General features: G+C 41.4%; 2 protein-coding genes across 2 annotated transcripts; both read right to left on the bottom strand.

Annotated features, from left to right (window-relative positions):
- Window positions 1-33,502: 33,502 nt before the first annotated feature.
- TGFB2 (transforming growth factor beta 2) lies at window positions 33,503-97,427 on the bottom strand. The gene is made up of 7 exons (XM_005499973.4): window positions 96,557-97,427; window positions 54,872-55,035; window positions 40,483-40,615; window positions 40,254-40,364; window positions 37,474-37,648; window positions 36,752-36,905; window positions 33,503-34,901 (listed from the first exon to the last, which is right to left on the bottom strand). The coding sequence occupies exons 1-7, from the start codon at window positions 96,897-96,899 to the stop codon at window positions 34,743-34,745; spliced, it is 1,239 nt and encodes a 412-aa protein (XP_005500030.1). The 5' UTR covers window positions 96,900-97,427; the 3' UTR covers window positions 33,503-34,742.
- An 11,646-nt stretch (window positions 97,428-109,073) lies between these two features.
- On the bottom strand, window positions 109,074-133,897 carry RRP15 (ribosomal RNA processing 15 homolog). The gene is made up of 5 exons (XM_065058492.1): window positions 133,645-133,897; window positions 129,652-129,926; window positions 127,713-127,810; window positions 126,678-126,879; window positions 109,074-111,347 (listed from the first exon to the last, which is right to left on the bottom strand). Exons 1-5 carry the CDS (start codon window positions 133,886-133,888, stop codon window positions 111,195-111,197), a joined length of 972 nt encoding a protein of 323 aa, XP_064914564.1. The 5' UTR covers window positions 133,889-133,897; the 3' UTR covers window positions 109,074-111,194.
- Window positions 133,898-144,179: the final 10,282 nt, after the last annotated feature.

The raw sequence follows: 144,179 nt of genomic DNA, 5'->3' as shown, positions 1-144,179 counted from the left end.
CTCCACAAAGCATGCAAGATCACCAAAGGCATTTTTAAATACATATATAGTTATTCTGCATTAATGAAATATCTTGAAGGGTCAGGGAATGAACGGTACTGCACCACTGCATCTTCCCCTGTCAGGAGTTATGGTGCTTGAGATCAGTGCTTTTCTATTACACAGTCTACCAGACACAATCATAGATGGTTAAAGCATCCCACGGATTTGTACTTTGTCCATAACCTCTTCCCACATTGTAACAATTTGTTACTGGAGTGTAAATCTGATACTTTTGGCTTGAAAACAAAGTGTTAGACAATCTGCAACATGAGCTCATCACTCTGGGCAAGGTGAAAAGGGTCTCAGATGTGGTATACTCATTGTTGGCCCCCAGATATTCGTCAAAATTCTGAAAGGAAACCAATTTTTAACATGGTGTCTGTTTTCCTTTTTGTTAGCCTTTTTTCCATCTCTGACTCTTTCACACTTTGGTATGTAGCCACTCTTTTCTTTCTTTTTTTTTTTTTTTTTTTTTGGTATGGGTTATGATTCAGACTTCTAGCATGTATTATCAAGCAGCTGTGTCTCGTAGGGAGTCTGTGGTAAATTTGGATGAGGAGGGATTTTATTGCACCATTTCCCATACTCTACCCTTGCCTTTCCCTAGCTTGAGTAGTCTTCTCTAGGAGCCAACACTTACAGATACTGTGAAAAAATAAAAATATGGGAGAGCATGAGACAGCAGGAATTCCTTACCATTCCTATACACAGAGCAGCTACTTCATGCACTGTTGCAGTTCGTTGCATCCATATATATATATATATATATATATATGTTAGATGTTTGTACTTCTAAACAGAAGTGGGAAGGGTGGTACTGAATATCCTATATGTGTATGTAGGCAGGCTGCAAATGTGGGGGCACTCTTAGTCCCTGTGGCTGTCAAGTGCAGCTCTCGACATGATGAGAAGACAACCCATCTTCATTCTGGACTCAGGCTTTCCCTCTGGCAGGCACAAAGCCTTAGCTCGTCATCACACTTGTGGTCTGCACAACTCTCACTCTCCATATGGCTCCAATCAGTTAGCAGGGAGCTCACGGTGTGCTGGGTGCTGGCAGAAGAGAGCTGGTATTTCAGTGCTTGCCTTTTGCACTGCACATTCTGACTTAGAAATGCTGTTGTTATTCACCACCAAACTCATTCCTGAAAAGGATGCCAAACTCACCAAAGCTAAAATTCATAACAGCTGAAAAAAAAAAAAAATTACCTGAACACAAGAATTTTTGTGACACCTGGTTAAATTCCTCTCAGGTAATCTACTAGCGCTCAAGGTTTTTTCCACACATCAGACAGTGCAAAGTGCAATATATTCCATCTTCAACTGCAAATAGTACAAGCTTTCTTAAATCATCCTAAGGAGACAGATGCACAGAATTCAGGTATCCAGATGTAGCTTATGGATTTTGATCAAAATCCTAGAGCAAAGAAACCTCCCCTTTATTCATTGTTTCACCTGCCTCTCAGTTTTGTGTTTGTTTTGGTTTGGGGTGTTTGTTTGTTTTGGGGTTTTTGTTTGTTGGTTTGGTTTGTTGTTTTTGACAGGTTTTTTAAAGCATACAAACAAAGAAAAGCTTGACATGAACTTTGAGGTGGAAAGTACGTTTGAGTTTTATTCTTTTTTTTTTCTTTCCTTTTTTTTTCCCCCCAGTTTAACTCATCTATTTCATTTTTCCCTGTTGCACCTTTTTCCAATCAGTTTTACAAACTAAGACGTCCGGGGATTTTTTTTTTTTTTTTCTCACAATACAACTAGGAGAAGAAAGTCTAAACTCATTACTGGAGTCCTGTTAAAGAAGACTATTGCCTCTCTTCAGTCTTGTTACACTTATGTTCTTCCTCACTAGGTCCTGGCTTATCAGGTAAAGAGGACAGACACAGCTGACCAGCCTTGGGTAAACCAGTTAACAAGACATTTTCTTGACTGACCTCCAAGTTCTTCAAGCTCAGGATGAAGTCATCATTCTGGCAAACTGGGAGAGAGAGGACACCCTTCTGTCAACAAAGCTCAGCTCTTCACAGAATCACAGAATGTTAGGTATTGGAAGGGACCTCAAAAGTTCATCCAGTCCAATCCCCCCGCCAGAGCAGGAACACCCAGATAAGGTTACACAGGAAGGTGTCCAGGCAGGTTTTGAATGTCTCCAGAGAAGGAGACTCCACAAACCCCCTGGGCAGCCTGTTCCAGTGCTCTGATACCCTCACCGTGAAGAAGTTTCTTCTCAAATTTAAGTGGAACCTCTTGTGTTCCAGTCTGAATCCATTACCCCTTGTCCTATCATTGGTTATCACTGAGAAGAGCCTGGCTCCATCCTCGTGACACTCACCCTTTATATCTTTATAAACATTAATGAGGTCACCCCTCAGTCTCCTCTTCGCCAAACTAAAGAGCCCCAGCTCCCTCAGCCTTTCCTCATAAGGGAGATGCTCCACTCCCTTCATCATCTTCGTTGCCCTGTGCTGGACTCTCTCCACCAGTTCCCTGTCATTCTTGAACTGAGTGGCCCAGAACTGGACACAATATTCCAGATGTGGTCTCACCAGGGAAGAGTAGAGGGGAGGAGAACATCTCTCAGCCTACTAACCACCCCCTTCTAATACACCCCAGGATGCCATTGGCCTTCCTGGCCACAAGGGCACAGTGCTGGCTCATGGTCATCCTGCTGTCCACCAGGACCCCCAGGTCCCTTTCACCTACACTGCTCTCTAACAGGTCAGCTCTTACTAAGATTGGAAAAGTCTGAGACAAACTGAAATTCAGCAAAGCCTCAGATGCCTTCTGTGGAGATCTCTCAGTAAGAAAGATTGCTGAGACAGAAGTACTGCAAAAGACAAGCATTCTCCTAATTGGCTTATTGAAAGCCCGTAAACTTGCATCAGAAAGGGAAAGTAGATACCTTTATACCTCAATCATTTTCCAGCACCTTGAAGCACAATAGCATGTCACTAATAGCACATGTGCCTAATATTGAGAATAGGAAAAATAGGAAACACCTGTGGTAACTCTGTGGGGCTTGTCTCCTGGGTGTGGACTGCTGCAATAAAAAGCATTGCAGCAGCACAGCAGTTCCTTTTAAAGCCTGTGGGATCTGGAGGCTTGCTATCTCTGTCTTAGAGTATCCTCTTCTTAAAAGTGCATAGTTCTAGGAAGGACAAGAAGAGGAAGATAGAAGAAAGAGAAAGGACAGAAACTTGAGCTGTACAGCTAGCTATAAAGGACTATTTAAAAATGTTCTTAGCATTGTCAAAGGAGGATTTGAGATAGAGATAAGACTACGATGAAATGGAGTATTTTCAAATCCAAGTACAGCTTCAGGAATAAGAGTGTGGAAACTGTGCCTGTGCAAGTAGGAAATGGCCCAAGGGATCAGGCTAGAAAGAGATTCAGGGAGAGATCCTCTCAGTTAGGCTCAGGATCCAGACTGGGAATGGCATGGATAATGCTAAAAAACAGGGAAACAGAAAGAGAAGCACAACTTAAATGAAACCCTAAACCCAGGAAAATCTGCAAATTATACAAAGAAGTCGCAGTGCAGCACCAAACCACAAGATGGCAAGAACCAGAAGCTGACCTCAAACTAGAGTTCAGGTAGAATAATGCAATTACATTACAACTTGAAGATACATACTACCAAAAATATAATGTTAATGAAAATTAAGGTTGTTTCAGAAGGCTTCTGCTTTTTTGTTTGCTCTTTGGCCTGTGATTCTTCAGCCAAAATCTAATCTTTACGAAACATCATACACAGAAGAGACAAATACCCTCTGCAATACAATCTCCTCTGTGCCCTCCTAATCACCTGTTTCTTTGTTTGAAGTAACATTGAGAAAATCTTGTTTACTCTATCACCACTAATCTTCTTAGTTTCTTTCACCTTGACTTTTCCTCTTTTTATTTATTTTTTTTTTTTATATCATGACACACTTTTTCGAGCTCTCTCCTGAACTTTAATAAATTATTATCCTTTTTAACAGCCTTCTCAAGTCCCTGAGCATATTTACTTGCTGTGTCCCAACATTTTCCTTTTTCTCTTCACCACCAAGTGAAAAACCAATCCTCAGGTCTTTAGGGGGGGTGCTGTGTCCAAGCTAAGGGTAATCACTCACTGTCAGATTAGAATTGAAGTAATAAAAGTGCCAGGAACATTATAAAAAGCCACAGCTCCATTCATGGTTTCAGTTTAGGTCTTTGGGGACAAATGTCAACATTGCAAACACAAGCCCACATAGCACTAAGATTCTTGGTCTTGCCTCAATATAGCAGTTCTATTAGATCCACTCTTGCAGTCTTCTTCCAGTGGTATGGTTCTCTGATAATTAGCAACAGTGTTGATAGAGTCAACGCAGAGGCCAAGCAGCACAGAGGAGCTGTTCTCCCTAAGGGTTGGATTGTGGCTGAAATGTATTGACAGGCCAGTGTTAGCCAGTTTGCACGGTTGCATGTGTTCCATGAATAAACACAGACAAGAGTTACTCTGCAGCTGGCAGGTTTTGCCAGCTCCACATTTACATGCAAAATACTGTTCTTAATGAGGTTTGACTATATGACCTCCTGAGGTGTTTTCCAGCCTGATTTTTTCTATGAGTGTATGAAAATTGCATTAAAATTACATTTTAAAAACCCAAGGATTCCATAGAAAGCTTTCATTTCATTATAATGTCTTGATTTCTTCTTAATAGTCTCCCTGGGGAATTTAACTGAAAATGTTGAGAATGAAACTTTTCCCACCTCTACTGTAGAAGGTGACAAATGCTGGCGAAATAACCCACAAGCAGGAACAGACTGCAGCTCTCACCGTGCCTGACTTTGCAACCCTGAGCTCATGCTGAGCAGTTCTTGCTCCTCAGAGCCGTTTCGTCGACGCCAGCACGAGTCCAATGTACACTGCCCACGCTGTGGGTCAGGTCTGCCTGTGCTGTGTGTAAGGGCTGAGGAATCTGGCACCCAGCACACGCCATCCTCTGTACGGTCGGTCCCAAGCCCAAAACAAATACAATGGGTGCACTTTAAACATCTCGTCCCCTTTGTGAGCATCTAGCGACTGGAGCCTTTATTTGTGTGCCAGCCTTTTCACATCGCCTGAAAGTTTCAAACAATTTCATAGCCATGGGAGTGCTAATTAAAACATTCAGCAGTTTTACTGTTTGAGCAGTGTAAATATGATGTAAAAAGAAAATTAAAGAGCATTTACACAGATGCATACTTGTTCATTGTAGCTATAAAATCTAGCTGCAGGGACCTGGCAAGAGCAAGAGTCTCTTATTCTTCAAAACAAGTTATTCAGCAAAAAATTAGAAACCAAGCTTTAGCTTGTAAGAGTTATTCTTTGTTAGGTTCATTTTTTATTCATTCCTCTAAAGCCACACTTCCCTAATATTTTTCCTGGTTTACAATACTGGTCACTCAATTTACTGCTGAAATGGGTTAAGAAATGATTTGAAACAAAATATTTGTTTCATGCTCTTGAGGTCACAGTCCACACACAAAACTTTTTTCCCTTTTACTCATGCAACAGCCTCTTTTGGACAGCGAATCCCAGTCACGATGAATAAAGTCCCCTGAAATATGAGTGACGGGCTATGCCTAGGAAAAGGAAGGCATTCTGGGGTATCTTATTTTCCAGCGTTGGTTGATGTTTCAGTCTGTGATTTCAAGAACACTGACTACAGTTGTTTACACTGCAAAGAAAGGGCTTTTTGATCAAGGGAAGCTGAGTCACTACTCCCTGTTAGTTTTATCATTTTGCAGAGAGCGAGAGCTGATGCCTGATCTTTCTCTGACCTTTTAATCAAACATTTTTTCTACATTCCCAGGCTGTTATATTCTGTTTAATCATGTCTCTTTGATATTCAGAAGAATCAGATACTTTTTCGTTTGGTGTTACATGATGTCATAGACAAAAGCAGCATAAATCCCATGAGGTTACCCTTCGGTCAAAACGGTTCACTGAGAGGATGAGACTCAGTCCTAGAGCTTTTTTCTGGGTCCTGAGCTATTTCCAGGGCCGGGGAAGGGGAGTAGGAGGGGCTGGTTTTTTGTTTTGTTTTGTTTTATTTTCCCACAGACATCGTAAGACAAACAGACCATGGGTCAGGTAATGTAAGCAACAGACTACAAAACTATTGCCAAAAATTGCAACCACCCAATCATCTCTGAAGGAAAAAATTCATTTAAGTGACACATGTTAATAGTATTGAATTCAAAACACTTGTTTTGACATCCAGATGTTGTAAAGTGCCATATACTGATTAACAAAAGTATTTTCTGGTCTTTCAGATCTTCCTTCCTTATTTTGATTGCAATTCAAGTTTTGGAGAAATTCTTTCCCACTACTGTCCACTGATCACATCACTGAAGTATTTAAAAATTTTAACTTGTTTCCTATAAGGAAAAAATGGAAAGCATAACCACAAATATTTATGTTAGTGTCAGTGCTTATTATTGGAAGCTTAGTTCAGTCTGCTGCAGTGCCATTGCAAGAGCATACCATCAGATATGGCATCCAGCTCCTCCAGACATTTAAGAACAGTATCAACACGCACCATCTTTATAAACTGGGAAAGACAGAGTATCCCAAATGGAAAGGTGTGAGCAATGTGCAGAAATGTCCCAATGCAATTCCTTCTAATTGGAAAGCTTTGAAAAGGTATGGCAGTAGTATCAACAGGAATGAACTCTGGGTGCAAGCTGGCTTAGGAGTGCCCCACTTACAGAAAAAATGAGCGAGCAAGATTTTGATGTTAACTCCTTCAGGGAAGGCACTACTACTAGTGATGCTCTGCAGCCAGGTGGTTGCTTAGCTGTCAGCTGTCTGCTGTCTGCTACTATACCAGGACCCAGCATTTTCCTGGAAGAGGGTGATGAGGGAGGGGGAGAATTTCAGGGAGAGGAGATTTAGGCCACCGTAGAGGAAAGCCTGTTTGGCTTTCTATACTTTCCAAGGATAGAGCAGGTAAGTGGTGAAATTCTCAAGTTTATACAATTTTGTTGACTGATGAGTGGAGAGGCTGTCTTTTTAAGCAGAACGAGTCACCAGTGATCACGATGCCAATGCAAGCTCCCTTCCCAAGGCAGGCAGCCCATGTTTCCTCAGCTGAGTGGTATGTGCTCTTCTTCTGGTTGTCCTTGTAGGGATGGCATTGCTCTTACTAGAGATAAGAAATTAAAGACTGTTACACTATTAAATTCTACAGTAATAAGGGGGAATATAATTATCTAAGAGAAATATATCTGGGACAGAAGGCTTGGTAATATTTCCGTTAGCCTGCCTATTTTTCTCTTTTCCTGTAAACATGGTAGCTTAGATCCCAGTGTTATCCCTACGACAAAAGATCTTCATTGTAGTCTTACTAGTGTAGCTGTAGTCTTACTGCTAACTGTGTTCGATAAATAAAGCCTTACAACAATAGTGAGGATTTATGCAATGTTATAGCTTGCTTTTTATTCACTGTCTCACACTGCTTTATAAAGAAGGCACAAAATACATCCCTACAGCAGGAAAGCCTTCTCCCACTCCTCCTTCCCAGGTGGATAATCTCTTTCCAGCTAGGGAAATAAAGGCTCTTTCTTTGTCAAATCTACCAACAAAGGGAGCTAACTGCCAGGAAGTTATTGAAATACAAGGGCAATAACAACAACAAAGACAGACAGCTTGTCAGTAGCCTAATCAAAAGCCAGAATAAGTTTAGGGCATGGTCAAAACTGGAATTCAAGATCCCCCCATCCTCAGTTCAAAGCCATAACCACAGCTATATTCAATTACCCTATTTAATATATTTTGATACAGTTTCACCTATCAACCAAGCAGGCTCATTTTCCGGAATTTTAAGGTTTATGGCCCATTTCAGTTTTTGCCTTTACTTTATGGGAAAGACACATTGCAAATATTGGGCAACATCTTGCAAAGTCTTGTCCTAACCTAACATGACTGAGCAGTGTGGGAGGAGGAAGTAATGACTTCCCCCTGACCTGTGTAGCTGACATGAAGTCTGCCAAGAATCACAGCCTCTTTGCTCAAGGGAACACAGGAGCAACTCTTCAGAGAGGAGGCGGGGAATGGGGGAGCCAGGGCGGGGGGGAGGACAGAAGTATGTCTCTACCCCCTCCTGTGCTCCATGTGTTGGAAGAGAGTGGCTGCACCACTTAAAAAGAAGTAGTAAATTCCTCTCCACCTTTCCCCCCATCAGTACTTTGCTTGTGCAGGGTGGGGTGGTGTAGCTTTGTGCTGCTGCTTCCTGGACTGGTATGGTTTTGCAGTGCCCACAACGTGGGGTAACATATAAAACACAGAGTCTAGCCCATTTAGAAAAGAAAATGGTTTTCCTGCGTGGTGAGAAGGACAGAACTGTGCTGTAAGGATGGAATTTCACAACAGAACAAAAATAAAGTACAGCACTGTTCCAGAATTTCTTGATTCTTATTCTAAACAGTAATAAACCCACCTCCCAAACCCCAGTCCGGACGAAATATTAGCATTCCCTCCACTCTGGTTACAGCTCACATCCCTCTTAATACCTCTTGCTCTGCCATGAACTATTTGTATAAGAAAGGCTTATGTTTGAACTGGAATTGCCACAAATAGTTACCCATTGGATATTCCTTTTCTGCAGAAATCTGATCTCTTTCAGTGCTTCACAAATCACAGAATTCACTGAGGACAGAAGCCTGTGTTTTCTTCTTCTCCAAAGAGAATAAAAAATCGTCAGTAACCCTGACAGCTTCCTGTAGTGTGGCTCTTACAGCTTATTCCAGATGAGCTGAACATTAAACTTGCCATAAAAATGTTATGATGGGAGGATGTATCTCCCACAGTACTCAGAAATTATTTAGTGAGTTTTGCCATCATCACCCCCAGGCTGTAACTATTTCCCAGCTCTTCTGAGAAGTGAAAACAGTAAGAATCAACTTAAAACCAGACCTTAACAATGACAAATAATAGCAACAATTATCAGAGATGGCAAAAATCACCCACACTGAACACAGCAATGGCCATCGCTTCTGTGTGCTTTGTGACCAGCTTGACCTCACCTATTTGGGCACAGGGAAGCCATCGAGAGCAGTTTGCAAGGGTTCTCCCATGTCTGTGTGCTGGCAGGACTAAGCGGTGGCAGGGAGGCTGGCCCCGTGTTTTTAGCAGGAGGATATGTTTTATCCGTGCCTCCACCACATACTCACTGTGAGATCTCAGTGACTCAGCTGGCCCCAGGTTCCTCACTCTGCAAAGCGAGACACGTTCTCCTTACCCACTCTCATCTCACTTTGCAGAGGTGTGTACAAAACTCCCAGCAGAAAAATGAGTATTTGTAGCCTTTGTTGATGGCTGTGAACAATCAGCCACTGACATCTGTCTGATTTTGCCAGTGATTGCCAGCTAAGGATCTGCCCCCTACAGTTTTCTTCTCACTGAGCAGCTGCTGCTCCTTTATAGTCTATTTGGTTATGTCATCATTAGCTTTTAAATACGGGTAAGGAACCTTAAAAATGCTTTATGCCCTCAAGAGATCTGGAATTTCTCAAAAAAAAAAAAACACCAACCTTCTGAAGTTTCTCAAGCCTCCCTCCCTTTCCCGTTCTGAAAAGGCTTTAAAAATGTGGAATGTTGTGGGAAATAACTCAGAATGTAATAAAAATGTACATGTAAAAAAAAATAATAATAAAAAAATCTAACTCACAGCTTCCTTGGCTGGAGTGATGTCCCAGGGCTGGATCCAGCTCAGCAATGCTCTTTGGCCTTTCTCTAGTTTTCTCTTTCCAGGACCACATCCCTCATTTAGTCTCTGTTTCCACGACCCTCTCCCTCACCCACACACACCACATAAATATACAGACACATACAGCTCTGACACACATTTCTTTCTATGGCACAGGATACCCCCAAAGCTTCTTTTCTCTTTTACAAAGTTCAAATATCCCTTGTGCAGAGTACCTCCCTTCTCTGCTCTCTGGTCCCCAGCTACATACAAACAGTCCAAAACATAGTTTATTTACTGGATCTGCTTTTTTTAACCACTTGGTCACTCTATCATTCATTTCTCCTCCAAGCATTTTTTATAAAAAGTTACAAAAACTCTTCTGGAAAGTACCTGCTGTTTAGGGTTTTTTTTGTATTTTATAATGTTATTATATGACTGCTCATTTTACACATAACACTTATAGCTCACCAAAATTTCTCTGACAAACAACAATTTAAAATAACTTAAAAGATGTGGACATGAACTTTAGAAAAGGTCTCATCAAAGATTAAAAAATATTTAAATATATAAAAGGGAGGTACTTCAGAGTTTTGCAAAATAAAAACAGCCCCAAACTTTATTGTTTTGGTAACAATTTTAACTTTCTTATCCCAAAGTCACTTCAGAAAGTATGGAGTTCAGAGCTATACATACATGAGTCATCCTCTCCACCTCTTTCATACCCTCAAATATTTCTCCCATTACCATTTACCAAATTGCATGCTATTTACGCCTTTTCCATAGAAAAGCAGAATATTTTTGTAATTGAAAGATCTATTGAAGACAATAATTACTATTCAAATGAATATTACAGACTTAAGCTTTCTGACTTGAGGCTCAGGTTGAATTAAATGACTCACATGCAATTCAGCGGTGTAGAGATCGGCTTTTCAGAGCCCGGTAAAGACATGAACTGAAGACAGCATTTCATGATGAGACTCAATTCTAAGCATGTAATAGGAAATTGATTAGAGTTCTTCTGTGCTTAAATACAGGTTTTAGAACCTTGCTTGGTCATGCCATAAATGAGTATAGCTTAGATACGGAAATAGTTTAGAAAACACTGTGTGCTTAAAATAACGTTTACCCTTTAAAAGCTCTTGTCCATTTCAAATTTTCCACCTCTGAAGCAGTATGGCCATTGAAGTACGCAAAGCTGAGTACGTCCAGTCCCTGGGGCTGCCCAGCTGGGTCACTTCAGCTCCTGCAGTATCCCACCTCAAGCTGGCCAACATGTCCCTTCCCACCGCAGCACGTGGCCTGGACTTGCTCTTAATGAGTGAGATTTTCCTGCTGCTAATTTCCCATTCATCTCTGTTCTGAGAAATTTAAGCTGGGGGCTAAGGAGGGACCTCTGCCAAGGATGAGTTTCACCCACTAAATGCTTCTGTTTTGCCACTGCTGTTGCGAAGGCCATCTTGGCGCTGCACATGGCCTGCAGCCCAGGAAAGGGAGTTCCACAGCTGAACACAGTAGCAAAGGCAGAAGGTCTCCCAGACTTGGAAGCCTTATCGTCTGTAGTCATTTATTAAAGTTTTGCAGGCACTGTTTTAGGGAACACAAACACTTCTGGATGCCCTCATAAGTTCTCGCAAGTCTGAAGGGAATGGAAAAGGGGTCACACTTTCTCTGTACTGTGCTAGTTTTTCCAGGTTGACAGCCAACACTGACACTATCCTGTTTTCCAGGATAGGTGTTCTCTGGATAAACAGCTCCCCGGTAATGCTACAGGAACAGTCACAAAGAGAAAAAGGTGTAGTATGTCTCTGCTACTCTATTGCATTGTGGCACTGACATATTTACAAAAATACGGTTTAAACTTAGACACAAGCCCGAAGTCCTGCTAGGCACACTACCAGACTGAAGAAACTATCTGCAGACAAAAAGGAGCCAGCAACTGCCTCACAGATCATGTTTTTGGTTCAAATCCTCTCCTTGGCATGTGGGAGCTGTCTGGGGTTCAAGGTCAGGGACAAGGTGGGGCTGAGGTTCCAGGGCTGCTTCACCCTCTGCCTTTCCTGCCCTTCACAGCGTGACTAGCTCTGTGCACAGAGACATGGAGGTGGAGAAAATCTGTTCATCACTAATATGTAATCCACAACTTCTACTGAGGCTGTGTTTTTGTTGTGAAATGCAACAAGACTACACTCAAAGCAAATCAGTACTGTTCAGAGTCTCACTGAACACTTAAGGCAAGAATATTTTCATACAAGACCTTTACTTCAGGGCTGCACTGTTGGTGCAAGGGTTCATACCAGGTACCAAATGCTTCCTAGCAAGAGGAGTGGCCTATCTCTGTAGTGGAGCAATAGGTCTTTTACAGAGGGTGACGTGATTGCAGTGGGCTCAGGATAGCTACACGTGGTTGCCTTGTCAGTTCTGACCAAAGAAGCTCAGCGGAGAAGGTTGTAAGTGGTTCTTTCCAGTGGAACCAGGGTGTTTTTCAAACCACCCCTCATAAGCCTTGCTCTGGATACGTGCTGCAGCAGTGGAAGGTCACCAAGGTGATTAGAAACCCTCTAGTTTTGCATCTGTTTTCAAGAAATTCCTCTAGCAGAAGAGATCTTCCCAAGATCAGAGCCACATAGGCTGTAGTAGAGCCTCAAAATGGCAAGAGAAAAGTACAAGATCAGGTGTCCCAATACCAGAGAAGTCATTTCAGATCTACCCATACGTCTGAGAACATAATTTCTTGGCTTCCTGATTAAAAATGTTTCCACCATTTTCTGGAAAGCCTTCGTTCCTTTAAAAGCACTGGCCACAGAACTCCTTTTGCTCATTCCTGCTGCCAGAGCAGGGCTAGAGTTTGCAAAGCAGGTCTTAGGCACTCAGGTCGTACTGGCTTCTAGCGACCATTGGAAGCCAAACTCATTGAGGCATCTCTTCTCTGAGACACTGTGGGGTAATTCAGCAGGGTTGGTATACAGAAGAGGAGCATAACAAACTGTGACATGTCTGCTCTCTGTTGTAATACTCCCTTCCTGTGTACTGTTGGGTATTCTGACATCTAGAGTAATAGACAAATACTAGTGGCACTACTAGGAAGAAGTCTTTCTGAAGTTCCTTGCAGGCTGAGAGTGTGCTCCAGAGTCTCATCTGCACTAGAAGCAGTTTGCTGGTATACAAGGTGTTATCTATGCATATTAGAAATACAAGCTATTCCTGCCCCAAAACAATTACAGCCTGAGAGATGCTTTGCAAGACCTGCTTGTACTGATAAGCTTTCTTGTTTGTATAGCAAAATAATTCTCCAGGAAATTGTGTTGAGGTTTGACTGCAGCTGATCATCTAAATTTAATCTAAATAACATTTGCAGGTGAGAAAACATGAAAGTATGCAAAGGAGTACCAACAGTCTGCTAAAGAGAGTTCTCATAGTAGTGACCCAAAGCTATTATGGTTTGTTGGTAATGCTCTGCATGCTTTGGTAGTGCAAGTCTAAATATAATATTGGTGGGTATTGGTGGGCATTATTCATCTGCCACAGCTTGTCGCTGCTATGATATATGATACAGAAATCAAAACAACAACTCTGTACTAACATCCAAAAATCTCACCACTTTCTACAAATAATAAGCTACAGCTCAGCTACATAAAATGCTCAAAGCCTCCCAGAGAAGAGCAGGGAGTGGTGGAGAGCTGTGCTTGTCTTTTGAAAAATTCCAAGTTCAGGTTTTGGAGTTCATCTGAAGGAATGACAGTAAGCAATCAAAGAAAAAGATGGGTAATTCTATCACTGATTGTACTGGAACGCCTTGGGAAAAGAAACTTGTGGAATCACTGAAATGTCAGTTTAGTGCCAGTGTGAAAATTACATCCAGATTACTTCGCTTGAACATTAATGACACTGGAGAGACAGGCAATGTTAATTGCAGTTTGTGCCATAACCTATGAAATTAATGAATGCACCTGCCTTGAATAAATGGCAGCACTCTAGCTGCTATGAAATTACTTCTAAAACAAACATCGGCAAAATTTACTAAGGCTGCTACATGTCAGAGAGACCTGGTCCACATGGCACAGGGAACTGAACTGCACAAGGTGGTTAGTACTACAGCCTTTGAACTTTAAAGTGGATGGCAGGCAACCTAATGCATAATTAAGCAAAGGGCTGTTCTGCTACTCAGCTTTAACGAGGAGTATATTCCAGGGTTTAAAAGTATGGAAAAGTATTTGGATATGATTTGCTGAGAGAATTACAAGGAATCTCAGAGCACACATAAGGATGATGCTGAGATGGAAGAGTAGCTGACCATCTCGTCTGAGTAAGCTATTACATAACAGCTAAGCTATAATAAAACCCTGATTCCAAATCAAATAAGTCTCCCAGACTGCTTAAAATGAGTCACCAACAGCTTTATAAACATACAAAATACTTGACAAGGAAGTCTCTGATAATTTTTTAGTAATTATGTCTGTGAATTGTTCTCTGTTGACATCACTATAAGAAATGGTTTCCCATAAGTTTGCACTGCCTGTTAACATCTGCTCATTAATCACTGAGGCTTTGAATATTTCTTTCATTACAAGTTTATTAGAGAGTTTACACGGTCCTGAATCTGTTTGTTCAGAGAAATGTTTAATTATCACAGAAACAATAGCTGAAGACAATACCATACCATACCATACCATATCATTTTGTTTGTATGGTTTTTTATGGCTTCAAAAGCCTTTTAACAAGACATGATTTCACAAGACAGTCACAGATGAGGAAATATCTGAGCATCTCAGAATACTATTTTTCGTGGGCTTCAAGCACACTTTCAAGCCTTGTCTGTGGTCTGAACAAAACAAGAAACTTCTGCTCAGAAGTAGGATTTGGAAGCTAATGCAGAGCCAAAGCTAGGAGGTCACACAGTGTTTTCTTAAGACAGTCCTACAGGGCTGATACAGTGAACAGATAAAATTGGCCTAAAACTTAACACAAAAAAGGAGGGATATAATCAGGACCTGAGGAAAGATCATCCCTGGGAATACGATTTTTGAGGAGAGTCTAACAGTTACAACACAGTGTTTTGGAGGCAGGAAGGTCCTAAGTTCAATGGCAGCTAAAGTATCACCACAGGCAGTTCACTTGACCTCTGTGGTACCTCAGTCAGCTAAGCTGTAAGACTGGCTTCCATGGAAATCCAGATGTTGCCTCTGAATTAAACTGTCCTGAGTAAATAAGTTAGCAGAAGAATTGCATATCTGAAAAAATGCCTTAGCCAGAGGTTACTAAAGGATATTACTAATGACAGACAAATGAGGAACATCAGAGACTGCCATATTTGTAGATACTCCAGCCAGGGATGCTACTTTATGTAATGCTTGGAGGAAAATAAATAATTAATTTCACTTACTTTTAAGGAAAACAAAACAAAACCAAACCACTCAGTTTTGCATGTTGTAGTCCACCTAGCACTTCAGCCTAGAAATTATGTTCTGGAAGAAGCTATCTTGCATCTAGTCCTGCAGGAAAACATAAAGAAGGTTTCAAGCAAGTGGGAAATGGAAGCTCTGTTTTCCTTCACTATCTGTAACCTCCGAGGTGGAACCAAACCCAGATTCGTGGCACAGTGGCTGCACTGCTCTCCTCATTAGCACAATTAAGTATTGAACTAAAATAGATTTATAAATAAATAAAAGAAACACAAGCTGCAGGACAGCAACCAAGGCTGTCAGAAGGAAATGTTCCTGGTGGCAAACTCCTTGTCTTGATGTTGATGCAGTGGTTTGTGGCTCTGGAAAAGAGACAGTGAGTGGGGCTGCCTGCTGTTCACTTCCTCTTAAGAACAGTTTTAGAGGAAAGAGTGGCACTAGAGGGTAATAGGTGATGATAGCTGGATGCAAGGGACAGGCTATAATAAGTTTATTTTGCCTTTATCAGAACCAAACTCCTTAGTACAGTAGTTTGCTAGAATAACTCCTGTGACAATCACATTTATGCACTGTCCATAGCTGATGACTATATTTAATGTCACAGCATGACCATATGTAGGACCCGCATCATGGACTAAACCACAGAAGGAAGAAACGCAGTCAATGGCGATCATAAGCCCACAGACAATGGGCAGATCTCTGGGTCTTATGATTATGTTTCTCAAGTCCTCATGCTTGCTTAATTTTTATTCTCATTTTTTTCTGTATCATCTCCTTCCTTCAACAAGCAGAGTGGCAAGAGCTCCACCTAGGATGGGCTGCTATACTGGAGTGGGATGGACTTTGGTGTTCACACCTTTCATCAACACAAGCAGCTTTGGTTTGAAAATAGTGTCTAGAACTGCACAGGGATTTTGCCATTTTTTTTAATTATGTGCAAAATGCTAGGAATGTTTAAAAGTAACAGTAACCAAAGTAACAGGGAGTAGGAAATAGGAGAGACATTTATCTCCTTAGAAACAGCTTCATTCCCCTTGCATTTCTACAGGAGCATAGACATTTTCTGTCTGCTTTGGCACCAAAAGCAACTTTTTCAAACATCAGGAATTTTTCTGCCTTTTACAAGGGCTGCACATATTGGATGCGAGAGCAAGAAAATCGACTTCAGTTTTAAAACACTTTATCACTGCTACCAGCAGTACAGTGTAACAAACACGACATTCTCTTGAATGAGACAGGCTGCTGAAGAAATATATAATTTCACAGGACTCTGAAGTCTTTTTTTTTTGCTTTGCAACTAGTTCCTGCTTTGTCAGATCCTCTCACCTAAAGACATCAAAGCAACTGAAAAATGTGGACTAGGTTAAGATGAATGTACGTGTCACTTGTTCTCCCCTGGCTGGGAGGTAAGTACAGTTCAGCATTAGAAAACAGGCATTTTTATAGTGACAGTGATCCAGCAAAATCAGTCTCAAGGGACATGATCCAAAGCCCATTAAAATCCATGGAAAATGGAAGTTTTTCCACTGATTTAATAGGCTTTTAATCAGACCTACTGCCTTTTCCACAATATCCATCCACTCAGATCTTTCAAGGAAAGATTAATACAAAGCAAAAGATGTACATGCTGCCATGAAGGTCATGTTCACTGATCGGCTATACCATATGCCACAGACAGAATTTCATGTACCTCGAGTTGACATCAGGAGCCATCTAGAATTAGAGAAGGGTATTGGATAACCTCCTGTTAAATACAGTAATTATAAGGTCTTTGAAACAAATACAAGGGTTGTGATTTGGAAGCCTGAGGAATTTAATCAGCCACTCTTGATCTAATTGCCAGTCTGATTTTCACTCTATCAGATGTGAGTTGTAATTGGTTTTGAAATGTTTGATATATGATAGGCTTCTGGGTTCTCCTTGTTTAAATGCTTGCTTTATTTTATCAGACAACTTTCTAAGCACAGTAGGTAACCTGGTCTGAAACTCTCACCCTTTTCCTAGGACCCACTGAAGTAGGTGCCGAAATGACCATAAGAATGGCTCTGGAAAGCTATCACGGCTAGTAAGGGCTGAGGTCTTGATAGTTACAAAGGGCCAGAAACCCCTTTCTGCTAGCATCCAGTATTTTAATTTTAATGGAAAGAAAAATGAATCTTTGTTTGAAATCCCGCAGTACAAGGACAACTTCAGGAAAATGAAAGGAAATGCTTCTTCCCAGAGTGGAATTCATTGCTGCAGGAAACACTGAAGTCAAATACTGTGTCTGGTTTTCAACAGGACTGCAGTGGTACTGCTAATAACAACTGTAATTTCAATTTATGGCCTCAATCCTGCACAAACAGAGTCATTGCAGGACCTGGGCTTAGATCTGCAGATTCACCAAGGCAGGAATTATCAGAATTATCCATGCAGACAACAGAATGGGATAAAAAGTACTGAGCTGTCACAAGTGTTGTGGGAGGCTCCAGCGCAAGTTGATGTCCCTCATCAAATTATCATAGAATCATAGAATGGTTTGGCGAGGTTGACAGGTTGGCAGTTGCTGGGGTCCTCCTTTCTACCCCTTTTTAAAACTAGGTGCACTATTTCCCTTTTTTGAGTCACCAGGAACTTCACCTAGCTGCCAGGACTTCTCAAATATCATGGAGAGTGGCTTGGCAACTTCATCAGCCAATTCCTTCAGGACTCTGGGATGCATAACATCAGGTCCCATAGACTTACGTATGTTCAGGTTCCTTAAGTGTCCGAGAACCTGATTCTCACTTAGAGTAGGAGGGTTTTTGTTACCTGGCTCAGGTAAAAAATCTCCTTTTTCAGATGCAGGAATTGTAAGCATAACTGTGATTCAGAGATAACGCACCTCACAGTCTTTTCTCTCTCCTAAATTCAGCATGATGCAGGGACTTTAGAAAGAGCAGCAAACTGGTCTCATTTTTCAGGTCTGATTATGCAGCAGTGCCTCTTCCTCTAGGGCAGAAAATTGGTGAATGGAAGAGAGCAAAATGGGGAACGTAAGGAGACTGTAAAGAAATGTGATGCAACATGACCTGGGCCTGATCCAGAGCTCAGCGGAGTTGATGGAAAGACTCGTAATGAGCCTTGGATCCTGCTCTAGAGGGATTGTAACAGTGTTCCATGGGGATCCCAGGACCCACCTTCACCAGCTGCACAGTGTATCCTCGTCTTCACGCCAGGCAGAGCCCAACTGTGCTGAAAAAGTTGTTTGTTATTGTTGTTATTGTTATTGTTATTATTGAAAGAAGTATTTTCACAGCAGTGAAGGTCAGCTAGGAATGATGACTCACTTGCACCGCAGATCTACACAAATAGCATGTGCTAAGATTACCATCTGGTATAACAATCTACATCACAAGACTCCACATTTCCTGTTACCCAGGGTAAGTAAATTTCAAGCATGAGGGAAAATTTTAGCAAGTTTCCCCAAGTACCTTTGCAGAAAGAATAATGTGGCTTACACAGAGTGGGGAAAAGAAAGGGAAATTATGAGGTAAACGCTATTCCCCTCCCTCCTGCCCCCTCATCTCCCAAGAAGAAAAACATATTAGGTTTGCAGTTCTCATTTCTATCGTATTTTAAAAGTCAAATCTATGTAATGAATACCTGCCTGGAGGGAGTCCAGTGGGATGCTGACAGCCAGGCTTTCTGGACACTGTGTGAAATGGAGGGTGTACGTTTCACTCACTCCCTCTCCTTCCCGTTCACCATCTCTCTTTTTTTTTTTTTTTTTATTATTTATTTAACATCAGGACAGTGCTGAGTGTGCTGCCGCTGTGAAGGGCGTTGGATCTCGGTGACGCTGACAGTACTCTCCTCTGCAGCCTGCGGGGCTGAGCCTGGTGTTGGGAGGGCAGCTGGGCCCATGCTGAGCTTAGCCTCCCCCAAAACAGAGGGAGGGCCTGTTCCATTCCCACTGCTGCAGCCTGGCTGAAGGGATTGTGCACACAGACAGCCTATCCCTCTGGGGACACTAGTCAGGCAGCTTCCTAAGCAAGGCACAGATAAAAACACAGAGATGGAACAAACTGCCATATTTCCATGGACGCCAACGGCCCAGCTGTGGCAGCAACTGAAAGTCTTGTCCCAGACAGAATGGTACCTGCTAGCATCATGTCCACCCAAGTGAGCAAGGGGGAGAGGAGTTTCCTGTGAAAGTGCTTATCTTATGCATGCAAGATGCTGGGGACCATATTTATTGCATGATAAAGTTTCCCAGTGCCACTGACCATTGTTTTTCCATCTACCACCATCCTATCTGCCCTTCCCATCACACCCATGTGAGAGGAGGCCACGTCCCTGCTGGAAGCCCAACCCAGGGCCTAGGAGACTAAGAGGAGACCTCATCACGGTCTACAGCTCTCTCACAAAGTGAGGAGGAGGGGCAGGTGTCGAACTCTTCTCTTTAGTGACCAATGACAGAACCCAAGGGAATGGCAGGAAGATGTGCCAGGGGAGGTTTAGGTTGGACATTAGGAAAAGGTTCTTCACCCAGAGGGTGATGGAGCACTGGAACAGGCTCCCCAGGGAAGTGTCACGGCCCCAAGCCTGACAATATTCAAGAAGAGACTGGACAATTTCCTCAGATACATGGTGTGAACTGTGGGGTTGTCACATGCAGGGACAGGAGTTGGACTTCATGATCCTTGTGGGTCCTTTCCAACTCAGGACATTCTATGATTCTATAAGCCATGTCCCAGGGTGAAGCTTCAACCCCACAGCCTTTGTGGGTTGCCAAACACCACAGCTCCAACCTGCCATCTCACCCTCCAGCCATGGCACCACATCTCTTTCTTTGTGGGTCCCGGTCACCTCCCACAAGCCAGCTGCTAGCCAGCCGGCCAAGGGACATGGGCTGGTTCTTCCTCCAAATAGGCTTTGGGATTTGGCAGGAGCTGAAAGAAAGACCTGAGTCATGGGAGGAGAAATAGATGAGTCTTTTTCCAGACAAAACAGAGGTGAAAAAAGCAAATAAATAAATAAAGCTGGGCAAGCCACCAGATGCCAGAGGTGCTGCGCAGGAGTGAGGTGGCTGGGAATCCCCTTTGGGATGCTGGCAAGGGTTTCTTTGGCCTCAGGGAGTTAATGGCATCTTTCACCATGACTCTGTGCCATTCAACATCAGCTGCAGAGAGACAGGCCTCTGCAAAGATGAGAGAGATTTCATCTCTTGCTCACATTTCAGCCAAAATCTAGCACCCGGGAAAAGGCTTCTTTCTTTCCGTTCATTTGTTTGCATGCTAAGGGCTATAGCCTGCACTGTGGTGGAAATAGCAGGAGACAGGGAGTCAGCAGGGCAAGAAACAAAGAAATAAAATGTCTAGCACTGTTAGTGCCCTTCTTTTCCAGCCATGAGCACCCTTCCTGCCTGACCTGTCGTGCCCTGCCCTACTGTCGTGGTTTAGCCCCAGGTAGCAACTGAGACCACAAGAGCTGCTCACTCAATCCCCCACCCACTGAGTGAGATAGGGGAAACAAAAGCAAAAGGGGAAACTTGTGGGTTGAGACTAAAACAATTTAATAAGAAAACCAAATAATAATAATGCACTACTAATAGCAGTAATAATATATATAAAATAAAATAAAATAAAATAAAATAAAATAAAATAAAATAAAATAAAATAAAATAAAATAAAATAAAATAAAATAAAATAAAATAAAAATAAATAAATTATGCTCAGTGTAATCCCTCATGAAACTCCAGTTGCACTGAACAGCGAGTCCCAGAGAGGAAAGCAGTCTGGTCCTGAACAGCCGATCCCAGTGAGAGAGCAAAAAGGCAAAAGTCAGAAAGGCCCAAAGGCCAGCTGCAAAATGGCAGAATGGCAAAAGGAACTGACACTGAGCTCCTAGCAGAATGAAACTCCTGAATGGAACTAACCAAACTAACAAACTAGAAAATCTGAAACAACTAGCTGGAAAAGCCAGCTGCGGCTTTATAGAGACCGTGATGGTAGTGGTAAGGAACGTTTCATTGATCAACCCAGATGTCAATCTCAGTGCTGTCCCATCTCTGCCCGCTTCCTACCAATTTGTACCTGCAGCTGGACAGTTGAAGAAGTCCTTGGTTGCCTTGACAACAGCCAAGATATCAGTAAGTTCTTACATTCTCTTAATACTGACTCCAAAACACAGCTAGCTACTGAAAGAAAACATCCTCTCTGTCCCAGAATGCTACTACATTATTTGTGTACTAAATTTAAAGCAAAAGACCATGCTAGCTACTCAGAAGAAAAGATTCTAACTGCATGGAAAATTACCTCAATTTCAGCTAATGCAGCACACTTATCCTGCCCTACACGGACCTGCCCTACCCTGGCACATCCCTTCTGGATTTCCCACACAAAAATCTTGTTTCTGTGTCTCACACATTTCAAGCCATCTCAGGGTCAGAGCTGATGCCTAGCCATGAGCAGATTTTCAGTCAGGATAAACTGGTGTGACTTTGTCAAAGAATCCTGAGATCAATGTCATCTGAAGAGAAAACTCTTTTAAATGAGAAGCTTGGTCGTGGTTTTCTACACAGCTTTAGCTACCTGTCTTGCAGGGAAAGGGCAAAGATCAGGTCTTCTTCTATGCTCTGTATAGGTCTAGGATTACTGACAATGCCTACAAAATAACTGCTGCTTTCTGAATTAAAAAGCAGTAAGTAATGGAAAGACCACGACTCAAAACTCTGCATAGTGGGCTTGTTCACCATTTTAATCTACGACATCGACATAATTCTAACAAATTTTAGATCTATATGTAATACAAACTGGCAGGCCTTTGTATATCAATTTCTAAATCCCCATGAAAACTGCCTCCCAGTGGTGCCAAGAGATCTCCCATTCTGCACTGGCCATTTGTTCCAATCAGACTGCAAATGCAGGGCAGCACCTCAAGCTAAGTAAGAAATCAGTCAGTAAACATGAGAAAATATTCAATTGTTACATGTAGGATTAAAGAAGGTCATGTTTTTTCCACCTTATGATCTAAGAAACCTTTAGAGAAACTTCAGCGGGTGAGCTGCACTCATGAACCAGTAATATACATAAAGCACAGTAGTATCCCCTCTGACACGCAGCACCTGTTGAATATATAATGAAGTAGCCTGGTGCCCTGAAGGTAGTACCACCCAAAGTCGGGCCAACAACACTTTTGTTTCTTATTCTGGTTTATTGAGGCCTTGCTTGGACTTGCACTGATGTAAATTAGACCTCCCCTGAAATCACTAGACTGAAAGCATGAAGCAAACGGAGACCCAGCGTTAAAAAGGCCCAGCATACATCAGGACAGTCTGAGATGTGGGTAGAGTCATGCACAACTTCACATCTCAGTGAAATGAAGCAAAAGCTCCCAAACCCTCAAGTAGTTTTATATCATTTCCTTAAAGGACTATGCACTGGGCACAACAGAAGGGAAGAATTTTAAAGCAGGGCAACTGTAGGGATGTTACAATCGGCTTGAGGCTGAAAACTGGGGGTGAGGGCTGCATTTTAAAGGTATTTTCTTAGTTTATAAAAAGTTGCCTAAACCTATCTCTGAAACTTCAGTACCAAGAGCACAGATTTCATTAGCCAACACGCAAGAAGAAAACTGTGAGTTCAGCAACTCTGAGTTATTCTTAACATATGAGCCATTTTCTGGAGAATCCAAACCTTTGATCAACTTTATGAGAAATACCTGTGACAGAAATAAAACATTTAATGAGACAGAGATGTCAATTATGAGCTTTCAAGCAATGTTATACCCTATATAATGCATATAAACCAATATAGTTTAAAGGGTATTTTATCATTCTATAAATGTCCTAAACTATCCTTTTTAATATTGCAACTTTTTTTCCTCATTCATTTGTTTCAAAGCATGAAAGATAAACCTTCTTCACATGTTCATGGTCTTTCATGACATAAGGCAAAACAAATTGAGAACAAACCAGCAGACCTGCACAGAGATTGTAAATTTCAAACAAATGAAACACTTCTGTATTTTTCATTTTAATCAAAATTTGTTGAGATGGATAAGCAACTGATGTTGGGTTTGTGTTTTTTATGATTAGCTGCCTTTTTTATGTTCTTTTTTGACCATTGTGCTTCAGGACCTGACCCTGCATCACTAACATTAAGGAGGAACTTTGAAAAAAAACATGCTCACTTGTCAACATTTTTGAAAGATTATTTTAGACATCTTGATTGTTGGTGTCTATTTTTAGGTGTCTTACATTTTTTTCAAAAGTGCTGAAACACTGTGTCTCCTGAACAGCACAACTATTATGTGACTCAAAGACAGACTTCCCAAATATCTCTTTGATAACTCTTGCTCTTTTGTCCTGGAGTTTTGCAAAGCTCTCCATCAGCACGCTAAGAAACTCTGATCATAGGTAAAATAAGGAGTGATAAAATAATTCTACTTCAGCCATTCAAAGCTCATGTAGACCAAGTTCTACTTTTTATACTTTGAGAAATAACAGGATGTTTCCTGTATGCAACTAGACAAACGTTCTGGACAGAGAAAATGATAAAACTTTCAAATTAACTTAGGTACTCAACCAGCAGACAATCTAAATCCACCCACTTTAAAAGTGCTTTCATTCCTTCACAATCTCTGTTCCTCTCTGTAATACCTTATGCTTCCATTTTGTGAGGTTTCTTGCAAAACATATTAGTCTCAGTAAGAAATCTTCAATTCCCACGGAGAATTACATTTCAAAATGATGCTCCATGCTAGTAAGTAATATTTTTTCCTGGGCTTCCACATATGGCAATATTTATCTTCAAAGTTTTCCTCTTTGGCTCGTAGGCTGGTTTGTAAACCAGATGGTCTTGTGTGGCCTAATTGTAAGATGATTTGTTGTGTGATTCAGTAGCATTGTTTATTTGTACAGTGGTTTGATGGAATTTGTAAACTGCATAATATTGTTTTACTGTGTTTTCTTTTATGAAAGAGGCACATCTTGCTCTGGCATTTGTGGCAGCGATTATAATTAAATGTAGTTCTCAAGATACTTTGATCTCTTTTTACTTGTTGCATTAAACTAGTAACATAAAAACATAGTATTTCTCATTTATGCAGGGAAGGAGTGCTGGATTTGAAGGCTAGTGAATGCACCAAATTTTATCTTAAAAACCAGAAATACAACAATCAAACAAATAAGATGTTAATTGAATGGTGAAAATTCAATGACTTTTCAGTAGTGTGAGCCATATGATTTATTTGGAACTAATGCTTTTGTCCCCTTTTTAAGAAGCCTCTTTCGTATGATTTCGGTAGAGATGTCTTCTTTCCTTTTTTTGAGACAAGAATAATTTTGCTCTACTTGATCACTTCATATGGTTGCTTCTATTTATATAAGTATTCCTTAGCTGTGAATATATTTAGGCGGCCAAGCCTATAAAAAGATCTAAGAGACTTCTAGCCTTCCCACTGCTTCCATGATGAAAAGTGCCTTCAGCGGTCTGTTTGGTTTCTGGTAGGCAGACTTGTGGAAGAGTGACTGTGACTAGGAACTCAAGAAATACTCTGGAGAATGGGAGTCCAAGTTTAGGAGATTGAGAAGCTTCTTTCACTTTGAGGAACCCAACTTCAAGCCAGCTCAGTTTACTCAAGGTCACATGTATGTCTCCTTTTGGTCTCCTATTGGTCCTTTAGCCTCTGGAAGCAGTTCTCTTAAAGCAAATAATTTTTTTTTTGTATGGATTAGGAATTATTTCAGTACAAAGATGCTGAGTATGCAAAACCTAGTAAGTAATTTGCAACAGTTTTGGAATAAAGCAGAAGAATCAGAGTCTCCTAAACAAATCCTGTAATTATTCCAGCAGGAAACATGGGTGCAATGATGATTCACACAGAAAGAGTCTGATTGACCTTTATTTTTCATTTGGACATTCACTACTTTTCATTCCTTTATATAAACACATTCTGTGGCAGATAACTCTTGAAAAGATTTCAAAGGAATAGATCAAGATTCAGAGACAGACACATACCAGCAAGTAACATGAGTTCATGATGAACCTGAAACTAGACTATGATAAAGTTACTCCCACATGGTGCCTGACCAGCCTAGGGATGTGTCATCAGTTTCACAGTGCCTTTACAGTGACAGTCACTGCTCTTGTGCTTTCCTAGGCAGGTCTTTGTTTGGTATAAAACCTCATTCTGCCTCTTTGTCTCCGGAGATGCAGCTGACAGCTTTTGTTCCTTGTGGTCTTTTTTTGCTGAATGAGATTCCTTCAGACTTTTCTCTTAGGTCAGGCAGTGATTGAACATCAAGACATGGTTGAACACAGTTTGTCTTCTGCTGAGATCTACCTTATCTCAAAGGAACATCATAGCTTTATTCTCTTGTCAGGTTCCCACTACTCACTGTGAGTAAAAGCCCAAGTAGAAGGGAGAAGCACAGCTAAGAACTCCTTTAAGATGCATCTGTCTTCCCATCCTATTAGCTGGTGAAGGATTATTGGCATTGAGGTGTTTTGCCCCCTTCCCACAAGCAGGAGAGGTCTGGGTTGTTTCTGGAGAGGCTTCTCATTAGGACACTTACACAGGTGGACCGGTTCATGCTACAAATATATATATTTTTTTTAATTTCTGGAGAGGACATTGTCAAGGCTGGAAACAATTTAGATTATTAGATATTTCTTTTTCCTCAGGTTTCTTTTTTCTCAGCAAGAACATGAAAAACTGACATTTTCGTTCTTGGTTCTCAAGTACCAAAGAAAGAGGATGAGAACTGTTTCAGCTCAGAGATGTTTTTTGCTGTATGCCAGAGGTGCAGGGGAGAGGCCATTCCTCTGAAGAGAGCACATTCTCCACTGAAAAGCTGCAAAGAGCACAGCCTCATTCAGACCTCTGTTCTCTGCACACCCAAGTAGATGTTGCTGTGCTCATTCAATACAGCTCATAGTTTCAAGCATTTCTTTACAGTCAGGAAGACTGGAAACTTACTTTCATGTTTGAAATGAACTGATATACTAATCTAACTACATGACCCAAATAACCTAGAGTGCGAATGACCGAATTCTGCTCTCAAGCTGAGCTATGAGCACACAGCATTTCTGATTGGAGAGTATAGGGCAAATACACTTACCTGTTCTCTCAGAAGCCAAAGATATCTCAGCAAAGTCTGATAAAACTTTGCAGTTAAATTGATCTCTGGGCTGAATTCCCATAGCAAAAGTTCAGCCTGAAAACTATTTGAGAAAGCTATAAGCAACTGAAAAGGATAGTCTCTCCTATCTATAGCCTTGCAATATATCAATGCAGTAAATACAGCACAAGAATTGAATCCAGCATTAAATAATATTATTGTCAATACTGTTGGCTGAGATAAAAATGACAGCAAAACCTTGTGAAATATACCAATTTAAATGATAAGATCAATTCCTTCTTCAGAAAATTATGTTCTTCATTTTTCTAGATTTCAACTATAAACTCAAATGTGTAGTATAGATGCTTTCATGCAGGCTACTGTGGCAACCCATGTTCAAAAATACATGCTTTGTGTGAAGCCACTGGTAAAATGGCAAACTGAGTCTGACTGTTCCTAACCAAATTCCTTTAAAGCCTGTTTTGTCCCCTGTTGAAATAGTTGTGCTTAAGTAAAGCTAAAGTAAGAGACCTGGGAATAAGACCAGGCAGTTCAATTCAGTTGCCTCGAAAAGTAATTTCCTGCATCAAGGAACACAAGTTACAAAAGCAACCAGCCATGGCTGGAGTAACCCAGAAGTGAAACAGTCTCTGACATTTCTTCTTTTCCTCCTGGGGTCCATACAGTAAGACTACTAAAAATATAAGTAGTGAAGCTGTCCAGAAAGTGCAAAGATACTTAGGAAACAGAGGGAGAGGCTTACAAATACAGAAAAAATTATAAACATTGCAGTTCAATATAAATTTTAAAGTGGTCTTTAAATTGATACGCCCACTTTAATCTACGCATCCACAGAAATGGACCCAGCATGAATTGCTTCTTTCCTTTCTCATTATGTGCATTCTTGCTTGCAGGTGTGTAGATGGGGTTTTCACATCTGCAACCTGTGACACATATTCTTGCATATACATATTCATTAGCCTCTGAGGATAGATTTCCCCTGGCATGAGTGAGAATCACTGATTCTTCCTACACTGTTTACAAGGTGGGGAGGAGGGCTGATGAGGGAGGTAGTTGTCTAAATGAGTCTATGAGGGCCATATGGAGACCATGACACAATATTTTTACATTCCTTCCATGGATAGCGCACTGTTGAGAGTGCATTTGAGGTCCTGCTATGTGCCCAGCCTGCAGAGCACCTGGTGTGCTACAGCATTGGAAAAACGCAGTGGTTTAGTGCTTGATATTGCTTCCTCAGTCCTTAGGATACCCACTGAGGTTTCAACTACCTGATAGTCAGCATCTGTTACTACAAAGCAGTGGAGGAACTTTTAATACTAAAGTAAGAGATAGAGTCCAGGAGAACAGTTAGGGCTGCTTAGCTACATGAGAAGTTAATTAATGTCTTGTTAGCAGCTCATTCAAATTATGTCTACTGACTGATAATGATGTATCAAAATGTATCAGTGACTTTCAGTTATTCCTAGGTAATTTCCTCCCTCCTTTAAAACTCCTCTGTTCCAAGACAAAGAATGAGAAATAGGAACAGCCTTTTGTGCTATGGAAGCACAGCCTAGTCCAAAGCAAATGTACAACAAAAATCAGTCCAGTTTTCCTGCGGCTTTATGTAGGGCCTATATTTTATGCTGACATAAACCTTCTGTTGTGTTCATCTTTCCTGCTCTGCTTGCTGTGACCCAGCTTTGCCTGCATCAATTGTCTGTATTTGACACTCAAGATCTGCAGTGATTCACCTCCTGTGCTATCCATCATATCTGGATATCAACATGAAAAAAAAAAGAAAGTCAGCTCATATTCTTATTTACAGTCTTTTGGGTTTTTTTTTGTAACTGAGTGTTTCATAGGATAAGCAGAGGAAACAATATATTTTAGAATATCTCCAAATCCAGTGTTCCCTCCTAAATGTCCACAAATTGATCCAGACCACCTCTTTGAGAACAGGTTACACACTGCAGAGGAATGCATAACTTGCCCATGAACTGTTGCATATTTTGTCTTTTGTATTTACATTTTTTCAAAGGAAAAAAAAAAAAAGCAGGTTTTTCCGGACAAAAATATTTTCTGCTTCTGATGGATGAAATTAGTCTGCAATATCCTTGGAGACTGCCAACAAGTTTACACTAGGAACTGGAATGAAGCCATCAGTTTGTTACATGTGACTGCCATTACATAGCAAAAAGCCATCACATAGTCCCATAATGCTGGTCTTCTAATCACTGAAGAACGAGGTGACCTACGGTGTAGTGTCCCACTACCAGTTTTCTGGGAACCACCTTCACACGTAGGGACAGTTTGTGTCTCGTTACCATTACTATGAACAGCAATTAGATTTATATATCTTTGTACTTGGGGAAAAAAAATGCATGACTATTCTGCAAGACTTGCATCTGGCATTCTCAGAGCTATTCAAGTGCAAGAACTTCTGGCATCTTAAGCTAAAAGCCTTGCACACACCAGCAGTGAATTGGGTGATTAAAGTTAAGTTTACAAACCAGTTGCAGTGATTGGACCTAACTGAATTTTGTAAAAGTGGTTCAGGTTTGTACACTACTTCAGAGCCCCAAACACTTGATTTTCGACTTTGATAGAACATGGCCTCTCATGTTAACATTTTGGTTTGATCTATCTCTAATTAGCTGTATGGAATAGTATGTAAGAACTCCTTTCTGAGCCTCATGGTGTACTTCACTGAAAAAAAAAAAAAAGAGACTTGGGTCCTATTTGCCATGTGTATCCTCCTTTTTCCCTTCCTTGTGGCAAATGTTTTTGATATGAGTTACACGGATCTTTTAACTGGGACCTGCCTACAGTATGTGCAAACAGTGCCGAGACCCAGAGATCAGTGACCACTGGCCATTCCTCCATTCCTGCCATCATCTTGGTTTGGCACTAAAACACCTAATTCAAACGAAATACTTGTTTTTTTGGCCCACCATGTTTAAGAAGGGTTTATACCCCAGGGGTTCTGTATTAGATTCCAGCAGGTTACTTCATTAAATGAGCGTATCAAATTTGATTGGAAGTTCTCGTCAGCTTTCTGTTCCATTTAATTTTATTTTTATACAGATGAAGAAATTACTGTTACACCCATACCCACTGACAAGCCAACTACATTACTTCACATCTACTTTATAACCACATATAATTACACAACCTCTCAGTTTATTTTCTTCCAGAACTCATGGCTCCTCATAGAATCTGTTCTGTCTGATCTAAGAGGCAGATTTTGGCCTAAAAAAATGGTTTTCAAGACATTTACATGCTTTGGGTTTTTTCCTATATTGAATATTCCACATTTATTAACCACAATTTGATTCAAGCAGAGCAGCAAGGGTTTCACTGATACAGTCTGGAGAGGCTGTGTTAGTGAAAGGACAAGCCCAGCATTGAAATATCCTGCATAAATCTTCCTATCAAGGGACAGCTTCCATCATTTCAGCCCCACACTATAAAATCTCTTAGCACACTGTGTTCCCTCTACTTTGTTCCTCTTTAGTTACAGGCACTACAGCCACTTTCCCACATAATATTTCCAATCAACATTCTTCCTTAAAGCCCCCCTTCTTCACTGATTTCATAAATACAGCAGACAGAATTGCAAAGTATTCTCACCTCACTGCGTGAGGGCTACCTTGGATAAGAATGGGGCTGGCAGATTACATTCACATTGAAGGACATAGTTGAGTAACTAAAAATAGTTAGAATGCAAATTAGTATCTGGCAATTTTTGCAGGCCCGTAGTTTTATGCTAGTATGAACTCACTGAAATAAATTAAGGCAGATCTCAGTAAGGCTGGAGCGTAACTGTGGTGAAATGGCCCCCAAGATTGTTTTTAATGCTCATCCCAAGTTGCATTCTTAAACACATATTCACAGACCACAGGGTCCATTTGTTCTAATTCATCACAACAACACTAAACAATCTAGCATAAACATGTTCTTTCATTCATGCCAAGAAATGCTACGCATCCCTCAGATCCCAGAGAAGGCACCAAGAAGAGCAGATGTTCACCCCTTCTCATCATCATTCCCTGGTCTGGAAGCATTTTCATCTATGATTTTATCAACTGTAAAAGTAATGATTCAATCCCACAGCCCTTCCTCCCATGAGTTTTATTTATTTAAGTGACTAGAGCTGCAGAAGGTCTGATAAAGAAAAGCTGCAGTACCAGGCCCTTTAATTCTTACTTGCTTAGATAATGCAATTGCATATTGCAGAGTACATGGAGACTTACAACAAACTAGGGAATCCTATTTTCTGTCAAAAAAAACCCTAGTTCCGTGAGGTTATGTGGCTGCTGCTGGCAAACTGACACAGCTGAGGCAGTTGAGCACCAGCATTCCCTGTGCTCTTTTAGCCAATGACAGACATAGTGGTTGGATTGGACTGTGACTGTAGATTCACGGGGTGGGCAGGGGTCTGCAGGGTCTCCAGCCAAACCTCCTGCTCAGACCAGGTGCAGGGGGCCCAGGCTTCCCGGAGCCTCACCCGGTCAGTTTTGAGCATCTCCAAAGATGGAGATGGGAAGCCTGTTCCAGGGCTTGGCCACCTCCACTGTAGAAACATTCTCCTTGCACGAAGCCAGAATTCACTGTGTTCCAACTTCTCTGTTGCCTCTTCTCCAATACCCCAACTCATCCCATTGCAGACTATTTTGTACGACATACAAAACCAACCATTTCACTGAGCTCTACTGAAGGACACAGTGGCATGGGACTATTTACTCCATAGGCATCATGAAACAATCACCTTCTCACCTCACACAGCATTACAGGAATGAGGAAGAAAGTAAGAGATTGCCTACCAGAGGAAAAACACCAGAACTGGTGGCTACAGCAACAGGATCACCAGGGTATGGTTTTGATGAGGGAACAGGCACAGTGGGGCTGTGGGATAGCACTGACCGTGCTCAGGGCAGTACCTGTCCCTGTGCACACATGGGAGAGCACTGCTGCTCTGAGCAGTCAACCAGAAACCACTCATCATCCTGGATGGCTGTTTTTCGTCCCAGCCTGTACTGGACCACATCACGGTCACACAAACTAAAGTCACACAACTAATCAGGCTTTGTGGAGATTCAGATGAGCCAGATCTGTGGAATTGCCTGCACCAGAAGAACATTGCCATATGAAAGCAACACCAGCATATAATTGAAATAATTTATTTACCACTGGAGCACCACAAAAACAGACATACAATGTGTTAAAATACAGAGTAATCGATCACCAAAGTACAACACAGCTGTCCTTTAAGTTCCTTTTTTTCTCCTTTAAACCATGGCAACCATACAATTGTATTGATGCTAAACACATTAAAGATGCTGTCCTACCCCACCCAGCTAAGTGCTAAGATTCCCCCTCAGCCCCAGTCAACCCCTTGAGTCTGATCTTTCAAGGTGCTGAACATTTCCCACCAGTTGTCAGAGACTTTGCTCAGATAGTGGCAATTACCTTGTCATGATAAAGCCTCTGGTATGAATACCTTGAGTGTGGCAGACCCATCTAAACGTCATTTGGGGGGGGCTCTTACATCAGACCTGAGCGGTGCTTAGGACTCACATTACCCCACTCTGTAGATGGGAATTTCACTCATGAGTTCTGCACATTGTAGGATCAGGCCTAACATCCTTGGTAATTAAAGGGAAATACACACCTAATAAACAAACAAACAAAAAATTGTAGGAGCTTTATAATAGAATATTTCAAATACTATCAGTGCATTTTAAGGAAAGAAAAAAAGTTTTAAAAAAATGTTTTGATCTTGGGGTAATGACTCACAGAAATAAGGATTTAGACCTAAATTTAGAGAAAAATCCAAAACAAAATTTTCAGCTGCGTCCAGCGCATAGTGAGTATAGTTGGACAACTATGCTATCTCCTACTCCACTTTTTCAAAGATTCAAAACCAGTTTTGAGCTACATTCCCACAGCAGAGAATTGCAAAAATGTTTTAAAGTTTTTTAAAATGTGTTCATCCTTGTCTCCTTTCCTGTCCAACAAAAATACAGTTCTCATACTGAACCTGATAAAACTAATTTTGCTGCTGTATACAACAAAATCCAGAGTATTTACTACCCTGAGGAGTTTCACTGAGTTCAGTGCATCTTTTCACTGGAGTAAGTCTGGCTCAAGCAAGTGTTAGCAGGACAGATTTTTCACTTATTCTTCTCAACTCACTAAATAAATCAGAAGTCTAACATACCTCCTCCTCTGCGCTGAGTCAACAGGTGGGATTAGATCATCTGCGGGGCTACGTTTCCATCTAGGCAGCAAGCACAGGCTCTACCGAAGTCCCGAGGAGCCGTGTGTGCGAGCCGCTGCGGCACTTCACTTTTGCATCAGTGTTCTGCTGGAGCCAAAGAAACTGCACTTCTGAAAACTGGAGCCAACAACATCAAGCTCAGGAGCGTCCTCCTGACACCGCCTGGGTCAATGACAGAAAATGTTCTTCTCATCCAAGCAGTATGCTTCTAATGGAGTTTTCCAGCTTTGCTGTGCAATACCATTCATCATGGGAAATGAACTGAATGTGCCTTTTTCATTACTTTTTGCTAATTTAGGCTGGGGCTTTTTTAAATGGATTATGTGATGTGGATTTATTTATTTATTTATTTATTTATTTATTTATTTATTTTACTCCCTCTACAATATTTAAATACATGTAATCCTAGGATCCCCACATTCCTTTTTCCTTTTTTTTTTTCTTTTTTAAAAGAAGCTTCAGTGTGAACTCAATAGAAAAAAAGTAAATTGGCAAACTCAAAAAAATCAAGGGTCTGATCCTGCAAATCCTTACACACCCATCAACAGCCTAAACGGGCCTGCCATGCCACTGCAGGAGTTAAAGGCGAACCTGTTACCCGCAGCAGGAGCAAGATCAGTCCCACAGACTAACAGTGGGGACAAGTCCCTGCTGCCCATGAGGTCGATTTGGGGCATGGCCGCGGCAGACGCTTCCTAGCAGCCTCCTGCACAGTGGTGAATGTCATTCTCTGCAAGGGTTCACCTCGCCCCAGCCAGGCTGGGACATCTCTTTTTGCAACACCTCGCTCCCTGCCCATCTGTTTGAATGTCTATAGCCGAAAGGAAAAAGGTCTGGGAATCTGAACCGCCATCACGATTCAAGCGTTACAAATGGGGACGGCTGGAGAGGGAGGGGAGCAAGGGGGAGGGGGAGAGATAATTTTAATCCATCCTTTTTATAAAACAGAAAAACAAATGGAGTCAGGTAGCTTATGTCATAATGATGAACAATATACAAAGCACATGTATAGCAATTATTATAAAACATGTATTTGTAGTGCAAGTCAAAATATAGGGACTCTACTCATACTGGCCAGCTAGAGGGAAACACGTGATTCTGAGTGATCAAAAAGAGCCCCAAATTCAAATTCAAACTCAGGAGAGCTGACAGTATTACAGAGTACAAAAATATGGTGAAAATTTACACATTACACATAAAGTACTTAATTTTTTAATAGTTTACAAATAGAGATCTACAGATATGTTTCCAATTAAGCTGGCTTTTACTACCCACCTATTGTAATACTCTAGGTATGGTTACATATACCAAAAGAACAAAAAAATCCCATAGCATAGCTATACAGCAACATATTAAGGTCTGAAGATTAGACCAGTACATGTTAAATATTTCACTGGTTTACTAAACTGACATTTTAAATCATTTACAGTAAAAAAAAAATCTTATAGACTTGTCTTTGAGACTGAAACAGAGCGTCCTTTATTAGTAAATTATTCAGTATTTAAAACAAGGGTTTGAGACCTTACAAGAAGCCTCTCTAGGCAGCTGGCACGAAAAATAAGGTATTTTAAAGGCAGAGTTTCTCAATAATGTAGTAACTGATTTCTATTTTAATCAAACTAAACTAACCGTTACTTTTCTGATTCTTTTGAGTTTGTGTTCCTTTAGGCTTTTTATGTATTTCTGGCAGCTTATTTGGTCTCCACTTTGTCCACATTGGCTGTTTTTTCCAATGGCGATATGGAAATGTTCATTTGATAGTTTTTACACACAAATAAATAATGCACTGTTAACACTACAACTAAGAGGAATGGGTAGGATGACTATTGTGTAACGATACAGAGAGATCAAGTAAGGCACGGGACAGATACAGCAACTCCACTTCATGGGATTTTCCTGTTTTTTTCTTTTCACATAGTAACACTAACAAATTTCTTCCAGTGTTTATTTTCTAAAAGGTTTTTTTTGCTTCTTGTCTATCTCACACTATGTTTAGGTGAAATGTAGGATAAAGGCCTTCAATGTTTTGCTTCAGATGCCAGTTTAAAAAAAAAAGAACAAAATCAAACTTTCGAACAGTTCAGACTAGTACCGTTTTTTTTTCTTCTTTTTTTTTTTTTTTCTTTTAACACTGATGAACCTGGGTTTTCGGTTTTCTTTCTTTCCTTCTCGCTCTCTCTTTCTTTTTTTCCTTGATTATTTTTTAATACACACACGTCATGCTGTTTCAGGGGTACCCTTTAGCTGCACTTGCAAGATTTTACGATCATGTTGGACAGCTGTTCGATTTTGGGTGTTTTGCCAATGTAGTAGAGGATGGTGAGGGGTTCCAAATCCTGGGACACGCAGCATGGAGAGGCAGAAGCTTCTGGATTTATGGTGTTATACAAGCTGAGTACCTAGAAGGAGAAAAAACAGAGATTAAGTCAGCTACCTCTGCCTTCCTGCCACTGCAAATTCCTTTCTGCATCGCTTCCTCCCACAGTGCCTGAGAGAAAGCCACTGAAAGCACTATGAAGATTCCTGGATTTCAATACTTTTCATGCTTCTCCAGTTCAATTTGGTGTCACAATGTGCCAGAGTTTCTTCAGGTTTTATCCATATGGTCTTCAACCTTAAAACAGGTACGTGCCTGGAGCCTGCTTTGAAAGTGTAGATCTTTAAATCAACATGCACACTGTATTGATATGGAAAGAAGTAATGGGAAGGTTTTGATCTGTCTTCAGACTGGCATTTGCTGCTACAGGATTTTTTGCTTTACAAGTGCACCAAAGGAAGAAGAGAGCCCTTCAGTGCAGAAGCACTCCTCTGCTTTTCTTCTCTGGCTACGTTTCACTAAATCCATGAATGCCACCCTGCAAGCACCAGGACTTAAGCTGCAGCTACTCCTGTTGAGAATCAGCTGCGGTGAAGTCAGCAGCGCTGGTGCTTTATGTCACGTTGGATTCATATGCGTGGTTCTCTGCAAAGGAAGTATGTCGGGTTACCCGCTGATGATGCATAGGTATTTCTGAGGATGCCATTAATGTGTTTGCCAAACACCAAATGACCTTTTCCTAGAACTTCCACACAACATTTTCTGCTCAGAGAGACAGAAGATCTGTTCAGGACAGCAACACTAACTACTTTATTAAGCAACTTCTGACTCCATGGGCAACTGTCCAAACCACATATTTGTGACCATGACAGTTACTCTTCCTCTTTCCTTTAAAAACAAGTGCTGCTCCAAACTGTGTATGCTACTACTCCACACCAGCACAGAAACATACTTGCCTTATTTACACCTCTGCCTGCTGACATTGCCAATAGTACAATGCCACAGGCAGTGACAGCTACACCTGGGTCTGTAAGGTCAGGAAGAACAAACTATCACGGCTTTTACAGACCAAAGGCAAAACAAGCTGCCCCCTGGACACAAAGAGTTCTACATGCTGGCTGACGTTGACCTGGTATTTTAAGGGAGGCTTGAAAAAGGGGAGACATCATTCTTGGTATGGACCTGAGGGTGAAATTCTTACTTCATGATAACTGTAATGCAAATGTCTGCCTCTCGCATTTATTGTCTAGACATCTTATTGACTGTTGAGAGAAATAAGCACTTCTCATCCTAAGGCAGGTAGCTAAAATACCACACCTAATCTGTAAAATAAAAAGTCCCGTCTCAGATAGCTATTGGTTCTTTGGCATCCTAGACACAAGGTTCCTCCTTCGCTTATAATTTTTCTAAGTACAAGAATGAATACATCTTTTGAAGTAAAAGAAGCACTTCTATCAGTACGTTTTAATGAAATTCTTATCAGTAGCAATGAAAAACAGCAGGTTATAAAAACAGGTGATAACGAGGTGGTACGACTCAGTCCTTTTGTTATTCTGCCAGTGCCTCCCTCAATGCCTTTGATGACCAAACTCATTGTGTCATCTCTCACTCATGCTCTACACCGAAAGGTCCCTTCCTAGGCAGCATTCCAAAGTTACACCACACTCATACTCACAAAGAGCATTCGTCCCATCTATCCGTAAGTCATACTGATGAACATATTAAACCAAAAATCTCTGGGCCAATACGTTCCCACTGCTTCAACACCAGCTTGAGGCCACATGTGAGTCCCTCTATTGGACCACATTTCATCATCCTTAGTTACTGAGATAAATACAAGCTTTGGGCATGGGTGCTGGTGTCAGTCCTAGAAACATATTTTACCCTGCAGTTATAAAACACAAGCTGAGTATTAGCAAAATCATTACTTACCCTGCTGTGCTGAGTATCTGAGCTCCATAAATATGGGCAGGCTCCTGCACAGAAATTAGCATGGTATCCTTTAGGTTCATGAATCCATTTCCAGCCAAGATCCCTCTTGAAGTCAATATAAAGTGGACGCAGACAGCAATTATCCTGCACGTTCCTGGGAAACAAAATACACACAAACACATTCGTCATAACAAAGATAACACAGGAAATAAATATAATCTAGTTCCTTCCTCTCTGAATGATGCTTTACAGGCAGGTAAGTCCGAGCCCCATAAATTTACAACCAAATCGCAACAATAGTAATACTGTAATCGAAATCAGATGCTTAGACATGGCAGGACTTGCTTATACAGACAAAACTAATGGCTTCCCTGGAGGACTAGTAAGTATTTTCCTCCAGGTCCTACTGAGTGGCCTCTCTGAGCAGGTGAGCACAGTGGAAGTGATAATTTGGCTGTAATTATGGGGCCGATAGGTCTGGGAATCATCCCAGATGGAACTTGGCCTCTGCTTTCTAATGCCACAACCTTCCTCATCTGCCACTGTCTGCAGGATTGGAGACCGCTGGGCAGGGACCTGCTGCACACAGACCCTGTGGGTCTACAAGTGACGGTCTGTGCTCTGTATCCATCCCAACCATAAAGAAACATGATAAGCGACTGCATCACACTTGACAAGCTGGTACTACTATGTAAGTGTACTGAATATGGATGCATAGTTACCTAAAACAATAGGCAGCATCTAGAGCACGCTTCTTCCGCCGACTGGGCTGTTGCGACTCAAGTCTGTAGGAGGGTAACAACATTAGCAGGAGATGTGGGGTCTTCCCACTGTATTTTTTCCTATTGGACTTTAAAGCTTTCACATCACCACTGGAATATGTGTAGTCATCAATACCTTCAAAAAATACATTTTGGTGATAAACATTGTGTTGCTTTTTCTTCACAAATTAAATAAACCATCTCTTTAAAAAATTCTCTCAGAAACTGGGAAATGTTGGTGTCAGCTGAGCATGTATACTGGGAAAGTGGGGCCAAATTTTAACCCAAGATCCCTAAGATATTCACAATTCTCATATATCAGCCCTCCCACATTCACAGCCATTTAATGGCTTTTCAGTACATTTACCAGAACTGTTGAAATGAGTAACAGAAAAGATTACTTCAGCCACTGCATCTGCATTGCTTAGTTTCAAGTGCCCCAAGCAGTGATGCTTTTGGTACTTCACTTAGGGCAATACTCCCACTTTTTAACAGCTATGTACCTTTTAAAACCTTGTAACACCATTAAAGCTGCTCAGGACACTTCCCCTGCATTTCCCACTGCTTACTTCCATCCATCAGTTTTATCACATTTACTTCTTTCTAATGCTTGTAAATTCTCTGTTTCCCATAATCAGTTTATTTAAATCTGCTAATTTTTTCCCAGAAAGTCAGTTATTCTATGTCCTTCTTTTGCATGGGCATGGAAAGGACATTGATCAATATATTTCTTCTTGAAGTAGCAATCAATGACCTCACATTTTGTATTTTCTCTTAAGACACTAACTGCCTTACTAGCCTCTTACCATGGCAATAGCACAGGCAAAAGACTCAAGGTATTGGCCTTTCCTAGGAGTCCAAACAGTTCATGTTACACCTGTTGCTAAGACCCTTTTGCAAATTAACCTCCTGAACCAGATACTACTATTTAAAGAGAAAAAGACACACTTCTTTTTTGTAACATTTGCAATTACAGTGACAAAATACCATACCAACATTTTTTTAAATACACACAATGGCTTTAATCATAGGTACCATACATCTATTTACTTACAGAAAAAATTTCAATACACTGAAACAATGGTTAGAAAAACTTAATAGTTAACAAGGAATATAGCCAAATTCTTGGAAAACAAATGAAGCAAATAGTGATATTCTTTAATAAATGAGCACTGTATAAAGAGAATTTGAGTTTGTTTTAACATAGCCATAGTTTTATACGTACTGCTGGATGATAACTATAGCATGGTCAATTAGTGACTGAATATCATTTAATAATTAGTGATTAAATATAATTTCCCTTTTTGAAACTGAAACTTGAAGGACTTAAAAACACAAGAGTGCTTATGCAACCTTGATAGATTCACTCTATATCACTTTGTCTGCTGTCCATATGAAGCACATATATCCGTAACCCTTACTACACACTGTTGTTTATTTTTTAATAACCACTCAATCCAATCTTTACCCTTTTTCCAAACTGTCAGCATAAAAAATACTTGTGTAGCTACTATATAAATATGTTATAATTAATTCTATGTGCCAATGTAGATATATAGAGAAAAACAATGTGAACTAATGATGTAGTTCTACTGACTTCAGATAAGAATCAGACTTCTACTGCTGGAAGTGGGAGCATGTAGACAGGCACATCATTTCTGTTTCTTCAGTCCACAATGTACTGGCAGCAAAACCAATGTGTGACATTTATACAAATCTGATGTATATTGCTCAGCTCTTCCCAAAAGAAGAAGAAGAGGAGGAGAAGAGGGGGAGAGGAGAGGGAGAGGAGAGGGAGAGGAGAGGGAGAGGAGAGGGAGAGGAGAGGGAGAGGAGAGGGAGAGGAGAGGGAGAGGAGAGGGAGAGGAGAGGGAGAGGAGAGGGAGAGGAGAGGAGAGGAGAGGAGAGGAGAGGAGAGGAGAGGAGAGGAGAGGAGAGGAGAGGAGAGGAGAGGAGAGGAGAGGAGAGGAGAGGAGAGGAGAGGAGAGGAGAGGAGAGGAGAGGAGAGGAGAGGAGATTGTTGGAGAGGAGAGGAGATTGTTGGAGATAGTGTGCCTAAAGAGCTGGAAGTACGTGTGTGGGTATTTATAATACAAAGACTAGGACCCTCTATACTCACTGAGGACAAAGGAAAGTGCTTCTGTAAGCAAAGCAGCCAACTGTTCCCTTACTTATGCTTTGGAAATGTGCCACAAGTATTGTTTCACTCATAAAACACACCACACTCTCATGCATGCCTACTACAAGCGGTTTACGTGCGAGCCAAACACCATCACAATTCAACTTTCCAGTAGTAGCCTTCTCTGCTAAGCCTGAACCACTACCGTGCTAGGATGGACAGCAGTCAAAGGGTTTATTTTGAAAACATTCAACAAGTTTCCTCACGACTGTCAAACAATGGATGGTCTACTGTGCAACAGTCTTCCCTACATCCAAAATTGTATGTATATTCTGTGTACATGCTGAAAACCGTAACACAGACAGTTAAGAACATGGAAACTGTATGCATGGAAGGAGATGGCTTATTCATGCCATCTGGTTTTAGAACAGTTCAGCTGACATAGTTTTACCCTTGTGCCTTCAATACCATTTCCTACCAGGTGAGAATCAAGATTCTCAAACGAACAAGTTTTCAATTAGCCGAATGCCATATTAGAGAAGCAGTAAGGGGTCTTTGTTTCCCTCCTCAATTAGTAAGTACTACAACATTTCAAAAAGGTGGTGTTTTTTTCTTTTGTTACCTGCAAATCTTGCTTCAAGCTCCTCACTTTTATTTGGGATGATATAATTATTGGAAGGCACGAAGGTGCAGCATGGACAGTGTAAGCTTATCTTAAATCCAAGGTTCCTGTCTGCAAAACATAAAAGCAAGTGGAGTTGTTTTTTACACATGGAATGACCCTGAAATACTGCTGAGTTAATGGAGCAGCAGTTGGGGCAGGAGTGAAGGCAAAGAGCACTTGTTGTCACCTCTGTGATGGAGCCATTCATGTACAGCCTCAGTGACATCAAAAGACAACCATTCTCCTTCAGCTCTTGTTTTAACTACTTTGCTGTCGATGTACCGCTGTCCTGGTGATGATAATTCTTTAGATTTTAGAACCTGCGAGAAACAACAAATATGATCGACTACAAGTTAACATTTACCTGTTTTTTATAAAAACGGACCATCAACATTACAAAATGGCAGAAGAAATTATTACAGCTCAAACCTCTATGCAGCAGATGTACATTCAGGTACATTTTCAAAAATAATTTTCTTAAGAGTGTGAGGGCAGAGGAGTATGATATAAAAACACCCTAATGAAATCCACTCATGCTCCCAAGCAAAACATGCCATCGCATATTCCTTCCTAAGAGAAATCACACAGAATGACTGCCCTGAAAATTTGTCCTGCAACACAAGTGGTCAAGAGATCATAGTGACTGGAACACCAAGAGAAGCTATTCTGCCTTCTTAAGTAATACTTACACTGGTTAGAGAATAACATCAGAATGCTAAAGTAAAGCCTGCACAATGTAGTCTCTACACTGAAAATATTCTATTGCTCACCCCTAACTAATCTGTATGGCATTGCCTTATTAATTCTTCCAGCCTTCCCTCTGACTGCAGGCACTGGTCATACATGAATAAGAAAAATGTTATTGTCCATACAGGTAACCTGGGGACATGCAGAGACAGCCCTGTGTGAATTGTGGCCACACATGGATCTGTGCAACAGGCGATGCTGCTTGCATCCAAACTCTGATGCCAGCTGTATTTGTGTTTCTGTCAGGTTTCAGTAAAGCTTGCTACTGAGCATGCAATAAAAAAATACCTGTACAAAAACCCTCCTAGTATCTCCCTTTCAAGACACAGCACTGCATGCCCAGAATTTCAAGTGCCCACAGTCCTCCTCATACCTAAACAATTCAGAGAGTGCCTTCCCACACACAAGCACAACCTGCTATTATTTACCCCAACTCTAGGATGAAAACAACCGGACTTTTGGCTGCTAACGTGTTTCTGGTTTCACGGTTATTACTATGTCGATAGTTTTGCGATGCAGGAAGCTGGAATGGCATGGAACATTAAGTCAACTCCAATCAAGTTACCACACGATAACATCACTTTGTAACTTTTGGCTGTGTGACTTCTTATACTGTTCTGTGTTCTTCTTCTCTTTAACCATCCAAGTCCACCTCCAAATGAGTAACTGACAATGTCTCATTGTTTCCTCCTATTTTCTCAGCCCAGACCAACCTGACATCTAGCAAATGCTGCTGGAATAAAACAATCATGAAACTGCATAATACATGTAAAGAAAAATATTCAAAAAGAGGTGTGTAATTATGTCATCGTGGTAATATTAGGATTTCCATGATTAAACAGAAAAACAGGCTTGAAAAGGCCAGATTCTGTCCAACATGTAGAGTCTCCCTATTTATTCAAGGGAGTGCTGGACCTCTCAAAGGCCAACAGTGCAGCTCCCACAACAGCATTTGTCTTATGAGAAGAATAGCAGCATGACAAGCTCTTTGCCTTCTTTCTGATCAACACATTCAGCAAAAAGACATGAGAAGATGTTGGTCCAAGTCCAGAAAATTAGCAAGCATCCCTAGTTGGTGATGCTGTGGTCTCTAGTAGAAACTGAGGGCACTCAAACACTGAACACTGGGACTCCTTTTTATGAGGCAACCTTCAAACAAAGTGCTTGAACAACTGTTTACAGAGAGTCTGGCAGCAGCAAGGGGACTACCATTGCTCAGAAGTGCCAGAGGGATGAGAGAATCCGTAATCAATGCTGGGAAAGTCCCAGAGAAGTACAAATATAACTTGGCCTTCCCTTTACTCTTTATCAGGTCAACTCAAGTGTTTCTGAGGATGTAATGCAGCTGTCATTCTGCAAAGATGTGTTGGGGCACTGGGGGGAGGCAAATGGGACACAAGAACTTGGCTCATTTCTCTTCCTTTCTGCACAGTCATATCTTTCCAAAGACTCCAGAAACTGCATACCTCAGTTTTGGCAGTGATGTAAGTATCTAAATGTAAGTAATATGCCAAAAGCAATCTCCTGATGTTAACTATAATTGGTCTTAGATATATTCTGAAGACTCAGCTGCGAGTTGGTATCCAAAATAAAAAGTCTTTATCCCAATCCCATTGTTATCAAAACACAAAGTCAAGGGCTGGTTGTAAAAGTAGAAGATGTTATCACTGGACATATCCAATGGTAAAATGAACATCTATCCTCAGCGATGAACTGAATGACAAGAAAAGTGTTTGCAGGTTTCAAAACTGTAGGACATTCTGGGACAGGACAGACACTGTAGATCAGAAGAGCTAGATATTATCCATACTACAGTATCTACGGTATCTGAAAGTAAGGTTTCTCTTCATGTTTATGCTGCATGTTCAGGAAGAAAACTACAAAGAATCAGCCAAAAAGTCACAAACAAGGTATGGCATAATTTCCACAACTGACTTCATGGGTTAAACAGACACCAGTGGTTCTTAAGCAAAAGGTTTTTAAGTGCAGGGAGTGCCACTGTCAGTGAAATTAGCATTTCTGCTTTAATCTCCTTCTCATGGGCTAAGTATCTTTACAGTGCTAGGGTGATGTACAATATCAACAACCTGACTGCTTGAGAGCAAGTGTGATCTTCCAGCCTCACCATTTCCATTTTTATCTTCTTTTTCTGTTACATTGTCACAAGTGTGGAAAGCTAATGGATGATAAAATCCTAGGCTGGATCCTTGGAGTGTATTTCCTCCCACAAAATAACCTGACGAAGTACTCCTCATTTTTTTCCTATGCTGCTGCATTCTGTGTTTCCATCCACAGTGAAGCAATTGCACTCTACACAGTGGTAAACAAAGTGGCGTCTTTGTAGGAACCTATCAGAACTTTTTACAGCTACAATACTTTACTCAAATGAGTATTCCAGAAATTATTACATGAAATAAGCATTTTAGGTTTTCTCTGCCATTTGCCCCCTTTGGTTTGCTTCTTTGTACTTTGCACTACATTTCTGGCCCTAATTTCCCCACCAGCAACACACCTTTTTTTTCTAATACACCCTCAAGCCTACATGCTCATAGAAAAACTTCTCTCTCACTATTTCCTATACTTTCTTCCTACTAGATCAACTAGTTTAGTTGCAAAAAAGAAGAAAAGCCTTTCCTGTGCCTTGCAGCTTTTGTGCTTGAAAGCTTGTCTACTTCTTCCAATTATACTGATTGGTCTTAAAAGAAATATTACCTTTACCTATAAACATTGCCTTGTCTCGCCTATAAACACTGCCTTACCTTTATGCTTCGCCCATTGCAACCACATCAAACACTGTTACCAGAAATGCTACTGCACAACTTGTATCTGCAGGAGCTAAATGCAGGGCTAAAAAATAGAAGGCCTTTGTGAAAAAGAGTTTGCAGTGCAGTGAAAATATTAACAGAAAACAAGGGGAAAAAAATACACAGGGGAGAAGGAAGACGGAGTTAAAATTCCCCTTTAATCCTTTCTCATTTCCTTCTGGCACCTTGTCCAGACACTCCCTCTCAAAGAGGCAGAAAGAGTTTGGTATGTCTGTGAGTCATGAGGTGGATGACTAGGGCTTTCAGGGTGGGGGAGTCCTGTGCATCACCACCTGCCTGTAGAAATGACAGATCCAATCACTTGCATGAGTAGGCGACAGTTTCCACACACACAACCTCACCCCACTCACTTAGAAGTGACACATTTAAACACCTGCATCCACAAGCAGCTGACGATGCACAACAACTGCAGGGGTGCAGGTGGGAGCACGCACACCTTCACACATGTGTGAGAGCTCAGCGTCAACAAAATCAACATTCAGGTTCTGCAAAACCTCTGCAGCTTCTAAACACATGGATGTTCTTCCAGGTATATCTGTTTATTTGGTCCCACATTCAACGGAGTGATAATGCAACGCTGCCGTTTCTTATAAGGGATGACGCAGGGAACATATGCATATGATCACATTATGTGGGGATGAGCTGAATAAGTAGAAGTGTCACCAAAAGGTTATCCAGCGGACTTTTAGCCCAGTATGCAGAGTAATTTTCATTCAATACCAACTCTCTAAATTCTAAGAATAGTTTGTTTTTGCCTGCCCTCTTACGGCATGGGATTCCTCCCTTTCACAGGAAAGCAAAGAGCCAAAACATTTGTTATTCTCTTATTGACGAAGTATTTTGTACAGTTAAGCCCTACCTTCTAGTTATCTTATTCTACGGGCACTGCTAACCTTTCCCTCATAATATTTTTTCAATTCTGACCCTTCTTAGAAACACCTGGGCAAAACATTATCTTACGAATACCGATGAAGGATCTCTAGATATCACATACGTGCATCTCCTGCCAGCAGATCAAGGCAAAACAAACATGTGAATATATAAATAATGCAGTTAATTGCAGGAAAGGGGCTCATGAAGAAGCCAGATGCAAAGCAAGCCTGGCTCTTGCTTGTACAGCTACACATGTTAAGGAAGCCCACTCAGGGATCTAGGTGATGACAGCACTCACATGCCACCCTCATCAGGCCTGCCAGATTTCTGGTATTTTATAAACACCATTGAAATCTGCTCTTCATGGCTTCTGCAAAGCATTCTGCTCAGTCTTCAGCAGGAGACCCTCTGCTCTGCTGGCAGGGATTTGTCTTGTGCTCCTCGTCCATTAGAGGAGGCTGGACCATGATGTTGGAAGTATATCCCAAATCACCACGACTGGGGCATTTGGCGGTGAAAAGCTTTTGGTTTTGTCACAAACTGGTTTCAGAAAAATGACAAGCAAGTTTCCAGAAGATACTGATCTCTATATTACCTCTGTCACCTGCTATGCTTATTTCTCAGACCAACTGGAGAGCGTTAACTGATATATTTTTTAACATTTAAGTATCAAGTAGCTGAAATCTTCATTATAATACTGGAGGATAAAACTGTTTATTTATATGCACACATGTTTATACTCTCAAGTAACTATCACACAGTTCTGAGTTTAAAAATAAGGAAAAGGATTGTCTTAGTCTGTATTTTATAAACTGTGAAGTACACTGAGAACAACATATAATTCACGACAACAAACAAGGCAGAATGTTTGCAAAATTAGCAGAAACATGGTTTCTTTAAAAAATGAGGCATAACGGAGGCTGATGTAAGCAGAGCAGCAGCATTCAGCAGCAGTGTAATTATACTGGTTTAAACACAAAACCAAAAAAAAACTCCTAAACCCACAACTCTGTTAATAGAAACATAATTATTTTGCTCAAATTTTCCTCTGACTACTCCCCTTCTCAAATATATAGGCAGCTAAAGCAAGAGATGACTGAATGAACACATTAGTGTATGTCTTCTAGACAATAACCACAGAGAGCAGACGCCAAAACAGCCCGTCTTCATGACTCATTAAACACACAAAAGGAAAATATTTGACAGAAAGACACACTGGTTCTTTCAAGTAACTAGAGCTCCAGACCAGCAACTTGCTTAGTTCAGTTCAGATTTGATGGTCTGGCCAATAATTACTTCTAGTCTCCTATAGTTAACACAATCAGCTGCAGACAAGTAGGAAAACTACAATTAAATATAATTTTTCAGGGGAATAGTTTTGGCTAATAAATTCATCACCTCCCCAGCAAGCAAACAAACAAACAAACAACTCAATGTGGTTCAGAAGTGATGATACACAGGCTGAGGCATCAATGACATACATCTGCTATAGCCAAGAAAACCCTAGGCACACATCAAAGGCCAAGCTTTAGCAACAACAAGGGTATTTTACAGCTGGGTTAGAGAATTATGGTCACCAACTGTTAGGAAATATTTTTAGTGACTTAAAATTTCTTAAAACAAGTTGAGAAACTTTCAAAAAATATGGCCACTTAAAATCAGCCATCCTGTCTGATGCATTGCCCTGGATTTTGGGATGGTCACCACTGTCAGCCAGCATGGGTTCTGCAGTCACTGAACAGCAGTAAATATGGCATTATCTTGTAAAAACCTGCCATTAATCTGTTTTTCCTCTCCATTCATTCTGGACTGTCTGATCTGCTCCCTCCAGATGCTGCTGGCTCCCTGATAACTTCCTTCCTTCCCTTGTCTCCTCTGTCATTTCAGACTCCTGTGATGTTCTTGTATATTACAACATCTTGGCAGGCTCACTAATCTTTCTCCTACTTATCAGTCATTATCCATGGTTTCCATTGGAACTTCAAGGGCCTTTTAAAATAATGGAAACAACCTGACATGTACTTGTAAGCTCAAAGTAAATAAGTGCAAACAATGAGATCCAGTGGTAAACGACGTGCTAATGCTGGTTAACATCGGAGCAGAGATAAGTTCAGCTATGCACAACATCATGGTTGAAAACTGCCATTTAGAATAACCTCTTCTGAACTAGAAGAGACCTGCAGGGGACTCCAGCCTAACCTTCTGCAGTGAAATAACGAGATTCCCAAGGTCTGCATATGCAGCCACTTGCGGTTTCCAAATTTTTACATGCTATTCACCCTACTGAAAGATTCATTTGCTGCCTGGTTCCAGATTCCAAAGGTTTCCCTAGACAGCTCTCAGGGACTTCATCCAGCCTTTTCTGAAGTTTAAAGTTAAAAAAATGGCCATGATAATTCTCAATCCTTTCTCACTCCCTGGTTGAGTTTGATGTCTTTGGTTCTATCTTGGACACAGGGATAAGCGAACCCCTAATTCTGTTGCAAACCTCTCCAGTTTCTTACTCGTATGCGGAAACATATGTTGTGAAGTACAAATCCTCCATATAGTACCTTTTGCCAGATAACTGGGCATCTACTAGCTATCAAACTCTAAGCTTCTTCTTATCACCACTAGTGCAAGAGACTGACTGTATTTTTTAAAAAAATTCTCAGTGTGAATTTTCAAGCTCTTCTTGTAACCACCTCTGCAAAAGAGCAATTCAGACTCTGCCTTCAGTGCTATGGAGTTAAAAGGGCTTTACAGCCCCCCTGCTTATCAAGGGAAGTCTTTCCATTACTCGGCAAAGGTCCCTGAATCAGGCTCAAACCGAGGGCAGAATCTTTAGAGACTAGTATATGAGATGCAGAGTTCCTGCCAAAATACAAAGGTATGGAGTACTTGCCAAAGTTTAAAAAAACCCATAGCTTTCTGATCCATCTACTCAGAACTTGCCAGACACGTTCTTCATGCAAACTTGCAAATAAAAAGAACATATTGCGCACATAAGCCAACCTTTTTTCTACCTCGATGGGCTACAGCTGTAGTAGGATTCTCATAGAGCATTGGCTGATACTCGCTTAAAGGTAAAAGAAGGTGAAGTGCAAGGGGGGTTAAGAGGTGAGCAGCTAAAACATGTCAAAAAGGGAGGGGAAGTTGAGTGTGTCGTGGAATCACTGTGACCAACTCATTGCATCGCCCTGTGTTGAGGGGATGAGCTCTGGAAAGAGAATGGATCCTGAGAAGGGATTTCCTCTCCATTTGTTCCCCAGGCAGGGCCTTCCTCCTGCCACTTAGGATACATGTGCAGTGTAAGCTGGGGATACAGCCCTGAGGCCTTTCAGTCTGATTTATGCTTAAGCAGGCAGGAAGACTCTGCATTGTACAAGCAATAAACAAGAACAGAGGGTCTGGGGTCCTTCTCCTGGAAGATTCTGAAATATTGAGCGCAATTTCCTGCCATTTAGGAGATTTTTAAGATGGCTCCAAAGAAAGATTTTATATAAAATGAAGCAAAACAAAAAAATCCTGTAAACTTATCTAGCATTTAGCTTTAGCTTGCCAGAGGCACACTATGTTTTATTAAAATATCAACAAAGAGAAGCCAAAGTCAACAAAAACAGAGTGGGTTCTCCTGTCTTCTAGCCAAATCCCCTAGATCCTGCAAGGTACTCCTGTGTTCATCTCCCACTTAAGCGCAGGTCTCCCAAGCCATTCCTCTTCCTCAGTCCTGCTCACATGCATTTTGCTACAACATTTTGGCATACAACTTTCTTTGCTATCTGAACATTTGGACCTACCGCTTCTTCTAAGATGCTGTCTCCTTCTGCAAGTCACTCCTCTTTCTTCCCTTCCTCTTGCCTGCATTGCTCTCTCTAAGTCATGATTCTCCTTGTGGTTTGCTCTTCCCACCACCTACAGGCTTCCACTCAAACCACTCCTGTCCTCTTCCATATAGGCTTCTTTTCAACAAAGCTTCACCTCCCTGAAACTGCAATATTACCTTCCTCCCTTCAACAGGCTCCCTAGTGGAAGGCCAGTAAGCCAACCTGATGTTCCTCAGCCCAGTTACTACCATGTTGCAGTGCTTTGTTAAGACTTGCCCATGTCTCAGTGTAACATGGGCTTGGCTGCCTCACTAGACTGCAGCCCAAAGAGCAGGAATCCAAACTCAACGGCTGGTTTCTGATCCATGTCCTGCATTTCTAGACTCCCCATAACATTCACACACGGCAAATGGCAATAAATCCGTCTACCAGCTCAGTGCCCGACATTTCTACACACAGTAGTGTCGAGCTGAGAGTACACACTGGCTCGTGCCAGTAGCTAATGGTAATATTATACATTTCTTCAAGTCGTCTTCAATAACTGCTCTGTTCCTGGCAAGAGGTGGCTGCATCTGAGATAAGCTCTCAAATTGCAGTGAATATGATGGAGCGATAAATACTTCCCTTCACCCACGCTCACAGATTATTTGCCAAACGTACTCTATACACGATCTCCAGCGTACTGACTTCTTTTTTTTTTTTTTTTTTTAAGAGATACAGTATTTGGAACCAAACAAAAGGATTCTGGAACAAGGAGAAAGCAGCAATTTAACTGAAATATACTGCAAGTTAACTTCCTCTGGTCCTGAGCTGTTGGTGAGGGGGCCGGAGAAAGAGGCGGATGTTGGTAGAGTAGAAAGTTATTAGGTCCACACTTTATACTGAGTTTGGCACTTCAAAGAGCACTGTACATTTGCCATTTAACATAACCTTGTAGCCTTTCCGATGTCAAGAGTATGGCTTCAGGACAGCAGTACACAAATTGTGCAATATAAATATGCTACTTTAGATGTGGGTCACAGTGATGGCAGTCAATTAAAATCAAATGCCCCAGGTGATATCTGTAATACAGACATCCTGCGTCAGCTCACAGCCACAAATCCTGCTTCCTAGTATTTTCTTCCGTGGCATTAGAGACTGCACTTTTTGGCAAGAAAACAGAGCAAGGCCCCTCTGCTCCTGATTATACAGAGATCAGTCTGGAGTAGCTCAGCTGCAGTCAGTGTAAATTGCCTCAGATTTGCACCACGGAGATTTGGCCCAAATCTATAGTAGCTCGCTCTAAACGTATTCCCTAACTGAAAAACAAGACAAAACACTGTCTGAATTGAAAGTATTTGAACAACCGACTGTGGTTTAAATTTAAATCTGACTCATAATGGGGTAATATGTTCCACAGCATCTTCTTCCACATACCTCCAAGCAGGGAGAGAGGCCCTTAAAGAAATGGGGGTTACCACTGTCTGGAGGGCAGACGGTTCTTCCCAGACCCTGAGCAAGCTCCACAGGAGCCCTCGGCATGGACCGGGCTCTCCCTGCCACAGAAAGACCAAAGGTCTGCTGCAGCTTGCTTCAATTCTTCATGGCAATCTGATGTCCCCCTTGGGCTTTAACCTGGCGCCATTCATTTGCTCCAGCCTTGTGCTCCGATACGTCCTATGATGTGTCCCCCATCCACAGCCTCTCAGGTACCCACACCCACAGCAGCCTCGGATAACGATGACAATAAAAACCAGCGCTCCGGCTACGTTCTTTATGATGTTTATGATGTGTTAACAAAACATGGCACCACTTCCATAGGAAGTAATTATTACTTGTTATTGTTTGACCGTCTGTACATAATAAAAATACCTTAGAAACAATACCACAATGCTCTCTGAATGACAGCTTTTTGCCTTGCAAAGGTTTCCACTCATACAGCTTTGCTGCGGTGCCTATTTATTTTTTGGAATGCTTATTCATAAAAGACAAGCTTTTTTTTGAAGGGTGCAGGGACTTTATTCATAAATACAGAAGCACCTTAATAAAAGAAAGATGTGATGAAGTCTTCAAAGCAGGCAAGAAAACTGACGAACAAAGACATTCCCATAACAACTGAGCTTTATCTGATCAAATTCCAATAAAGCCTGCATTTGGCATAAATCTTTAAAAACATAGCAAGAGCCACTGAAGGATGCTAAAACTTATTTATTTAATATTATTTCTCCCCCCTCCCCCAAAAGTACTTTATCCTCTTAATATTTTCTGAAGTCTCGGTGCACATTGAGAAGACAATCACACGAACATGGTGCATTGCAAGAGGGGGAGAAGCAGCGCCAGAGAGAGCCCACTGCATCTGATGTTGCGCCACTTTGTTTCCTTCCTTTCCTCCCTTCCTTCTGGCTCCCCACTCTCCAATCAGCAGCAGCACCACCAGCAGATTAACCCTCATTTTTCGTCAGAAGAAATATCAGAAAGGATAGTGCATTTAAAGAATTTAATTCTCCAGGGCTTCACTTAACCACAGCCAAGAAGAGACAGAAGGTTTTACACCCGCCTTATAAATAAGAAACTTAATTCCTACTTCTATAAGTTTCATTATTTTCCATCCTAAGACTATTTAATATGTGCACTGCGCCTCCCCATCTGTGCAGGAACACACAGAAGTGGCTGACTAATCCTTAAATACCAAGAAAAGTATTCTGGGTGAAAACGGACATTAAAGAAACTGTTTCTGCTCTCACAGATTACCACTCGCCCACTGGCTTTGCAGATGCATCCAGAGGACCCCCATGAGAATTTATCTCCAAGACTTACTGCCCAGAGAAACCCAGGAGGCAGCAGACCTGGCAGACAGATCCACAGCCATTCGCTCACAGCATAAATACGATGGGGTGATCTCTTCTCCACCCCTGCCTCTGGGGTGGGAACAGGGTCCTGCTGCTGCTGTGCTGGGAGCGAGGGGCCATGGCACTGTCTCACCACGCCGAGCAGCCCCAGACTGCCTTCCTTCCCGGAGTCAGTGCAAACAAGGGCTGCAGGAAAACACAAAGTCCTTTTCTGATGTGGTTTGGAAGAGGGAGCCAAGTATAGCCTGAGGAAAGCTTAGCTGAAAAGGTGCAGTCTTGCATTTCTTTTCTCATTTTAAGGGGTAGATCTGTAAGGTCAGAGGACCACACAAAGAAAGAATCAGGAGGAGAAACAAAATATTTATATTCTGCTTGCTTATTTTTTCCATTTACCCTGCACATCTCTCTCTAGCTGTTCCTAAAATAGTCTTTCAGAGTAATATTGTCCCTTCTGCACCAGTGGTGTATATATATATACTACTCAACTGCTGCTGGACTCAGAGAGCTCTTGGAGAGCAGTTAGGAGACTTGAATGTGTTCAGGGCTGCCCACTTTCCCAGTGAACCACAAAAACAGAGCTCTGACTCTCTTCAGAAGACTTCTGCCCCTCGCTTCCTGCTTGACTGAGAAAGGTGAGGGTACACAGGAACAACCATTCCCTGAAACTACAGGTATGAAAGGAATTTCAAAAACCCTCATCAAGAATGTCTCAACAAAGCAAAACACCAGGCAACCCAAAACTTGGCGGAATAAAAAAAACCTTAATCATTAAATGTTGCTTATGCAAGACAAAACCCCACATTGTTCCTTCTGGGCACAACAGCCCTGGCAAGCCCAGCACGTATCTCACAAGGGAGGAAGCAGGGCTTCTGCATGGAGGAGGAGTGGTGGCTGCATATGCCAACTCCACCAGCAATCTCCTCTGTGACGTTCTGCCTCCATGCGCAGCTTTTCATGCTGGAAGTGAAGACATCCAAGAAAGTCCTCAGCCCTTACAGAATGTATGTGCCTCTCCAATTTCCACTGAAATAAGCATCTTCCTCATTGTCCCCTTTTACATCCCATGTTTGTTCCTTCCTCTGCTGCTAGACACCCCCTATCAGCCTATCATCACATAGTCCTGAAAGCTCCTCTCTAGCATCACCCTGGCACCAGTGCCTCCTACCCATACTTCCCCACCTTCAGGTCCTTAGATTTTTCTCTCTAAAATCCATATTCTACATTTTAAGATGTTTTCTACAGTGCTGTCCTATAATACATCCTCATCTTCACCTTCTCCCTGCTTTTGCTTCTCCTGTTAAACACTGTACACTAACCTCATGCATTTTGATGGAGATTAGATGCAGCAATATTTAAAGGACTTTGCAGCTCCTACAGAACTGCTGGTGAGGAACCTGTGCAGTTCAGATTGACCATCACAGAGCTAAGATAATACCTGCACACAAGGTTTTGGGAAGAGCTGTATACAAGACTGCAACAAGTAAATATGACCAAAGAGGGGGAAAAACAACCAGCAGAAGGCAGTTATAGCGGAGCTTGTAAAAAGTAAAGCAGAGAGAGGAACTAACAGGCAGCTTTTATCATTTTAATAAGTGCTCTGAAAGGGCTCCAGAGATGGCTTGCCTCTCTACAAGCAAAGGAGCAAAGTAACATGCCTAAAACATGCCTGGCACAAACACACGCTCAGAGCTTGCTGCCTTTGGCTTGCCTGTTACTTGGTGGAGAAAAGACCTAATCCTACAACAACCTACACTCACTACTCACCTAACACTTCACTCATTACACCCCACCCAGCCTAAAAAAGAAATTGCCTTACTCACCAGCTATATATTTATCTAAAGGGCCCAAGTACCTGCCCTGGATGCAGGTGTCAGTCATTTCCATGGGCACAGGCTTGCTGGAGTCAGGCTCTCTCAAATAAACTCCAGCTGTTTCTCATCACACAGCAAATTCCCAGCCAAGCAAAGGCCCTTTCTTTCCTACCTCCACTGAACCCTTTGCGTCCCACATTCCTCAAACACGGAAAGGCAATGAGCCGGGCTCAGGCAATGGCAGCTGTACTCCTTTCAGGTGGTTGACTAACCACTCTCAAAAGTAGAACAACAGAAAGCCCAGAGATGCCATCAACTCTTTTAGGATGTCTGAGCAGTGAGGTAAAGCCAGAACATACAATCTTTTCAACAGGCTGGTATGGCAGCGTCAGAGGGACTCACAGTGTAATTCTCTGTGATGGCCGTTATATATAGATGACACCAGTGACTTTCATTAAATATTCCCACTAACTTTCTCTTTTAAGAAATGTCATTATTTACTCAACTTCTCTGCCAGCCTGTCCTTGGGAAGCAAGACAGCCAGATCGCAGTCGTGAAGCCAAGCACCCAGTGACCAACTGGGGACCTAAACTACATTCAACTGAGAATCACGCTTCTCCTACATTTAAACAATGTCTAAACAGTCCAGTGTGGGTTTTCCTGTTGTCAACCTCTGAGGGTGGCTTATACTGTCACTTTGGCAAGCCCATGAACTGAAATACACCCCTCTCTGCTCCAAGTTTGGATTGCATTTGAACAAACCAGGCAGGAGAAGGTGAATGTCAAAAGTGAAGGAGAAGACTAACTCGAATTTGCACTCACTGGATCTGAACTGGACTCTACAGTGCTGCAAACCTGGGGCAGTGCTCAGGGATGGCTAATGAGGGCAGTAAGAACAGAGCCTAATAGGGGCTCAACACACTTTGTTTTACAAGATGGTGTCCTATCTGGCAGGGTTTTCAGCAGAACAAGTCCAGAATTACTGGAACAACCATGAGTTTGACTCAATATAAAACTGCTGGGAGTTGAGCCCTTTTTTTTTTTTTTCTGTGTTTCTCAGTGAAATGAACTATGCTTCAGATGAAATATGCCCTAGACATTATTTGCTCAAACGCACTGGCTCCATGTAAGTGACTTTTATGGCTTTAAAGATTAAATTACATGAATTTTATCAACACTCAGGAGTGAGAGAGTCATGGAGTCATTTTCTTCCTCACTCCCTTGCCTCAATCCCTAGGCCACTATACAGAATCTAAGACTGAAATTGCTAAGCTTTGAAACTCAAATATTAACAACATCATTTCTGTGAGGAACAGTTAACAGGCTTCTCCTGAACACAGAACAGAGAGAGGAATTTGACTTCTTCTACGTAAACTACAGTACAGGCCACGTGTTGGGAGACAGAGATCCCAGGGATCACTTGTTTGATATCTTGTTCTGTCACTTAGTGTTATGTGCTGAAATTCAGAGTCCTGAGGAAAAACTGCTAGAAAAAGTTTGCACATTTCAGCTTTATATGATTTTGAATAAAGTCCTTTCTAGGAAAGGCACAGGAAATAAGAGGCTACTTTGGAAAGATGGGATTCAACTGCTTCTCCCTGTGGTTTGTTCCACTTGGCTATATGGGTGCAAGGCAGGTTTGCTGCGGAGAGATGGGGAGGTGACGCGTACGAGGTGCCACCATACCTGGTACAGCTCTATCCGCTGCTCTGAGACCCGCGCCTTTGAGTTCTGCAGGCGGAAGACCCTGAACTCAGCCTTCACCAAGTTGGAGGCGTTCTTCTCCATCGCTGAGACGTCAAATCTGACGATTCGGAAGTAAAGGCTGTAATAGCTCGGTGGGATGGCATCTGCAAGAAGGTAGTGTGATTTTATTATTTTTCTAATGATAAAATAAATTGTTCCTTCAAACAGCATAATACAAGACAGCCTCAGTGAGAGGAGTATCTGTAGCATGACTCAGTTTCCAATTGTAAATTTAATCTTACTAACAATTTAATTAAAAATCCCAAAAACTCCACATGTGTTTGATTATAGGAATACCATATTAATAGAGATTAAGCATTTCCAACTCTATTTCAGGTCATGCATTTAAACTCCCTGCTTTCAACATACTGGTGGAAAATCCTGGATGACTGTAACTTGGGAAAATAATCACAACAGTTGGTATCTGGCAATTGCCTTCAGACTTGCACAGAGTTCACAGCAATCTGGTAAGACAACAAGCAATGGCAACTCATGTGCTCTGCATGTTCTCTGAAGCCCATTTTCCCCCCCAGAACATGGGAGAATAAAGTAGCCAGCTTCAGATTTTGTTTTCTATGTAGTTATTGAAAGATTTTATTGGAATAAAATATTCATTCTGATTATAATAACAAGGGCAGGAAGAGAAGAGGAAGAAGAAAGGCAGGAAAAGACAAGCAGAAAGCGGACATTATAAGCAGAATTATGTGCATTTTGATCACTTGGAAGGAGGAAAAGCCTTAAACATAAGCACTCCTCACTATATATTGAGGAGAAAGAAGAAAAAACAGCTAGAAAAGAAGACTCAGATCTTCAGTGATGGTGTTAAAAATATCAGCTTAGGTTTCAAAACAGTCTCTTCCTCCATTCCAGCTGTAAACTGTGACTGAGATTAAGCAGCAATGCATGACATGGGCTACTCTGAAGGGTTCAGGGACCATCTGATACCTTTCCACCCTGTCCTGGCCAGCAGCATGAGGAGAAGCTGGTCCCCACCATCATCCCTGTCTGCAAGTCCCTCCTCGCCCTGCCCCCTGGCCTGGAGAAAAGTCTCCGTCCAAGCTGAGGGAAAGGTCTCCTTTTCTCTCATAGTGTGAAAACTGAAGTGTGTAAAGAAAAAGAAGAAAGAGGAAAGTTGTACTGGGGAGCTGTGGGAGGAAGGATTTTCAGCTGAGGAAGCAAACCTCAAAGGCTTTCCTGGGGCCACACCAGCATGAAGACTTTGGATAATAACTACAAAACACGAAGTTTTCCCACTAGTCAGGTAGCTAAGCATTTGCCATGCAGTAGCAGGAGATGACAGCCTCAAGGTCAAGTAGGTGAAAAGTTCAGCTCCTGTGAAAGACCTGGGCCTTGTCCAAAATTCCAGGAAGGCCTCCTGCTCCACTGCTTCCCTTAACTATCCAGGCACTTATTGATGGAATAAAATACCTTCTTCTGGAAGACACCTAATTCTTAACAGATATAATCTACACAAGTTGTAATTTCTATGTAAAGAGATGGGAGAAGCCAAGTCCAGTACATTTACCTTTATTTCTAACTACAAACGATTAAACATAGTTGGAATAAATGCTTAAAAATGTTTATACATATCAATAAGACATATTAATAACCTAAAGACCTTCTTCCAAATATTTAGTGTTCCTAGACTGGCTGCTATTACCAGAACTTCCGAGCAACTGGCTACACCAGGCAACACCACTTACAGTTACACATTTGATAACCCATTTGCTGTATCTCTTCAAATAATTCTAAGTTCAAACTGACTACCAAAACTGACTACAAAACAAATACTTAATTCAAGTCAGTCATAAGAGGAATAAAACAAATTTAGTCTGGTTTAGCAACACTCACAAACACACTTCCTCTATGTAATTGAGTCAAAATCTCTTTTTTCAATGATCAGAGGTGAAAACTCCTAAAAATAACCAGAGCTATGAGAAAACTTTTAATGATAAAGGAAGACTCTCGGCTTCAACTGTAGATACATTAACTTTATGCAACGATTATCCTAATTTTGATAACTTTTGAAAATTCTTATAAAAGCTACTCAGTGCAGAGATTATATCCTGATTTAATAAAGAAATAATCTCTTCAATTTATTCTTCTGGTATAGGAAACTCGGAGACTACCACTTGTTCTTCAGCCAAACCCAATCCTACTAGGAATACAATTTGGCATAATAATAGGTATATATATAAGATTGATGCTTCCAGGATGAGTTGTAAGTTGTCCTGCCTGTCATTTATTTGAGGTATCAACCTATCATTTCATTCCCTGTGGACAAACCAAACTAGCAGCCAGCCATTTACCCTGGCACAGACAAACCCTGTCTATCTTGACTTCATTTCAGATTGAAAAGTCCTGTTTCACTGTCTGTTTTATTTATATTTAGCTTCTAACTTATTTCTAGAACTTTCCTGCACTATATTCGTAGGTTATTTTTTCAGTTTCTGTATTTTAGATACTCTATATTACAAATCTGTGAATACGTATCTGAACAGATTTTTCTAAATCATTGCTGCATTTACATTTTCCTCTCATCTATAAAGATAAACGAAGAAGTAATGTTCTTTCGGTGTGCATGTTTTTGTGTTTGCATAAGTGCATTTGTATACCCAGTGAATGAGTATTTACCTTCCAACCACAATAAATAAGAATGAATTCTTGTCTTAGAGAATGATTAAGGGAGTGGAGCACCTCCCTTATGAAGAAAGGCTGAGGGAGCTGGGGCTCTTTAGTTTGGAGAAGAGGAGACTAAGGGGGGACCTCATTAATGTTTATAAATATATAAAGGGTGAGTGCCATGAGGACGGAGCCAGGCTCTTCTCGGTGGCCAACAATGATAGGACAAGGGCTAATGGGATCAAGCTGGAACACAAGAGGTTCCGCTTAAATTTGAGAAAGAACTTCTTCTCAGTGAGGGTAACAGAGCACTGGAACAGGCTGCCCAGGGAGGTTGTGGAGTCTCCTTCTCTGGAGACATTCAAAACCCACCTGGACATGTTCCTGTGCGACCTCACCTAGGCGTTCCTGCTCCAGCAGGGGGATTGGACTAGATGATCTTTTGAGGTCCCTTCCAATCCCAAACATACTGTGATACTGTGATACTGTAATTTTCATCTCTCTTACAAGATAGTTTTATGTCTTGCAAAAATCCACATTAGAAATTTGATTTCTTTATTCTATCATTCACAACAGTATCCATAGAAAGTCAATTCAGGAAAAGGCATTATTCGTGGACAGTTGAAACAAATAGGTTTATTTACTAGCTGGAACCCTTCCTCTGGAAAAAAAAAAATAGGCTGACTGCAGAATTGGAGTTTATTTGAAAACTAATCAACATTAAGACTGAGAACTGAGAGTTGCAATGCTCTTTAAGGGAATGGAAAGAACCCTATGGAGCCTACAACGTTTTGAATTAGCCTTTAAGTGATCTCAGATGCCGCAATTTGTATCTCTTTGCAGCTCCACCTTAACCTGACAGTTTTATCAATCCAGTCTCAGTTGGATACCTCTGGACTCCCCTCTGGTTTTGGCCCAATGACTCCAGTAGACGCCAATATGACTCCAACCAAGTCAGTCTGCAAACACAGTTACGCTGATGCAGACTAGACTCCTTAAGTATTCTTTGAACCATTAACATTAATGAGTGGAATTAAATCAATATGTTTCCTGTAGCTAGGAAAACACAGATTTCTTTTGTTTTGGAGAAAGGGAATAGTAAATGCAATGAAAGATTCCTTTTTTATCATCTTTAAATTATTTATCAATTCAGCCCTCAAAAAACTGAAGACTTCCAGCTGTAATAATCATAATCACAATCATCACGGTACAGTTGAGACAAGAATTATAAGACACAGTTAAAGAAGATGAAGGCAGCATCTCTCCTCCTCTCTTTAGCCTGCTGAACACAGAACACCACCAGTTTAGCTTTTTTATTTTTTTTTCTTGAATGAGCTGAAACTTCACCAGCTGTTTTAGACAGGACAGTCCAAACTGCCAGGTTAAAAGGTATTTGGGTATGTGAGCGTTTAAGTGCATAAGGACACTGTGGTTTCTGCGCTTCTTACTGACTTTGTTCAACATCCAGCATCCCCTAAGCTCCTGTGCCAGCAACAAGGACAGAAAGCAGCCCCGCTCTGAGAGAGCAGCAAAGCACCCATGGCAGCGGTGCAGAAGACGTCTCCCAAAATACTCAACAGTCTGCAGTCGTCAACAAGAGAGACTGAACACGTCCTCTGACCAACCATCCAAAACAGCACGTAGACCCCCAGGCATAGCAGCTGGGAGGAGAGTGAGATGGAGTCAAGCTCCCTTAAACCAAAAGTGGGAATGGAAGGAGTTTGTTCCATGCTGAAGACATTCCCCAAGTCAGGAATCTCCTGCATAAAAGGATGACACTTTTGCCTCCCACAGTTGTGTTTGATGAACTAAGCCCTGCACTTCCCCAGCTTTCCACACAAGTACTGCGTGTACTGACATTTCAGGAGAAACAAAACACTCTGCTTGACACAGCTCTTCTGAGAGTTGGGCTTTCGTTTTGGCAAGGAAAAAAAGACCTATACTCAGTTGTATCCAAACAGGCTTTTTTCCCCCTCTGAATTTTTGTTTCTGCTATTGAAAAAAAAAAAAATCAATTATGTGTGCAGCCCAAGTTAGGAAATGAAAACAACTTTTCTTTTCTTGCTGCAAGAGGCCAGACAGGCCGACTTCACACATACACCCAATACTGGAAAGGCTGAGAGCTTCAATCTAATCCTTCCATCAAGGGCTTGTAATAAATGCTCCAAAGATTTATTTTTATTCCTTTTTGTGTTTATTAAACTTTGGAGGGTTTCTTTTCCTTTTTCTTTTATTTCTGGTGCTTTGCCCACTCTTTATTACGGCAGCTACAAACCATGGAGTGCCCTTTTCTTCTCGTCCCCCTTTTTTTTTTCCCCTCCTCGTCTTTCTAACTGCAGTACATGAATGACCATGTAGTAGGCTCTGAAGCAGCACACGCAAATATTTATAAGAGTAGCTTGATTGTTATTAAATGCAGTTGTTATGCTTTCCACGCTCTGGCAAGCTTCCCTAACCCCTCTAACTATTAGGACCCTTTTGGCTGTTTAGATTTCAGCTCAGTGATAGCAAATCCTACTTTTTTTTTTTGGTAACAAGCAGCAGCCACCCAGCATAACATGACATTGTTTCTCCCCCTGTGTGAATTTTACTCTCTGCTCAAGACATGGGTTCCTGCCACGAGCCAGGGCAGGCTGCCTTTAAGGACATCCAGACTGCTGGAAGGACAGAGGCAGCTCGTCAGCTGTAACGGCACATCTTTCCAGCAGGATCCCGTCCTTCCTGTCAGGCACCCTCGGGTCACAAATCCTCTCATCTTTTCCAGGGAAAGTCTGTCCAAGAAATTAGAAATTTGTTTAATATATCTGGGCTCCCAAAGCCCACAGATAATTACGCTGCTCACCCCTCCTGACCCTGACGTGACTGCAACAATCCTGCTGGAAACCGCTCCTCTACAATGGAAGGGGATATATAAATACAGTGAACCAAAATACAGAGGCCTACAGGTTATATTCGGGAACTCGGATTGGCCTTTCAAAGTAAATCAGTTGTACATCAGCGTTCCATTAGCTCTGAACCTCTGTCCTGCCATGACATTAGCTAATGGATGTGTTCATAACTTTATCAGTGCTCATGGACAGAAACACTTGGGTCGTTCTCTGCTCAGACATCATTTCCAGCCTCTTGCAGCAAGGTTTCAAAGTCAGACGGTACAAAAGCAGTGTTTAGAGGCTTACTCTAATATTCCAGATTTTACCTACACAGCTGCCAAAGAGCTATTACCTTTATCTGTCACCAACCATTAGCAATTGAGGAGGGACACTGCACTGAAAGTCAGAATAAAACTGCTGGGAACACAGTGGATAAGGCTTTCAGCTGTGGCTTGATGGCTCTGGAGCAGTTCCTCTTGCAGAACAGGCTATGGCAGAGCAATGCAAGACATGACGTATGTCTTCTGTTGTTGCACCTGGTTTTGGTGAAGAACCCAGGCCAGAAACTGGCAGCTACGTATCTTTCGCTGAACAATCTCTAGATACATAATTTATCCATACCAAAGGGAAGTGGATGGTTCACGATTCCACATTCCCCAACACCTTCGGTCTTGGTGCACATGGATCTGCTGACGCTTAGTAAGAGAAACAGTCATACACATAAAGGAAGATGGAGCTTCTTCCTCAGAAAAATAACAGGCTGGGGATCCAATACCACCAATACTGACCCCCGGACCTGTCCCTGTGGTCACATGGGGAAGCCTCAATACAGCTTCACTAAGACAATGGATTTTAGAGTCCTGAGGTGATTCCCCTTGGAGTAAAAAAACAAAGAAACAAAACCTCACTCCTACAGGGACTTCTGCTGCAGCTCTTCAAACATGACTTTCTTTTACTAGTTACACTCACAGAAGCCAATCCTGAAAATTTTTTCTTATTTCAGTAATTCTTCCTATATTAGGTAACCTTTTCTTTGTAGAGAAGACTTACTGAGCTCCTGATATGTAGCAGGGAATCCATATATGTAATTATTATTCCATAAACCAGCTATAAAGACTCAATAAATGTCACTATCAGACTCTAGAGCGCTCAGAGCAAAGACACTCGGCAGTGCTCACACAGCACAAACACATGGTTTCTTTTTTCTGCTTACACTCTCTCTGCCAAGCTCCACATGTCCAAAAAACTACACCAGTAAAGGTCTAGATAGGCAAGGGTTTAAAAGAGAATAACAACCAGATTTTCTGACATATTCCCCACTGTGGAAGCACTTGCTATTCCTCTTTTAAAACACACTAAGATCTATGACAACATACGAGAAGTGAAAAAACCCCAGGATGTTCTCTAGATTGAAGAATTAGATACGAGGCAAAGATGGAAGTTTCTGAAGATATGTTTATGAAATTATATGTTCCTTACTTAAAATCTGACAATGGGCTTCTGGTTCTATAGCTACTTTCTCATTGTTTCACCAAGCCTCACTCAAAAGACAACTAGCCAAAGCTACGACCTCAATAGCACAGTGATCTGGTAATTTGGTTTCCAGTTACCCAAATAATTAATTCCTTCAAAGTACTCCTATTGCTCTAGAATTTGATAAACTTTGACACTTATGTAATTGTCTTTTGATTTCTATAATGGTGAAAAATATCCTGTAGGCATCTTTGGGTCAAAATGCAGCTGGATAGTAGGGATACTGAGACAGTGTAATTAGCCATTGGAGAATCATAATTAGAGTTAAGGTTTAGGTTAAATTCTCACAAACACAAGCAGTAAAATAAAACTCAAATCACTGGTGTTGTTCTAGGAAAGCTGCTCCATGGGATTCTTGATACAAAATAGGTTAAGTCCTGGTTTCGTGGGTCATTTTGAAGATGCAAAGAGAATGGCATTTTGTTACAAGTTCTCTAATTTTTGCCACTTCATCTCTACTAGCACACTGGAGCTGGATATGAGTCCTACAGCAGATATGAAACCCTGCCAAGAAAAGTTACCATTGCCTTTTTAAGGCTGCAATAATACAAGCCATTTTAGACCTATGTATTTTTTTTGTAATTGATCTCCCTGAACTGGGCCAAATCATCTTACACCTTCACCTGTATGTACTTGCTGCAGCTAAAATTGACTTTGGTTGTTTCTTAATTTGGTCTGGAGACCACTGTAAAAAGGGCCGTAATTTTCCTATATCACTGAACTATCTGATTTAACTGAATCTTATCAGCTAGAAAGCCCTAATTTAAATCAATTTTTCCATTGGATTTCTCTCTCTGCCACCCCTTCACAATTATTCTCACAAAGCTACTACTCTGTGCAGGCTCAGTCCGAAACGTTATTTAGCCTGAAAAAATCCATACTGCTTATACCAGCTAGAAAGAAGGAAGACAGAATATGTATTTTGAATAATCACCTATGGCTTCTTGTTTTTCTTCCTCCCTCTCCTACAGGTACCATATCAAGACAAACTGCTGCATCGACATCACATATGTTTGTCCACCTCCTATGAGGTTGTAACATCAACAGCCAAGAATGAACCCTTCTTGAAAATGTTAGTCTGACACCCAAAATGCAAAGAGGGTCAAATTTAATACCAGAGAGAGTAAAACTGCAGGAACACTCTGCTTTATCTGAGAAAATGACCAAGAGCCTCGCACAGAGTCCACGCCATCGTTCTCCTGTGAGTGACACAGAGACACTTACCGCTGCAAGAGGATGGTGAGCTAATGTGGATGCAGGCTTGCACAAAAAAGACCCAGCTTTTCTTCTCAGTCCCTGCTGCTAACGCTGATGTACAGCAATCAGAAAGTGACTAATCCCTTTTGTGCTTTAAACACTAGACCAGATTTTCAAGTGTTCAGCACCCAGTATTTTGAGTTATGTTTTGTTTGTTTGTTTTAATTTTTCCAAAGGTTCCTAGAATGAAATCTTCCAACTGGATATTTCTGGCCTGATCTTCACAGGGCCTAACTATCCTTGTGATCTTTTGAAAAGCAGGTTTGGGTTTTGGCACTGAAACAGAGCTGGATCTCTCTTGGCCAGCTAACCCCAGCCGTGGGTGCTGAGACATGACTTTAAATCTTGCCTCCTCCTTGCCTCCCTTTGCCCAAAAACCTGAAGCAAAAATCCTCTGCCAGTCTCTGTGTGCTGGAGTGTAGCCACATATGTAGAAAACAGTAATGATTAATAAAAATTCAAAAACACATCAGCAGGATTAGAGGCCAAGCCACTAGTCTACCCACAAAAAAGCAGAAAAGTCAGGAAAATCCCCTGTGCACCCTTCCTCTCCCTCCCTTTCTTTTGATACTACATGTCATCTCCAGCTTTCATCTAAGTGGACCACACAATACTGGTCCACTGGTCCATCCTGGGTGTCAGTGTGATAGCTCCTATATTTTCTTCAACTGGACCATTAAAGAACAAATACCCAGCCAAAGCAACATGCTGTCAGAGCAGAGGCAGCAAGAACTAACCAAATTTTGTAAAGGGATACCATTTGCAATCAAAAACGATGCTCATAGAATAACCCTTTTCAAGGACAGCTGTAAGCACTGAGCTGTATCTCCCAAGAGACACTAGTTTAATCCTCCCTCTGTGCCTCCCCTGTCCCCCAGTGCTGCTTATTTGCAAAGAAAATTAGAAAATCTGACTGAGTTTCAGGATTGCAAGAAAAATACTTAAGGAACACAGACCTCAGTGCATAGTCCTTCCAAACAAGCTACACAATTTATTTTGGAGGAAATCATTTGCCTGTGCAGGCTGTCCTGAACAAAAAGGTAACAGTTGTGGAACAGATAGAAGAGATCTGTAAGTAACGATGTCCTAGAGACCATGCATGACATCTTCAAATGTGCGCTAAGGTAAAGCAGCACAGAGATTGCAGAAACTTGTGTTATTACTACTTCACAGCCACAGGGCAGTTGCGAAGCAATTACAAGCCACAGTCTCAGTCCTTCACAAACTCTTCTGTCCCAAGAGGGCATTGTGTTGAATAAGACTGAATGTCTCTAAGAAAGCGCACTTTTCATCTGAAACTCTGGAGAAAGCAAGGACTGCCCAGAAGGCTGCTTCTGCTATAAACCAAAACTCTGAATATTAACTTATAGAAGAGTCAGACTGAGCACTGAGCCTCAAACTGACTGCCTGCATCCAAATCCCTGAAGCTGGAGGAGGATCAAAAGCCAGTTGAAATCACTGAAACCTCTGGCTAAAATGAAAGGGTAAACTGTCCCTTCCAGGAGAACAAAAACAAAACCCCAACCCAGGCAGACCTGGTGTGACCAACGTCAAATACTCTTCTTTCTTAAAAAGGAGAGTGGAGACCCTCCCAGAGCACAGCCCTTCTTGGGACGAAGCAGCACACATAGCACAGCCCCATGCATGATCTCCCAGCAAGAAAGACTGTTTGCCTGTTTGCAAAAGCTGGAGAAGCTGGAAATGGGGGCAAACTAGCACCCCAGATGGCAACACCTGTGCATCCCCCTCAGGAACATGGTGCTCAGTGGACATTTTGTGTCTCTGCCTTTACAATTGCTTGAAAATTAATCTCCTGAAGAAAAATTCCCTCACGTGAATGTATCAGACCCTCCTCTCTGTTTGCCTCTAAAGCTTTCCAGGCTGTTGGCTTGTTTTCCCTCGTCCATGCTGAAAGGCAGAGGCTGTGTAATGCGAACAACACTGACGCATCACATGAGAACTATTTTCAGGTCTAAATTTTGAGCTGTTGAGCAATGCTTAATTGGGGTAACTTAATTACTTGGAAGTATTCTGGAAAGCAGCAAGCGATGGTTTTTCCATTCTGGACCATCTTTCAGTATACACAAATCTCCAAGCATTTTAGAAAGTCTGGAAGGTCTGACCTTAATTCTCCTCTTTCTAAAGTCCTATTTACACATCGCCTGTCATGCAAAGGAGCCAAGAGGGAATGTAAATACAAACCATACTGCTATCTTTGTTTCTCAACAAAGAAAGCTTAATCTTGTGGCAGGTTAAAACATATGGGAGAAAGAAAGAGCATACCAGCTCACTCTCTCAAACATAACCCCCCCTGTAATCTCACTGCTGTTTATGCAACCGCACGTTTTCAATAGTGAGAGAGAAAAACCCATCTTCAGATGTGTCCCTCGCTCATGTGTTGGATGTCACTGTGGCAAGCCCATGACCCTGCATTTCCAATAGGACCTGATAGATCTTTTTTTGCTGGGAAGATGCACAACAAGCTAACAGCAAAGCTGCTGCGTCCGTCAACAGGCCTTAGAACAAATATTAGAGTTACCATAGCGCCTCTGAAACCTGGGTGAACTTTTGGTCCCATTGAAGTCACCAACATTCCCATCACTTTCAAAAGGGCCAGGAATTTACCCCCACACTTGTAAGCACAGAGAGGATTTTCAGCACAAGAAAACTGTCTCCAGCCTCTCTGCAGATTTGGGTTGCCAACAAAAGGTCCTTCAGCTTTCAGCAGTTATTTTGTGAACATTCAGAGAAGAACTACTTTCAAATCCCCATCAGGATCCTTTGAATGAAATCCCAGGTTATCATGTATCACCACTGAAATCATATATGTAAATAGATGTGTGTTGTGTTTGGAAGCTTCTCAGGTATGTACTTTGCTATTCTGCTTATGCTGGAAAGTAAGAAAAATACTCCTAGTGTCTTTCATCTCTCTCCACGAAGGACTGCTCCTCTTTCAACTATGAATCATAAGCAAGAATTGCGAGTACAATATCCTACCTTTTCTGAAGAATTAAAAAAAAAAAAAAAAAAGAAAAAGAAAAAGAGAGAGGGAAACAAAAAAGGGACAAAAAGAAAAAAACTCAACAGGCAACACAAGCCAGCCTTTCTCAATGGCAAAGTAAGACCTGACTTGCTGGCACTGTTCAGCTGAGTTTTTAAAGCTGCAATGACTTCAGTGACTTAAACCAGATCAGGTTAACGTTCTGTCTTTCACAAGACTGACTAATGGTTTTCCTCATAACAAAGACCTTTTTTCTCTTTCATTTCCTAACCTGCTTCTCATTGCATGCTGCATTCTCATTGCAGCCGTATCTTCAGAAGCAATCTGTAACAAGAGAACTCTCCATCAGCAGGCTGAAGAGACAGACATGATCACAAGGCCAGCAGCATTACTTGTATATCGTATTGCTTTACACAGACATTGGGATGCTGACTGCAGTGCCTAAAAACCCCTAAGCAATCATCATACCCCCAAAACCCCAGTAACCTCAAATAATTTTTATCTAAGAAAACATTTTACCTTCTCGACAGCAGATTAGGTGTAAGATTAGATGTATGCGTGTGTGTTTGAGAAAGTCTATGTATGTTTATTATTTCTTTTAAATCCTTCCTCATCCTGGCACCTTTCTCACGAATTTCACTGACAGCCCAGCCAGCAGGATTAAAACTGGCTTCACGGTGTTATCTCAGTGCCAATTTACTGATGAGTTTATATTTAAAAATATATATATATATATATATATATTGTGCAGACACTTTTATTGAATCCATCAGACTCACCAAGAAAAAAAAAATTACTTCTGTTATAAATCTCTTCTCCCCGTGAGCATTCAAAGGAGCCTGGCACACCTGCACGCAGCCGCGGATGCTCCGCATCCCTCCCTTCTCCCAGCTCCAGGGTATCCGCAGCCACCAGAGACGAGGTGGCAGGTGGGACGGAGACATCCTGCAGTCCCAGCGGCACCTGTCACCTCCAGGCAGGACACCCCTGCACCCATGGGTGCCGTGGAAGTCGGGTGAAGAACACAGTGCCCCTCCAACAATACCGAAGGTGGAGAAGGCAGCCAGCCCGCAGGGTCAGGACACTCGCGAGGGCCACAGGACAGTGCTCCTGCAGGGACAACTTGGGTCAGGTCCCCCCAGACCTGGAGACCAGTGTGGGCTGTTGGAGACCCCAGATGGCAGCTCTATTGAGCAGGATTGTGATTAAGCCTGGTACTTGGACAGAAGCACAGGCACGCACTTTCAGCGCTAGATATCAAGCAAGTATGTTTATAAGGCTAACCTCTCCAAGGAAATGGACTTAATACTTCTTTTAAGGTAAGCTGTGGTTACCCATCATGTGTCTATGTCTGTAAAATTAGGCCATTCACTAAATGTCAGTTCGGTACAGCTTGCGCTCTGACAGCAAACACGCTCATTGCAGGCTCTGACTTGTGCCTTTAGTGCTGGATGATTTAAGCTGTGTTTTAAGCTCGTGAATACACACGTGCATTTTAATTTTCTGTGTAGAAGGGCTTCTAATCACAAGTATTGTTATGAAATGCAAGAGGATGGCTGGAAATCCCTTGGCTATATCCTGAGGATTATAAACTGCCACAGCAACGCAACACTATACAAAAATCTGATTTACAAACTATGTACCACTGCAGAACAAAGCTGCGCTGGAGAGAAAAAAAACACAACTGGAAAACATTTTGAATTATTTAAAGAACTAAGAAAACTTTCCCCAAATCCAATTTTCTCCAACAGTGTCACAACAACCACAAAGCCGTCATACATGACAAACTCGGTGGTGTTGAAATCAAGGAAATGGCAGTGAAAAGACAGTCTCAGGCTGTTTCACAATTCATTTTAAGCTGTTCATACTGCTGTGCTTATGTGTCTCCCTACCTTAGCACAAAATAACACAAATATAATTTCTCTTGTTTTCAAGTCAAATGTTTTATTTCCCCTGTTACTCATCTGCAGGGTATTTCAACCAACTGGAAGTGAATGTATGTCAAATAAGTGGTAAAATCAGTCTGAATATTTAGTAGAATTACAGGGGAAGATGCCTAACACTCCGCTTCAGAGAAAGAGCATGGGTATTGGCTCCACTTTAAACACAGTCCCGCTGAAGTCATCCGATGAGCTTTCCTACAGAGCTGTGTGCTCAAAAGCTTTCCCGCCTCAGAGCTCCGAGCAGGGAGGGAGACCAGGGTGAATCCTGTCCTCATGAAGCTCCTCAGACTGACGGTAGCTCACAGGACCAAATCCTTCAGGCTTCTCACACTTGCAGTGTGATTTTTGTCACCGCTTTCCTAACCAACCCAACCTCTGCATTTTGGAAGGAGCACCAGTGGGTGACAGCTTTCATGCCTATGCAGTTAGTGGCCTTCCAGTTCAACCTCCTAATTAGAGAGATGAAAACGAGAGCCAGCTTTCCACAAGCACGTAGAGATACCCGCTAGGCTGAGCTCAACCCATTCATTTCAAACTGGCCAATGGACAGCCACCTGCTCCTAAAGCTCTCCAGGTCTCCCTGGATTAAATTCTAGTCTAGGTGACAGAGCCACCCAGTCTACCAAATTTTTTTCTTTCTAAAATGGGAAGACAGTACAGTTTTAACGGACAGAAGTTGGTTAATGTAGGTCCCCTGCACAGAGATCAAATTAAACTGCACATCCCACAGAACCCAGTAGGGCAGCGGTCTTTGCTCCATCATGGATGACTGTATTGACTAAGAGTATACCATAAACCATGTCCTAAGTTGCTTTTCCTGTTAACACAGACCTGGAAGGGGTAGTGTCCTACTGCCACAGGTCTGGAGCACAAAGTACTGCTTGTTACCTATGGCTGCAGGCTGCCACATAAGGCGATGTACGTTCGAACTGCTGTCTCGTGAACAAACCATGAACTATCCCTTTCCTCCGTCTATCTGCATACTTATACAGCCCCATGACCACAGTTTTTAAGTGCATGTCTATCACTCATCGCAGCTGGTGGTAGCTCTTTTACTTTTGCTGCCGCATCTCGCTTGGCGCTCTCCCATCATTTCATTCCTCTAAACCACTCAGCCATTTCCCCTCTTCAATTAGTTCCTTAAAACTTTCTTTCCTCTTTAAGCTTATGATTATTCTTTCATTAGAGCATTTTGTGGTGCCCTCTAAGGAGAACAAAATGAAATTAAAAAAAAAAAACAACAACAAAAAACAATCACAATTACACCGTCCTATTTTGTACAGTGGACTACTGTACAACTTGTAAGAAACTGAGCCAATGCACAGATTGATAATGAAGGTAACACCACCAAGTTTCTCTCTCTTCTGATAGAGGAAGAGAGTAAAATTGAATATGCAGTCATAAAACATACAAAATTAAATAAGCCTCTGCAAATGAAAGTTGCCTGTGAAAATAGTTTCCAGGTCTATGGTTGTAATTACTATATAAATGAATGGAAAAAAGGATTAAGGAATTTGCACCATTGTTACACATCGTATTTGGAATTGTAGCATTTTTTTCAGCTACAATAGCATGAAGGCATAACTCAAGAAAGTCCAACTGAACTGGATCCAGCTTCTCCCTGATATTTTGGTTTGGTAGACAAGAATCTGAAATTATTCTCCCAGAGTACTCACTTGGGACTGAAACATGCAATATCCGGGTGATTTTGCAAATCTTCTTCATTTCTTCTCAGGCTTTGGATTTTATGATTCACACAGATTAAAAGCGTTTATGAGTTCTACTCATTCACCTTTGCTCAATTACCAGCTCTGTTTGTAAACAAGATTTCAATCACTGATTGAACCCTGGACCACAATCTCCTCTAAAGAAATCCTCTAAGGAGACAAAGCCATCTGGGTACAAAAGCTAAGTGTGCACAGGAGCAAAAGGGTTAAAACTGCTCTTGTGCCCTTGTAATAATCTGTTCACATTTGCAAGCACAGTATCCCATGCAAAGTCTGAGGCTTTTCATCCATGGCTAGAACAGACTTTTCCTTCTCCTCCCCCTGCCCCTTTCTTTTTCTTTTTTGTTTTTTTCTTTTACTGCTATGCACATTGATTTTAGACCATGAGTAACTACTGTTCATTACACATCTTCATGTTAAGTCAATTACCCAGGAAGAATTTAGCATGTGGTACTAGCTCATTCCCTAACTCTCTTCTCCTTCACCGGCCTGCTCTTCATCTCCAGCCGGACTGAAACCCAGTAAATATTACACTTACAAGGTAACAAGTCTGGAATGTAAAGCATCTAGAGCTCAGCAGAGTCTCTTCTTGGCACCTCCTTGTTGCCTAGTGCCAAACAGTATTCTACTGGCTTTATTCAATACAAATGAAGATATTAAATCCCGGGACTGTAACAACATGAAATGCCTTCTTAAAGGAAGAGACAAGTGCTACTTGACTTTTTAGAGTTCCTGAAAGCACAGTGTCTCGAATAAACCTTTCAATCTGGAATATATGTTTATGTTTTTGTTCTCATCCTTACTAAATAAAAGACAGGAGAAAGAAGATAAAGGCCAGTTTGCTATGCTTTGTCCTCCTCTAGGAGCCTTCCCTGTGACATTTTAACCCACAAAACAGCAAGGACCAACTCATGCAGACCTTTGACATTTAATAACAAGGTTTACAGAATGGCACTGAGACCCACCTGAAGGCCTTTCCCAGACGGAGGGTCTGGCTCACATCTGGACGCTGGCCTGCTCTTACAGAATAAGCCCTACCATTGAATGGACAGGGGAAGCCAGGCTGAAGCTCAAAGCTTTCTTCCACAGCTACCAAAGCAGAAGAAGATGCATTTACCTGGCCTTTTCCTTACATGCAAAAGATACTGCTGATATTGAAGAACAAGAACAGAGTCACAAAGCAACAATTAAGCTCAAATTCTCTTTATAATCAAGTGGTATTGAATGGCATCAGACAGCATGGCTTGGGAAGGAAAACCCCAAGCATTTCTCACCTGCTATCCTATTTCTGTGTCCATATAGCTCAGTCTTGACAAATGCTAATTTCAAAGTACTCTGTTCAGAACTGCAAGACCCCCTGAGGCTGGAAGAGCTCTTCTGAGTTTAATGTTTTGCTCCTACTAACTTAACTCATTGATTAGATGCTTCAGGTCCAGCACAACAAGTTAGGAAGATAAGATTCTCAGCTTAAAAACTTTTCTCCCATGCGAACGGGATGGCTGGCTGTGCCTACACACCCATATGTATTTAGCTTTGAACAGTATAGCAGGCTATATTGTAAAGACTTTTTAAAGTGAGATGCACTGACTTGTTCCAGAGGTATTTATAAATCAGGATGGGAAAAATTATAATCCAAATCAATTCAAAGTGTAGGTAAGATATAAACTGATCTTCCTTCTTCCAGACCAGTAAGTGGTCCAGGACTTTCTCAAAGGCACTGTAACTAAACGTAAATGGATTTTCCTCCTATTACAAATAACAGAATTGTCCACCTAAATGGTTTATTACCTGGCTGAAGCTATAACTGTTGAATTAGTAGTGCCTGTGAAAGGAGCAAAGATGATCCAACTAAGACATCTACACAATACGCATAAAGGAGAGGTGTCCAGTATTTCCTCTCAGAGCTCGTGTTAGTAACAAAACTCAACTGATAGATAGAAAGTTTACCTCAAATATAACTTTACTAATCCACACATAAGACTATATGGTACTCATACACCTTGAGGCTGAAAACTATGTCTTGCTAACCTAATCCTCAGAAGCATGAAAGCCCACTCGCCTCCTCAAGTGTGAGGAGCTCTCTTCTCTACTGAAGCTAAGGAAAGAGGACTACTCTGTAATGACATGGCTTTAGGATAGCTGCACCTAGGCTAAACAAAACACTAAAAAACTCCACACGTTACACCATCCGCTGAAGAATCCTTTTACCATTAAGCCTGGCCACCCAATCTGCTCACAGGTGACAAGACCCTACTGGCAGGTAAAGAGAGCTTGCCGTGTGTGCAGAGGATAGTACCTTGCCATGGCCTGCCACAGCCACCGAAAAGAGATTCCCACCTTCTCCTGTTGTAAAGGAGAGACAGCCAAGGCAATAGGTAGGTCTCAGCTCAATATTAGACATGAGAGAACCATAACTAATGGCTCCACTTCAGTCTTTCCTTGTTGATACCAATCTGGAACAGAGTTACCCTGGACCGAAATGTAAGTTTTAACCTCTCAAAATACAAAGTAGAAACAAGTACAATCTCTTTGAAACTGAAAAGACACCATTATTCAGCACCAACACTCATGCAAGAACCTCTGACGGGCATCAAGATATGGGAAGACCATTGCTTCTCAGACTTTATTGCTCCATTTGAACACTTTTTTTAACCCAATGCTAGAAATGTTCTAGAAACTGATTACAACAAGTGACTTATTCTGTTTTTTACTCAAAACCAGCTTTTTCCTGTCTGATCGAAACTGTGGTCTCCAACCTTTACTGGTCCAAGCACATTAAGAGTGAATAAATAATGTGATTGTGAGCAAGTGAGAGCCTCCCCAGCTCACTCTAGAACAGTGATAGGACTTAAAACACCAACCAACCAAAAAAAAAACCAACAAAAAACAAAAAACAAAAACCACAAAAAAAACTATTGCCAAAAATAGTCAAGAGTTTGAGCTTTTCAAGTTCTAATATTTGTTAGTGATATTACAAAACTTTGCTATTTCTGAAATTCTTAAAAAAAAAAAAAAATCTGAAACATTTCAGGTTAACATAGTAAGATGTCCTAAACAGCTTTCCCAGTTTTAAAATCGTTTCAATCGTTTTCAAATATGGGTTAATGTAAATCTGGAAAAGTCTGCAGTAAAATCACATACCGATTGGAAAAGGTTTTTTATTACAATATATGCACCTTTTATATTTTAACCTTCTAGTGTCTGGAACAGAAGAAGAGAGTTGGGGAATAAGGAGGAAAACAGAGAATGGTATAGCTCACTGTGACTGGCTGCTGCTGCTGCTGCTGCTGCAGGTACATACTTTTTTTCCCACAATATACAAGGTACCACAGGACATTACAGACACTCGTCATTTTGCAGTGCAGCCCCTTCCCTGTGACAGGTTAAAATGAGAGGTAACACATGAGGCAATGGCACAAGTTCACACCATAGTGGGCACTCAGTTCTTGTCTGTGCTATTCATAGCTGAGTGTTGAAGTTTACAAGGCTAGATTAGTTTTCCTGTGTCCAAATAAAGCAGCTAAATAGATCCAGTTGGATTTTCCAAAGCACAAGATAAACGTCTTTATCCGAGATGCTACGAATATCAGTCGCTCCGAGTGTGGCCACCTGCTTCAGATTCATCTGCAGGTCACTGGCTTTTAGACATACACTACCAAGACTTTCTGATTCCTTTTTATTGGTGAGTTCTATCAGACACTGAAGGAGATAACACAGCAATAAAACTGTGGTGCAGGACAGCTCTGCAGTGGCGGTACCCGAGTGACAGCAGTATGGGCACATACCACAAGCGGGCTCACAGAATTGCCAAGACAATGGAATTATGCTCAAATTTAACAACAGCTGACTTTTTGCCTGCTATTTTTAAGAGTAATTTTTGTTTAATTAATTTGAACCCACTACCTCTACTTGAAGCTTCACCTGTACTGTTAGACAATTTTTGCGATAATGGCAAAAAAAAATGGCTTCATATTTGCAAGCAACTTACTTTCTGCTTTCTTGGGCAAACATACAATTTGAGACAAAATTTGCTAGAGAAAGAGGTATGCATACAAATACACACAGGCATATATGCACATGAAGAAACCAAAAGTATAAGAGAATATGTATTTCAGACTAACAAGATGATATCCAACAAAATATTAGAAAAAGATGTTCTGACCATTTATGATTCAGAAGGATCCAAAACTAACGCAGACTACAGACAGAGATCACAATCAGTGAAAGAGCTCCACAAATTGCATCATATAACACCATGACTGCGATAATGAATTTGGATAGAAATTACAGAGTCAATGTCTGCATTTCTTAAAGATCAAAACAGACTAGGAATGCAACAGCGGCTTCTCGGAATAACCTGAAGAATTATTTGAAAACACATTAGTTCAAAGGAGCATGAAAACTACGGTGGCTCTTCACAGCAAATTTAAAATTTTCTGCTCTACATGCATTATGAGTCACACTTCCTACTGGTGGGGTTCTGCCCGTGTGCAGTGGACCTGTGCCTACAGAAGTAGAGCTCCAGAAACAGTCTTCACTGCTTTAGTCATATGACACTGGCACAAATTGCTCAGAATACTTAAGCTTCTTAAGAACCATATTCAGAGGGGACATCACACTGGAAAGCAGGTTCTGAAATGGGGAAGTATCCAGAGAGTTTGTTGTTGAGTTGGGTGTTTTGTTGGAAGTACTGGTTGCACACCCTGGCGGAAGAGCCCTTCTAAACACCGATACAAAAGAACACATGACAGAAAAATATACATATTCACACAAAACACAGTATGCTTCAGGAGTGCTCTAGCTCTATTCAAACCAAACGAAAACCTCCAAATTTCAGAGGTGGAACTTCAGAATTCACAATGAAGGTGTCTTCAAAATGTACATGTAAATTACATCCACGAAGAAGAAGTGATGTCTCTTTCCTGGCTTCGTATATTTGATATACACATACCATAACACTTTAGGATCACACATTCAAATGAGAAGCATGGGATGCCAGCTAACCACCCTGTAGTCATGCCAAATAACCATTTTCAAATTTTCACAACAAGGACAATAGGTTATTTTCCATACACAAAAGCTTTACTGCAACCTAGAAGGCACAAACCATAATAAGAAGTAATCACAAATATTAAAATGACTGAGAAAATAATCCAAGATACTGGTTCAACTGCAAGGATACTGCAAGACAACAAGGGTTGATAGTATATGGCAGATATACGTATGGAGAGCCCGCTCTTTCTACTAGGATAGTGTTAAAATGGAGAGAAGACAGAGATAAGGAAGGAGATCTAGTGGCTCCAGAGTCTAATGAAAGACAATGAAGACTAAACACCTATATGAAAAGTAATGGAATATAATTGAGTGGACCAGAAAAAGGGGAAAAAAAAATCAGCATCCTTTCAATGATGGTATTCGTGTAGTTTTCTATTTGGTTTGACGTGATTCCATATTTCACCTAACTGTAGCTGGAAGTTAATTATCTATTTTAAAACAATAATCCAAGTGGCCTCTAAAAGTTGTGCAAATGGCAACTTCCAAAAACTTGCACACTTGGCCTTTAAAAGTAGACTAAATTAAAAAGGACATGTCAGTAATGGTGGAGAAACAGACCACTTGCCAAGCAGATCCTTTGTAACCTCACTTCCAGAGCTTGGGAAGACTCCTGCCTCTTGCTGCTGTACTTGAAATTCCCCCAAAATGATTCCAGCAAGTCCACCTGAGCATCTCCATAGAAATGATTTTTTTCCTTGCTTCCTCCCCATTTCTGGGGAGCAGCAGCAAGACCTTCTAGTACTGCAGCAGTGAAAATCTTCCCCTTTGTTTTTTTGTGGTTTTTTCTATAACCTGGCTTTTCACAAAACCTCTGGGCACCAGTTGAAAGATTTTGCTAAGCCTCTACAACTTAGTCATGGACATCATCTTCAACCCAGGTGGTTTTCCCATCAGCAGATTATCAAGTTTACATGCAACTTGATCTTCAAGAAGAGATGAGGGGCTTGTAACATCCAAAAAACCACAAAATACACAGCCTGCAACTGGGTAACCGCAGGGAAAAGACAAGGCCTGAACCTATAGAGGCTCAAACTGTTGAATGTCAATAGATGTAGATGTTTGAAGAGATTGTTGCATTTACCCAGAAGGCAGAGGAGTGTGGATTTCAGCAAAACATGTATTTTTAAGTCAATCTACTTGGAAAAGACTCATCTCCGTTTTGTGTTTCTTCAAAGGTGGGAGTGGATAAGGGATCAGTGTGAGTTCAGAGAAGGACAATGAGGCTGGTGAAGGGTCTGGAGCACACATCTGATGGGGAGCGGCTGAGGGACCTAGGGATGTTCAGCCTGGAGAAAAGGAGGCTGAGGGTAGACCTTATTGCTGTCTGCAACTACCTGAAAGGAGGTTGGAGCATGGAGGGTGTTGGCCTCTTCTCCCAAGTAATTGGTGATGGGACGAGGGAAGATGACCTCAAGCTGTGCCAGGGGAGGTTTAGATTGGATATTAGGAACAATTTTTCTCATGGAAAGGGTTGTCAGGCATTGGAACAGGCTGCCCAGGGAGGTGGTGGAGTCACTATCCCTGGAGATGTTTGGAAGACACAGGGATGAGGTTCTTAGGGACACGGTTTAGTGGTGGACTCAGCAGTGTGACATTAACGGTTGGACTCAATGACCTTAAAGATCTTTTATGATCTAAACAGTCCTATGATTCTCATCTTCTACCCCACAACGTATATAGCTGATCTCTTAACTATACTGTCTACAAGGACAGTGTTATCAGTGACTTCTCACACAGAAACACCAACAAGTTTTGGGGGAATTAAGTATGGCACACCTACCCTCTGGATTTGCCACTTATAAAAATTAAAACTTTGCAGTTGACTTCAAAAAGGAATTAGAAGAAATACCATGCAAGCACAGGAGAAGTAGACTCTGCTCTCAGCTCAGCTGGAATAAATCAGGGCGGCTCCCCACCCCCCAGCAGACACAACTGATTTAAGTTTTGTCAGCTAAGGATCCAGTTCACAAACATATCGTTCATTTTGAAAATGAGTTACCAAAGCCCTAATCTAACGAAGAGGTGAACAGCACCTACTTAGGATAAAGTACATCTCTGGTTAAACTGTGGTACCACTTGCCTAAAGGACTGCAAACACATAATGCCCTCATCTCCCTTGCCAGCTACCCCAAGGGTAGAAGGAAGGATGCCTGGATACAGCCAGGGAGCCGCAGAGACTTGAAGCAAAAGGGAGGAGAGAGGAAAGGTAAAAAAGATGAGCTCGCATGCAAAGTAACGTAATCCATAGGATCAGAAATAGGCCACTGGAAAAAAATGATGCTCAGAAATCACTAATCCTCAGAGGAGACGAAGCAGCACTGTCCTGGAGACCTGTGCCAGGTACTGTGCTGGCATGAGACTAGAGTACTCCATGTTCAAAGAAACAAAGACCAAAGAACCCAGCATATTATGTTTCACATAAATATCAATTGTATGCTCTGGAACAGCAAGCCTAGCCAATGTTGTAGACTCAGCCTGAAAGATGATACGGCTTTGTTTTGATTTCTTGAAAAGAGTATGAAAAAGTTACTTTCCTAATTCATTTGGTTATTTCAAAATAGATGTCTGAGAGAAAATGCTTAGAAGTTATTCCTTCATTCTTTTCATAGCTTTCATTTTTTGAAAGGGCATCAAATCCTATTTCCATCTGAAAAAAAGGAACAACAGTAATGCAAGATGGGAAAGTTCAGAGCTGAGGCCTTCTCCTTTGAGGTTCTTCTCCTTTGATAACCTCCTGTATGTATCTGTGGAGATCCCTGAGTAAAAGATACTACAGAATGCTACTCATCTTCCCTCAGATTTATTTTTAAAACAAAAAAAAATGAAGGTATGATTGTGACACTGTTTGAATTTGAGAAGTGACTTTCACACACAGCCAGCAACTCGGTTTGCAATATAATCCACAGAAGGGATTCCAAAAGTCTGTCTCGCTTCTCCAAGTACGTAGCAAGGTACAAACCAATTATTTGACCAGCTGGTGAACAATGGCCACAGCACAATGTAAAAAAACCCAGACACAGACTACGATTACAGGCAGAGACCCAGGCCCAGATGCATTCAGTCCCTTTCTCCATTCTTCTGCCTTTCTTCCACAAGCAATGCAGGTCTAACGCCCAGCACTGGATGCCAAAGAGTGTGGACACCTGCATGTTTTTCTACACATACCTAAACTTTTGAAAAGATCTGCTGGAAATTAATACATTACTCCTTATCTATGTTACTCTTCCTTACCACTTCTAATAGCAATTACACTTACATATCAGAAAAGATAGCTTTAAATACAGTGTCAAGTACGTAGTACCAGAATTTCGGAATAGAACAACTTACGCTACTCAAAAAAAAAAGACAGGGAAATAAGAAGTAGTGAGGAATTAAAGACAGAACAAGAGTGGAAAAATATTCAAACAAACTATTTGTTAGCACCTGGAAGAAAACAAGGAGTTGAATAACAGCTCACACGGACTTGTCAGAAGCAATCCGTGTCCAAACAACCTGAAGTGCCTTCAGGACTGGATAACAAGCTTTGCAAATAGAGAAGAAACCACAGATGACATTTATCTTGACTTCAGTAAGTCTGGACACTGACACGCCCATTAGCAAATGAGGGAGATATGGTCTCGACAAAAAAAACACAGTAGGTAGGCTGCAAGACCAGAAAACAGCACTGAGGAAGCAGTTATCAGTGGTTCTTAGTCAAAACAGAAGCATCTACCCAATTAGGTGCTGCAGAGCAATGAGATTACTACAGAGCTATAAAACCAGACTCACAAGTAAATTTGGGTTGCTCAGCCGAAATACTGAGGGTGTTACATAAAACCAGCCTTCAGACATGTAAGCAGCTGCCACAAAAACACCAGAATGATCCACTTTCCATGTCCATGATGGATGAATACTGAGTAGTTCTGAGCTGCGGCAAGGACGGTTTGTGTGAGATACCATGAAAACATTTAGACAACAAGGATAATGAAGCACTAGAAGAGGTTGCATAGGACTGCTGACCAGAAATCTTTAAGAAAAGGTTACACAAACACCTGTCTGAAATATTGTGGCTACAGTCTACACCCTCTTCTAATGCAGGACCAACAGAGCAACCTCTTGAAGTCCCTCCAGCTCCGTGTTTCTTCTGTGATAACTGGCTGTTGGCAAACAGGCTCGCATTCAAAACAAGCTTTATGACCACATCTATTGATACCTGTATGCATCAGATATATTTATACAAAGTAATACTGAAATGTATGTCACTAGATCAGGTCCCAGAGGACTCAGATCAATACATGAACCCTACTAACATGACCAGACCTGTCCTCAAACCAGCCAGATCCTTGTCCAGTGTGTACCAAGGTAATAACAGCTGGGAGCATGGAGCTGAAGCTGCCACACACAGAAAGCTCTCACTGCAGCCAGAGTGAGTGACAGGCCTCTCAAACTCTTCCTGAGAGAATGATTTGTATGTGCCATCAATTACAACATTTGACCGATTAACTTAAAAATTTCATAAAGTTTCTTTGAAGCATCCCGTTTCCTCAGTAATGCACTTGGAGGTCTGCTGCAACTATCCTGCAACTAGCTAATAAATCATAACAGCTCCTTAAGTTAGAGATAAGCCTTGTGCTAAAGGAATGCATACCAGAATATTTGAAATGTATAATAACGTAAGTATAATCAGTAAATTCTCTGCGGTATTAATAATAAAGTTCATACTTAAAACAACACAGTAAATAATTATAACTAATACTCCATCTCCTGGTCTTGAATTCCCCAAACTAGGATGCAATGCTGTACAGTGCTTTCCTCCAGTAGTGATTCATTATCTTGGGACTGCTTGTTAAATTGCTCAAAAAAGTTATATTCAGTGTGAAGAGTGATGGTGCAGTTTTAGTAAAATTACTATGATTTTTTTTCCTTAGTCTTTGGCATTATTTCATCCTAAACTTTGAACTTGCTGATTTCGCTGATCTGCATTTCAAGTTTAAAGCAAAACAGTCCAATAGCTGAAGCCAAAAGTTTGACCTCCATTATAACAGTTCTAATCTTCTGGGAAAATATCCTCTTGACTCTAATTTCTCTTTTCAGACTCACCATGCTACTGATGAGAAATAATAGTTATTGAGGCTGTAAGGCCAAGATTAATGTCTGGCCCTGCAAAAAAAAAAAAAAACAAAAAAAAAAAAAAAACAAAACAACAACAAACAAATCAAAACAAAAAAAAACACCAGTAGCACTGAATGACACATGGAGTTTCTCCATTTCTCATGTACAATCCCCTCCCAGATAAGCGTGCTGGACTAGCACAGCCACGAGATGATGAACACTATCACATGAAGAAATATTTAAGCTCACATGAAAGCCTCTGTTTTCCAGCACACGGGCCTTTTGTGGTGTAACTGATTACACCACGGAGCATCATTATCTGACTTTGTCAGTTTAGATGGGAAGGTCTGCAGGGCTGGGGAAAAGTACTGTGAGATCAACAGCACGCCTCATGCAACAGGGTCCTGATCCCTCACTGGGGCTTGAGCAACTACTGTAATACAAATATTACGGCATTCTTCTCTTTGCCTCAATTGGATAGTGTTGTTAGATGGATGCAGCATGTTTCTATCAAGAAATATTTGGCCACGCTTCTACTGGAGTGAAATGATCCCTGTAAATACATGGACAAATTGTGGTTGGCCCTTGGCTCCACACATCAGAAAACCTCTCTGTCAGCAGCTGCAATACGGGGTGAAAGTTGGCTGATGCACTAGCGGGACCAGAATGGGAGCAAAGAAAGGGATCTCTGTTACAGGAGCTGTGGAGAGCCCTGACTCACTCAACGTGGGCAGTTACAGCCTCCCCAGCTGGACTGTTCCTACCCATGGATGTTTTACTTAGCACCTCTTAATAACACAAAGCAAGTTAAAAAACAAAACAAAACAAAACTCATCCGGAGTGAACTTCTTTCTCTTTTTTCAGTTTTTCCGGCATAGAAGAACAAGACTGATTTCATGTAGATTTTTGTCTTTGGTGGCATCAATAAAAGTTTAAAGTTCCTTGTCAAAAGTGATGAAAAATTATAAACAAGACAGAACATCTGCCAATGCACTTGAAGTAACGGGGCTCATGTCTACCTGCTTAGCTGTCAGTACCCAAAAATGATACCACTGCTTCATAATGCTAAAGGTAAGATGAGTATTTTGGTATTTACTTGAGGTTAACAAAGTCTCTAAGGCAGAAGGATTCCAGGCCCTCACAGGCTTTCCAACTTCCAGTCAGAAACACGAATTCTTACCAGAATGACTCTGAAAAAGCAAATGCCATTTGTGTAGCACACGAAAGATACAGAAGTCTGAATAAATAGTACAGCGTGCATCTAACCCTAAATATGACCTAGTTCTTATTCTTTACAGAAGAATCCTATGCAGATGACTATACAAAAGGGGATTCCTACAAGGGGATAGTGATGGTAGCCAGGCATGTGGAAGCACTCCTTCTCTCCTACTGGGTATTCAAAACCATACACAGAGAAACTTGCACTGGATTGCCCAGCACAAATTAGTATTTTTAAAGTATTGCTATTTACAAGATCAAGTTGCTCTGTCCTTTTTTTTTTTTCCCCTTTAATAAGTGGGCCTCACTGCTCAGCTATTCTAACTGGAAGATTTAAAAACGGTCAGGAAATTTCAGGACTGCCTCGCAGAGAGTGAAGGAGATGAAAGCGAGTCCCACGGCCCAGGCTCTGTTCTCCTCGCCCCACCTCTGCCAGGAAGCGCTCCTGTTCCCCTGGCAAGCGGCGCGGCTGGCTGCCTTCTCCTGCTCCGCCAAGGGTCCAGAGAAAAAGCCTTTCCAAACTATTCCCTGGCTGGAGGAGGAAATAAAAGCAAGTCATTTTCAAGAAAAGCAGGTTGGATTGTCCAACCCTTTCACTCTGGGGAGGGGAAAAAAAGAAAAAGGAATTATACAAGAAATAAGAGTGTAACGGAGAAGGAAAGGCAAAAGAAAACTACATTCTTCTGCATTGCAGAGAGGTCAAGATTAACACTCAAAGCACAGGAGACACATCTTTAAATGATTAAGATAAAGACAGTGGGTAATAGATGAATGTTAGAGACAGAGAGAAGTGAAAGTTTTCAACCACATTAAAATTGTACAGTCTTTCCTGCTTCGTAACAGTAATTACAATTAAAATGATTTACACTCTGGTCCAGTGTCAATCAGGAACAGAAAAGCACTGAGATTATAAACCTCTCTTAGGGAGAACTCTCCAGCCAGCAGAAGCCAGAGCCACTAGCTGCCTGGATGCAGATAATGCACACCTGCCTGTCCATGTGGAGATGCTCAGCTTTCAACTCTGGTCTTCTACCTTTCACCTCAACTGGCCTACGAAGCTCCCAGGCAGCTCGCTTCCAAAGATCCCTAAAATGCTTCATGGATTCCATGGGAAATGTGGCTTCTCACTGGGCCCAGAAACTACTATGGAGATGGACATGGAAGGATTAGGAGTTGCAGAAGAAACAGTACAGTATAACAGAGCTTGGAGGAGCCCATTTGCAGAGCTTCATATAAAAATACCCCCAAATCATGGCTATCAAACCATGGCTATCAGAAAATTGATGTTGAATATTGAGTCACTCTCTTTTATAAAGTAACTTGTGAAAAACAGATTGTTCTCTGAAGATACTTGCCAGAGTTACCTCCAGTTCAGTGTTAAAAGGATGGACTCAATGAGAGTATCAACTCATAATCTATGTACAGCTATTTGTAATTCCAAGGTCCTTTTACTCAGTCCTAATTACTAGGATGAGGATCCATTGTGCCCTGTACACTATTTTTAACATAAGTGAAATTTCTTTATGGGTTAAGGGCTCAGACCTCTGGCTGGGGTAGGAAGAACACCTCCACTAACCACTTTGCAACATGGAGTCACCAGGTGAGTCGGTGACTTGGAGGTCTTCCATGTCTTGTGCTATTGAACATGGAAAAGAAACCCCAAAACATTATTTGCCTTTCAAAATAATGGTTTCTAGCAATAGAACTAACCTCACAGCTGGAGTGTCTGGCCCCTCGCTTCTCTGAGTGAAGAGCTGTCAACTGTACGAACACTAGATAACCAAACACCACCTACTTCCTTCTCTGCACTTAGGAGCTGCAGGTGGCATGACTCCCACCAGCATGAGGGCAACCAGCTCCATCAGGTCACATCTTTATATCTGGATCCTGTTGACATATGGTAACTCTCTGAAGAGCTGGTTTCTAGAGACCCCTTATTTTAGGCCCCTGGCACTTCAATAATTAAGCATCTCCAAGGAGGCAGATATAGGTACCAGTTTACTTTAAACATGGAACTGACGTGCTTTGGTTACCCAGATGTGCTAGGAAAGGTTCACAGCTTAGGCAAACGTGATCACCCCATGTTCTGCACAAAATCAAGAAGTCCTAAAGAACTGCACACATTCAGGTTTAGTATTATGAAGGAGACAGTCATATCAAGATGAATACAATGACGAGCTGAATCAGTTGGACAGAAGCGTTTACAGAGAAAACTGGAAAGGATAATGGACATACGCTCAGCTTGCTGGACAGGTAGAAATGAGAAAGTTCCACAATCAACAAGTAAGACCACTCAAGTCGGAAAACTCTCTGTTACAGAAACCAAATGCAACCATAAGAAGATAAAATTACAAAACGCAACTATATATTACACACAAAGGTAAAAGTAACAGCTGTTGAGAGCTACTACACATAAGAAAATAAGAACTGTAGATAACAAACAGACATACCAGCTTCATGGCCAAGAAACTTAAAGATGAGGTTTACTTAAGCACTAAGGAAGCTTAAGAATTCTATTAATCCATTAGAAGTCAAAAACTGTTGAAATAATAATATAAAATGTGAAATATACTTCTGTAGATAAAAAAGCCAGGCAATTACAAGATTAAAAGATGGCTGGGCTTTTTTATTCCAGCAGCAACTCAGAAGGTCTTAAAACAGTAACTACTGCCATCAGCCACTGTAAAACAAGCAAGACTAGATAACTTGTGTAAAGACTTTTTAAAGAGCTGTCCAAGGAACTATCTAAATTATTAAAATTGCCCTTTAATAAATCCCAAACAGTGGAAAATATCTTAAGGATTTGAGGCAGCACATGTTTGCTAATACACAATGCCTAAACAGGGCAAGCCATGCTATCTCACATCTACAGTCAGCCTTAGATCAATCCCAGAAAAAAAATATGTAAAGTGCAGGAATGAGAATCAACTCAGAGGAACTAAGGGAATCCAGAGGAACTCTTGAGCATCAGTCCAAGAAAAACAGACCCCACTGGTCCAGGATCTTAGTGAGTGAGACCGATAGTCCTGTTTGTAAGACAACTGGTTTAGTATAATGTACTTTGGTAGCTGCAAGACATTTAAGCTGGTGCTACGTAACAGTTTAATTAGGAAACAGGAACAACAGGACACCGACATGGCTAAGCAATAAAGCAATCAAAGTCTTGTGTTTTTATGAGACTCAAAATACAAAGGCAGACAGGAAACCATTATTGAAAGGCAAGTTTCTAACAAGATCCCGTAATTCTCCTTTTACTGTATTCTACTATCTAATATTTTTATCCATCACCTGGAAGGAAACTAAACCATTATTAACCAACTGCAGATGAAATAATGATATGGATCTGACAAATAAGAAGATGCATCATGGATACAGTCACTTGAATCTTGAATAATCAAGACGTAAAAGTCAATAGAATCAATATGAAAATGCAACTCTAGGACAGAGAAACTAGACCATACTTATAGAGTATGGGACTCCATCCTGAGAGTCAGCACCTCTGAAACGGACTTGGGAAGGGGAAGCCCAGGTGGATAATTACCCAAATATGAATTTTTACTTCTTGTAGAGCTCCTGGAAAAGTTACTGCCAGAATTAGCTGCATAAACTGTGTAATACTGAATTAGAGGAGTGCCTGAAACATGCATGTACTTGATAAAGGCACAGCCACTGTTGAAATATTGTGTCCAATACTGTTGTCCACGATGTCAATGGTATATGAATAAAGCAGGAGTTTCAGAGGGAAAGTGCGAGAATAACTGAAAAGGCTAGGAAGTAGAGCAGTTGTTCAGTCACAGTCTATGGATCTGAAACATGCTCAAAGTTGGGTAGAATGGCCCATTCTGAACTCCTGGCTGCCCCACTGCCAGGTCTTCCAGCAGCCACACCAGGTTGCTCTCAGCCAGATCAGATCCTGTTTGCAAAACTTCCTTCTCCTGGAGGTGCCCAAACAATGCCCATGAATTTGATAATGGCTCTTCAAAATAGCAAGTGAAGGTTTAAACCAGATTCAAACACTAGAACTTGAAGCTAAACAACTTAAAACACAAAGATGCTGGATTCTAGTGAATGTAATTAATTACCAGTATAATTTACCAAGTGTGGTGTGAACTGTCTTTCAAAAAGGAACTACTCTAGCAAAACTTAGTGGCCTGAAAAATGGGGGTAGGGAGATCAAAAGACCATCATGGTGGCTTCCAGCTTTTTTAGTCTGAAAGTGTCCATTCTACTGTAACTCAGAGCTTTCTACACCAACTTCAGCCTAGTCCTTTCTAAAGTACAGTAGTCATTAGCTATGAGTGGGAACAAACCTGGAACGTTGTACCCTGAGAAGAACATCTGATCCCTGCTGAGATGAGTATCTCCTTCAGCTGCAAGGCAACATTCATGTTCAAACAGAAACCTGCTTGCAGGTCTGGCTGTCATTACATTAAGGCACGTTATACTCCATAACATCGTAATGTTGCCTTAGATTAAACAAGAACCAAGACCTTTGGTTTCATACCCCATATCAAATGGCTTAAGATCACATCTCATCCCAAAAAGACACAGGAAGTACTACAGAGATAAAATATAAACCAAGCTTTTTTCTTGTCTTAAAAAACAAAACAAAACAACCTGTGCTGGATGTTGAGTCCTCTCAGGCTTTGAAAAGTATACACTAGTAGCAGTAGTACCAACATGAACAGCATGCAGGACCTTTCTAATCAGCAAAGCAGATTTACCTGACTCAGGCTTCCTTTGAAAAAAAAAGCTGGGATTCTCGAAGGCTAGAAAGGAACCACCAGGAGTGAAATTTCTAACTCCTTTAGGTGCTTCTTAAAACCCTGGCTACAGTGATGGTTCTGCTTGCCTAAACAATCACTGCACAGACTCTGTTTTCAACACCACAAGGAAGAATCTGGAGTAGCTTTACTGACTCAAATTAAATTGCTCCCACTTTTCATCCACACAGAAAATGTACCTCAAATGTTCACTTGTTATTTCATGAGTCACTTTGAGACTTATCAAGTCACAGAGTCTTTAGGTAAAACCACATGCACCTTCATGCTATGAGCACAGCTCCTGTTCCCAAACGACTTGGCTTTCCAGCTTGTAAACTCAGCACGCATCATGCAGCAAATTGACTTGCAGAATTTGTTCTCCTGGATCCGGCTCTATTCAGAACTGACTTTTAAGACTTTATTGATAACATAAAAACACCTTGTTGGCTTAGCCCTGACCCATCTTTACAGTCCACTGCACAGCAATTTGCCACATTCTTATTCACAGTCTGTAGATTATTCCTTGCTCTGGGCACTGAGGTCTGATTTTGCATGGGTTTATGTGGAGTGATGAGCTTCATGAAAAAAGCTTGCTGGAGGGAGGATGATAGAGATATATTATGACATGTTTATTTGCCAAGGCCTTTGCAGTCAGATAGTCATTTATTTTAGACGGGGGGAGGTGTGGAATACCTAAGAAGTACAGGACATGAACTCATGCCTCCTTCTCTGCATGCTGCAATTCCTACCATATTGCTGCCATATGCTGTTCCCAGACGACATCTGCCATCAAATGCTTCTATCAATAAGCTACTGAGGTGTTTATTTTTAAAAGTTTTTGTGTTCTGGTTGTTTTTTTTTCCAAAGCCTTATGCAGAAGAACATCTCCAGTGGCAACTCAATAAAAGGGAAAGCACCACATTACAGTAAAACATGTCAATGTATCTTGAAGATGTGGCCATTCCCTGAAACAAAGGAATGGCACTTAATACCTGATCCAAAGACTTTTGCAGTCAATGGAAAGACTTCCAGTGTTTTCAGCAGGCTTTGGACCAGGGCCCTTAATCTGGGGAACATACTCTCAAAAAAGCAGAAAAATTGAAAGGTTTGGCTGTATCACATGTATAGCTGGCCTTGTGGCAAGTGTGCATGAGGCAGATTCCTTTCCAGACTCTACCTCAACAAATACACTTCCAGCCAGAGAAAATTAAGTCTCCCAATAAAGTGGGTAAATAATAGGACTCTAACTTGGAAGGACGTAAGTTCCTTCAGACACATGATATTGTTGTAACTCAGTCCCTGGCCACCTTTATAAAGATCTCTTTTTCTAGATCCTTTTGGGGCTCTTTTCCTCCCTGATGAGCAAGGGGAATGTGAAATTTCCAAGTACACAGCTCCTGGCATCAGGGAGAAATGCAAGCTGGGATGGGGGAATCCAGATCCAAAGACGGAGAGAAAGCTCAGACACCAAACAATCTGTTTGAGTCCATCCTAACAGAGACAAAGCTGCTCGCTCAGCTTCCCTGCTTTCCAAACTGTATATCCTGGCAGGGAGCCTCTCGGTTCCTATCACACCACCAGATCAGAACAGCAGATTTATTTTCAAGAAAGCTGGAACTTGTTCCCCACTCACAAACCTAAAGATGTATGTATGTCTGCTGCAATAGCCTGCCATTATACGCTAGGTAAAAAGGCAACAAGCACAACAGATAATACATACAGACATCTTTCAGCGTACCTCAATGTTGAAATGTGGCTACTTCACTTCCAAAGTGTACATCAGGAAAAAACTGAGTATAGAGCAGCGATTGGCACAAGATATACACAGCCCTCATGCTGCCAGGGGGGCCCAGAGCCAACTACAACAGCCAAGAAAACTGGGCTGGATCTCTCAGAGATTGGGCGAGAATGAGAACACCAAGGATCTGCATGGATCCAACATATCTCCAGACAGTTTAAAATCTCCTATCATGTTGAAGAATACAATAAATCACTTATCCTTCCCTGAGGGCAAACATTCCCTCCACCCCCTGTAGGCATTTGGATGAAAGAAATTAACTGTCAGAAGTACAACATGTGTCAGTGGACCTGATCCCTGGTATCCATAAATTTTGCTTACTAGCTATTCATTAAGTACTCAGTTTCGGTATTATTGAGTCAGCTGGAATAGTTCCTCCATCAAACCCTCGAAGCAGGAAGGCCAGGAACTGCGATGCAAAGGGAAGAGCTGCCCCTCCACCATCACATTCACAGAAGAGCACAGATATCTCCCAGCTTTGCCTACCTCGGCCACCCCTTGGACCAAGCAGAGCTGGGACAAGGAGCAGCAGGCTGCCACAGGCCCTGGTGAGTGCTGGAGCCCCACCACGCTGTGCCTGCCAGCCACTTCTGCCATTATACGCTTCTGCCATTATTTCAACCCGCTGCTCCATCTGAAGAGGGTAAATTTGCTGCATGGTTTTTACATGTTACTTGGAAGATGGCAAGTTTTGCAGGTGTTCTTCCTAGTGTACGTCTTGGCAGTCCTAGAGAAGATCTTCACCACTGTTTGCCCGAAACTCAAAAAAACCCAATTTTTACATCATATTGGACAACACCCACTCTAATAAGCAAGGACTATTCTCTGTTCAATTTGGGGTATTGCAGATCATCTGTAAACACAACTGTGGGCTCAGGATTATTAAGTATTATTGTGCAGAAGCCTTCATCAAGTATGAGATTGCTAGGTACTCTCGGACCACTTCAAAAGAGTCAGCGCTGCTAACATCTGTGAATTTTTCAGCCTCCTGAGTACAAAGTCCACCCACAGGGTTGGGGTTTTTTGTGGGTTGGGTTTTTTTTCTCCACCCCAAGGAACGAAAACCAACATGTTCTGATTTCTATCTTTCAATCACCACTATGGTAAAGATAAGTCACCATCACTATTTCAGCTAAGCTAGCTGCTGAATTGCAAATGAATATGTAAACAAAAACAAGTAAGAGAAGGAACTTAGCAAGCTTAGCTCGCCTTTTAAAATTCAAGGCAGGGGTTTAAAAGAGACAAAGCCAGGGAAAACACTGGATACTAACATCAGCCAAACAGGGAAAAATAACGAAGTTGTAAGCCTGAAAAACTGAAATGGAAAGAATGACAGATTTACTGCTGCATTTGATGCACATAACCACTGACAGACTCTCCCCAGGAAGTGTTGAAATTACCATCACTGAAATGAATCCAGAAGCTAAAAATGAAATTATCTTCCCCAGAACATTCCAATTTGGGCTTTGGCAACAACAGATTTTTAATGCTTTTAAATATATGTAAGTTCATGTGTGCATGCATGCACACATACACACACACACACGTATACTTAAGTACAGTATCCTCTTTCAAGCAAGACCTCCCTCTTAGTTTGCATAAAGTCAGACTGAAGGTATGGTCATTCTGCAAAGTCCTTTCTTCAATGTTTGTTCAAATGCACAACTGTCAGATTAAGCAACCCTTTAAGGGTCTTACAGCAGCTCCAAGCTATGAATGAATGGTTATTTGTGAACTTGCCTGTCAAGACAGATGCGGTATTTGTCAGTACAGTGTGGGTTAGATACGGTGGGAAGGAGCCAAGCAAGCAAAGTGAAAGGTCAGTATCGCAACATCTCTCTTTTTCCCCCCTCAGTTCACCTAAAACAATGCCATAGCTTTTGCTGAAGTGTGGCACAGTAGTTGATTTTCATGCAAGCTACCATGCTTATTTGAAAGGCAATATTCACCCAAGAAAAGTAAAAGAAAAATGAGCGCAGTGGGAGAGAAGAACAGGAACATTTTGGTGCAAGAAAGCTAAAACAGAGGGACAAATCCAGGACTGACAGAAAACAACACATCTTTAGAAACTGGGTGATACTTGAATCAAGACCACCTTACAGAAGCTGAAACACAATGCATTGTTTTTCTACTATTTAAATGTAGTATTACAAGTGTCACAGGTTAATCCATGTTGGAAGGGACATTTAGTTCAACCTCCAGCTCAAAGCTGGGTTAGCTATGAGGTCAGCCTATAATTTATGCTTTATACAGTTATTCAGAATAGCCTGAAGTGAGCATCCCACTGTGCTAGGTTTTATGTAAGAACAAAAAGAGGCTCCCACCCTAAGGGGGTTTCAGTGGGAAAAAGCTCAGCTCTGCAATTAAGATCTTGAATATATCAACAAGCATCACACACGAAATTAAAAGGAACTCTCACTCACTGTCTAAATTAAAACCTGAACAAGGGAGAGATGTTCTAAAGATCCTTTCCACACTCATCCCACCTGACCTCCTCCACAAGGAGCCAGGAGCTTTCCCATCAGCATGCATGAACTGCCATGAGGTTCCCACTGGAAAACCTGGCTGGTTTAGAGAATGCTACACTACCCAGAGAGGCAACTTCTCTACTCTGGACCAACTTGCAGAGCACCAAAAGCATGTAAGAACCTGCTCACCAGACAGGTCTAATGAAGCCAGGTCTAGCACTTTATTTCTCCAGGGCCTACACTGTGCCATTCAAGCTAAGAGCACCACAGTACTGAACAGGCTCATGAGTCATTCATAAATTCAGAAACAACTGGTCACACTGGAAGGAGATAAAACGCAACCCTCTGCACTAAGGTTTTTTTTCCTCCTCCTCATTCTCTTGTCACAGACAAATCTTTGAGTTTTTCCTCTACACCCTGCAGCTGCATGTCTTGTACAGCTGTGTGCCCAACTGCCATCACTTAGCAGCAAGGACACTGAGGACAAGTGTGTGGGATCTGTTTTAATATGAAACATAGCTGCTTCAGATAGACCGCTGGAGGAAGCCAACTGACAGTAATGCAGGAGCTCGGCACCTACTAGTCCACATCACAGATTGAAAGGGAAGCAAACAATGGCCCCTAATTGATGGCAGGATGCAAACCTTCCCTAAACAAATAACCAAACCAAACTGTTTAGTTTAAACAAATCAGCAGAAACAACTGTAACACAGTATTATGTTAAATAATACCTGGGGAGCGTATCATCCCCAAGCTAGAAACTGCCTGCTTGAAAATGTGCAGCATGTGGTTTCACAACAGGAATGGAAATGTTTGTGTGTCTTCACTCATGACTTGTTTTGTCACCATACCCCAGGGTTCCTCTCTTTATCTGTAATACAGAAGCAGTCTAGCAGGGACATTGCAAAGGCAAAAAAAAACAGCTACCCAACAGGGTCAGCCTTCTTTGGGATCACGGGAGTACTGAAGAGCCTCTTCTTTCCTTCTAAACAATCCTGTAAGGCATTTCCTACTCGCTGGGCTTCGATGCCCAAATGGCAGATTTCATCCCAGCATGAGGGGTTTCAACTGTCTGACTCTGTTCATTCCTGCAAATGTGCCATAAACTGGGCCCCAATTCAGAAAGCTAATTAGGCATACACGGAGCCTTAATGTTAATGAGTCCATTCATGTGTGTGAAGCATCGTGCTTGTCTCAGCACCGTGCTGTAGAATCTCACTGAAGACAATACTCAGGAGTCCTCATTCATCCTTTTGCATAGCTCTGATGCAGGAACAAATCTCAAACTGGCAGCAAAACACTGGAACAGTAACTCCAAGCTAACAGAGCCATCCTGATGACCACTACTGTTCTCTTGTAGTGCACCAAGGATGAGTTAGGCTTAAACCAGCAGCTAATGAAGATGCTCTGTTGTCTTCACACAAACACCTACTTACACCCAGTCCTGCAACTGAGTGGAGCCATCAAGAGTGATATAAGCTCTGGGCAAAAGACAAGGGCACATTTCCGGATAGGTTTCCAGGACTGTTAAACATTCACACTGCGAACGGGTGGGGGGTCAGGGAGCGGCAGGGTCAGTGATGCACATCTAACCTTTTCACCCACCAAATTAGAGTGAAAGCGCCTCACTAAAACAGATACCAGAGATTATAAACTCAATGACGGTTATGGAAAGGATTTGGGAATGTAGCCCTTTGTTTCTGTCTTGCAGGTCTTCCAACATTGTAACATTAAAGAAGCAGGTCAAAGGTCTTTTGATATTCTGTATGCTTCATCCTCTGGAAGAAATGCATGCACCATGTACCATGCCAACCTGGCTTGTGGACCTTCCCCGCTCCCAGCCTGGTGCCCTGCTTTACAGCATATCGCTGGTGATTCAGAAGATGGGCAGGAAACACACGTAGTGCATCCCACATCTACTCCACGTAAGTGGGAGCAGAAGAGAGCTCTTTGATTTCAGTTGCCCTTGGTTAGTGCACCAGAGCATGTTATTTTATTATCCTTCTTCGTATGTGGAAGACTACTGTCCAGAAGATTAGACTGGCCCTTTTTAAAGACATTTGCAATATCCTGTTGGTTTTGGGTTTTTTTAATCACCACCTAGGAAGACTGCAGTAAGTGCCATTCATGAACAAGGAGCAAGGAACTGTTCCTCCAACATCTCTCCTCAGGGAAGCCTTTACATTGCTTCAGGTCCTCTCTGCAAACCAGAGAGTAAGCCTGGCAAACACCTCCTGCAAATAGGTGCTCCAGAGCATGACTATAGGGCCAGCGTAGCTACAAAGTTTTAAAATAAGGTATTCCTCCTGAGACTGCTTCCGTGTCATTAACAACGTAGGAAATCCTGAAAGATTAGGTTCTGTGTTCTGCTAAATGCAAACACACGCGAGCTGCACAGCCGTAGCTGTTAACATCGCGGTAATGATGCAGTCAGTGCCGGCACACACGGAGCATGGCTGCTCCTGTGTGAGTAATTCTGGTACCCTGAACGAGCCTACATATGTATAATTGCTGGTAAATCGAGTCCTTGTTGATAAAGTAGAAGCATGTCATTGTGCCCAGCCAGTTTATAATGTTGTCTTTCATTAGGCGAACAGGCAGCGGAATGACAGTCTATGTAAAGCAATATTCATGGTAGAGAGCTCCTGAGAAGACTAATCCTACCTCTCAGTGCAGGCTGGAACTCATGGAGGCTCCTTCACACTAAAGTAGTTTAAAATCCATGCAAAATCAGGACCAAACCCAGAATAACCATGACTTCTTAGGCTTCTGAGTACTTACAGACCTATTTCCAAGTATGCAGAAAACTCGAAAATTTACCTGCACAAGTCTTAAGCCATCAAAACTGCCTGGCTCATTGACTGTAATAAAAATTGCCATGAATGAAGACCACAGAACTGGCCCCCAGCCCCTGCATATGCACGGTGCCATTTTCCCCCTAGTATCCCAGGTATGCATTAGTATTACAATTTTCAATCTATCATTGTGCTATCATTAACCTTCTGTTTATTATCTCTGCAATGGTGACTAGCACTCAGCCTCAAATAAATAATTAGCTTAATTATCAGGGCCCAGATAATCAATGAAGAACTGATAAATAATAAACTTTCAACACGATCCATTTTTCACAGAAATCAGTATTAAGCACCTGCTCAGGTAACTTTGCCAAGACAAAGAATTTGCAAAAGCTCTCTCTCAGGTTGTGCTCAACTTCCATATCCCACCTCCCTCTTTAAACTGCTCCATAAAACAATTTGTTTTCTGACTGCCAACTGCATTTAGGACTCATGCTGTTGCAAGCACAACACAGGGAGGCATGATTCACAGACAAAACCTTTCTGTTTTTTCCAAACCTCTTTGTAGTATGTTTTTCCGCCACCACTTTTCGCATCAGTTGTTTTTTGGTCCAGCAGTCCCCAGCTCACTGAATTTCCATGTATATTCTGAGTTGATGTATCTTTAACCTCAAGTGGACTGTCAAGCCAGATGCCAGATGCCCCCTTACTTCCTCAGTGCAAACCATCAGTAAACCTTAGCATAACTTTACTTTGAGCCTTAAACTAACAGCATGTGAAAAGATTAATATGAATAAATTCAAAACTAATCAGATCCCTTCTTTAAATGTTGACACAGTATTATTTATATCCCATAAATACCTTCTTGACTAAAATTCATCCCAGGAGATTGGCATCTTGCCAGTTCTATTCATATTTACTGTATTTATACAGTACAGTTGGCCAAGGATAATATTTAAGACAAAATATGCCTTAGGGTATATACAATATCTCTTATAGTTTTCCTTTTAAATCTCCTCGTTGCTAAAAATATTTAGTCTGAACTTTACAAAATGCCCCACAAAGACCTATCAGCGATCTGTAGTGATATATTGCTGACTATGAGTATAATTAGAGCATATTTGTAATACTTGGGTTGTAGTCAGTTACTGAACGCTAACAACTTGTGGTAAAAACTGAACCACTGATCTTTCCCATGCCTTCCTTCCAGCAGCTTTTGACCTCCAGTGCGCTCACACTGATCCCCTTCTCCCTCCTGCCTCTCTCCGACCCAGCAGAAACTGTAGAGTTAAAAAAATTCACCCCGAGACATCTAGGAGAAAGTACCCGTGGCCGCCAAAGCTGCTCTCTCAATTTCTTCCTTTAAAATATGGTGGAGTGATTTCTTTCTTTCTGTCTTTTTGGAAAGGTTCGCTCCATCCAGCATAACTAGAGAGCAGTGGAAAAACAGTTAACCTACTTACTCTGATGTTAGCGACAGCCCTTGCACAGTAGTACTGGATCTGCTGCTAACCGGCCCTCCGATCCCAAACGTCTGATGCACTCTGTTGGTAGATACCTGCAATCTCCTCTGCTCTTCCAAAACCTCTATCGATACACTTCAGTACAAATCCAGCCTCTGACTAGATTTTTAAAATAAATCCTCTTTTGTCAACACCATCCAAGTCACACCCCATAGATATTTTTATTTTCTGGAAAGTACACAGCTGCATTTTGGACTATCAGTTCTTTGCAGTTTACTTATGCAAGGGAAAACAACAGGCGAGCTCAGGATGGATGAATCTTACAACTCTCAGGGACTCTCTGCTACAGGTTCAACTCCACAAAAGCCAAGGCACTGCTAGCGGTCTTCCTAACCTTCACCTATAGGTGCTCACTCCTCTGCTCAGGGCATGACCTGACTGGTCTCAAAACAAAGTGCTGACTGCCACCAAAACCACCAATAAAATACTACATTATACCAACGTGGAAAACGGGCATGATTTCTGTGTTCTCACTACTGCTATGAATTACACTGAAACTCTTTGCTCATACCCACTTGGCTCCAAATACACATTTAAAAAAAAAAAAAAAAAGTATTTCTTCCCCAAGGGTAACAAGGGTGGAGTGTATTTATCATGGCTATTATGGATGGTGCCATAATTACAATAATAAAATGGCTCTGACTGCCAGGATGTCCTGTACCTGATGCTGTCATTTAAGAATAAAGGGAGAAAGGGAGGCAGCTGCACCAAGCGTGGGGTTCAGATGCCTTGGCTGGCATCCTAGGACTATCACATGCAAGATGGAGCAAGCCCCAAAGCTACAACTTGCTAAACTAAAAATAAATAAGGGGAAAATGCAATTAGAAACTCTAGGATACAGTTACCAAGATGGCTGCATTATCTATTTAAGCAAGAGGTATGTGCTTTTCAAAAACAGACAGCCAGTATATAGGGCATCAAGTGGCGGGGGAGGGAGGAGAGAGGAAAGCAAGTGAAATGAAAAGAGTAGTGACTAGGTACTGGATATGCGAATGGTTAAGTTATTTTCTGCTTCTGGTATTTCACTTTCCTCGGTATGCTGATGATCTAGATTCTTTTAAGGGAGTGCAGTGCTTTTACTTTTTTTTTTCTATACACTTAAACTTCACTACCAAAACAAAAAGGCACGTAGTTGTGATTATTAATCATTCTAAGTGGATTTGGTCAGCACGGAGCATTTGTACCCTTTTTTTTTGTGTGCAAAACGTGGCACGGATCACCAGAAGGTCGTTAAAAACAGCAAAAAGCAGACGGGCTGAGACAGGTTCCAAGAACCGAGGCTAACCAGAAGGGAAAACTTTTTCTATACCTGAAATGAAAGTGCTCATGAACTGAAACAGGAGGCTAGTTAAAGTGGGAAGCGGAGGGAGGACGTCTGTGCCCCTGCCTCCTCTGAGCACCGACCCGAGTAGCGGGCTGTGGGACGATGTTCTAGAGGGGCACAGACAGCACAGGAGACGGTGAGTTTTTTTAATTTTTTTCTTTTCCTAAAGACCGCCTTTTCAGTTATGGAGAGATGGAAACCTGCCCAATCCAGACACTCCAAGGGAAACAACAGCAGTGGAAAGATATTGGCTCTTTTTGGAGGCTGCACACGGGGCTGCGGGGGAGCTGAACCCAGTGCTGGGGGGAGAGGGGGATCACAGGCAGGGGGAGCTTTGCTCAGGTATATGGTGGTGGAAAGAGAGGCATTTTTAGGGACTCCTGGGTGACTTCAAAGGGGATGGAAACCCCGTGAGTCTGGGGGGACAGCTGACCCCCCAACCCACCCACCCCGGCATGCTCGTACCCCACCACCTAAACGAAACTTTAGAAGCCACCACCAAAGAGATGCTGCGGATAAGAGCAAACCAAGCAAAGGCGGCGGATTATGATGCATGGGGCTGGTATTTGAAGGTGCCGGCCACTGCCAAGCCACGGGGTTGAAGTTACACACACATGCACAAACACAGAGGACTTACTTTCCGGGTAAAAAGGCTGCATGTCTATTTTGTAAACTTCTTTGGCATAATACTCCTCGTCGCTCCTCTCCCTCTCGCAAGTGGCAGCTCTGTGGTTGGCTTTCTCTTGCAGCAGGTCCCTGGTGCTGTTGTAGATGGAGATGACCTCCGGGGGCACCTCCTCGGGCTCGGGGTACTCGTCCGGGGGGCTGGTGAGCTTCAGTTTGCTCAAGATCTGCCCCCGGATCGCCTCGATCCTCTTGCGCATAAACTGATCCATGTCGAGGGTGCTGCAGGTAGACAGGCTGAGAGCCACGGTGGCCAGATCCAGGGTGAGAAACACGCTCAGGAGATAGCAGTGCATTTTAAGTGTTTAAATACAGCGCCCCCCCCCAAAAAAGAGTGACTTTAACAGCGAACAACAACGACAAAAAAATTAAAAATAAAAGGGGATGTGTGCAAACAAAGGGAAGATCTGCAGACAAAATGCAGTTAAAAACCGGACTGCAAGGACGGCTTGCAATCAAAAAACGCACGGGAGGCGTCAGTGAAAAAAATACCAATTATTATTAAAAAAAAAAAAGCAGCAAGTTGCTACAACTAGATAAAATTCGGGGGTGGAGTAAGCAGGACAGGAAAAAAAAAAAAAAAACGGGAGGAAAAAACCCCCAAACAGATAAACAAACCTGCGAATCAAGTAAATGGAAGGGAGACTGTTCTCAACCCGCTGGCGCAGCCGGCTGGGAAACAAAAAAATCAACGAAAAAAAAAAGGAAAAAGAGAAAAAAATAAAAAAGGAGGAGAAGAAAAAGCAGTGATGGGTATTAAAGGGCGCTGCCGCAGCCGGCGGGGCAGAGGCTGCCGGCGCGGCGCTCAGCCCCGCCGTGCGCCCGCGGCGCCCGGCGGCTCCCGGCAGGCAGCGGCACCGCCCCGCGCTCAGCCCCGCTCAGCCCCCGCGGCGGCGCCGGCAGAGGCGCGCACGTGTGCGCCCGGCTGCGCGGAGTCCCGGCCCCCGCGGCCGGGCGGAGCGGCAGGCGGCGGCGCCTTGCCCCGCGGCGGCAGCGAGCGGCGGTGCTGCTGCTCCTCCGTCCGGCCGCGTCCCGCAGGCTGCTGCGTGCGCCCCGCGCCGCATGCACCGACCCACCCCCGCCCGGGCCGCTGCGCGCTGCAGAGCTTTTTCCAGCTCCCTCCTCTTCCTCCTCCTTCCCAAACGCCAACCCCACGCCGCAGTCAGCGAGGCAGCGCCGCCGCCGCCGCCCCGACAGCCTCCCGCGGATCGCAGGCGCGGAGAGGCCGCCCGGCGCTGGCGCGGAGCGCAGCGCCGCTCTCCCCCCCGGCCTCCCCCGCGGGCTGGGGCTGGGGCTGGCCCCGGCGGCGCGGCGCAGCGCGCAGCTCCCGGCGGATCTAGCGCTCCGCCCGGCGCCCCCCGCCCGCCTCCCCCGGTCCCGCGGCTCTCCCTGCGAGGAGGGGACGAGTGCCAGCAGATAACATCACGGCCGCGCAGGGAGAGGGAGATTTATAAGGTCTCCCCGCCCCACGTGCTCGCCTCGCCGCGGAGTGACGTGGAGGGGCTGCGGGGAGCGGAGGGCTCCGCCGGCCGTGCCGCCGCCCGCCTATTTAATCCGCGCCGCGCAACGGCGAGGGACTTGCGGCAGCCTAGCCGCCGCCTGCCGAGGTGCCTCACCCCGGGGACGGGGAGAGGAGGCAGCCCGGAGCCCAGAAGGAAAAAGCAACTCGTCCAAGGCTTTTTATTTTTTTTTTTCTGTTGTTCTAAAAAGAGGAAGGTTTTAACATTGCTTGCACCTATTATTAAATAATTGGGACAAATACCGCCCTTGCTTTAGAGGAAGAATTTGGCACCTCTGGGAACCCGCTGGGATGCGTTTCTGCTAAAGGCTGCAGGGGCAGTGGGTGGTGATCTGCCCGCGGTACCGGCAGCAGGAGGCGGTCAGGCTCTGCGCGGCCCTTCGCCTGGCTCCGGGGTTTCACTTCCAAGTGGGTTTTGGGCAATTCTCACCGCTCCCCGCCGACAGGACACTTGGTGCGACCTGCGGAGGAGGGAGAGGATGAGCGCTGAGGAGGATTTGCACCTTCTCCGGGATCTCCTCTCCTGTCAGAAGTGTGCAAATACATCCCCATCTGCACTTGACAGAAACTCTCAAGCCCCAAATTCTTAGGCTGCGCCTGTAATTCAGTTTTTCCACTGCCTCTTTTGGCCACAATAAACATCACAGGCTCCATCCATGCCTGCTCCAGTGCCTGTGTGTGGGGAATGTGTCATGCTTTGACCTCAGGAGGACAGCTGCCCTAGGGAAATGACTATGCATCCCTCAACTTTATGCCATAAGACTTGTCTTTCACATTCTGTTTATCAACGCTGTACATCAACATTAACTTTAGACAGTGATCAAGTAGTCTTTTTCTATACCCTCACCCATTTTAGCCCCATATTCCCTTCTGAATTAAGTCATCACACATTTTACTTGCCAAGGATTCTAATCACACCCTCCTGGGTGGGACAAGGCTGCTTCTGAAGAACCTGCTTTGTTTCTAGAGATAAAGAAAGATGTAGCTGAGGTACTCGAGGCATTGAGAAGCACAGCTGGGCCATTGGCCGTGGTATTACAGGTAAGCACACACAACAGAAGTGAGAGAGGATGACTGGGATCTCACTGAAAGTGCCATGAAATTCACATAAGACACAAACCAGCCAAACACCACCGAAGACTTTCTCCAGCTGACCACAACTCAGGAACCATCTTCTTTCTGCAAAATGTTTGAATGTTTTCTGAAGCATGAGAAGGGCAGCCCGAAAAATACCAGCAAATGTGAGATTCTCTGAGAGGTGGAGGAGCTAAGGAAATATATTATTTATAGGTATGTGGACACAGGCTCTGAAAGTAAACTTACTCTCCATTCTCTAAAAGTGCATGTGTATGTGCAGTGCTGCAGACACAACTGAGTCCGCATCCTCCTGATGCAAGGGTTCGTGGTGCTTTCCACGTAAATCTATGAATTCCTGCAAGGCCAGATTAAATGTCTCTGCCACAACATCACACTTTTACTGCTGTATATGTCAATGTGCTGCTCCTACTGACCTTAAAAACACAGCTGTGGTGTCAGGAATGGCAATGTTTCCAAAATTTCTCAAATAAACAAGCAAACTCAACATGTAGATTCAGCTGTTTTCACTTCTGCAACACACCTGTACAAAACCAAGGGGACAGTTCCTTGAGCTGTTATATCTCACAGCTCCACCGCTCACCAGCTGAAGAACCAGCTCTGTTACACGAAGTACCTCAACCGCAAACACTTTTAAAGAAAAGGGTTATTAAATTATTTCCTCCAAGAGCTACAGCTAAACCATGGAGACATTCCTTAGACAGCATCTGTGGCCCTGTATGACTTGGCTGCTGTCTGTGCACTGCCCATCACTTGCTGCAAGGGCTTCAGAGCAGCCATGGGGACAGTGTTCTATGCCATTCTTTTGCAGGAAACTTCCCACGATTTCTCAGGAGACCTCCAAAGAGACAACCTTCACAAATCATGAAGTGTTTTGATTTTTGCAAGCTTATTTTTGTTCCAATTTGGAACAAAACAAAACAAAACAAACAAATCCAAAAAACAGAACAACCCAAACTTTGTAGCATCTTTCACAAATCCTGGAGCCTTAGAGATGCCCTCCTGGAGGCTCTCAACCCCTCATGTGCCCAGAGCCTGACCAGGCTGCCCATGCAGCAACAAGTGCTGGAGGTCCAAGCTCCAAAGGAGCTCTCCCTGTAAGCTGCCAGGGATCCAGCCAGGCTGACAGCAAACCAGTCTGACTAGATTTTGAAAGTTGCTGAGATTCCTTCTGATCTGGCAGTGTTTCCTCAGAGTCTTTCAGAAAGTCTAAGATTAAAAAAAAAAAAGAAAATAAATCTTGGTTTTGTTCTCATTTGAGATGACCCATTTGCTTCTTCTCAGACCCTTTTAGTGTGACACAGTGTCAGGCTTTCCAAGGTGCAGGTCTCCATTTTGCCTCACAACAAAGCTCGATTCCCTAAAACTTTCTGCTACCAGCATGGTGATGTTTGTGCCACGCAGAACTTCCCAGGCACAGCAGCAGAGACAAACTGTGGCTTCTCCATTCCAAAAGCCCCAGCCGCTGGAGTCAAATCTCCACCAGCTGTAGAAGGCCCAGCAAACATCCCTAAGCTGCTCTGGTTCATCCCAGGAAGGGACACCTACCTACTATCCACATCACTGAAATACACATAGACATTAACAAGCACCAACTTTCCATTTTGTAAATGGAAAATATCTGGAATACATACATCATGATATACATCATGAAATACCTGATCTTATTTCTAAAATATCTCCCCTGCACATTTGTGCGGTTTTTTTGCGATCAAGCATTACGAACTAGACTCTAAACAGGTGCCATTTCTACCTTGCTGAAGTGAGCAACGCACAGAAGAGACAATAAAAAATTGTCAGAAACGACAGAGCCAAACTGTGTGCACTCTACAAAGCTGGGTAAAGAGTACTATCATCAGAATTCAATAATCACATGCCCTTCTGCGCAGGTAATTCAGCTCCCACGTTCTACCTTTAATTTTCAGGACCGATATATCTGTCAAAATCATCCCTATTACGGCTTTGTATTTTAGCCTGAAAAGTTTTTATTTTTATTCATTCCAAAACAGTTTGTATTTAGTGATTACCTGTTAGTTTCAAAAGCTGCTAGGATCATCGGGAGCTGAAGTTTAACTCAACTTACACTTATCTGTTCCCTGTGCCTTTATGGACTTACCCTGTGGGGCTGCTGTCAGTGGAAGCTTTGTAAGTCAAAAAGCAGAAATGGGCCCTTAGTGTGCATACAAGGGAAAGAACAGAACTTATCTGTTTTGGAACTTTTAATTCAATACAATACTGTCTTTCTATATATTGATTTTTTTTTTTTAATAAACAGTAACTGTTTATTAGAAAAACAGGGACACCTGGAAAGTTACTTCACTAAATGTAAAGGTTTCATGTTTCCTATTAACTTAAAAATTATGTGGTCAGGATTTTACAATTTGTGGTTTCTTTTTAGATTGTTTTGGTTATACGCAAATGTGCTGTGTGAAATACAAAGGCAATAATCTTTGTAAAACTGCTGACGACCAGGTCATTAAGTAAGGTGGCTGGCCACATTTCATAAACTGAAGAACATTGTTGGAAGAGGAATAACTTTTAAAAGTTAAGAGGTGACTTTTGTAAACTCTCACGCTGATGACGAGTGCAGGATGATTGCACAAATAATTCTTTGTAGCACGCACAGAAATCTGCAGCCGTAACTGTGGTCGTGTAGAATCTCAGTTATTCTGATGCAGGGTGCTAGGGAAAAAACCTTTGAATTCTCCTTTTTATAAAAATACATGTACGAAGGTTCACTCGTAGACCCAAGGTGGCACCTAATAAAGGTGAGGCAAAGAGGAGATGACAAATAATGGAAAATTGTAATATATACCATAATAAAACCTTAGATTTTACTGTTTATTATCCTTAGTGAAGTAGAAGACCATACTTCTGCGCTGCACATTTCATTAGTGTGCGCAGTAATGCCTGGATGAATTTGAGAGCAAATCCTGCTGACCTTACCAACACAAGCAGCCCCGCTGCCCCGAGGATTGCATTTCACCCGACCACAGCCCGCTCCTGCAACGCTCATGTTCCAGAAGATAAAGGCTACTTTATAAAACATGCTGTTTGACACGCACGACTGCTACCCATATATACATATACATATGTAACTACTTGTCAACTTGCAAATCAAAGGTATGTTTCTGATATATATATAGAGAACCTTTTTGTAGGAATAAGAACTTTCTTTTAATATATTAGATATAGGAATGAATATTTAATATATATTATATATATAAGGAATGAAAACTTATTTTTATATGTATTTTATACATGCATGTATAGGTATACAAACCCATATTTTAAATATTTTATAAATATATTTTTATATACCCACACATAGATATATATATAAATTCTTGTTCCTACAAAGAGATTCAATAAATTCAGTACAAACAATTGCAAGAGAGTAGTCAACAGGATCTGGTCCAAAAAGCCATTCAGGTGTTACCTCTGTGACCTTATGGAATGGCACCACCTCCACCATCAAGTGATAACACAGTATTAGAGCAAGCTGTAATGTCCACACAGCAGCTTAAAACCGTACCTTAATAAAAGATACCTAGAATGCAATTCCACAAGTAAAAAATCAAGGGAACTTTAGACAGGATCCTGATCCCAAGACACCTCAAGCCAGAATGACTAAAATTTGAAGGAAAGGCAAATGTTCAGAAGGTGCTGAGATATTATAGCTGTCCCTTAGAATAACTCTCCTCCTCCAAAAAAAAAGTCTTATGGATAAAAGGTAAAAGGGAACAGAAAGGATTGTGACCATTACTCTGTATTTCAGTGCTAGGGTTATTATCCACATTTTACATGGCTTGGATTTGACAACCCAGAAAATAACTTTCCTGTGGTAAAGGTGCCCTCTCTCTCCAAAAAGCACAGCTGGACATTGCGGGGGGTCTAGGGAAGCAATATAACAATCAATGGTCTAAACCGCCTATCCTAAAAATATACGTTTTCTATAAAGGCTGCACACATCCGTGCTGCATCCAAAGAGGTTTCTGCTTCCAGCAGCCAATTCCCATCTTCAAATCAGTTAGACTGAAGTCTTGATAAAAATATTGTGAATGCCAGAAAAGTGTCTCCATGGTGACACCTCCCAGAGTTTGATCCCCTCATGTGCTTTTCCAAATCTGCCTGTCAGCCCTGAGGATGCCACACTAATCTTCGCTGTATCATTCCAGTTTTAGTCTATGTACCACCAAAAAAAAAGGCCTTCCTTAATCCTAGCACCTGTGGTTTTAATCACCACAGGAAATCCTGTTTCCACTACAGTCAGTAAGACTTAAATATCAGCAGAGGAAAGTGATCGGATTCAGTAACTAAAAATAAAAAGAATTTTTAAAACGGAGAAATATAAGCGCAGTGGTTTGTATACCAGAGAGTCTTGACATCTACTTATAGCAAGCATGACAAAGTAAAGACAGTAGAGTAAAAGTCATCCCTTTAATCTCAGTGTTTGAACTCCTGACCTGCATCGCTTTCTCAGTATTACAGCTGTTGCCTTCTATTTCAGAACTGCTCAGTGATGATTTGGGTTATACCCCATTAAGTAACACACAAATGATAAATATAAATATTGTATTCCTAGCAGAGCATTTATAGGAGTTTATTCAACACATTAAAATTATGTAACTCGACTTAGAATATGCACCCAAATAGCACCAGGGAAGGTTTAAGAGGATTTCATACAGAGCAAGATTAATTGGCAGCAACTTTGAAAATGGGCCAGCCAGTAATGTTATATTTTAAGTCATATTCTGCACCTACAAAAAACCAAACAGCCTTGGGTATGGAGTCCTGTCTCTTTCACAATCTGCTGGTACAGTCTGCATGGAAGAAAAGCTCTAATAAGCTACTGCCGCTTCATAAATGTTTTTCCTAATGGCTTTTAAGCAACACATGTTCAAGATGATGCTAGCAAGTTTAGAGAAAGCAACACATTGCTTGATATTACTTCAGAAAACAAACAAACAAACAACACCACTCATGCAGGTTTTGCGCTGTACTCACAGAACTAGCTGTGGACAAGGTCTTTGTATTGCCACTCCCCCTTCTCCTCCCAGCCTTACACATTTTTAAGCCCATTTTCTATGCCTGGCTACTGAAATCAATGAAAGCAGTATTCCTGAGTGGCTGATTGAACTACTCTCTTCCATCAAGACGGCCTGAGCTTGGTGCCTCAGTCTAGAAATAGGACAGGAAGATCCACTTCAGTTCAGCTGGGATTCATCTCCCTATAGCAGAACTTTACATAAAGCCCACATATTTATATTATCCTGAAGGCTGCTCTGTACAAAGCTACTGAACAGTCCCGGGAGAGCTATCTTCATTGAACATCGCAAAGCCCTTTGTGTACTTTTTCTATCATGGATATAGACTGACGGCTGAAATGCCTACTGTCACAAATTTAAGTGTCATTTGTACATCCACCTCATTAAATCATAGCTTAGAAAAGCCTGCGCATTGGCTGACAATGAAGATGTCAGACCTAGTGCCACCCTACATGAAGAACCTGAGTCCACAGACTCATCATTCCAGTCTCTTAAGAAAGTAGAAGACATTAAGATAGTAGAAGACATTAATTTCTCACAAGGCAGATGGTCCAGCAATATGCTTCAGCAGTAACTGAAGTGAATGAGAACCAAAGACAAAGGTCTGTCTCTGGTAAGTATAATATTGATATTATAGAAAGACACACGAGTAATTAATTTCCCTTCTTACTTGAACTATCTTATTTACAAAAGAAAAATCCCTTTCACTTTAATTCTAGGCAATGATGCCAAAACTTAAAATAAAAGTATGTTCCAGCAGTTTAAAAAAAAGGGATTACAGGTAAATAATATAGCAGATGGAGAGGACAGCAGTGGCACAGTCAATCCTGATCTGACCTACTGGCTGCACTTTACAACATCAGAAAGATGTTCAACATCTTGCAAGGCCTGACTGGTCCCTTTCCTAACACAACCTGCAAGAATTAATGTCACTGTATCATCCCCCCAAGCTGGATTTGTTTGATCAATATGCTAACTGGAGCTGTATGTATATTTAGGTCTAATACATTGTTTTGGTAAACTAAGGAGCCCTTAAATTGAGGATCTTGCCTGAAGATTCTGAAAAATTTTCGTAGTCTTTTTCTGTTATAATGAAGTGACATCCACTTGAGAATTTTATGAAGTCTTCTTGATTAAAAAAACCCCAACCTTTCTTTTTCATAAGCACATAACAAGATTTCAGCATGTACTGTCAAGTGTTTAATTCACCTAAAAACCAGCAGTATACAAAACCACACTATAGTTACCAACATGTAGCTGTGCGACACCCTTTACTTATGAACTTCAAGCTCTTTTGAAAGTCATTTGGATTATAAATGAGGGAGCAGACCTGCTCAACAGTGGAAGGGCTAACAGGGTGGTTTTGATTGCCCTTCATCTCTAAGGAGCACTGTGAGGTGGTCACTGTATGGATGCTATGGGCAGGTATGTCAAAATCTCAATGAGAAAGAGCAGTAAGCACAGGTACTCAGCCCTCTAGCAACAGTCTTCATTCAGCTGCCAGACTTCAGGCACCATCCCTGCCAATGATCCACACCAGTATTTGTTCCTGGACGTAGAATCCCTAAGTATAAAGCTGCTTCAAAAGTATACTCTTAGAAATCTCTGCCAGTGGCACAGCTGGGAGTGAAGCCCAGGATTGTTCATACCTGTATTTCCAGCCACAACTTCCTACTCTCCCAATACATCACTGTCCACAAACTTTGCAATTTGTGGATCACTTGAAAAACAAAGAAAATCCTCTTTAGATAAACTGTACATAACCTGAAAGTCAGTGCAGTCAATATTCAAGATAATAATCAAAACCAAACATCCACATAATCAAGAAAGCTTTTCACTACCATTTTGCTTGGATGAAGCAACACTTTTATGTATTTCCATTCCTAACAAGAACGTCCTTCTTAACTGGGATAGAAAAACAAAGTTAAAAGCAACAAAGTGATTGAATAGCCAAGGGCCCTCAGTCATAATCTCCAAGATTACATTCATAACACAGTTTATAAAGGGCTCACAAATGGCTAGTGGAATCTTTTAAGTACTTCAATATTCAAACAAATTTAAAAACTATGGCAAACAACTTTGTTACCTTCTCCTTGTGAACATACATGCCTATAATAGACATTACTTAAAGACCTGATTAGTACATAACATCAGCAGGGTGCATATTTAACCACTTCTAAAGTATGCAGTCTGTGATAAGAAGTGTAACCAGGGTATCTTTCAAGTGAACTATTTCTATTAATTATTTAGCTACTTCTGAGAACACTTATACCTGCAAGAAATCCTAGTGGTATCAAGCCTTAATGCAAGTCTGATCCTGGTTAGCAGTTCACAATTAGCACCATATATACTGCAAACAGAATTAAGAAATACTAAGAAAATGTTGCAAAATAATGCTCAAAGAGTTGACTCATTGGCATGAGAGAATGGGCTATTGGAACGAACAAGGCACTGTGAACAAATAATACTTTTTTATAAGGATTTCTAAAATCACCTTCCAAACTGCCTCTTGGAAGCCATTTGTTGTCATGAGGTCATATCTGAAGGCTTGACGAAAGTGTCCTAATTCAATCTTACCATTTGATATGCAACAGATTAAACACATGGATTTAAACAAAAGGAAATAATTTCAAAGGATGAAGCATTGCACAAGCACAAACATCTTTGGTGTTGAAGCTTTTCAGTTTGTCTGGAGTTTCATTTCAACAGGTCCTTTAAGACATAAAGCAATTAAAAAGATGCATTTCAAAGCAAAATGCTTTGTCCAAGAAATATCAGCCATCCCTAGCAGTCTGAAAAAGAATGATTAAGGAAAAGCCCTTATTTGCTAGATCATCTATGGAGGTGAAATCTTGGAGGTTTACATGATGACAAGAGGTTAAAAGCTACTGCTTTAGAATAACATAAATGAACTCGTCAGACTTCTGCCATCTGTTAACCAAGAACTTCTCTGTTCTCCCATGTTTGCCACTGAGGTCCTAGAGCCTAATTTTAATGTCTTATTACCGTTAGGATCTTATGGAACACTATCTATTTAACAAGATCCTAAGAGTATTCACTACGTCAAGCCTTCTCCTGGCCCTCTTACTCCTTACCTCAGCAAGTCTCGAAGAAATCATTGAGCAATTTGCAGGGGCTGGAAGTGCACAACATTGATGATTGCTCTGTGTGGATACTAACTGTGCCAGGACTCATTTCGTAAGAACGAGGAGTTTGTCATTTTAAGTTGTACAGAGCATTGCGTGCCAGATGACTTCTGCCTTCCTCCCTGGAGACAGCTACTGAGCCAGCTCTGAACAGATGCGGCTTTACAGACCACCTTCTTCTGGAAGCATCAGATAGTCAAAACACTTTTATGGCCTCCAAACAACTCACTTCTCTCTTTAAAACAAAACACACACACACAAGCCCTATCTCCACCAGGAAGCTGCAGGGCCCCAGGGAGCAGCTTCCGGCTCTTTTGTTGTGCTCGAGGTGTGAACCCAGGAGAACCTGCCTCGCAGCTGTGGGAGTGGGAGCTCCTCCCTCCATCTTTTAGAAGGGAAGATGCATGAGGATGGAGCCAGGCTCTTCTCAGTGACAACCAATGGTAGGACAAGGGGTAATGGGTACAAACTGGAACACAAGAGGTTCCACTTAAATTTGAGAAGAAACTTCTTCACAGTGAGGGTGCCAGAGCACTGGAACAGGCTGCCCAGGGGGGTTGTGGAGTCTCCTACTCTGGAGACATTCAAAACCTGCCTGGACGCCTTCCTGTGTAACCTCATCTGGGTGTTCCTGCTCCGGCAGGAGGATTGGACTGGATGATCTTTTGAGGTCTCTTCCAATCCCTAATGTTCTGTGATTCTGTGGTGCAGTGGCATCAGGCACAACAAGGATATTCCAGCACCACTCCCAAAGTATTTCCTTAACAGCAGGCTGAAGGAAAGCAGGGAGAAGATGTTATTTATTTTTTCATGCTTTCCTTGCTGAAAAAAAGTTAGCATAATTAATGTGAAGAGAAATTAGACCAGAGGATAAGAGACATGGGGAAGAGTTGACCCTGTGCCTTCTCTTATTAAACAAAACTTTGTTGCTTTGCATGCAATCCATAGAATATTAAACTCCACATACTCTGGAGTTGGCCTGAAGCCTAACAAAACTGGAACCACCCCATCCTTATTGGCTTTATATAGATAGGTACAGAAATACACAAAGTTGAGATGATTCATGCTCTCTGGAATGAAGGGCAGCAGCAGAGCTTTGCTTGAGCGGAGATATTCATGGGAGCAGGCAAAGCAGATCGAGTGCTCTGAGGGCTGGGAAAAGCTGCTGAAGGTTGTTCTTGGTAACTACTGAAAAGGAAGAACAGGACTGAAAAGACGGGGAGGGAGGCAAGGAGGGAGGGCAGCCCATCCTACAGCTGAGAGGAGACTGGGAGGCATCTGGGCCAAACAGGGTTTAGCTCTTCTTTTGAACTGCTGGTCAATTAAAACAAAACTTGTGAAATAAACCATCTGCCAAATGCCCAAAATTAAAATATACCACTCCCATGTGCCATAAGAGTCTTGAGCTTCTTTCTCTTTTGGAGGTAGTTACCAGCTTAAGTTATTCAAGGAGTTTCTCTGCATACGACACAACCAAAGGACACGGCAAAGGCAAGGTACAGTATCAAAATGAAAATAACTATCTAATATACATAAAAATCTGAGTATTATGCTTCTTAACAGGCAAGATACGCTCTCCACCTATAGGCAAAAAGTACTGCTATGTGCTCTAAATTAAATAGAAGCTCAAGGTATTTTTAACATTATCAATATGTTCCATGGTTTTCTTAAATACACAAGTGACACCAGTCCTTTAATCAAAACATTACTTCAAAAATGCACAAATAAAACTCATAAACATCCAAGTATTCCAGAAGTATTCTGAAAGTATTTTGAAATTTTGAATAATCACCTCAGGATGTTGTCGTTCCTTAGAAAAACTAGATTATTTTCCAAAAGTTTGATCTCATACAGACACTGGTGAAATCAAACAAGAGAACAACTGTAGATTTAAGGGTGCTGATGTAATTTTCCACACAAAGTAACTGAACCCTGTAGAAAAAAAATGTCAAATTAGACTAGTATGCTGCTTTATAGACTCAAAACTCATTGTAGTATACGTGTGTATTGCACTAATGAGATGCCAACTCTTGCTGAACAGCTATACAGATGTCTAACCTTCAGAAGCCGGGATAACCATATGTCAAACTTCTGTGGTTTTGCCACTTGGTATTTTGGGTGTACGCCTTCATTTATGATAATAAATATCAGGCCACAAACTAATGTCTCCTCAGATATCTAATATGTTTAACACTCAAAACAGCTTGAAAATCTAAACATTTCTGCTGTTAGCTTTGAGTTCTCCTCAAAGAGTTATGCTACAATATATACCAGATGAATAGGCTGGGGATAACAGAGCCATTGCCGGTTGTTAGGATGGGTTTCTCTGCCATTTTGTATGTACATTTTTTTATCCTGCAGCATACACAAAGGTCAATCCCAATCCTCTCCTCAACATCTTCATCAGGAAAATCTAAATCCACTGTCCTACCACACATTCCTATGCCAAAGACTGCAAATTTAAAAGTTGCTCCTAATCATATCTTGCATATAAGCAGGCACAAAGAAAGGTTTGTACATAAGACATCTGTAGAAACAGACAATCATCCTATGTCATTTAAGTGCCAATTAATAGGCCCCAAAGCATTTTCTTCACATAGCAAAAATGGGGAAATGCGATAACAAAGTTAAACAAACAACACAGCATCAGCCAGCCTGGAACAGCGGAGGCAGCACAATTCAACCCCAGACTCCCAATTAGAACAACATAATCACAACACCCCTCCTTCTGTATGCATATGCTTATACAGAATACATATATTGGTATTATGCATGTTGGCTTCTGCACCTTTGCAATCAAACATTAATTAGGAGAAACTGCTGTAGCTTAAACAGAGCCAAATTGTTATGCTGACAGATGTCTTCCAAAATGTGGTACTGTTACAATACACACCTAAGAGGAAGGGCTTTTGTTTGACCCTTTACAGAGCTGAGGAATTAGCTTTATAGCTGACTAAACCAGCACCTTACTGAAAAAGGCCAGAACACCAGTACTGCAAATGAAGCAACACTGAATACAATTTTATGTGGTATTGCTAGAAAACCCTCTCTCCTCCAACAAAAACAATACCAACAACTGTCCTTTTCTCTCTTACCAGTCTCTTAGCTTAGTCGACCTCAAACTTGCAATGGAAAAAAAACATACATATGTATATATATAAAAATAAATACAAAAGCCAACCAGTAGGGTCACGTCTCTCTTTTTACAGTTATGTTTCCAGAGTTGTCTCCAATCAAACTACTGCTCCAAGACCAGAACTATCACATTAATGGTTACTTCTTTTTATTATGTACAAAACCTTTTCTGGCCAAAGTAGTAAAGACTCTATAGGAGTCCGATAACTTTACAAGGTGACGGCATTTCTGTGTTTATTGTAAGCCATTTCTGTTGCGAATTGCTAACAACTTTTCAAAGTGCATCACCGATTTGGAAATGCAGGCACACTAAATACATCAATTGCCATGACTAATGTATAAACTTTTAATGACCTTGGCAAAATCTTTCTTTCATTGGGCAGGTGCCACTATTTTGACTGTACAAAATGTTTTGGAAATATGTTGAAAATTATACATGTTTTGGAAAATATTTCAGGATTTCAGTATAGCAAGTGAAGCTATATTAAACAAAAGTTTGACATGGAGGAGAAAACACTCCGAAGTTGTGCAAGTCTTTTTTTAAAAAAAAAAAAATCCTCCAAGTGTTGTACATTCACAGAATGCTGACTTTTTATCCAAACAAAGTTAAGAAGATAAAACATTATCTTGAGTGGTTTTCAGTTTCATTCAGTCACTCTCATCTTCTTGTTTCAGACCACCTCCTTGGTCAGCATTGCCCTCTCCATCGCTTTCCTTGTCCCAGTCTTTCATAGATGCTCCCATCATGAAGTCATCACGCAGTATATTCCATTCTGGCCCCTCTTCAGACTTCACTTCACCCTGAATGTTTGAGGGGAGGAGAAAAGGGAACAGAGGGAGATGAGCTGAATGTGAAAGGCCATAAAAGATGGAAACTCTTCATGAAATCAAAATAACACCTCTCACACTCTTACAGTTTGCACTGGCAGGCCTACTGGGGGCTAGCTCTTTGTGCTGATGGTACACACAAACATGCAGGACAATCATATGTGGCTTCATGCTAATACGTAAACTTGATTTAACCAACCAATAAAAGGAATATGGAAACAACATTTATTCCTCGTGGATGAAACATTCAACTGTGGGCATGGCTTCCTTTATTAAAATCTTTCTTGGCAATCAGAATGGATTCATGATATCATTTATTAACCCCCAGGTGCTGCTTCATTAGAACACTTCTTGGCACATTTCTGAAACACAAATATGGATTTAATAAAGGCTTAAAAACCCTCAAATTTAATATTTAACATATTCTGCGATACTTGAACCAAATCCCCTTTATGTGAATTATTACCTCACTACCTGGGCTTCTCATATGGTGCAAAGCTGCCTCTAAAAGAAACAAAGTTGACCTACACTCAGCAAGCCAACAACACCTTACTCTAAATTTCCTACCTCTTGAAAGTGGATAAACTGAGGCCACGCTCAGCAGACTGGTGAATAATAAAGAAAAATGACAGGAGTGTAGTTTTAGGTTGTTAGCACTGAAAAGAGCGCTTTGTTGCAGTTCTTCTAAGTGACAGATTGTATTTGAGCAGTGCAACAGCCCCATCCTGTGGCAATAGTATTAAAGAACAGCTTGAAGATATTCCTACATTCTTCCTGAAGGAAAATGCTAAAAACTGTTCAATGTGCTGACAAAGGATTTCAGTAGTTTAAGCCTTAGCAGCAAAATACTTCCGAGGAACAACGTGGCTCAGTGTCCAGCAGGAAAGCAAAAAGTTGCCTTACCAAAATGGAACTGGGGGCAATGAAAACAGTAATTTACTTTTGCAAGGTCTTTGAACCTACAAGCATCTCAGGTGTGCTTTTCCCACTCCCCTGCTCAAAAGGACAGACCTCAGCTGATTCAGCCCAGTTTAAGTAACTACCACCTCCTGGCACCGTACAGAGGATGGGGGTCACCTGTTCCAGCACCCTCTGCACATGCAGATTTGCCTACTAGATGCAAAACCCCATAGTAAATGTATTATTGCTGTAGACATTTGTTCATGCCTCTTATTTGTCATGCATCTAGGAATATGCGAGATGTAGAACCATGGCATATTTAAGATGACGTCCATGCAATCTCTGGGAGAGAGCAGCATAAAGAACTTAAAGGCAGGAGAAATGAGGAACAGAGAATGCAGGTCCATCCCTGTAAATCTAACACTTCGTATCACACCAACAGAAGTTACTTGAGTGCAAAAAGTCTGCTAAACAAGAGATATATTTTTAATAGGTAATCAAAGAAGAAATGCTGAATGTGACTTTTCCCATAGTTCTTTTTGAAAGGCTACTCTCACCACTCAATTACCTGGAATTCAGAGTTACAGATAAGGTAAATCCCTCAGCAGACCTTAAGATGTTCCCATGGGTGTTATCTGTATTACTGCAAACATCAGTACTCTACTCTGTTCTGAGATGCAAGGAGATGGCAGCTTCCCCCACCCCCCCACCTCTTTAATTGCGTTTCAGTTGTTTTATGTTTACCTTTGCAGAGTAGAGAAAGGTTAAAAAGATTACAAAAGTCACCAAGCTTTTTCTTTTTTAATCTGAAATCTTCTATAAATCACTGTTTGAATGTGCCAGAGAGTCAAATTTGAAACACCTAAACAGCAAAGTTCCATCTTCCTTACAAAACAATCCATTTGTCTTATTTTTTTCAGTAATAATAAAACCAAAGATTCCATTCCCCCCTCCCCCCCGACATGTGGAATGGGGATTTTTTGGGGGGGGGAACAGGGGCGTGGTGAAACAGCATAGAAGCAGTAGATTATTGTCAGCAATGACAGTGAAAGGCTCAGGGTCTGAAAAGCCCAACGCTCAAACTCATCACAAGCTACTATTCAGCAACCACTAGCCCTTCTTTCTGGTTATGTCAAGTGAACAACAGGACAAAAGCAGGACCTCAACAAAAGAGGGATGCTGATCCTCCATAGCATTACCCGCTATGTAAGGCACCACAAAGGTTTGAATGGAGTTTTACAACAAGCCCTAAGGAGAAAGACAGAGGTAGCATGTCTATGCCTCAGACGAAGATTAAACTCTTGAAAGCAAATATCTAATCAATTTTAAGCATGCTCCCAAGTGAAGAAAACCCCATGGTTAGTATCTTCATTCCTAACTCTTTTTTACTGCTCTATTTTCCCCTCAGAATAAAAACTACCCAAATCTATTGTATCACAAAACATTCCTAGAGTCTTAAAAAAATATGCAGCAAGACTATTTGTATAATTAACAATTAGTTCAACTTTATCACTTCCCGACTTGCTTTATGGAAGAATGTTAATACACTTGGGTTTTCAATGCCATAATCTGGTTTCATCTAAGTAAACCAAAACTGATTCTTGGCACATGGAAAATAAACCAGCTTTCATTCTATACAACCTCTTCTGAACTTCCAGTCAGCTGTTCATCCTCATCTCCCATGTTTCATTACAACACTGAAGTTCCTTTTGAACATCCCCAACAAAACCAAAACAGGCTATATAAACATTAATGGGTAATGCTACATAAAGTGGATCCCTCTGTAAGGCAAAGAGTGAAACCAAAATTCTTATGCAAATCCTAATAAAACCACCCACCACCCACAGCTTTTGTCTGTCACCTAGAACAAACAGCTGTTCCTTCCGGGATCCAGGCTGGGATTACCTTTTGAATGCTTTTGAAGGAACTGGTCTATGAAAGCTCCATGGCATCAGCAGCAGCAGCTATACAATCATGTTAGAAATCTCCCGGTTTTGGTTAATTTCTTTACTACTGCAAAAATTTGGAGCTACTTAATTCATTCTTAAGAATGACATTACTGTAAGTATCTTCAGCTGAGACCTGCCAAACTCAATGCTGGAGTTGTGGCAGACTGCGCTGCCACTCAGGTGCGAGACGGATCCTCTCTCCCTCTTCTGGTGTTGTCAGAAGCAGCAGCAGCAAGGACACTTGTCACTGCACACAGCTGCTTCAGCCTGCAAACCAGTGCCTTAGCTCAAAGTCTACTTCCTTTGAAAGCTTAAGGGAGTTAAGTTCAGTCTAAGTCCCAGGACGTTGTCATTTTCATCTGTTATTCTACTGGCACAGCAACATCCTAAAACCAGAGCAGGAAAGTTTGCCAGAGCATGTGTAAGCAGACCGAAGTCCCATAATGCTTATTGGTAAGTAATGGCATTAAAAGATATGTCTTGAAATCAGACCTCACAGATCAAAGACCACATTTCACTCCACTTTCCACCAGCGTGTGTCACTTGAACATACCCATTTCTGCATTTGCCAAACAGCAAATACACCTACATCACTGTAGAGATTCCCCAACAGCCTGTGTCCAGGAGACAGTAACTGCGGGGTATTAACAAACAAACATTGTTCGGAACTAGGAATTACAATCAGGACACTGGGCTCACACACCTTCGCCCCATGTACATGATGAAACGCCAGAGCTTGCAGAGGCATCTCTCTTTACCATCACACACAGTAAAAGTTTATTTGTACCTGTCAGGGAAGGAATTTCTAACATAAATATCTCTCAAGCAACAACTTTAAGCCCCAAGAAAACAATTCGAACATGTCCAATTAATTTGAACTGCCTCCCCAGGTTCCTCCCTATTGCTCAATACAAATATCTAAGACCTTGAAATACAGGAACGCTTTTGTCACAAGGAAGGAGTTGAAAAGTGTAACTGCCAAAACACATTCTTGCACACATCTGACAATTACCGTCCCTGCCAGCCTGCATCTTGCTCCAAATGACTGCTGCTATTCTGTTCCCCAGCCCCAAGCAAGTCCGTTTCAACCTAGCTCAAAAAACCCCAGCATAGGCATACGCTGGGGTATGCTAAATCTCCATTAAAATACAAAACCACACACACACACAACTCCACAAATCAAACAAAACAAAAAAACCCCAACAACAACAACAACCAGAAAACACTTGTAAGAGACGAGAGGACATGGAAAACAAGGAACATCAGCACAATCATTTCTCCTAAATTTTTTCAGGAATATCCAGTTTCCTCTAGGCTGGGAAGAATTAAATAAAACTACAGCAGTAATATAAGCAGAAAGCAAAATGTAATGATTTTTAATAGAAAAATGATACTTCAGTTGAATCATCAGTGCTGCTTGCAACATGAATTTGAATTACTATAAGAAAGGTTCCTATGTACACTCGATCCCAAACACACAAAAACCACAGATCTGGAAACTAAGAATATACCCTGTACCGCTACCATCTTGAATGTCTGAGCTGAAGTCTCATAGCAACTCACGTTGACTCTGGGAAGCATTTTTGAGCTTTCAGAACATGTGAGCTGCACAGCAGAAACCTGTTCTCCTGCAGCATAAGTCTGCATGATTCCTTAGGCAAGAGTAATTCAATATCCATTTGCATCCTCCCTCTGAACAAGAAATTAAAGTGACTGAACTAAATTGCCTGGCTTTACTTGAAATGACACTATTCTGCAGATATAAGCAATGGCACAAGAGATTTACTCAGACCACAAGGTCTCTTGTGCACAACAGCATCTGCACTGGCATTTCCAGTAAATAAATCTAAGAATGAAATTTTTTTACAGTGTGTTTTGAAACCTGCTGTTTCTCTTCAAACTTCTCTGCAAGTAACACCCTGGAATTACTACCACAAGCACAACAAATACTGATTTTCCCTTTAAGCACAGCCAGGAGACCACCCAGAGCTTAATGACCTGCATGAGGAGCCTCCCCATCCTCACATCCTCCTCTAGGGTTTACTACAACAGGGGATGTGTGAAAGAGAAGGAATGCTTTAGGTTGGCACGCAGAGGCTTAAACATGCCCCAATCTTAGCAGGGTCAGAACTGAATTACAGAAATTCTAAAAACAAGCAATCTTCTGGACTTAAGCAAAGAAGAAAAATCATTAACATTGGGCGGGAGTCCAGTGGAGAGCTACAAAGATGATGAGGGGCTTGGAGCATCTTCGTATGAGGAGAGATGGAAAGCTGGGTCTGTTCAGCCTGGAAAAGAGAAGGCTCAGAGGGGATCTCATCAATGTTTATAAATATCTCAAGGGTGGTTGTCAAGAGGATGGGACCAGACTCCTTTCAGTGGTGCGCAATGACAGGATGAGGGGCAATGGGCACAGACTGAAGCACAGAAGGTTCCACCTAAACACAAGGAAAAACTACTTTGAGAGTACCAGAGCACTGGAACAGGCTGTCCAGAGAGGCTGTGGAGTCTCCTTCTCTGCAGGTACTCAAAACCTGCCTGGACACATTTCTGTGCGATCTGCTCTTGGTGAACCTGCTTTAGCAGGTGGATTGGACTAGAACATCTCCAGAGGTCCCTTCCAACTCAAACTATTCTGTGATTCTGTTATTAAACGCTCAGTTGTAAAGAAGAATCACAGAAAGAGCTTATGAGAAAACAGATTTCCTCAGCCTTAGTTCATCTGAAACCTCATAAATAAATATTTCTGTCAGAGAAAGCAAAAATATTTCAAGAATTCAAGTGTACCACAGGGCTTTTCGGCATGCAGGATGCTCTCGAACTCCCCAGCCTGTGCTGTGCTCCAGCTCTGAGAGTAGCAGTCTCGGAAATCCTTCCGCTGCACAAGGAGTTTCACCACATGCTGCTGCAAGACGTCTGGCATTGAGAGTTTCTTTACACATCTTAATGAGATGATGAACAGCACGGGCATATTAGACACAGGAGCTACTCAGAGAAAATAAAAACCCATCAAATAAAACTCACCTGAAAATAAGCCTCACCTAATAAAACATAATCCTCTAATTAAGTTACAACACAACTATAAACTGTTGCTCATGGAATAAATTATTGTAATTTTTAACTCGTGTTCTGCAAAATGCCCAGCAAAACAACAGTGTCCTGGATATCAAGTAATTACATTACTCTCCTTACAACTGTCAGGATACTGACATTGCCACTCCATCAACAAAGGAAAAAAGTACCCAAGTAAGCTTGTTTAGTAGGAACTACATAAAATTTATCTCAAAGTAGACAGCAAATTACTACAGAAAAGATACCTAGAGAGAAATAAGACATTCCCTGTAGTAGGTCATCATGAACACATCAGAACAGAAAATTTCCAGACAGTATACTTTTTCAATATGCCATCGCTGCTCATTTTTAGACATCTTTGGGTTTTCCTCCTCTAAAACCAAAGCTGCTTCATTACCCTCATCTATATGCTTTTACCTTCACACCTGCAATGCCTATCAGCAGTTATACGACTGACAGTGAAATTTCTGCCTACCATACTGGCCACTACTATCTCAGTATTCACCTGTTACTCCCACCCTTTCTCCATCTGTAAGTCTCCACGCAGCTTTCGTGTTTCACCTACTTGAACGACTGGATCCTTAGAGCAAAGACTGCACAGCACCTAGATCAATTAACTCTTGACATAAAGACCCAAGGAGTATTGTGATTAAAAAGAACATACGATCAAGACTTTCGTATTTAAAGCAAGATACGTTATACTTCCATTGTTCATCAGTCAAAAATTTGTACAGTAAGTTCTGGTATTCAGAGTAGTTGAATCACGAGCTCTTTGTTCATAAGCCAGGTAGGGTTTAAGGTAGCTGCAGTGGTTCATTAAGAATCTTAATTCTGACTTGGAAATAGACAGTGTTGTCTATCAGAAAGAACAGCTTTTCATGCTAGCTAATCCTGAGCCCCAGGTAATGACAGTCTGCCAAATATTGTTCATTTTGTACTACAACAAATCAGCTAGTATTAGTTAATTACCAAGATTAAACTTACATGGACTCCTTACCAGCTTCCATCAATATTCCTAAAAGGAAAATAATGAACCAAGAATTTTTCCGTATGGATGGGATTCAAAATAAAGAACAAAAGAACTTTTCCAGATACTCTGCATTTCAACCCTGAAAGAAATGCCGTGCAGCTTCCCATCAGTGATGAAAAACTGCTTCTATGCAGCAGCCAATCCTGCATTTCTTAAAGTGTATTTGCTGCAGTAATGAAGACATGATGGAGTTAAAAGGATCAGCCTAAATATTACTGAGATCCACAACATCCTTCTTAGCTGCACAGTTCCTGAACCATCAAGTCTTACCTGGTAAATATGTAGCTAAAGTAACATGCCTTGTAAAAAATGTCCGTTCAAGACTAAGGCCTTCAATGTGCTATCCCTCAAAAGTCAAATACTAACATCTTTCAACAGTCTACTTTAGACAAACATTTTCAAGTCACAACAGATTTCTCTCAGATGTCACCCATTTATGCAAGACACTGATGCATTATCTCAGCTGGGTACCTACAATTTTCTGCAGGCTTTTACAAAAGCTTGCCTGTTGGCACAGTAAGGGAACATGCAGGCACACAGCTGCCTGGAGTATTTTTTGATCCTCTTTAGAATACATTAGCAGCTTGCAGATTTTTGAATAATCTGAATGTGACTCAGATTATTTCCTACAAATGATGCTTAAATCATCCACTGTTTTTCATTATGATTCAGCAAGAGGCCTAAATGAGCGAGTCCCAAAAGGTCGTCTCAAACAACGAAGGCTACAGTAATGCCCAAGTCCTTCACTTCCAGCACTTAAGAAATCATCTCACAGAGTAGCTGATGAGGAAGAAGTGGGGTTAATAAAAAGCCTCCTCTTCCTGACTCAGGATTTCCACTTACATTTGAGTTCTGAAACAAATACACGGATCCAAAAATCTGCAAGGCAGGAGAGGGAGAAAAAAAAACTCACAAAGAACTAGCTTTTGTGTATTTTTATTACGGAATATGAAATAGTGAAATTTTTATGACTAGTAAGCAGCTTGTCTGGCTAAACTTCCCTACCCTTGTTGCCCCTGCTTTTACTTAAATGGTTTTTGCAACATATCCTAAATGTTTGCAAATCCAAGTCTCTCTGATTTTATATTCCTGTAATTTCCCTCACACTGTTGTGGCTGAGTGGCAAACTCATTAAGGAACAGACCATACCCCTCAGCATTCCTGTGCTGCCTTCTAAAAGCAGTTTAAACCTGAAGAGGGAATACATAAACTGCCTGCGATCCCAATCCCTTTTCTTAGCCATCTGGCTACCCTTCTGACCCTTCCATCTCCTTCTACATTTCCGTATGGGTTTTCCCCAACGCCTGCAGATGGAGAAGAAATGACACAGACCACATGCAGAACACTGTCCAGGGTTCAGCAACAAACCCAAAAGAGGTCTGACATTCCCAAGAAGGCAGCTTTAGTATCATTTGTAATAATAGCACACTTAGAAAAAAACAACAAAAAAAAAAACCCACCAAAAACCAAGAAGTATATTTTCTAAACTTTCAGTAAATTTCAGAAACACTCATTAAAAACTGGCCATACTTTCACATATTAAAAAAACCTGAATCCAGCAACCCTTTAACCATTGGAAGCTGGAAGCCGTTTGAAGTCTACCAAGATAAACAGATGAGTAGGTGCCCACAGAGGTCATTTGTAATACACACCTTCTAGTTCAACACACTGGAAATCAGAGTATTTTATACCTTAATAAAACTTCAAAGTAAGTGAATCACTTTTCAAGATAATTTCCAATGGAAAATGCTTAGATGAGGGAAACAAACTGGTTCAGATAGACAAGCTCCAACCAATCTTTCTTACTTCCAGAAAATATTTTTTTATGAAACTTCATGAAATGTTTAGATATATCTTTCTGTAAGTACATTGCCCTGCCTATAAGAGTCACAAACAGAGCCAAAACTGGAGACAAAGCCAAAAGTAGAGAGCTGCTTTTATAAGGCTTCCAACTCAATGTACCAGATAAAAGTGTATTAGGATTTGACTTTTTGTGCTTTGCATACTTACGGGAAGATCAAAAGAAGATGTATAACACAAGATTTCAAATGTGGTTGTTTTCAACCTAGTTCTACTGGGGAAAAAAAAAAGCCTTGCAACGTCTTCTGGGAAAGGAGAACACCACTGTAGTATCCTGTGCACTAATAATCAAATGGCAAGACAAATAAGTCCCAAATATGACAGATGGAGCTGTCTTAATATTACCTGACATTTCAATCACAAGTCCCTGTTCATATCCACTTACAAAATTTGCCAAACTTCAACTGCTCCATGCTGAAAACTTTTGCTATGTTTCAACTAAAATTACTTCATCCCTTTCCACAGAAAGATGAACTTAAAAGCATTTTGTCTACAGCTCTAAGGAAGAGACATTTCCTACAGGCATCCATTAAAACCTTGCTTCGTCCTTCTTTTTTCTGGACTTAAAAGCAGTCAAGGGTGCATTTTGGAGAAGGGAATGTGTCTTTTACTATCTCCATTAGCATCTTCCTGGATCTGGTCAAGTTACAACACCTGGAGGACTGCCCTCCCCCAAACCTGAGGTCATCACCTCAGTAGAGACAACAGGCATTTAGTATCCAAATTCTCTTAAAATATCTGTCCCCACTCATCACGCACGATCTGCGTCTTAGAAGACAGCATTAAACCAGACTCTGTGTGACTCATGATGACAAAGAGGGAACTGGTCTTTCTGTCACCTGTCAGGGCTGTTCTCGCATTAGGCCCCAGGACACCGGCCTGCGCGCCCTCCAGTGCAGGGGAAAGAACCTTGTCAGGAACACAAAACATGAAGAGGATACTACGAAAAACAACAACAACAAAAATTGATGGAAACAGGGTGCAAAATCACAAACTTTTCCTCTGAATAAGGATCTGAAAAAGACAGCAGAAAGACAAATCTGAGGATAAAAACACAGGAAAATGGGTGAACCTAGTGAAGTAAATAGAGGCACCACATGGCTCTTAATCCTTTTATCTGAAGTCGAACTCAGAGTCAAGTTCTTGACATTTATCAATCAAATATACATTGAAATATTGACAAAGACTGACATTTGCATGTTAACAGATGTGTGTTGCCAGCTATGGCAACAGATAGTGAACTGAGCTTGTACATCTTAAAGACCTAGTGCTGCTGATGACCCAAACTGGGTAAGTCAATACATCTTCCTATATATAAAGTACAAATGTTACCGTCACCATCAAACAACTTTTAGTATTGCACAATGACCCTTTACCTTAAAGAACATAGGGAAATTAGGACATAGCAAACTGGTGGCAGGCTGCACTGTATTTATCCCTAAGGATAAAAATTAGGATACATCATACAATTACGTAGTCAGCAACCTTTTACTACAAAACCAAAAAAATATATTAAAAGCATCAGCTCCAAACATATCCGAGGTGACCTTCAAGAGAATGCAGATACATATGGGAAAAACAGATTCAAATGCACAATTTATAAAGGAATCCAAATTAAAAGTTTATTTGCATGTGATGGAAAGACATTTATTAAAATTGGGAGAACACATCTACTTTGGCTGCAGCTGAACTAAATTAATACTTGGCTGCCCCCTCAAATCTGCTGGAATACATGCACGCCTGGTTACTCCTTCAATTAGTTCTGTAAAACCAGCATACAACAGCTGTTGTAATAAACTTCTGCTACTCTGCAATGTCATTATCACCTAAGAAAAAAGTTTTCTTTTAAGATTACAAGAGGTGTTTATACACCTTACCAAATTTCTAGAAGTCATCTATGTCTTCATCCATACTTCAGAAATAAACTATTTTCTACAGCTGGTTGAAGCAATTGTTCAGACTACTGTCCTCCCAAACAGGTATATGGATGAAAATATTTTTCCCCCCTTCCCCCACTTCTGCACTGTGGAAACTGTGGGAAAAAGCAGAACACCACTCCAAAGGCCAGTACCTACACAGCTGCAAGAAAAAGGCGTCAGTCACCCTCACAAGTTTTAAACAGATCTAACTTGTAAGCTGGAAAGCACATTTATATCCCCATCGAACTTGAAAAATGAAGGCTCCCGTGAAACTTCCAGGATCCCGGCAAGAACAGCAGAGTCAAAAGTACAATACTCCTCCTGCTCTTCAACAATCTTCAAACTACTGCTTAAAATTAAAATATTTATGACTATTAAAAGTCTAATGAAGAAAAGAAAAAAAAATCTATAGCAAACCTGACTCTAATGACTTTGTTTACAAATTACTTACCAAGCACTAGGAGCATTTATAAAACACACTTCAGGCAGAAGGAACTTTTCTGGAAAAGTATTTTATTTCAAGTCCCATGTGAGCAATAGCCAATATGAAACAACATTTGTATTCTTCTCCTCTCATCTTCCTTCCCATCAATAAATTATTTTAGAATAGGTACTATTTTGAGACCAATACACCAATTTTTTCCAGATGCCATCACAACACAGGAAGCAAATTGTACCTCCAAGTCATGTAGTCAGCACAGATTACAGAAAACTTATCTGGCATAATGTGGTCCATGATTATTGAAAGTAAACCACGCAATTCTGCTCTCACTTCCACCACTGAAATGTTCTGCAATGGATCTGGTCTAAGAAAACTTACAAGTTGAAGCAAACACAAGTGATTCAGAAAACTATGCTACACAGGCCTGATTCAAAATTAAATGTTGATGAGTGCAGGTTATGCTTGTTGCAAAGAATATTTGCAACTTTCATGCTAGTTGTTTATATATCTCTAGAAAATGTTTTACCACTCAGTAATACTTTATGAGTAACAGCACAAATGCCAAGTAAAAAGTCAAGACTAGTGCTTCTGGTGCTGAACAACCCTGTTGTAACCAACATTCAGCAAGGGAGAAGAGTCAAGGCTTCTCTGGGAATGTTAGTGCTGAATTTCTTCATTTTCTTACAATTAAGATTTCAAGATTTCATGCAATTCACTACGTCAGCCAACAGGTCTGTGCAACTCTAAGAGGCCAGAAAATTCACCCAACCCTGGAAGCAAAGGCAGTTCCCTAACCCACAATCCTAGAAGGACCTAGAAATTTGTTAAGGACCTAAAGAAAACAAGGAATTCCTACAGGAAATCATTTACTGCCACTACCTACTTCTGTATTTGTTCTATAGATACAAAGATTACTTCAGCCTCTAGGGCTGGAAAGACAGCATCTCTGCTGTGTACCTTTTTCAACCTGCAGTTTAATAATGTTTCTTATATTAACTTCCAGGTGGGAAGCAGCAAGCTACAACCAACACATACTGAAACAAAAACCTGCTCTATAATAATTGTGTTGAACAAGATTGAAAGTTTTCATATCTCTCAATAAATGGTTCCCCAAAAAAAACACCTGAAAACTTTAAAAAACCCTACCCAAACAACGAGTGTGATTTTGGTTTTAAATAAAATTATTACATTTTTTTCCCACATTGCAAGACTTTCCGATAAGATGGCGAAGGGAGGGAAACAAGATGATCTTACCCAGAGGCAAGCATCAGGTACATTACCTTGGAAAAAAACAGGGAAAAATATTACACAAGTCAGCTGGCTCAGCGAGGATTAAGAAATACCTTGATAAACAGCTAATGATATGAAAGGCAAAGGTTTTGGCTCCAGCTCAGAAAAGTAATTACTCCCATCTGGACACACAAAACCCGATGAAGGGTTATGGTTTCACATGGCACAGGAAAATTTTCACAGTCTGACAGTCTTCCCTTCATAGCAACGCTGAGTGACTGCACACCAAGTAATATTCAGGCCAATGGCTATAGGGATACAAGACTGTAAATGAAGTTTTCACAGGGCACAGGTGACCTGTCCCAGCAATGCATGAAGCTGCTGGAAATAGAGAACAAATCTTTAAAGGGGTTGTGCTACTGTGAAATCCCACAGATGGGCCCTTGCAGAGCATTCAGTTTCTTTTTCTCACACATACATATACCTGACTAAATAGTCACCACAGAGCTTTATAAGGGGTTTCTTCAACAAAGGTTACATTTGGAAGCAGCCAAACTTTCAAAAATACGGCAGCAAATTTTGCATTCAAAAACCACTGCAGAGTAAGAAAAATCATTTGCCCATTCTCACAAATAATATTCAAGTCTCCTTTCACAGCGCAAAGCTTGAGTCAAAAAAAGGTTTGCTTTCACTGGGAAAACTTTATTCTCCTATTTTTCTTGCTGACTGCTTGTTTTATGTGGGTGGGGTAATGTTTTTATTGTTCCGGACTGCATTTTAATTGATGGCAGAGTGCCTGGAGTTTGGGATTGGCACCTCTTCCATTGTTTTTGTTGACATAAACAAATGTATTTCCCCCCTCTTTTTAAAAAATGAAATACACACCATTCTCTCAATTGCTAAAAACAAAGTAGGCTGCTACAAAACAAACAAACAAACACAAAACAAACACTTTCAGATGGCACAAACAATCTGCCAAATTCCTGCTGCAAGGAATTCACCACTCAAAAGCCTCATCCCTCTGAAAAACCCTCAAAGACCAAGAAGCAGAAATACGACAGTGGAGGCCTGCAGTATTGTTCAGTGGCTAAATGTCTGTGTAATTCTGACAAGACTGAAGATCAAATTTTGGCCTCAACCTCAAGAATCAACAACTACGAGGATGGGAGCCTGCTAAATGGGTAAGTATGTTCTCAAGAGAAAATAAGGCAGATTAAAAACAGCTTGAAAAGCAGTTTTTGTTAAAGAGTTTGGTTCAGAACTGAATGGAGAGTCACTGAACCAAATGCAACAACGGAGGGAGAGGAGGGGTGGTCTACCCAGGCAGACATGGCTGTTAAACAAATGACGAAATCCCACTCCCCAAACAAAAAAACCTACAAGTATATCCTTATATAATGAAAAACTCCAAAATCTGAAGTTTTTGTTCAAAAGCAATGTGAAAGCAGCACCTATATCAATATTCAAAACCAACACTAACCAGCCAGCATCTAAAGCATCTCCACAACACTTAAATGGAAATATGTTGTTACTGATGCTGCCAAAATAAGACGTTTTTAATTGTATAGAAATACTTGCAATCTATGTCTTCTAACTAGTAATTAGAAAATTGCCCTACTACAATCCGACACAAAGAAAAAAGGTCGTAGTTTTTGCTCAGCTGTTGATTCAATGCCTACTACAATAGATGTTAGCACTGCTATCACTACAATATTCTTCTGCTATTCCAGGGGACAAAAAAAACAAAACAAAACCACCACACACTCACACCCCCACCCAAACAAGCAAGCTGGAATTATTTAAGAAGAAATAAAGTGTCAGCACCAAGCTAAATTGTTCTCATTATCCAAAGAATTTAAAAAATACTTTAACATTACACTTGCATGAAAATTGTATGAGCTTTTCATGCCAGGCAGTGTTTCAGCATGCTTCCCAAGTGCACACAAACAAAAAACATATGACAAACTGTTGTCTCCCAACTGATTAAAGTATTTCTTCCTGGCGCAAAAAAGCATTTAGTTAACTGCTGTGAGCCTGGGCCAAGAGAAGTATTCCACCCACTACCAAGCACAAAGTTCAAACCTGAACACAAATAAGCTTCAAAACGTGCAGCTTCTGAAATACGAGAAAGAGTACATCTGAGTAACTTGTTTTCTACCCTGAGCTACTTGGTGAGTTGGAAGAACTGGTAAAGAGTTGGACGAGTCCAACCTCATTGTGTCTTTCTTGAGCACATTTGGAAAAATGGGAATGTGTTAAAATACTTCTTTCCAAAACATGGCAACAGCCATAAAGCCTTATCTCCCTAACACACTCAGAATTAAGGAAAGAAAAGCCTACATATAATGTTTAATATGATGCAGTTTCTTTCTGTTTCAATATTCATCTGTAGGGCAAAGCCCTTCAGTTCCAGATACCATAATCATCCAGAGCAAGTGAGTCTGAACTACCCAAAACTGTGGGTACACACAAGTTGTACAGCCTAATACACCATGTAAGACACAGACCACCCATGCCTTGAACAATTTTAAAGAGCTGATAACTATTATTGGCCAAATTCCAAATGTTACAACCCACTAAAATCTAGCACTTTGTTCCACAGTTGGTGCAAAATCCAAGATAAAAATCACATTTTTCGTATTATTTTCTTAAGCATACAGCTAAAACAAGTTATTTGTACAAAAGGCTTGATGTCTAATCAGAAGAGCTTCCAGTGTTTTGTACCCTGATACTCAAAAGTTGGGGAAAACAGGCTAAGAGCTTTTTGCTCCCTTTTTAAGTATCCTCAAAATAGCCCAGACACTTGGATGACAGCTGTTCTGAAAAACAGGCACGTTAACAGACAGTGATTATACTGAGAAGGTATCTTGTATGCATTTCTTCCTCCCAGATGAAGCCTACCTGTTTACTTTTTGTGGCCTTTCCAGCAGAATTCTTGCTTCCTTTAGCACCCTCCATGTTTCTTAAAACACTGATGAAATCTTTCTTTGAAACAGATGACAGCAGTTTCGCACGCTGCCTGTCAGAGCTCCCAGCTTTCTTCACCTTCTCATCAACTTTCTTTTGGTGTGTCCTGACAGCATTAAACAATTGTACAACACCTCTGGGAAAAAAAAACAAAACAAAACAAAAACATTTTTAACACAAGTTCCCTTCACAGAAATGAACCCTCTACCAAAGCAACTAAGCAGTGCGGATGCTGGATGGTTTCTAGCTCCCCAAAACTCAGAACCTCAATCCAGTTAAGAAGTAATATTTACTACAACATAAGACACTTCCGATTTTCACTCTTCCTTCACACTTATTGCTAGGAACCAGTAACAAAGAAATCCACAAATAACTACTCAGACCCTGAAATAAGCATGGTAACATGGCACTGAGACCAGTGCAAGAGCATTTTTCATCCCCAGAAAGCACGTTACTCATCCTACAATCAGTTATTAAATTCCTCAGGCAAGATCTTAAGAGCAGCAGAAACAGGGGGACAAGGCAGAGGAATGAGTAAGGAGCCCGATGCAGACCAAACTCCAAGGTGTTCAACCAGTTCTGTGACACCAAACTACTGCAACGCAGAACAGGCAACTGAACTTAACAGCTGTGGATCTGGTGAATCCTCTGCAGAGCAGGAACAGAGTAGTAGAAACAACTGTTCTGCATTTTTTAAAGCATTAAATTAACAAAATGAGGGGATCCAACAAAGCACTTCTGTTAAGCAAACATTACATTCCCATCTAAATTTTTACTCTTTCATAAAGCTTCTGAAATCCTTTGCTGAACTTGATACTGTACAATGCAGACTTGTACATAAATCACTCAGCTGCTGCTAGCCCCTTCTGAAGAGTTCAATCTGATTGGAAACAGATTACCTGTGCAGGCCTTTTCTTCCTCTTTTTGATATACATTTATTTAAGGAAAGCATTCAGAAAAACCTCTTACCTTGTGGCAATTCTCTGAAGATTTCTTTCTATGTTTCGGTCTTTGACAACATCTGGCTTCACTCGGCACATCATTTCCCACTCCCGCTTTTTATCGAGCTGCATTATAAATATTGTTATGTGAAACAAAATGAAACAGTTGAGAACGCAGCATACTCTGACAGAGTATGTAGTAGAAGGAAAAAAAAAAAGATAAATCAACAAAGCTCAGTTTGGTTTGAGGGTAAGGGGAGCTTCCATATGGGGCTAGACAACAGGTCTGAGGCAAGTCTCTTGCACTGGCACACCAGGGGCCACAGTTAAAATCTCAGTCTGTCACTTGTTTTCTGTAACAAAAAGTAAAAAAGACTCGCATCAGAGTGATGCCTCTGGCTCAAGACAAGCAAAAGGAGTCCAGAAAAACTCAAATGCTTTCACAACAGCAGCTATGGACAAGGAAATTATTCAAAGACAGTTGTAACTCCAAGACTTCATAAGCTGAAATTTATACATAATAAAAACCTGTGCCTATCAAGACACGCGTGTTGTATTTTGAACCTTGGGAATTTGACTTCCACTGCTGAAGTAATCACAGTACAGTTTTGTGACGGACAGTGACGCATGGCAAAGACTATGATAGGCAGCACTCAGACACCAGGAAGAGCACCAAGTGCCCACTGGAGAATTCTGATTTTTGTCTTATTTTTTTTGAGGTGCTCTCTTTCAAAACCAAACTAACCCACTTTCCCATTACCAGGGGCCACATCACCACCAGCTTTATTTCTGCTACAGTAAGAGAACACTGTATTTCCCCAGTCCCTGCTTCAGAAGTAAGGTAGTGAAGTTGGTTTTTTTTCCCCTTTTAACAATTTGACAGTGTTCTAGGCCTGGTGATGTTGTATTAAATCTATTTTACGCAAGAAGTCTTGCATGGAATTTCAGAATACTCATAATGCTAGGCAGACTACTACGAATTCATGAGTTTACGACCACACTTTGGCCTTTGATCAAAAGAACTGCCCTATTCTAGCTTCTGTCAGCAAAAAATTAATAGAAGGCAGGCTGCTCTCAAGTTTTTCTACGGGTAAACAAGTGAGTTTTGGGACTTGATGCCCACCTCTGCTTTGCAGTACTCCCACATATTTACTGGATGAGAATGGCCATTTGGGACAACCACAAGTGAGCAGATGCCATACAGAAGTTCTGTATCCCAAAGGCAGGCCATGGCCTAATGACAGCGTGTCCCAGACTGTCAGGTGGATAACGTGGTTACCTCATTGAAACAGAACTGGTAAGATGAGACATTAGAATTATTAATGTATTTTTAGCTTGAAGGGAAATCAGTCACAGACTGGAATTAAAGGTTCCACTACAGACACACAAACAACTGACCTAATTGCCAACATAGTTTTGTCTTCTTCATAACAGTTTAAGAACCAGAAGCAATTTAGGGCATGGACACTATAATAGAAAACACTTAGCAGGATTCACAACCATATCAATGATTACTGCAATCTCAACGTAGAGGATTTTGATTTTGGAAGTCACAGCCGAATTTAAATGAAAGCAGTTTTGTTCTCTTTCTCACTTTCAATAAGAGACAACTATTTCAACTTGTAACGCTGACAAAGTGAGTTATACCCCAAATTAACAACAGCAATCAGAAAACTAAGCGTAAAGCAGCTGCTTTCACCCTCTCAATAACAAAAACACCTTAAGCTGAGAGACTGGAACAATCCTGCTGCCAAAGATCAACCTGCCTTATGGCCCAGAAAAAAAAAAGCCTTACAACATGACTGCCTTGAAAGTATAAAATTTGAAGCTACTACAGATCACTGTGGATAAGAGATTCCAAAACTGAGACAGTCTCAGATCACTCTCCCACCTCCCTGCTAAATGGATCTTGCATGTATCCCCGTCTGAATTTGACTGTACAATGAAATACTGCTTCTTTTTCTCACCTTCATCCTCTTCTCCAGCCTTTCTTGTTTTTCCTTTTCTCTCTCCTTCTCCAGTTTTTTATTCTTGGCCAAGATAGTGGACTTATTTTGTGGAATCTTTTTGTTGAGCACTTTAGCCATGGCATCTGCCCAGCCCGCACTTGGGCCAGCTTTGGAATTTGTTGCCTCTTCAACCACATTGCCAAGGGCTGCCGTTTCATCTTCGTCATCACCATCCAGGGCTTCACCTCCTGAAGAGTAGCTGTCTTCTGGGAGTCCTGAGCTTAACTCAGAATCTAGGGGTAAAAAAAGGAGAACAAAAAAAAAAGAAAGTATCAGAAAAGTATCAGGAGTTCTGTTTCTAGTAAGAACCCATCACTAGTTTAATTTAATTTGCTTCATCTGTAAATGTTTTCAGAGTTCAGTGAAAATTTAAAGTGATTTAAAATGTTGGGTAAAAGGGAAAAGGTAGCCTTGGAAATCTATTACTAAAGAATATTTTGATGTTTAAGAGGAGCAAGTTTTGGGAAAAAATATATTTTCTAGTTCAAAATTATGATTTATAAATGCAGGGACACACATACGTATGCATATATGTATGTGAGTACATACTTACATACAAACTGCAACAGTGACATCTAGTGTTGAAATGCAAACAGACACATGGATTAAATTTAAGGTACAGGGTATTTCTCACATGAGAGCAAAATCTGCCCAATGAAAATAACACCAGCAAAAAGATGATTACCTAAGTAGAATGAACACAGAGGAAAGACTGCTTTGCAAATTAAAAAAATCAAGACAGTTGTCACATAGCTCAAAAGAAACCAGAGGCACTGAGCTTTTCTGGTACAAGTAACTGCTCAAATTCTTGCCACACAAATAAAACACTCCCAAATTCAATTTTTCTTACCCTATGCCCTCTTCAAAACAAAACAAAAACAAACAAACAAACAAACAAAAAGAAGGAATTAAAGTTAAAATACTGAAGTCTGGAATCAAGCAACAGCAAGACAGGAGAGAACAGCCAACTACACTGCAAATCAAACACATGAAGAATCTACCACTTCCCTCATTAGTCTGCTCAGTGGGTCAAATAGCAAAAATAAAGTCTAAAGTCTTGAACAGTGCAGGTGATTAACCAGAATGAAACAGTTGGCAAGTTTAGGGTGTGCTAAAATATGAGTGGTTATTTCAGTGGACCTACTTTATCACATAATCAAGAGCAGAGCTTACAAGTGTCCCGTTGCTATTAACTAACATTCCACTAACACTTGCGTCACCCAAAAGTTTTAAATATATTATGTTATATGTGACTTCCAAGGCTGCAAATCAAGTGCTGGAAAGAAGGACACTGGTTTCTGACACCCCCAGAGTTCCACCAGCAAGGGGACAGTTCCCCACCAACTCTGAGATACCAGCTGACTGGCTTTCATCCATCTACCAGTCCCACACTACTTTAAAAAGTATATTTTGAAATCACGATGCTAAGTACCACTGTGCCAAGCGCTTTACTTTGTAAGCGCTACTGTATCTCATGAACCACCTTTCACAACCAAATCATTAAGAGAATGAAATCAGGACTGCTTCACAAGGTCTGTTTTCCATAAAACCAAGTAGACAATTGTTAATGATATTTCTTATTAATTACTTAACAAGCATAAACATGCATTCTGTTGCCAGGCTAACTCGTTACTCTGCTTTCTCCATGTGTCTTTTGAACCAGCAAAAAACCCCCAGCATAGCAGCAAACCAGTGGCATTAACCAACCTAAAACATAGCCTCTACCACCCAGGCATGTTTAGAGGCTCAGAAAGCGTTCAGTTATCATCACGGAAAGAAGCAAAATTATACATTTACATCAGATATGTGCAAGAGAAATATTTACTGAATACTTGCTCATTATCTATATCAGTATGACTTTTATTGCCGTCAAGGTGAACACAGTGTTGTGTCATGCTCCACACAGGATAAATTATGGGAGTTTTTTCCAACAGTCCTTAGTATATATTGGAAATTTGGCAATGGCAAACATGTTCAACACTTTCAGAAACTACTAAAGGCAACCTTTTTATAATATCACTACATCTCCGCATCCTGATTTCCAAATAAAAAAGAAAAAAATCAAACCATTTACTATAAAGAAGTAGTTGCATCACCACATCCTGGTTCCTACATGTGAAACAATTTGTCAAGTTTTCACCCCTAAGCCTTGTCTGTGCTAAAATATATAGCATATACTATACTATGTATTTTATATTTATACTATATATAGTATATATATATAGTATATTTATACTATATTTACTATATAGTAAATACTATATATACTATATAGTATTTAAACAAGTAATTAAACCCCTACTTGTGACTTTTTATACATACAAAACAACTACCAAAAGTCTAAACCTGGATTCCATGCACTGCTTAGGACCAACTTCCACCAGCAGCCATAAAAACCAGATCAGATTTATAAAAAGGAAAATTCAAACGCATGTATTAGTCTTCTTTACATACTATATCTGCTACTAAAATGGGAGGATAATGCCAGAGCCATCCAAGAACATTTTGCTTTCAACAATTACAAAAAGATAAACAAGATTTAATACATCAGAAGCTCTGTCAGCAACATGAAACAAAGCAATGATATTTCAAAGTACTTTAAACCAGATTAACCCTATCAAAGTAGGACGTGGGGCTCTATTCTTAATTGCAAAGATTTAAGCCTAGCATAGATGCAATATAAAAAGTCCTAATTGTGTGTGTGAAATATACATATGCATCTCCATACTTCATTCTTCTGAACTTGCTCGGTGATCTAGGTGTAGACACATACAGTTAAAACCAACATTCAGAAGTGAGCTCTGAAGGAAGCTCCCACACCAGGTCCCTGGGTTCCGTTTTAACCCTCCAACCAAACAGAGCGACTGTGAGCTATCACTCCAAATGGCCACAGCCCTGATTCCTCCCAGAATAAAGAAAAAACAAACAAACCAACAAAAAAACCACCCAACTACATGATATAAAAAGCGACCACTCAACACAAGAAGAGGCAAAAATGAATGGAGTGGAAGTGTAGGCGCTGATCTCTTCTCTCTGGCAACCAACAACAGAATACGAGGGAATGGCAGGAAGATGTGCCAGGGGAGGTTCAGGCTGGACATTAGGAAAAGGTTCTTCACCCAGAGGGTGGTGGACACTGGAACAGGCTCCCCAGGGAGGTGTCACGGCCCCAAGCCTGACAGTGTTCAAGAAGAGACTGGACAACACCCTCAGACACATGGTGTGAACTGTGGGGTTGTCACATGCAGGGACAGGAGCTGGACTCGATGATCCTTGCGGGTCCCTTCCAACTCAGGACATGCTGTGATTATAATTACATATAAAGGATGGAATGTGTGCTCACGCAGTGTTTACACTCTGTGCTTCTGGTGGATTACTGCCACTGGACTATCGCAAGGGTTTCCTTCGGAGAAGGAAGCAGATCCCCGTCTCATACAGACACAGACAGACCGACGGCCCACCGCACCCCAGAGCTCATCCAGCTCAGCCCAGTCGTCCCTCCCCCCAGGACACGGGCATCCCAGAGACACTCGGCAGGCAAAGTTCTTTCGGTGGGCCCGGGAAATGAACGAGCTGCTGCCGGCACCCCGCGGGCTAAGCACACAGAACCAGAAAACCCAAAAGCGGCCGCGCAGAGGGGGCACAGGGCCGGCGGGCAGGAGCGGGCGAACCCCGGGCCCCGCGGGGCCCCGCTGCCTCCCCTCCCCCGGGAAAGGGCAGCAGCGGCTAGGCCGGGGCTGTAGCTCCCACTGCCCCCACCAAGAGGCTCCAACCCTCGGAGCAGGCTCCAGAGGGGAGGAACCGAGGGTCGAGCCCACCGGCGGGCCCGGATGGGGCAGAGAGGAGCAGCCGCCGGGGCAGGACGCGGCCCCACGGCGGGGCCCGGGGAAGCCTCAGAAGCCCGTCCGAGCTGAGAGGGACCCAAACCCCTCCCGCTCCCGCGTCCGTTACCGCTGTCCGCCTCCTCGCCCGCCGCAAACCCGCGTCCACGTGGGCCCGCCACGGCGGCCGCCATCTTCCCGAGTCCAGCCAGTACCGCCGCCCGGCCCGGACCCCGCGCCGCGAACATGCGTTCCGCCTCCGAAGGCTCCGGGCAGGCGGGCTGTGGCGGCGGCTTCCGGGGCGGGCCGCGGGCAGGAGGAGGCGCGTAAACCCCTCTGCAAACCGGCGGCTTCTTGCTGGGTTTCATTTTCATTGAACAAGCGATAGAAATAAGACAATAAATAGAATAATAGAATCATTTCAGTTGGAAGAGGCGCTTGGGATCATTGAGTCCAACCATAACCTAACTCTGGCACTAAACCATGTCCCTAAGAACCTTGTCTAAATGCCTTTTAAACACCTCCAGGGATGATGACTCCAGAACTTCCCTGGGCAGCCTGTTCCAGTGCCTGACGACCCTTTCTGTGAAGAATTTTTTCCTAATATTCAATCTAAATCTCCCCTGGCACAACTTCAGGCCATTTCCTCTTGTCCTATCAGTTGCTACTTGGGAGAAGAGCCCAAAACCCTCCACGCTACAACCTCCTTTCAGGTAGTTGCAGACAGCAATCAGGTCTCTGTGGGAGATTTGAGGGATTTTCTTGAGGTTGTTGTGTGGATGGGTTTCTATTAGATAAGGATTTATTTCTGAACGAGCCAAAGGAATTTCAAGGGCAGCTCGTGAACATGGACAATAACCAATCAGCCAATGCGTGCTTGGAGCATGGACGCGTGATCAAGAAATAACTGCATATATAAGGAGGCTTGTTTCTGTAATAAATGGCTTTGCTTGAATTCATATTGGATTGTATGGAGCCCATGATTTTTTGCCCTCGCAGGTCTCCCCTCAGCCTCCTTTTCTCCAGGCTGAACAGCCCCATTTCCCTCAGTCGCTCCTCATCACACTTGTGCTCCAGACCCCTCACCAGCCTCGTCACCCTCCTCTGAACTCTGTCCAGTATTTCAATATCCTTCTTATGATGAGGGGCCCAAAACTGAACACAGGATTCAAGGTGCAGCCTCACCAGTGCTGAGTACAGTGGCACAATGACTTCTCTAATGAAGCAGAGAGGTCTGCCTGGGCTTCTTTCCCACAGGCCCAGGGAGGTCTGTGAGACTCAGCAAAGCCCAATAAGACCCTGGGCCTGCAGAGGCACCATCTTGGGGTCACTGCCACCCTGACACTAATACATGGCCTTACATTTCCAGTCATTCAGAAAGGCTACCTCAGGCAAAGTGTGGAAGGTTGCCCTGCAAAACCCAAACCCAGCAAAGCCCAGGCTGGTTGTTCTCTGCTTGTTCGCCTCTTCCACCTTGGAGAGCTGCAGTGAACATGGCAATGATGAATTAGTGTCATATTTGCTGTAGGTTGTGAAGTGGGAAGCAGGATTTGGAAGTCCTACCTTTACAGGGCTAGTGGCCCTAAGAAAACTGCTGCGCTTTCAAACATTGGTCAAGGCCCAAGGGAAGGTTGGTTTTTAACATGGCGAGGAATGAGAAACTGAAATAGTAGAATCATAGAATAATTTCAGTTGGAAGGGACCCTCATGATCTTTTGTTAGCTTCTCATTCAGTCAAATTGAAACAAACAAACAAACAAACAGACAAACAACACCCCCCCTCACACATGAACGTTTATTACATCCGCTTCAAGATATACTATTTGCACATTGATGCTTCCACTTACTATTTTGAATATAGTTTTTCTACCTTGGAGATGTCCCCTCAGGATATACATGGGAGGTCACACTCAGTTTTTAAGGTTCCTCTGCACTAGCTGATATCTGTGGGGTAGATGGGCTCAAACCTCTCCAGACACTGAGGAGCACATGGGTGGGTAGGTGAGTCATGGACCCAGCGTAAACAATTCTTCTTTTCTTCTGTGTGTCCCAAATGACATGTTCCACTACAGGTCTCCTCTGGTATGGGTTCGATATAATGGGATGGACGAGATGGGATGGGATGGATGAGATGTTAATCTCCTCATGACAAGTACTGTATCCACCGATGCTACACTGATCTGATGTTTAGCATGAGTAGTTTAAGTATTAGATCACACTGACTATCCTTTACATACTTTTACATTTTTTTCAAATTAAGAGTTTAGGATGCTAGAAATTTTTGAAAACTCCTGTTCAGTTGATGTACTGAAATTTCTTACTCATAATAGTGGTATTTGTTTTCAGCACTTCGTGTTTGGAAGAGCAGACTATCCGCTATGTATAGTAAAAAAACACGAAACTCTTAGTTTAGAGCATTTCTTAATAACATGAACTTTCTGTCACTTCACAACCAATAGATGGACACACAGATTTTAAAGCCAGACTGTAGCACTACTGGTCATTAGGTTACTCAATTTGATGCATCTGTAAGGAGTACATATTGAAGAAAGCACTCGCTAGAACACCAAAACTGTAAAAGAAGCAAATCTCAGGCAACTGCTTACTTAAAAGCACTCCAAACTAAACAAGCAGAAGTTAGGTATCAAGAACTGCTGTTAGTGTAACAATTAAATATGCTGATAGGCAGAAGCACCAGCATTTCTCGGAGCCTTGAAAGTTCAGTACAAATAACCTTGGACTTTGAAAAGTATCTATATATATATATATATGAGTATAGGTAGTAATGTATTTGAAAAGATTTGCCTCAAATGCTTGCTGACTTAGTTCATAATCATTAAGCATGATCATATGGATGAAATACTGCATTTGTCTTCACATTCACTGACACCTTAGACAGCCTGTGTGCATAAACATGTATTACAATAAGGAACGGTGGCTTATATTGTAAATGAGGTGCAAGACGATGCTGTGCCTAGATACTAATGATGTCAGACTGGTGGTTTGATTTTAAGATGACTTTCTTGGCTTTTAAAGTTCAATAATCATATGATGATGTCTCAGAAAAAAATATTACTACAGGAAAAAAATGTTACATGTAGAGTGTTCTTCAGTATTTTGCAGGTTTAAAAATCTTTAAAATGCTATTTAATTCCTGCACCCTGTATTTTTGTAAAGAAATATTTCATTTGTTGTTTCTGCCCTGCACGGTCAGTGACCCATGTCTTTGTACTTCTGTCATTCCATGTTTTTTTCCTAATGATGTGGATGGCAACCAAGACAGCAAATTCCTTTTCACAGAATCACCAAAGAACAGAATGGTTAGGGTTGGAAGGGACCTCTGGAGATAATCTAGTCCAACCCACCTGCTAAAGCGGGTTCACCCAGAGCAGATCGCACAGGAATGTGTCCAGGCAGGTCATGAATGTCTCCAGAGAAGGAGACTCCTCAGCCTCTCTGGGCAGCCTGTTCCAGCACCCTCAGAGTAAAGAAGTTTCTCCTCATATTCAGATGGAACTTCTTTTGCTTCCTTTTGCTACCTCAGTAGCTGGCAGAAAAGTTAGAAGTTTGAGAGACGCCAGAAAAGAGTGACAGAAGTTATTAGATGGCTGGGGAAACTGTTTCACAAGGAAAGATTATAAAGGCTAAATATGTATGTTTTGGTTACATGCCAGCTGAGGACAAAAAGCAATGGACTTACTGTTTCTGTCATAAGTTGTCCTTCATAGCACAATTATGTGGAAAGAATTTCAGTCTAATTTAGTGTTATAAGCAAAGAGAAATCCTGTGCAGAAAAATTTGGGCCTCTGCTATGATATGCTGAGTAAGGGAACTATAAACATCCCCATGATGTTTAATGAAGAGGCCCAAACTTCACAGGAGCCATAATTCCTAATGTTTTACACATTACATTTACATGTTGTAGGGCTCAAATCCTAGAGAGTCTGCCAATAATAAGCACTAACCATTTGGTCAAGTCTGCTATGCAATGATAAAGACACTTCCCATTTGCTTGACGTGATTCATCTCTGAATCACATTGCGTCAGAAGGGACACTGCTAGGAGAGGTTTATTAAATGGCACAGAGAAAAAGCTCTTCCAATATGGCAATTACAGTCTTCAATTCCTAGTACACACACCTTATTGAACATGACTTACTCTTGATAGCATATTTGTATCGGGAGTATGTCAAAATCTTCAGATTAAGTCGTGTAATGGTTTCCAATAAATGACAGGTCTGAACCTTCCTCCCTCAGACTGAATTAACCAGTCACATCTCTGATAGCGTACTTCGCTCCACAAACATTATCCCGAAGCATTTGTCAGCAAATTCATTACCAAACCTTGTTTCAAATGACTGTCATTGTCTCCCATCACTCTGGCCTGAATGTTTTTCTGTATTGAAATTGTGGCCTGAGGAACGCTGGAGATATAACCAGCCTACAAAATCTTTCCAATCCAGACAAAGCAGCAGTTACCTCAAAGTTTATCACTGTCAGCAGCATCTGAAGAGCAGCTGAGTGAGGCACAAGCTGGCATTCTGCACGTGCAGCTCTATAGTGAAACCAGGGCTAATGAGAAAGCTGTAAAAGACGGCAGAGAGATTTGCAATCCTAACATTTTTGTCTGAGATTTTAAATGTGTCATCGGTGGAGGGGAGTTGTGTTTTTTTTTCTTAAAGTTCAAATATCATAGAATGGTTTGGGTTGGAAGGGACTTTAAAAAATCATCTAGTCCAACCCCCCTGCAGGGACCAGGGACATCTTCACCCAGATCAAGTTGCTCAGAGTCCCATCTGGCCTGGCCTTGAATGTCTCCAGGGATGGGGCATCTACCACCTCTCTGGGCAACCTGGGCCAGTGTTTCACCACCCTCATTGTAGAAAAATTTCTTCCTCATGTCTAGCCTGAATCTCTCCTCCTTTAGGTTCAAACTGTTACCCCTTGTCCTGTCCTAACAGACCCTGCTAAAACTCTGTCCCCATCTTTCTTACAGGCCCCTTTTAAGAACTGAAAGGCCTCAATAAAGTCTCCCTAGAGCCACCTCCAAGCTGAACAACCCCAGCTCTCTCATAAATATCAACAATACTGGGATAGAGCCCAATTGAAGCGTTTACTGTATATTCCATATTGCAAAAATAGCAGCAAGAAAATGAAGACAAAACCTCTCTTTGGTTTCTCTGGAGTGGTAGAGCTCCCTTCTGCCTTGTCCTGCTCTAGATGTACAATGAATGGATGCATCACAGCAACAGGCTGTCCAAAATGATTGACGTCTGCTGCATGCCTGCTGTCAGTTTGTCTCTAGGAAAGATGTTTGCATGATGCATTTCAACACAAATCTGCAGACACATGCCCAAATATGTACTGGGTTTATGTAAAAGAAAACAGGGTCAGAGAAACATAACTTGCGCTTAAACAAGGTAGCAACGTTCTGAACAGGGTGTTTCAAAAAGATTGACCCAGTTTGAAGTCACACTGCTTTGAAATTGGGTCCATCTTTTTGAAACACCTTGTATTATCCTCTATTTTTTGTGGGAAAGTGCTCCACAGACTTGTCTCATTCTGTGCAAAGGTAGTTTTGCCTATGCAGAGGGCATTACCCTAACTCTAAAAAAGCTTGGCCATGCTGTAGTTACCAGCTGTGATCTTCATCCCAGAGCGTAGCCTCTCGGGTATCTTGGGCGTAGGTCACCGAGAGCCTTAGGGATAAGAGTCCAGTTTTGACTTGATTGAATAGATGTGGAAGTAGATGCAGAGACCTGTTGCTTCCAGTGACCTTTGGATCAAGTTCTTCCTGCTTAAATTACCACAGAATAAAAATGAAAGAAAAAAAAATCGTGATAATATCTAATATAATGCCTTGTTCTATGCTAGAAATTATTATTGGCATCTGTGAGAACAGAACGTCGTAGCATCCCTCATATGTTTCTGTTGTGTTATCCTCAGCTTCCCAAGTATGGAGCCCTTATTTTCCCATGTGAATAGCTCGGTGTTTCTGATGAGTCTGGCTGTTTTCTTTTCCAGCTTTCCCCTGGGACTGCTGCCGCTCTCGTCCTCTTCGCTTTGTGAACAAATTGCCTTGACTCACACATTTTCCCCAAACAATTGTCCTTTCGGTTCCAATGAAGGCTTAATCCCAAGCCAGTATAATAAAGTTCAGAATCTTTGCCACTTTTGTAGGTCATATTCACAGCCTGATTCCTGCACTGAAAGAGATCAATAACACCAGATAGAAGATGACCATGATAAAGCTCTCCAGTGCCCCAAAACTTAAACATGTTTATTCTCATTTCCATTTCTTTGGTTTAGCTGATGCCATGTTTGCCCCCAACTCTTCAGGGTATTTGCAGACAAAGGAAGATGAGCAGTTAATGAGTAAATCACAGAATACAATCACATAACAACTACTGCTCTTATCTCATATTCAATAAAACACATATAAGTTGACATTTAATAAATCAGAATAAAATGCTGCCAGATTCTCTGCAAATGTTTTGCTTCATGGAAGTTCTAGTCCAGCTCCCAAGCAAGGTCAAGTGGAAACCTCCTGTTTTCTTCCATGTGAATTCATTTGGCTCCTGAGCTTCACCATCACCTGGAGAAGTAAATCTTAATGTTTTTAGGATGAAGACACAGAAGGATAAATACAACATTTGCAAACCTTTTTGCCTGTCTTTGTGAACATAAATGCATGTTTTTAGACTTAGCGGAATATTTGTGCAACTTTTAGCTACTTAAGCAATGCAAACCATAGAAAAGCCAAGAACTCTCATGTACATAAAAAACAAAACCAGCAACAACAAAGAAGTAAAAAACAACCAACCAGCCGATTTTGATTCTGCGGCTTGGAGTCATGGACTGAAAAATTATACTAAAAAGAAATTGTGAAATCTTGCCCATTGAATGCAGCAGGTTATCACGTTGAATATGCACAGAGTAATGCAGGGTAGTCTTAAATCTCTGTTTTCCTAACTTTAAGTGCTTAAGTTTGCAACTATCCTTATTATTTGACACAATTTATTCTGCATGTAGTTACTGATTATTATATATTTGCTTTTAACCAATACCATGGTGCCATTTGAAATACATCTTCATTGTTTAAAAGATACGTAAGTTTATATGTCATGTTGTGGAGTAATTATTCTCTTCTCCCACATCAATATGACAAAATGAAAGAGAGATAAAAGGACTTAATGTATCTAGTAGCTGAATCTTCTTCCCTGTTTATTCTTCACTAATTCCATTCATCCATTCCATCTCAATAACCATTCTTATTCCTGTATTTCATAGGAATGAATTATGATAGCGATATGCTACCTGACATAGCCAAGTTCAAAACATGAACTAATAACTGGAATTTTATCAATTCATGTCAGATTTTCTCCATTTTATCAATATCTGAATCACAGGAGATAGCTGGAGTTACAATGAACAAATGAGAAAAAGAGCTTGTCCCTAAAAATGTGGGTTTATGTCCTGAGAAGTTTTTAAATGTTTAAGGATTTGTCAAGGAGGGCAGAGGAGAGAACAAAACAGTCAATGAATATTTTATTCAAATCTTTAAGGATTTGGAGGGTTTTTTTTTTTTTTGTTTAAATTCTTGTCAGCCATATTCATCACATCTGATAATTTTAAAGAATTGTCAGTTATGGTTAGAAAAGAGAAGAAAAACAAACTTGCAAGTACAAAATAGCACAAAAACTTAGATAAGCTTAGAAAGATGTTTCCCGCTCTCTGGAAATCACAGAAGAGACTAACTTGAGCCTATGTGTAGCAGATGATCCAAATGTTTATTACCCAAATCAGAATAAAATCCTCCAATTGTGCCAAAAGTGCCAGGATAGTGACTTAGCTTCCACACACTGAGGTTTGTGCAGGGACAGTTCCTGTAAATTCTGACAGTGTAATTGTCTCACCAGTTAAAAAGTAACAATCTGCAGAAAAAGAGAATTCTCTAAGGTGATTAATTAAAAGATGAGTCATTTATTACTACAGAAGAGTCTAGGGAAGTTTATATACATTTTTATTTAAAAGGCTTATCTATTTGTTACCTGGATCTTTTAAAATTATGCCTGATTGTTATCTCAAATTGTAAAATCTTCCTGCATTTACTTTGTCAATGATTATGACAGTCTTCACAAAACCAGGTGAAACGTCGCTGCCCTGATTTCACATCGGCCATAAACGTCATTATAAAATAGAGATGCAAGAGGATTAGCCAAAACCAGTACTGTAGCTACAAAGCAAAAACTGTATTGAGATAATTGAGGAGGATGAGGTAATACCCTTGTATGATGGTGTAAGAGCTAAAGATAGATTTCATGCTAAAGTTTCATAATATATTTTATTTAACTATAATGCAGAGAACTTCTGGGTTTTAGCTGGACTTGACTTTTACTTCCAAACTTGTCCACACATGATCAGCAACTGCGTCTATTTCTACCCTTAATTTAATACTGAATTTTTATACACCTACATTCAATAGCACCTGATTGCATAAGTTTTCACACTCCAATCATTAAAAAAAAAAATAAAAAATAAAGAGACTTCAAAAAGACTTCTAAATCCCTTTTCAGAAAGGCTCTTCTATAACTGTGGACTCTCAGCACACAGAACCTCTCTATGCGTACTTGGGATCCTGAAATGTGTGCACATGAGCTGTAACTGGGATGTACTGCTTGCATCTGAGTTCTGATGGAAAAACCTGATTCTCATACCACCAAATCATCTGTCAAATGATTAAGTTTTAACATTTTTCTTCTGGCAGCTGAAGCACTACGTGAATTTCTTTACAACTGGCCTTTTTAGTTTACAACCAGTCTTCTATCAATCATACTGTCAAATTTTCAAGTAACACCAGGTTTTTAAGAACCTGAACTTTGCTAGTAGTAAAGTCAAGAACAATTCAAACACAAGATACTAAACTTTGCATTCAGATGTATTGCTGAAAAGTAATTATTTCTAAAAGTCACTTCTTCCTGCTCCTCACAGCAGAGATCGTCTACAAATCAGTAAATCTAGCTAATACTCCTTCAGCTGAATGAGAGCTTCGCTAACCACTATAGTTAAGACTAATTTAAACAAGGTGAGATCTATCAAGAGTCTTACCATGGCTGGAACATATTTAGAGGGACCTAAGCTCTCCAGTGAGAAGTGTATTACTAATACATAAGTTTAGAGATAGAGAAGTAAAGGGAAGCAAAGGGCTGGCTCTATCAAGCAAGAAGCCCACGCTGTTAAGAAGGGTGCTGGAGAGACTCATCATCTAATCTGTGTTCATCAAGTTTTATTCTCTCTATATTCTTGCAGCAGGCACCCTCCTAGGTGACACTGGGATTATTTTTCAAAGTGCTTTAGGAGGCTTTTGGCTTTAATAATAGGTGAGTGGATAAATTCCTGATTCCCCTGAAGTCAGTAGCAGATCTCCCACTATGTTCAGGGAAAATAGAATTTCATACCATATTTTTGTTCCATGTGCAAAACCCTAACTGCTAATGACTGTTAAGTTCATTTTCTTGTTTGTAAACCTCTAGTGATTTACTTTGATGATGAAATTACTAATGGACAAACCTGTTATGGTAAAATTACTCTTTCAACTTTCATCTAAATGCTAGTGTTAACTACACTTGAATCACTAGCCCCAACAGAAATTATTGCAAGTGAACTCCCTGAATTCACTGAATAATTTTCCTGCAGATGACTGGAGCAAGGGGTTTGGCTGAACTTGTGTAGCTGTTTCTCATGTTTCAGAGCAAATGGTGCTTGGGTCTACTTTGTTTTTCTCAGGTCCATCTTTTATAGGATGGGCTTTGCTACCTCTACAGTCTCTGCAACCAACCCCCAGCCCAACAGTGCATGCGTTCCTGGGCACGTTGAGGACACTTGGCTTCTATCCAGCCTTCGGTTCAGCCTTGTGTGCCAGTTTGGTCATTTGCCCAAGGATTCGTTTGAGCCTCAACACCACATTATTTGCAAAGTATTTGAGAAAATAATAACGTTATAGATCTTCAGCTGAATCTATAGGGGAGCTGGATGGCTCAATTTAGTGTTGTTTTTCTTTGTTACAATGAGTTTGGATGTTTAGAATGTATCTAAGGAAATTATTGAAAGAACACAAAGTTGGAGAAATAAGTTTTCCTTTTAATTTCGAAAGCAGTTAGTTCTGTAGTTGTTCTTGGGCTTATTTTAAAGAGCAAGTCCTATTGAGTAAGTCAGGCTCATGGGGCTGTTCAGCCTCCTGCCCGAGTGAGCCTTTTTTGTTTGGTTGGTTTGGTTTTGGGGAGTGTTTTTTTCATGGTTTGAAGATAATCTCGACTCAATCAGATTTTTCAGGCATGAAGATTCACAATTCTAGGAGGAGTCAAAGTAGAAAGTGTGCGTGCATTACTGCTTAAAATCAGACCCAAGGTGTTTAGTAGGGTTTATAGCAATAAAAGAAACATACCCACATCTGTCTGAGAAGATGAAAGTGGATCCCACATACATGTGAGTTTTTAGTGAAGCTCTTTCTGCCTTTAGAAGGAAATGTTTCTGTTTATCCTTAATAGAAATCCATTGCATGTAGCTATGTAATGGAATCTCTCATTTTTTATTTGCATCTGTTAGCTTTTTATTGCAAATAGGGCTCTAAATCTTACTTTAGAAATGAGTATTGCACTATATGTCA

Source organism: Columba livia, chromosome 3 (genome assembly GCF_036013475.1).
Source record: "Columba livia isolate bColLiv1 breed racing homer chromosome 3, bColLiv1.pat.W.v2, whole genome shotgun sequence".
Lineage (NCBI taxonomy): Eukaryota > Metazoa > Chordata > Aves > Columbiformes > Columbidae > Columba > Columba livia.
The sequence above is the reverse complement of the archived record's forward strand: the minus strand, read 5'-3'. Positions and strand labels throughout refer to the sequence as shown.

Coding starts and splice junctions, on each gene's coding strand:
- RRP15 (XM_065058492.1), bottom strand. CDS start 133,888: ATGAAAATGAAACCCAGCAAGAAGCCGCCGGTTTGCAGAGGGGTTTAC. Junction 129,927..133,644: donor GGGCGAGGAGGCGGACAGCG/GTAACGGACGCG, acceptor TTTTACCCCTAG/ATTCTGAGTTAAGCTCAGGA. Junction 111,348..126,677: donor AGGCCACAAAAAGTAAACAG/GTAGGCTTCATC, acceptor TCAAACATTCAG/GGTGAAGTGAAGTCTGAAGA.
- TGFB2 (XM_005499973.4), bottom strand. CDS start 96,899: ATGCACTGCTATCTCCTGAGCGTGTTTCTCACCCTGGATCTGGCCACC. Junction 55,036..96,556: donor GCAGCCTTTTTACCCGGAAA/GTAAGTCCTCTG, acceptor ACCTTCTTGCAG/ATGCCATCCCACCGAGCTAT. Junction 36,906..37,473: donor GATGCTGCCTATTGTTTTAG/GTAACTATGCAT, acceptor TTTGTTTCCCAG/GAACGTGCAGGATAATTGCT.